Source organism: Muntiacus reevesi, chromosome 12, assembly GCF_963930625.1.
Source record: "Muntiacus reevesi chromosome 12, mMunRee1.1, whole genome shotgun sequence".
NCBI classification, from domain to species: domain Eukaryota; kingdom Metazoa; phylum Chordata; class Mammalia; order Artiodactyla; family Cervidae; genus Muntiacus; species Muntiacus reevesi.
In genome coordinates this window covers 4,528,157-4,672,335 of record NC_089260.1, presented here as the reverse complement: position 1 = coordinate 4,672,335, position 144,179 = coordinate 4,528,157, and the positions used below count along the sequence as shown (strand labels likewise).

The 144,179-nt window shown below is 42.2% G+C and overlaps 1 protein-coding gene across 3 annotated transcripts; it reads right to left on the bottom strand.

Annotated features, from left to right (window-relative positions):
• Nucleotides 1-71,648: 71,648 nt before the first annotated feature.
• LOC136144920 (carbonic anhydrase 13) lies at nucleotides 71,649-136,560 on the bottom strand. 3 transcript variants are annotated; one of them, XM_065902936.1, is made up of 8 exons: nucleotides 136,374-136,560; nucleotides 129,432-129,629; nucleotides 119,065-119,183; nucleotides 112,478-112,573; nucleotides 111,132-111,194; nucleotides 110,448-110,603; nucleotides 75,545-75,631; nucleotides 71,649-71,705 (listed from the first exon to the last, which is right to left on the bottom strand). In XM_065902936.1, the coding sequence occupies exons 1-7, from the start codon at nucleotides 136,408-136,410 to the stop codon at nucleotides 75,587-75,589; spliced, it is 714 nt and encodes a 237-aa protein (XP_065759008.1). In that variant the 5' UTR covers nucleotides 136,411-136,560; the 3' UTR covers nucleotides 71,649-71,705; nucleotides 75,545-75,586. The 3 variants fall into 3 exon arrangements, with proteins under 3 accessions (XP_065759008.1, XP_065759007.1, XP_065759010.1); XM_065902935.1 differs by lacking the exons at nucleotides 71,649-71,705; nucleotides 75,545-75,631 and adding an exon at nucleotides 96,262-98,446 and having other exon boundaries at nucleotides 136,374-136,517; XM_065902938.1 differs by lacking the exons at nucleotides 71,649-71,705; nucleotides 75,545-75,631; nucleotides 119,065-119,183 and adding an exon at nucleotides 96,262-98,446 and having other exon boundaries at nucleotides 136,374-136,517.
• Nucleotides 136,561-144,179: the final 7,619 nt, after the last annotated feature.

The window sequence follows — 144,179 nt, the reverse complement described above, 5'->3', positions numbered from 1 at the left end:
AATAAGCCTGCCTCTAGAACTGTTTTGAAGATTTGATAAAGTAATATATGTGAAACCCTTAACCCCATGCCTACGCTGAGGAGGTAGCAGAACTTTTACTACTTTATATTTGTACATCTTTCTCCCGTGCTGTACTCGAGCTGCTCACTCCTATTTTTATCCATAAAACCTAGCTTGGGGCCTGACACACAGTCAGATTTAATAAGTGTCTGAGGACTGAACTTAAAATAGTCTGCAGAACATAGGTTACAATCCTTTTGGCCAGGGTGAATGTAGGCGTTCCGAAGTTCCTTAATGCAGAACTGAAAGTGCATATCATAATTCTGCTGCTTTTAACTCACTGTGTGCAATTCAGGGCTTATCAACATAGTAAACTCCTCATGGTTCTCTTTCTCTAATGCTCACTCATGCCCAGCAAGGGATTTTCTTTTTCTCATAAAGTTATAAATCAAAGAACCTCTCTGGGCATTACTTTAGATAAATATTTGTACTGGGTGGACTCTTATTGCTGAAAAGACTTTGGTGCCCCAAGGGCAGATGAAATAAGTGGCACATGTTTTAGAGAACTGCCTCCGCTGGGCTTCCCTGGTGGCTTAGAGGGTAAAGCGTCTGCCTGCAATGCGGGAGACCAGGGTTCAATCCCTGAGTCGGGAAGATCCCCTGGAGAAGGAAATGGCAACCCACTCCAGTACTCTTGCCTGGAAAATCAGCAGTACTCTTGCCTGGAAAATCCCATGGACGGAGGAGCCTGGGAGGCTGTAGTCCATGGGGTCGCAGAGTCGGACACGACTGAGCGACTTCACTTTCACTTCAGCCTGCACTCTACGCAACACTAAAACCTGTGTAAGATTTGGGGATCCCAATCCTAGGTGGGCCTTACAGTTCATAAAAACCCTAAATCTATCGGAAATTGGGTAGAGTGTATGAGAGAGAGAATGTGGACAGTTTTGAGAAACATAGATCCGACTTTTATCAGAATCTGAAAGGAGTTTATGGCTGAAAAAGGGTTAAGAATGACAAATCTAGAAGGTTTCAGGCATCTGACTCATTATCAAGCCAGAGTCTGAAGTTTAGGAAAAGAATGGAGCTCTTTATACAAATTGTGATATAAGTTCAGGTCTTAGCTAGGAATAAGGCACAGAATCACCTCCCAGCCCCATCACTGAAACGGGAGGGATAATTCAAACCTCCTTTTAACTCGCCTCTTTAAACCTCCTTTAAAGTTCATCAATGTACAGCATTGATCCACAGCCTGTAGACTGATGCTAAAGTTGGGAGAAAAGTCATAATCGCATAATCGCTATACAAAGAAGCATGCAGGGATCACACAGGTAAACATAACTTTCAGTCAATAAGGGACAAAATAACATGAATAATGGGTGGGGGATGAATGCCGGATGTTGAGATCAGTCCACCATAGTGCCAGGTGCACATTCATTTCCTCCTCAGTTAGAGGCTGAGAGCGTCTTTTTAAAAAGAACATTATTCATTTGTTTCCTGTCAAGTACAACTTTTGCAGCATGCCACTCTGGGGTACCTACTGCAATGTGAGGGACCCTAAGAAGCTGCTCAAGTCAGAAACCCCTCCTTCTCTGGCCTGTGCTGGTCCATGAAAATGTTGCTGAAAATACATCTCTTTGCTTGGGTTTAAAACCACCATACAAAACACAGATGTGGCTGAAGGAAGCTAAAGAAGTTTTCAACCGTTTTCAGCCACTGACACCCCGATGGGAATTCATTTCAAGATGGCTAATTAGCTCAGGTTGGACAAACTCGAATACAGGGCTAGAAGCTAGAGCTGTGTGTCCTAGGCAGCCCAGCATCCAAAGTGGGATAGACGCGAAGTGGTATCAGGAAACCATAAGCTTGGAAAAGAGAGAATACCATGGAAGATGAGACGGATGTGAACAGGAAGTAGGAGGGGAAAGCCATTTCACAACTGTGTCAACCAACTGCTATCTTGACCTCTGGTTTCCATAAAGTAAAGATCTTTCACAAAGTAAACATGTTATTTTAAAGAGTATCCGAGATGACCATGCAATTATGATGTGCAATCTAAATGGATGACGGGAGAACCTCAGAGGGAACAGCACAGAGACCAAGGTATGAGGCTGTAAGAGGAGAAGAAAAGTGGCTACTTTTGCTTGGAAATGTTCCTAACTAACTTGGTCTGCCACTGATTTGCAGGCTTCAAACTCCAACTGCAAGGGAAGCATTTTCTGAGCCTCCCTGGAGAGAACGCATGACCTCAGAATCCTCTCCCTGAAGCTCCGTCCAGAGGCTTGGTGCTGTCCCAAGAAGAAAGTTGGATTTAGTTTCTGGGAGGCAGGAGCGTGTTGGGAGTGTGCTAAGACTGACATGATGGTGACAAGCCTGGAACTTCTTGGCTTTGATGCATGGCTATTGGACCATCTTAGGAATAGGATACCAAACCCACAATATTACACAGTTACGTCAATCTGGAATTGTCTAGCTTGTTCCTCTTTTTCAAAAACAGTTAAATTTTAAGAAAGACGGAGGATCAATTTTGAAAAACTGTAAGGAAACCCAAAAGAGACTTCAGTTAGAATGAAACACAATTATCAAAGGGTATTTATGTTCGTTCTCTAGAAGCAAGCTGGAAAAAATACTTTCATATGCATAAAGCAATTATGTATCACAACTAAAGGCAGAAAAGATTTTCTAAATTACAAATGCACCTTACAAATAATCTGCCATTTTTTCCTCCAATCCTTTGTGTTTTTTATTTTCTTATATGAGTAGCTACAAAAGTCAAGAGTCCCTCCTCTCCTGTTCCCTCCAAGCATATTCCCTTCAAGGCAACAGATGTTACCAGGTTGGTATTTTTCTGTTCACTAGTCAATAAATGCACTCATATGTATACATGCAAAAAATGTGTTATATACAAAATCAAGATCATATAATCTGTTGCTCTGCAATTTACTTTATGCACTTAAAATATTGCAAACCCTGTTATCTAGAATCATTATTTCAGCCATATGCCTTTAGGTTATTTTGAAATGCCTCTTCTTATAAACTCCGATTCAATTACCATCCTTATACTTCAAATTATTTGAAGAATTCATTATTATTAATTCTTCAGTAGCATAAAGTTCTCAGCATGACATTTTGAAACTCCAGTCTATATCCATTTGTAATTCAAATGAGCACTACACACTAATGATTGTACCACCTCATGCTTCCCTAAGGAATAGCGTCAATGTTTTGCATTTTGCCCTCCATCCTTTCTGTTTCTCATTGCTTTGAATTTCATTTTCTGACTCAGTGGTCACATAGAAAGTCTTTTCACACACCATTGTCCATTGGTGAGCAGAGTCTAAACACTCTTCTTTTGGAGGCAAGGGAAAAGGTGATTTTTACGTATTCTGGATGAGAAAGGGTGTGGTGGGTTTCTCCCCTCCCCAGCTGTGTAGATTAGCAAGTTCTGCATCAAGTTGCAGGTCTTCCCCAGAGTTGCTAAAGTTGACCTCTAAGAAGCAGGTGACATACTGGCAAGTCAAAGAAAATTTTCTCTAAAGATCAAGAAAGATCCACTGGGCTTAACCGGTTTCCCCATTCTGGGAGCCAAAGTTTCTGAGCTTCTCACCCTGGAACATCGAGCCTGTTTCCAGCCAGGAGCCACTGCCTTCCCCAGTTCTAGAAACACTTATGCTCCACACCTGACGTGTGTTCTTAAGACTTACATTTTGGAAACCCTTAGGCCTTGCTTATTTAACTGGTTGAATCTTGCCAGCAAGGCACTGACAAGAAGAGAGGGTCATGGATCTGCGGTCAGATTATCATTTTCCCCAATTTCTTATGTCTTCTTCGTCTGTGTGCTCAGAGATTATGGCCATGGTTGTTCTCCATGAACTTAAAAACAAGTTCACAAGTCCAGGCTGTGTTGTAGGTAAAGAGGAGAAAATTTTTTAATAGTTAATGTAGACCAACTCTTTATAAAGTGATCTAGAATAAAACTCATACAAAGTCTATTAAGCGACTTACCAATTCTTGCCAACGCTAATCTTGAAGTTACATCCTGTGTACGAACGGATGCAGGCCTCTGTGGCATGAAGACCATATTTGGCTTCCCCAGCCCGCAATGTGAGAAATTCCTTCTACTGTAATAATATTAGGGAGGCTGTGTCCAGCCAAGCAGGTTCACTTTCTTAACTCAGAGGTTTATCAGGTCAGGTAAAGTTTCAGAATCATTTAATCTCACCTTTCATCATCCAGTATGGTAGAGCCTAAACTATCTACTTCTAGATTTATGTGCCTGTGATTTTTGCATGTTGCTCCAAAATGAGGAATAAGTTTACATCTCAGATAAAGCCATGTTTCTGGAATATAGAAGTTGTTGCTGTTTAAACTGATGCAATATAGTCTCTCGAGCAGATATTATGACTCAATTCAGAGATCGTCACCCTTTTATAGGATGAAGACGATCAAAGGAATCGTTCTACTTCCTGCAGCTCAGCTGCCCCTCTGAGGCCAGAGTCTTCCTTGAGCCCCTTGCCCATGTTTCCGCCCACCTCCCCGGCACAGCTTGGGTCTCTTAGCTGCTGGGGCTTTTCGTATCCATCTCTTGGCTATAGACAGCGGGCAGAGGGCCGCCTTCAGAGCCAAGCAGCAGCTGCTGCTGCCAGTCCCATGACCAGAAGCTGAAGACCCCCCTCCAGCCTTCTCAGGCTGCTCCCTCACCACGTAACCCTTGGCTGGCCCTGCGAGGTGGCCAGTGTTCAGGGTAATTTAATACTTTCACCTCGATCACAGTTTATGACATATTGAACGTTGAAACATTTATTCTCCAGTTAGGTTTCGGGTTTCTAGTACTAAGATTAGAGCAAGTCTTAAGTAAAGAGACAGTATCCCTTTCCTGAAAATGGTGTGCCAAGATTCTGGCCCATTTTCCTGAGATGAGACGATTCTTAGCTTAGCGCGTATTGTAGCAGTCTTCCTTGATTGAAATTGCTGTCATTTCAGCTCCAGCTACGTATTTTGGGCGCCTCACATTGCTTGTTCACAGCGTCACAAACGTCCCACGGAAATAAAGACCAGACTCAACTCACTCACTTATCCATCCCAACATTTGATAAATAATTACTGAGGATCCTTAAGAGTAATGAAAGATTACTAATATCTTATCATCTAGTAGAAAGACAAGTATACACATGAACATAACCAACGTTTTCATATGAAAAATGTCATAAGAAAGATATAAAACCAACTCTACAGCCACCCAGAGATGTTTTCCAACTTGGAAGAATTATAAATTTCATGAAAGACTTCATTAAGGAAATACTTATCATCTGAGATTTACGTTGAAGAATGGCTGGATTTTCCCAAGTGGATACGTGTGTTTGGACTGGAAAACTGGACGTCCCACGTGTAAAAGCAGCACACGGCAAAGCCTGAAGGTGAAGAGAAACACAAAATCAGTGAGGAGAACATATAATCTTGTTTTACTAAAATGTAAACAATGTAAAAGGAACTAGCAAGATGTAAGACTAGAGAAGCATGTTTGTAGCACAGGTTGTGATATTCACCTTGTATGAAGAGTATTGGGGAGCTGTCGAAAGTTAACAGACCAGAAATGAGCTGAATGGAGCCAGGCCTCAGGGCAACGATCCTCACAGGAGGACCTGAGGTGCACTGAAGGGGACAGAGGTCCAGGCAGTGAGGCCTGGGGGGATGCAGAGTCTGGTCAACAAGTGAAAGGCAACGAAAAGGGAAAGGTAGGAAGGCAGGCCCAGAGGTGTTGCGGAGGTAGAATTGACAGCGTTCACACGTGGTGGTGGTGGTGGTTTAGTTGCTAAGTCGTGTCCGACTCTTACGACCCCATGAGGGTAGCCCACCGGGCTCCTCTGTCCGTGGGATTCTCCAGGCAAGCATCCTGCAGTGGGCTGCCATTGCCTTCCCCAGGGGCTCTTCCCAACGCAGGAATCGAACCCGGGCCTGCTGCACTGCAGGCAGATTCTTTACTGACTGAGCTACGAGGGAAGCCCAGCTTCCACGCATGGAAGCCTAAGGAAAGAGAGGGGGTTGTGAGAAGTCCGGGCCTTGGCTTCGTGGCGACATTAACTGATACACTGGAGTCAGGAGGATGACCAGGAGACCATCCAGAGGCAGGAAGGCTGAGTGCGGCCAGCACTCAGTCAGCGCCGATCTCACAGCAGAAAGACTGGGCAGCATGAAGGGGTGCTGCTGAACCATGAAAGGATGCCGGGATTCTTGGCCTCTGGAAGAGAAGAATTTAATCCGGGGCCAGAGACGAGGCTTGATCACTCAGAGCTTTTGTGTAATAAGGTTTTATTAAAGTATAAAGGAGATAGAGAAAGCTTCTGACATAGGCGTCAGAAGGGGGCAGAAAGAGTGCCCCCTCCTAGTCTTCAGCTGGGTCCTATGTAGTCACTAGCAGTCTGTTAATTAAAGAAAGGAATGTCTTAAAAACTCAGAATGGCACCAGGTCCCTCACCTATAAGATGTATTTTGGGATAATCTTGGCACCAGACGAGTCATCCTGGGCCATAAAGCGATTGACTTGACTCTTGTAGAAAGGCAGATTACCATAGATATAGTTTCATTTACATAGACTAGGGGAACAACGTCTGAGTATAGCATCATGGTCTGTCAAGTCGGTTCTGAGCCATTAGGCAGAACCGACTTGAAGATAGAGTCTGGGGTAAATGCATAGTACCTTAACATAGCTTAAGACAAACATCTCCATAAGAAAAATGTGTTGGTTAACTCAAGGTTTGAGAACAGTTAACTTCGGGTGGAACCAGGTGTCATTATGGCACCACAGGATTTTAAGAGAAACCTACTTTTAAATTTGTATGTATGAAGTGTGAAGTCACTCAGTCATGTCCGACTCTTTGTGACCCCGTGGACTGTAGCCTACCAAGCTCCTCCATCCATGGGATTCTCCAGGCAAGAATACTGGAGTGTGTTGCCATTTCCTTCTCCAGGCGATCTTCCCAACCCAGGGATCGAACCCGGGTCTCCCGCATTGCAGACAGACACTTTACCATCTGAGCCACCAGGGAAGCTCTTAAATTTGTATAGAGAAGGGAGAAAAATATATCACTAGTTTGTTTCCTCCTGCCGCTTAAGAGAGAGAAAAAAAATGTCCTATACTTGCAGCTTATTTCCTCTGTACGAGACTCCTGGCCTTCCTGCCTATTACCCTCTCAAGAGGAGCTCTCAATTAGAAGAGGAACATTTTGTTAAAGGGGTTTGAGCAGACTAGAGTTACTTATTTGTATGCCACGTGTCTATTTCCTGGAAGAAGGTAAGCTTCACAAGGACAGGAATATTTGTTGAATCACAATGAAGATGGTTGCGATGAGGATTCAGTAACGTATGTAAAGCTGATCTTGGGCCTTGCTTAATTAAGTGTAACAGTGAGTTCACTTACAACCAATATGGGTAGCAGGTTTGAAATGCAGCATTGGCTATTGTCGGACATCAATTATCAATGGCACTGGCTGTTGTCAGATGTACATTTCTGAAAACTTATGAGTAAAGTTGATTATTGGATTTGGGGGGAGATAAAGAGTAACATTTTCTTAGCGATGCCTTTCAAGTATGTAAGTCTACACCTCTTGAATGATTAACAGATGGGACACTTGCAGTGTTCATCACCTGCATGAACAGAAATATTTATGATGCTCTGTTTCAGTGCATGGCACTCCACCAGCAGTGGAAAAGATATGGATAAAAGTTAGTGTTTAAATTAGCTAAAAAGAAATTGGAATTTCTCCCATTAGTAGGAAAAGTAACAAGGGGCTGCCTGAAGCCAAAGTGTTGAGAAACAGAAGTGTTCCCTTCACTTTTTCCTTAAACTGTGAGGAGATGAACATGCCCCCAAACACCAACCATGATGACGGAGCAAACCTGTGTGGGTTTATAACATCCCTTATAAATTAAAACTCACTTCAGAACCAACCTGACTCACCTTTACGCTACTCTACCACAGGGGAATTAAAGGTGAACAGTGTACATAAATGATTTTATTGGTAATCATGTTGCCAAAACACACGTTTTCAGCTCTTCTTAACCACTTCCTCTTACATATCTATTATTGGCATCAGCATTGACGCTTTCTTCAGAATAATATATGATATACGTTATCTTCCTAGAAAATCCAAAAGAATCAACAGATGACTAATTAGAACTTGAAAATCCAGTAAGATCGCCAGAAAAAATCACAATATAGAAAAATCCACTCCCTTTGGTTCTATCAGCCAGTCGATTAAAAAATGCAAATCAAAACTATAATGAGGTCTCACCTCACATTGGTTAGAATGGCCATCATCAAAAAGTCTACAGACAATAAATGCAGGAGAGGATGTGGAGAAGAGGGAACCCTCTTGCACCACTGGTGGGAGGGTAAATTCATGCAGCCTCAATGGAGAGGGTATGGAGGTTCCTTTAGAAACTAGGAATAAGACCAGCATATGACCCAGAAATCCCACTACTAATCATAAACCCTGAGAAAAATCACAATTCAAAAAGACACATGCACCCCAATGTTTATTAAAACACAATATCCAGGACATGGAAGTAACCCAGGCGTCCACTGACAAATGAATGGATAAAGAAGTTGTGGTACATATACACCATGGAATATTACTCAGCCATAAAAAGGAATGAAATTGGGTCTTTTGTAGCGTTGTGGATGAACCTAGAGTCTGTCATACAGAGGGAAGTAAGTCAGAGAGAAAAGAACAAATATTGCTTTTCTTTGTGTATTAATGCATATGTATAGAGTCTAGAAGAAATGGTACTGATGAACCTATTTGCAAGGCAGAAATGGAGATGGAGATGTGGAGAATGGACTGGTGGACGCAGTAGGTGAATGAGAGGGTAGGATGAGAGGAGCGCTGACGTATATACACCAGCCCATTTAACACAGACAGCTGGAGGGATGCTGCTGTGGATCACAGGAACTCAGCTCTGTGATGGCCGAGAGGGTGGCCCGGGGCGTGGGGGGTCTCAGGAGGGAGGGGACACATCATACTCACAGCTGATCCATGTTGGTGTACAGCAAAAGCTCATCCAGCATTGGAAAGCCATTATCCTCCAATTAAAAATCTAAGAAACCACAAAAAAATATCCAAAGAGCAGTATTCTTTACAATACTAATGAAACTATTACTTTAGCATGTTATTTCAAGCACCCTAGGCCTGCCCCCAACACACACACACACACACACACACACACACACAGAGTTATACCTGCATTTTAGAAAGCAAAATCTCTGGATCATTTTAAGCTCAACAGGAAGTTAATTTCCCTGACTCTCTTTCCCTAAATGTACCAAGGCAATCATGTCCAGAGCTGAAGTCCATCTCTTTTCCCCATTTGGCCAGTTTCCTCCTCAATACCCCACATCACTATCAATGTGCATCCCTATTTAATGAATCTTTGAGAAGCTGCTGTCTGCTCCCTATCTGTGGTCAGCTGAAATGTTTTCGTTGTTGTTCAGTGACTAAGTCATGTCCAGCTCTTTGCGACCACATGGACTGCAGCAATTTTCTTTAAGAGATCTCTTGTCCTTCCCATTCTATTGTTTTTCTCTATTTATTTGCATTGTTGATTTAAGAAGGCCTTCTTATCTATCAGGCTTCCCTGATAGCTCAGCTGGTAAAGAATCCGTCTGCAATGCAGGAGTGCCAATTTGAGTCCTGGGTCAGGAAGATCCCTTGGAGAAGAGACAGTCTACCCACTCCAGTGTCCTTGGGCTTCTCTGGTGGCTCAGCTGGCAAAGAATTCACCTGCAATGCTGGAGATCTGGGTTCGATCCCTGGGTTGGGAAGATCCTCTGAAGAAGGGAAAGGCTACCCATTCCAGTATTCTGGGGTACAGTCCATGGGGTCACAAAGAGTTGGACAGGATGGAGTGACTTTCACTTTCTTTCTTTTCTCTCCTCACTGTTCTCTGGAACTCTGCATTCAGTTGGGTGTATCTTTCCCTTTCTCCCTTGCTTTTCACTTCTCTTCTTTCCTGAGCTGTTTGTGAAGCCCCCTCAGATAGCCACTTTGCTTTTTTGCATTTCTCTTTCTTTGGGATGGTTTTGGTCACTGCCTCCTGTACAATGTTGCAAACCTCTGTCCATAGTTCTTCAGGACTCTGTCTACCAGGTCTAATCCCTTGAATCTACTGATCACCTCCACTGTATAATTATAAGGGATTTAATTTAGGTCATACCTGAATGGCCTAGTGGTGTCCCACACTTTCTGTAGTTTAAGCCTGAATTTTGTTATGAGGAGCTGATGATCTGAGCCACAGTCAGCTCCAGGTCTTGTTTTTGCTGACTGTATACCATATACCAATTTCGGCATTGACTATTTGGTGATGTGCTTGTGTAGAATTATCTCTTGTGTTGTTGGGAAAGGATGTTTCCTATGACCAGTGCTTTCTCTTAGCAAAACTCTATTAGACTTTGCCTTGCTTCATTTTGCACTCCAAGGCCAAACTTACCTGTTACTCCAGGTATCTCTTGACTTCCTACTTTTGCATTCCAGTCCCCTATAATGAAAAGGACATCCTTTTTTGGTGTTAGTTCTAGAAGGTCTTGTAGGCCTTCATAGAACTGGCCAACTTCAGCTTCTTTGGCATTAGTGGTTGAGGCAGAGACTTGGATTACCGTGATATTAAATGGTCTGCCTTGGAAACGTACCAAGATCACTCTGTCATTTTTGAGATCGCACCCAAGTACTGCATTTCAAACTCTTGTTGACTATGATGGCTACTCCATTTCTTCTTAGAGATTCATGCCCATAGTAGAAGATATAATGGTCATCTGAGTTAAATTCACCCATTCCCACCCACTTTAGTTCACTGATTCCTAAGATGTCAATGCTCACTCTTGCCGTCTGCTTGGCCACATTCAGCTTACCCTGCTTCATGGACCTAACTCTCCAGGTTCCTATGAAACACTGTGCTTTATATCGTCAGGCTCTACTTTCACACCAGGCACACCCACAGTGGTCACTGGTCATCTGAACAAAGGCCCCCAACGACTGTCAAGCCCTAATCCTCAGAAACTATGAATTTGCTACTTTTCAAGGACTTTGCATTAACTAAGATCCTTAGTTAACTAAGATTCTTAGTTAAAAAATAAATGCTCTCTATTGTTCCCCCATATATTTGTTTCCATTGTTTCCTCATATATTTGCCATGAAGGGATGGGACCAGTTGCCATGACCTTAGTTAATCCTTAGTTAATACTTAGTTAATCTCACATTAATAAACCTGATATTGTAAAGTTATTCTGAATTATCCAGGTGGGCCTGATATAATCACAAGGTTCCTTATAAGCATCAGACAGAGCAGAAAGAGAAAAGATGCTAAGCTTCTGGCTTTAAAGACAGAAAAGTGGCCATGAGTCAAGAAGTGCAAGCAGTATCTAGAATCCAGAAAAGGCAAAGAATCAGATCTCCCGTAGAGCCTGGCAAATGAATGCAGCCCTGCCAAAACCTTGATTTTAGTCCCTAAGACTCATTTCAAAGTTCTGACCACCAGAAGTGTTGAGAATAAATTTGCATTGTTTTAAGCTGTTAAATTTTGGTAATTTGTTACATCAGCAGTAGAAAACCATTAATACTATGTTACTTCTATGTATCATTTGCCATAAATCCTGGACCATGACGCTGTGGACAGCCTGCTGAAAGTGAAGTAATTTATATGATCAGTGCATACTTCAGTATGAGAGCAACTGGAGGACCCAGTACAAAGAGCACTGACTCAGAAAAGAAAGTGTGAAGTGAGATCCAAATGGAGCTGCAAGTGAGGAACACCCGCTGCATTTCAGACATTGTGCTAAATGCTTTACATACGCTACCTCGTTATCTTTTTCTTGTGTCAGTCAGTTCAGTCTCTCAGTCTTATCCGACTCTTTGTGACCCCATGGACCGCAGCACACCAGGCTTCCCTGTCCATCACCAACTCTCAGAGTTTACCCAAACTAATGTCCGTTGCGTTGGTGATGCCATCCAACCATCTCATCCTCTTGTCGTCCCCTTCTCCTCCCGCGTTCAATCTTTCCCAGCATCAGGGTCTTTTCCAATGAGTCAGTTCTTCCAATCAGGTGGCCAAAGTACTGGAGTTTTGGCTTCAGCATCAGTCCTTCCACTGAACATTCAGGACTGATTTCCTTTAGGATGGACTGGTTGGATCTCCTTGCAGTCCAAGGGATTCTCAAGAGTCTTCTCTGACACCACAGTTCAGAAGCATCAATTCTTCGGTGCTCGGCTTTCTTTATAGTCCAACTCTCACATCCATACATGACCACTGGAAAAACCATAGCCTTGACTAAATGGACCTTTGTTGGCAAAGTAATGTCTCTGCTTTTTAATATGCTGTCTAGGTTGGTCATAACTTTTCTTCCAAGAAGTAAGCATCTTTTAATTTCATGGGGGAAAGTAGATAAACTCAAAATATATTATAAAGGGAGAAAATATTAAACCTGCTAGTGGTTGTTACATAGATTCTGTGCTCAAAACAGATTCAGAGTTCTTCCTCAAGAAATAGGGATGGTGGTAGTGCCATTTATAGGTGGAATACCAAGAGGAAAAATTGTTGGGGTGGGAGATTAGAGTTCCATTTTGTACATGTTTAACTTTGCTAACTTCTGCTTTATTCTAAAATGAGCTTTACTGTGGAGTGGCCAGTATACATATTTAGCTATGCATGTTTCAGGTTGTATAGTGCTCTAGTTGAACACCTGTTGACTGAGTGTATTACCACAAATAGTTACCATCCATCCCCATACAGTGGCCTGCCACCACCCACTCTGCCCACCCACCAACCCTTTCCCCCCCTTAGCAACCACCAATCCATCCTCTGTATCTATGAGTTTGCTTTTTATTCTGTTTTATTTTATTTGTGAGTTTGCTTTGCTTTTGAATTCCACATAGGCGTGAAATCATATAGTACTTGTCTTTCTCTGATTTATTTCACATTTATAATGTCTTCAAGGTCCATCCATGCTGTCATGAAGGGCAGAATTTCATTCCTTTGTATAACTGACCACTATTTCACTGTAAATATATACTTATATAGACTATATCTCCTTTATCCATTCAACCATCAGTGGACACTTAGGTTGTTTTCATATCTTGGCTACCATAAATAATGCTGCAATGAACAGAGGTGTATATATCTTTGTGAATTATTGTTTTCATGTTCTTTGGATAAATACCTAGAAGTGAAATAGCTGGGTCATATGGTGATTCTATTCTTACTTTTTTGAGGAGTATTCATACCATTTTTCATAGTGGCTGCAGCAATTTACAGTCTCATGTAAATTCCATCTTTGCAGGCAAAGATGGAAAAGCTCTATACACTCAGCAAAAAGAAGACTTGAAACTGACTGTGGCTCAGATCATGAACTACTTACTGTAAAATTCAGACACATATCTAAGAAAGTAGGGAAAACCAGCTGGCCATTCAGGTACAATCTAAGTCAAATCCCTTATGATTATACAGTGCAGGTGATTAATAGATTCAAGGGATTGGACAGACAGAGTGCCTGAAGAACTGTGGACAGAAATCCATGACATTGTACAAGAAGCAGTGACCAAAACCATCCCAAAGAAAAAGAATGTAAGAAGGCAAAGTGCTTGTCTGAGGAGGCTTTACAAATAGCTGAGGAAAGAAGAGAAAGAAAAGGCAGGGGAGAAAGGGAAAGGCATACCCAGCCAAATGCAGAGTTCCAGAGAATACCAAGGAAAGACAAGAAGGCCTTCATAAATCAACAGTGCAAACAGAGGGAAAAGATAGAATGAGGAAGACTAGAGATCTCTTCAAGAAAACTGGAGATATCAAGGGAACATTTCATGCAAGGGCGGGCACAATAAAGGGCAGAAATGGTAAGGACCTAACAGAAGAAGCGATTAAGAAGAGATGGCAAGAATACACAGAAGAACTGTACAAAAAAGGTCTTGATGACCCGGATAACATGATGGCGTTGTTACTCACGTAAAGCCAGACAGTTTGGAATGTGAAGTCAAGGGGGCCTTGGGAAGCTTTACAGTCAACAAAGCTAGTGGCGGTGATGGAATTCTCGCTGAGCTACTTAAAATCTTAAAAGGTGATGTTGTTAAAGAGTTGCAATCAATATGTCAGGAAATTTGGAAAATTCAGCAGTGGCCATGGAACTGGAAAAGGCCAGTTTTCATTCCATTCCCAAGCAAGGGCAATGCTGAAGAATGTTCAACCTCTTAACTAATATTGTAATAGCGTAGTCAGTTTGGTATAGTTAATTTTACTCTTTTTGTCTTTGACTTCAATGTTTGCCTTATAAGTGATTGATTCACTATCTTTATCATGCATCCACTTTTTCCAGTCAGATTTTTACTTTCATGTGTTTTCTTATTAGTATGAATCAGTACCTCTTCTTTCAGTTTAAAGAAGTCCTTTTTAACATTGTTGGGCCAGTTTAACAGTAGTGAACTTTCTTAGCTTTTGTTTGTCTGGGAAACTTTTAAACTTTTCTTCAATTCTGAGTAATAACCTTGGTGGGTAGAGAATTCCTGACTCAGAAGTTGTTTCGTTTTTTATTTTTATTTTTATTTTTTCCTTCTAGTTCTTTGAATATCTCGTCCTTTTCTCTCTGGCCTGTGAGGCTGCTGCTGAAAAATCTGCTGATGACCCATGTATTTAACAAGTTTTTCTCTTGCTGATTTTAGGATTCTTTTTATCTTTTATTTTTACCATCACAATTGTAAGGTGTTTTAATTATAACATTTCACTTTTAGCATTTTAATTATGTGTTTTGGTGTGAATCTCTTTGAGTCCATCAAATCTGAAACTCTCTGAGCTTCCTGGACCTGAATGTTGGTTTCCCTCCCAGGTTAGGGGAGTTTCAGCTGCTACTTCTTTAAATACTTTTTCTTTCTCTTGTCCTTCAGGAACCCCTATAATGTGAATATTCTGCTTGATGTTGTCCCAAAGGTCCCTCAGAGTATCTTCACTGTTTTAAATTCCATTTTCATTTCACTGCTCTGTCTGGATGAGTTCCACTGTTTTGTCTTCCGGCTCATTGATTCATTCCTCTGCCTCATCCAGTCTGCCGCTGAACCCCTCTGGTGTATTTTTCAGCTCAATTAGAACTTCTGTCTGGCATTTGCTTTTATTTTCTGTCTCTCTGTTGAAATTCTCACTGTGTTTGTCCATTCCTTTCCCGAGTTCAGTGGGCATCTTTATGACCTGACTTCTAACATCGTACCAGGTAGATTGTGCGTCTCATGTTTTGTTTATTTTATTTTGCCAGATTTTGTCCTGTTCTTTTGATGGGGACCTATTTCTGTGTCTCCTGGTTTTGCCTAATTCTCTGTTTTCCATTCTTGCGTCCTGGGTAAGTCAGCCGCCTCTCCCAGACTGGAAGTAGCAGCCTTGTGTAGGCGTGCTATGGGGCTCCGATGTGGGCTGGCACCTGAGCCGATGCTCGGGCGCTGTCTCCTGTGCGGGCTGCGTGCCCCTGCTTGACCGGGCAGGGCTCACGCTGCTGCTGCGGGCATTGGTGGCCAGGGATGGCTGCTGACACAGCAGACCCAGCGCGGCCCAGATACAGCAACGGCGGAGCTGGGTCTCAGAACTGCTACCGGACCTAGCCCTGGGAGCTGCCAGCTGCTGCTGGACGGGGTGATTGCCCAGTCAGCTGTGAATCCTGTCTGGGTTGCAGTGGCAGAGGAGGCTTTCTGTCGATGTGCTTCTGGTACTAACAGATTAGATGGGGGTTTACAAAATGGAACCTGCCCTGCCATTAGCAAGGTGGCTCCGGCTGGTGTTGAGAGAGTTGACGCTTAAGGCCCTTTAAGGAGGAGGAGGTGAACCGTCTCACTCTTAGGTTCCTTAAGCCTCGTGCAACAATGGATCTTGTAGGAAAGCTGATCTTTCTTTGGGTCTGGAGCTAATGAATACGCAGCACAACGTCTTATTCATGGAAATGCTTTTCTTAGGCTCTGTGGTAATGATTATAATTGTTACAAATCTTGGCTGGGAACCTGTCCCTCAAGACTTACCCTGATGACGCAGCAGTGTCCTTGCCCGGAACCCGTGCTCCCTGGCTAATCTTGTGCCAAAATTATCTCAGGACGTGTGCCTTGGGAAAGGGTCTGATGGAACTTTTACAGACCTCGAGACAGTCTTTTCATCTGTTCTCAGCAGCCAGTTGAGAAGTATTATAACGCCCTGCTTAAACTAGTGAGGGTGCGTCCTCTTTCTTCCCCCCTGCTGATGTCTATGTCAGAAGCCTTCTCGGTCTTGTCTCAGTAAATAAAATTTCACTGCACGAAGCTCTGAGTGACTGAGACCCGTCTTTGGTCCCAGAGTTAAGTCTTCTGCTTTGGAGACCATGACTCAGCACCTACCGACGTCAGCAGCTAGGCCCCAGAGAAAGCGTCCCGATGGGTCTCTGCCTCTCTCATACACTCCAAAGTTAGTAAGCAGATCGCCTCTACATACAGCCTGCAATGACCAGTGTAATGTTTCTGTGATGGTTTTGAAGTCAAGGAAGTCTGTATGCAAGGCCTTTAAAAGTGAGTTTTCCATTCCCTGTAGTTTTAACAGTTTTCTTGAATTTCCCATTGATTTTCAAAGCCAGGTGTGTTGGAAGCTCATTTCTCTTGGGCTTGGATGCCTGAAAAGTGAAACTACAAGTTGCTCAGCTATGTCCAGCTCTTTGTGACCGCATGAACTGTACCATCCTGGAATTCTCCAGGCCAGAATACTGGAGTGGGTAGCCTTTCCCTTCTCCAGGGGATCTTCCCAACCCAGGGATTGAACCCAGGTCTCCCGCATTGCGGGTGGATTCTTTATCAGCTGAATCACCAGGGAAGCCCAAGAATACTGGAGTGGGCAGCCTATCCCTTCTCCAGTGGATCTTCCTGACCTGGAATTGAACCAGGGTCTCCTACATTGCACACAGATTCTTTACCAACTGAGCTATCAGGGAAGCCCTTGGGATGCCTGACGTGGAGCTCAAATCTCTGGCTTCTCAGGGAGAGAATCATGCCTTTGTGATCCTTCCTGATTGTGGGTCACCAGGGCATGGTACTGTTTTATCCTCAACATGACCAAATCTCAGTTTTCCCTGCCCCTCTCAGCGATGTCCTTTCACCCTCTGTTGTGGAGTCTCTGCTTATCTACTTGTTATCTCCCTTTCAGAGGAACTATTCCACATGCAGCTGTAGGCTTGCTGTGTCTATGGGAGAAGGTGAGGTCAGGATCTTCCTAGCCCACCATCTTGAACACACTTCTTGGACCAAATTTGATATTTAATTTTCACCTTATAGGTTGACAAGTAAAGGTGAATAATGTATTTGGAACACATGAGTGCCTGTTTTCAGGGAACAATGGTATTTCAACTTATAAATAAAATGGTTGGCTTGATTTTCTATTTAAGATATGACTATTTAAGAAGTGACTATTTCAAACATGATGGGTTAAAGTCTAAAAAAAAAAAAAAAAAAAAAATGAAATCTCATCTTTTAAGTTTTCCTGGGAGGATTTATGGGAAAAGGACTATGTAATTTGTTCCCAAAGACTGGATGATGGAGACTTAAAGGAGCTTAAACTGTTCTTTCTGTATCTTTATGTCTTCTTCTTCTTCTTTTTTTTTTTTTTCCCTTCCATTAACCAAATGCTACAACCAGGAAAATTAATCTGTCTGGGACGATTACCACATGCTCACCATGTTCCTCCAAAGCATTTGGTCTCCTCAGTGGTATGTCATATATAACACTGGTAAATGGGTTTTCAGTCGGTTGTAATTACCTTAGGGTTCAGTTTTCAGAAAGTCTAGACATCCCAGGGTAACTGAAGGAGGTCATACGGGTCATGGTGGAATAAATTGTGTTATAACCTCCACCATATTGTCAACTAGATGGAAAGTGCCATTGCAAGCTGCTTCCACTGGGTTCTTGCCCAGAGAAAAAGCAGAGAACCTTTGATACAGTAGATCTGTTTCTCCAGCTTACCTTCAGCCTCACTGCTATCTCCACGTCAGCTTTCTTTTAGTTTGAAACCCAATGTTTTACTCCTTTCAAACTCTCCCCACCAGTTAAAATAATAAAGGTCCTGATGGGATCACTTGCACTTCGTTGAACCTCATTTTTCTTTGTTAGCTATTTCCTGTATATCTGATTTTTAGTGTAGTTTATGTTTCCCGAAGCCTCGCCCACAAATTAAGTCACTGATTTCTTGATCAGATCTGCTGGAATAAGATTCTCTATACTCTGACCCCAATCGAAACCTCACCCCCACTCACCCTTGGAGTCCTCTAGGTTTTTCATAGCTTTTCTCCCAAGGAGCAAGAGTCTTTTAATTTCATGGCTGTGTCACTGTCTGCAATGGTTTTGGAGCCCAAGAAAACAAAACCTGCCACTGTTTCCTAGATAGCATATGAAACAGCAGAGACATCACTTTGCTGACAAAGGCCTGTATAGTCAAAGCTATGGTTTTTCCAGTAATTGTATATGGAAGTGAGAGTTGGACCATAAAGAAGGTTGAGCACCAAAGAATTAATGCTTTTTAACTGCGGTGTTGGAGAAGACTCTTGAGAGTCTGTTGGACTCCTAGGAAATCAAACCAGTCCATCCTAAAGGAAATCAGCCCTATATAGTCATTGGAAGGACTGATGCTGAAGCTGAAACTCCAATCCTTTGGCCACCTGATGTGAAGGGCCAACTCACTGGAAAAGACCCTGATTCTAGGAAAGACTGAGAGCAGGAGGAGAAGGGGTGTAATTATGTAATTGGTATTATACTATATCTATTATTATCCAATTTAACTTTTTTGCTTAGTTATGTTTTTGAGATTTATCTGTGTTGATGCATATAGTTCTGTTTATACTCCATTGTATGACAATGAATTTGTCCATTTTCTTATTGGATAGTATTTGTTTCCAGCTTTTAGCTATTAATCACTGAGAATAATGCTTCAATAATTATTTTTTCCTTCTAATGGAATTGAAAGCAATTATAGTGTGGAAAACTTAGAATAAGGAGGTATTCTTTGGAGACTGTGGTTATGGTTGTTGCTGAAGGTCAGAGTACTTGGGTTGGGATAAGAGAAGGGTGGTAAGAAAGAATTGTTTCCCTAGAATATCCCCTCCTTTCTCATACCTTCTTCCTGACTAACAACTTTTGCCTCCTCTCTTTCTGCCACCAAGACTCTCCTCTGCAGCCAGAAGAGCCAACCTAATCTCTTCTAGTAGAAATAGTCTGTGTTTGGAATTTCTACCTCCATGAAACTTCAAACAAAGTTGCATAAACCAACTAAGCTTTATTCTTCTCATCCATAGAATTTTAAATGATATTAACAACTTAAGAGTGTTATTGTGAGATGTGAACGATAATATCTGGGGTCTTCAGGCAGATTAGACTCTTCCTAAAGAAAACTGGAGTATGTCCCCTCCTGTTGAATCTGGGGAGCTCTGTGACTTAGGACCTCTTAATATGATTTCTCTAGGAGGGCAATCAACTTCTCAAATGCAGACGCAGGCCTCCAAGAGCTTATTCCTGGATAAAGGAAGTTGAAGTTATCAGCCTCCAGGCCTGAGCCTGAAAATCAGTGCAGTCTCTTTCACCCAGCTCCACTCGTCAAAGCAGGACCAAAGAACTGGAACAGCCTATTAACTGATCTCATCAATCATAAATCCTTTCCTTCCTTCAAACCTATTAATGATTTTCCACCTCATTTAGTGTAAAAGAACTTTACACGTAGAAGGCCCCGAGTGACTGTTTATGTGTCTACTTCTCTGAACGCATTTCCTATCAGTTCCCCCTGTTCACTGTGCTTCAGTTTTTGCTTCTGTTCTTTTGCTGGTAGCAAACCACCCCCAAAAATCTATGATTTAAGGCAACTATTTTTTTATCTCACAACTGTGTGGTGCGGGGGCTCAGGGGATTAGGAAGGCTGTTCTGGTTTTGCCTGGGCCCGTTCCTGCAGCTGTGTTTAACCAGAGGCTCAGCAGGAAGCGAAACTCTGCTGGCACCCTTGGCTGATCAGGCTTGGCTCTCTGAGTGGTGTTTCCACTTGCAGGAGGCAAGACCAGGCAGGCTCTCTCTCAAGGCCCACCTGTGTTCCAAATAAGTACTTACCAAGCTTCTGTTGTTCGCTGATGTCCCATGAGCCAATGAAGTCATGCAGCCAAGCCCAAAGTCAATGGGGCGAGGGGGGGGGGGGTGGTCGGTGTTGGTTTCATAAGGTCATGGACACCAGGAGGCAGGGTTCATTGGGGGCCACTAACGCAACAAGACCCAAAGGCCGGATTTCATTTCCTAGAATTCACTAGATTCTTTTCTACCCTAGGGCCTTTGCATCCTTTCCTCCTTTAGTCATTCAGCAAATATTTAGATACCCACAGGTGCCGGACATCAGGGGTCTTAGGAAGTTTTCCTTTTAAGAGAGGAAACGCAGTTAGCAAGTGCAAAAACAAGCAAGGGAATTTTAAATGGTTGTAAGCGCTCTAAAGAAATCAATCAGGGTCGCGGGTAGAAAGTGACTGGCAGAGGTGGAGAAGCTGAGTTGGGCGAGGTCAGGAAGGTCTGAGCAGACAGCTCTGGATCTGAAATCTGCAGGACGAGAAGGAGCCGGCCTGGGGCTCCAGGCGCGGAGGGCTCCAGGCCGAGGAGCAGCTCGCGGCTCCGCCAGCCCCGGGCCCTGCAGCCCTGCTCTTCACGGAGGGTGCCGGCTCCTCTCGACGTGAAGAACACATCTCTCGGTCGGCTCTCTCTGTCTGCCCAACCTAAAGTAGCCTATTCTTGCCCTCACCACTCCCTACCTAGTTTAGTCCTTTAAGGAACTTACAATTCTCAGGTGTTTGGTTGTTGTTTATTTCTTATAAGTCCCCAGTAAGCTCTAACTCCCATGGAAACAGGGTCATCTCCCAATGTTTCTTGAATAATATTATCAGTCAGTTCAGATCAGTTCAGTCGCTCGGTCGTGTCCGACTCTCTGCGACCCCATGGACGGCAGCACGCCAGGCCTCCCTGTCCATCACCAGCTCCCAGAGCTTGCTCAGACTCATGTCCATTGAGTCAGTGATGCCATGCAATAGAACTATGATTATTCAGCATTCACAAATATTCGGTAAGTGACTATATAAGTGAATTAAGATGGTCCCAGTCTGAAAGGGTGACCACAAATGCCTGGCATGGGACAGTTTCCCAAGTCCGATTCTTGGTAAGCCCAGACTGCTTCAGTCCTGCAGGCTGGTTTGGGGCCATCCACTTTCCGGAGGCTTCATTTTCGAAAGCTCCTTGGAGCTTCCTGGACCCTGAGTGCTGGTCAGTACTGCCCCGTTTACCTCAGCAGGCTTCCACCGTTTAAAACTCAGAAAGGACACTTGGGAGTCTGTTTCCTTAAAAACTCTCCAGAGATTCTTATACAAAATTCCTACCTCTCTCTCCTGCTACTTTCAAAATTCTTCATGGGGAAAAAGGAAAAAATTTTAATTCTAAATCTTTAGACACCCCCTCCCACGAACAATGATAACAGTGGTCAATCATCCTGCTTTGCTTACCTGATATCAGACACCCTAAGCATAGTATTATTAGCCCTCACTTCAATCCTGCAAGGTAGGGATTCTTTTCCTTGCTTTCCAGGTGGGGAAACAGAGACCAACAGAGGTCAAGAAACGTCCACAATGTCATCTCAGGGTTGAGTGGTAGAGCAGGTAGTCAGACTCCTGAGTCTAGAGCTGGTGGTGTTCCTACCACGCACATTGCCGTTATGTTGACCCAGTTCACACAGGACAGGGAAATACAGATCCACCATGACTCGCTCCCAATCATGAAATCCAAAACTTTCTGCAAACCAAAAACTTTTCTGCAAAAATCTGACCTGACTTGGCCTGAACTCATTTGTGAACAAAACTTGACCGGAACTGATATGAAGCTAATTATACTCCTTACTTATGCCACTTATTATGACTAGTCATACACTTTGATATAAAAATAGTAAAATGTTAAATTACAGGGTACTCCTCCACCTCCTTAGTGACCCATTAAGGACATTATGTATATAATATCTGCCCTGTAATGCTCCTATAAGATCTGAAAAGTTCTAAACTCTGAAACACATGTGGTCCCAGGAATTTCAAATGAGCAACCGGGAATCTGTTATATCTATTAGTGATCTTATCGTCCACAAAGCTTTTACAAAGTGGAAGTAATTTTTTCTTATTTTCCTCTCATGCCCAAAGAGGAATTGAGGAAATTTTCTAATGTGCCTTATTTTCTTGCTTTCTATAAAGCCACTTCATTCTGTGGTTTCAAGATATTAGCTGTACTTGATCCCAAGAGAAATTTGGGGTTATTTGTTCCAGAAAAAAAAAATTAGTTTTAAAAATTAAATAGCATGCTAAGGGGGAGAGGCGAAGGCCAAAAATATATACAGAGTATACTAACTGTATTCTTTGAAAATCTGCAGTTTTTTTCATGTGTATTTATCAACTAGAAAAGTATGAGCAAAATTGATAACTGTGGTTCTCTCTGCGATGATTGAGGGAGACTTTTTTCTAATTTTGTGCCCTTTTATACCTTTAGAACCACATGAACTTATTATCCACGGAGAAACTTAAAGTCATAAATAAACATACCCACGAATGATCGTTCACAGCGCGTCAGACACTGGAGCCGCAAGTGCCAAGTCAGCGCAGCGAGCGTTCTCAGCCCGGCGCTGTCCTCGGCGGCGCTCGGGTCCGGCCCACGCTCCTCCTGCCTTCTCCTTCCGCACGTGGGACAGGCGCTTGCCCTCATTTCCTCCCTGCAGCGCGCGCTGGCCTTCGTTTCCGGAGCGCGCTGGCCTTCGTTTCCGGCTCATGCCAGCCTGCCCTCGCTGCCGCTTCGGTCCGCGGGCAGGCTTCTTCTCTGGCGAGAGCTCTCAGCCCCTGGCCCAAGGGGTCGTCTGAGCCAGGGCAGAACGCGAGGTCCTGAACCGGAGGCTGGGCAAGGCTGGCGGGCGGGGGCGGGCGGGCATTCTCGGGCAAGGGCAGGGGCCGGGCGCGGGTGGGGGCCGGGGGCTGCGGCGCAGAGGGCAAAGCCCGGGTGCATGGCTCCCCGCGGAACTGAGCCCGGGGCCCAGCGTCGGCTTGACGTTCAAGCTGGGCACTAAAAGCAGAGTGAGACTTCCAGAAAAGACAGGCTCACACATGTTTATGCCAGAATGCAGCTTTAGCATTCCCGCTGGGCTGGAGAAGACTCCTGAGAGTCCCTCGGACTGCGAGGAGATCCAACCCGTCCATCCTAAAGGAAATCAGTCCTGAATATTCATGGGAAGGACTGATGCTGAAGCTGAAACTCCAGTACTTTGGCCACCTCATGCAAAGAGCTGACTCACTGGAAAAGACCCTGATGCTGGGAAAATTGAAGGCGGGAGAAGGGGACGACAGAGGAGGAGATGGCTGGATGGCATCACCAACTCAGTGGACATGACTTTGAGTAAACTCCGTGAGTTGGTGATGGACAGGGAGGCCTGGCGTGCTGTAGTCCATGGGGGCTGCAAACAGTCAGACACGACTGAGCGACTGAACCGAACTGAACTGGACAAGTTTTAAGCACTTTTCCCCCTGAGGAAAATGAGAAAGGTCAGGCTTCTGTAGGTGCTTCTTATAACACATAGTGGATGTGATTCCCTCCCCTCCCTCACGCAGGGCTTCTTACACTCTAAGAAGCGACAGGTCACTGAAATCCCTGCAAGCTTGCGTTGTCCTTCCCCTAAAGTCGGGTTGAAATGATCTGGGGCCAGCCTTGACGGCTAAGGAGGCAGGCTGGCGACCTCAGCGGCAGCGTGGGCGCCACGGTGAGGCACACACCCAATCCACAGCTCATTTCAATGACCAGAAGTTGTGGTGCCCAACTGCCGAGGTACCATTTGTCTTAAGCTTTGTTCATATTGTGATGAGAGGATTAAGCTGGGCTCAGTTTAGCTTTGTGTAGACACGGCAATTCAAGTCTTGTCCGTAGCTATGTTTCAGTCCTCCTAAATCTAATAGATTTAAAAATCTCTCAGGTGCCTCCATTTATCATCCATCTTTGCACTGGCACAACAGGAGCCTTACAAAAATAATTTAATGGTGCCTCACCTCTAGGTTCTCTGCAGAGGGAATGGAAAGAACTGGACTTTCAAGTTCACTTTGAAAGAGGCAAGCGGGAAGGAGACCGAGAGCAGACCATAAATCTGTTGGTCGAGGCAGGACAGCTGCCCTGTCAGTCTTTGCTGCATCTAAATGGAAAAATGGGTGATCTAGGATTACCCTTCCACAGTGCCAACGGTCAAGGCTCTGAAAGGTCACATCTATTATGGTTGGCGCTTCTCTCCCCGCGGAGCTGCTTTCTGAGTGGATGTCATACTCATCTCATGCAGAAGGCATGTTCGTCATGCCAGAACACTGCTGCTAATACCTGATCTAATAAAAGACACCCTATCTTTTCTTCAAGCTTCATGACGTTTAGCTGCTGTTAGATGATCATCCCTTTCTTCCTCATCTTTCCAACTTTGTGTTTTAAGGACTTGAATCCTTCAGCAAAGTTTTGCTTGCCACCTCTCCTTTTAAAAAGATTCTTTTAAAAGCGTAGCAACCAAAATAAACAGCACAGTCAGCTTTATTTCCAGCAGTAACTTTATGTTAACAGTCGGTGTGCCTTTGGAAGGAGCCACCGGCCCTTACTAATACTATCAAGTTCCCCAGCAAACCACATGGCGCTATTTGTGTAGTATTGTAAGCAGGGAGAGGAAGGACTAGAAACACAGTCTTCACCAAAAAACAAAATTAGGATTGAAACGTGTAGCAACAGCTGGTACCAGCTGCGAGCAACTGCACAGTTGACTCCTGTCCAACTCTGCAAGCAGATATCTGAGCACTCTTGGAGCCTGGAACAGGAGGAACAAAAGACCACTTCCTAAGAATGTCAAACCTAAACCCAGCCAGCTAGCGCCCCCCCCAGAAATCGGCAACAGGATGAATTCATCTTCTTAGATCCAATCACTGCATAAAATCAACCCTATTTGTTCTAGGAAGTCCACGCACATGAACTTTATGCTAACTGGAGCTTCATTCTTAGCCACTGAGGCCCTTAAGGACTCCTTTGGACTCTGTGGGTCTCCATTTCAAAAGCATTACTGACATGAAGCTAGGGAGGTTTTTCCTGGAGTTCTTTCTCACCAGACTGGTTCCGGCTGCCTCCCGGGTGATGATGGAAAACTAAGGCACCAGCCAACATGTCATCCCCTCATTTTGTAATCATCAGGCAGTTGCACAAAGGTTATGTGGAACTTTACCAAGTAGTCAAAGGCACACTCCCGGGCAGTCTTAAAGGATTTAGGACTGTTAACGGCACTACCCAAGTATTGCATGTTAAGGAACTCCACCACCAGCCAGATAAAGTAGGTATAAGGGAATGCAATCAACACCTTTTCACCCTCAACCATGACGTTTGGAAACTCAAGGCCTTTCAAGTCACAGTTGAGAACTGCTGCTTGGCTAACCTCTGCAACATTTTCTGATTCCAAAAAGGAGTCGTAAGAAACCACAGGGAAAGACCCTGCGCACTCTAGCCATGGAGTCATTGCTAAAGAAGGAGTATTTTATCAGAGGTCTTTAAAAGTCCTTAAAATTCTTCACTTGCGGCCAAGTCCGTCTTAGAGATCAACTTAACTTAAGTTACATATTTAGGTAGATGTCATTTGCCTAAGGGCTTTCCAGTTGGCACTGGTGGTAAAGAATCCGCCTGCCAGTGGAGGATATGTAAGAGACATGGGTTCGATCCCTGGATTGGGAAGATCCTCTGGAGGAGGAAATGGTACCCCACTCCAGGATTCTTGCCTGGAGAATCCCATGGACAGAAGAGCCTGGAGGGCTACAGTCCAAGGGGTTGCGAAGAGTCAGACACAACTGAGAAATTTAAATAACAGCAGAGCAGATTCAGAATAAGGCCTCTAGCAACTAAACAAGTAATCTGTATATGGGAGACAAGACCTGAAGGGACTTTCACTAAAATTTTGCTATTTGGCCTTTAGCACAAAGAACAAGAATCTTTTCTGAAATCCTGTTGTAGGGATTCTAATGTAAATTTCCTTTTTCTTCTTCTAGCCCTAGGAATAGAAGAGAGGAGGATTTGTAATGGTCCATCCTGTGCTCTGATCCTGCACCCTTAGGACTAGAAGAAATTAAAGCAGATTTTTGTGTGAATGTAGAAATATATTTACCAGCTACACCGGAAACAGGGGGTTGGAATCATGTGAAGCTTGGTTTCTCCAAAGACACGTTGGTAGCATGGGCACTGAAAGAGTGTCATGGGCATTTAACTCTCCTGTCCAAGTTAACCACAGTCCATGCGGTTTCCCACTATCAGCAGTACACTCAGTGGAAAAAATCACAGCTGTGTTTTCCTGTGCATCAGCTATGTGCCTTTATCTCTAATTCTGATGAGAAAAAGAAAGAAAACCTTCAAAAGAGTGCTATCATTAAACCAGTTTAAAATGAGTAATACAATGATTCAGAGAAATTGGGACAGGCAAGTTTTAGTTAATGCTAACTAATGACTGAAAATAGCCATGAAGCAAATGAAAGTCTTTAGAGACCTAAGGAGCATTGTATTAATGGCCATGGCTTCATCCCCATCAGGTGGCTGTGTTCACTCGCCTAAGATCAATTAACAGACTCTCAGCAACGCGCGTCCTCCGTGCACTCCGAGTCAATCTGCACACCGCTATTTCAATTAGCGGTCTTGTCACTCTTCTTTGGTAGCCTCAGTAAGACAAGGATCAGTTGAGAATAAATTAAAATGGCAACCTCCAGCATGCAGCCATGGATATTTCCACTACTAAAAGGCACTTGGTTATTAGGCTTGTCTTCACTTAATCATGGACCTGACTTGAACACGCGATTCAAAAACCCCTGCAGAACAAGCCACCACTCTGCCGTTGTTAGCATGTTGACCCAATAGATAAAAAAGCATCAAAAAAGAAAAGAATGAAAAAAAAAGATTTACTTTTCTGAAGTCAGGTACTAGTAAAAGGATCAAAGGATTTTTAAAATCTTAGAGGGATTAAAAACAAGTAAAACAGTAAATATTTCTTTCAGTGGCTGCTAATATTTGTATTCTTCCTAAAGGTGGAAGGCATCTCAGGAAGATGACATTTCTCTTAAAAGAGTGTTTGTAAAAGTGTGTAAATGTATTTGATCAGAGACGTTTTCATCAAAGCATTTCTTTTGGTAATTAGATTGTGAAGGCAGATTCATATAGCCCCCAGATACATCTGAAAAGACTGCAATACCACTAATACGATACCACTAATGCAATGCCACTGAAAGAGCTTGATGTTTGCTAGCAGTGCAAACTGGTTCGGGTCATCTCCCAAAAGGAAGGGACAGGATGAGACATGCACACGCATTTTCATTCACATATCTGTGACTCTAAAGCCAGTGATCGACAGACTGCATATCAAAAACCACAGGGTCAAGAGAGGACATATTCAGCTGCAAATGTGTTTTAGAAATCTAGCCTTTGATAAAAATGGTTTGAGAGCTAACAGAACTATTTGGGAAGTCAGGAGAAAATGTTTTTAAATCTTCAAATAACTTTTTGGTAGACGGACCCCAACAAAGTTTGCTTGAAAGATGTTATAACAAGGCAATTGATGTGACTGACCTTCACCCCCCTTAATATTTAAGTTTGAGAACTTATCTCCTTTCGTGTTTACATGTGGGATTTAGTTTAATCTGTGACAAGCAGATTTCTGTTACACAACTGTTTGGATTTCAGGCCACATGTAATCACTTGAACTATTTTACTTTATTTCATGTATTTATATTATGTATTTACCTGAGAGTTAAAAATCAAACTTTTTTGAGGCTGAAGTTAATCATTTATGTTTGTGCAGTATTTTAAGCTTTGTAAAGCATTATGCATGTTACTTTCTTTTTAGATGAAAAATATTGTTTCACTATGTCATCTCTATAGAGGAGCTTATCAATTCCCAAAACATTGTAGGAGATAAGACATAAACATCATTTTGTCTGTTTTAAAAATAAATATAAGGATGACACATTTAACCTGCTCAAGTTACCCATTCCTCCAGTAGGAGGGACTCAACAATTAGCTTTAAAGTTCAGAAGCCTATCCTTTCAGTGTGTTCAGTATATATCTTTCCAGTCTGATTTTAATATGTATGACAATCAACTAGACATACTTAAAATGTAATGTTTTCAAAAGCAAGAAATCGCAAGAAACCGAAAGCCCCTATGCTATGGATTAAAATAGTCACCAATGCAGAGTTGACTTGGTTATTAGAAAAATATTCATTAATGAATTTTAAAACTGCCTTCAAAAATAAAAATTAAATGTTCCAATGCAGGAAATATAAAGTCAAAAGTTTTTCTTTAAGAGTCATGGATGTCTGAAATTTGTATGTCAAAACTTCAAACCACATTTGAAGAGTTAAGTTTTGACACTTACAAAGTATCAAAAAATTTGACACTTCTAAAGACCAGCATTCTCACTCTCCCAGCCATGACTGACAGACACAGTCTGTCACTTCATTCCTCCATTAATAGAACTGCAAGTGGAAAGCTCTGTTTTCTGAGTTCCAAATATGAACATGAGTTTACCTTCAGCAAAGCTCATTTACACCTGACTTCAGACCAGTGCATTTGGGTGGACATTGTCCCCGATGACGGCTCTAGTCTTCTAAGTCTTTATAAAAATACAATAACTGAAATTCAAAATGACCCCTTAATTGTTCTCTCTAAAGTGTTTACTGAACACCACTATTTACCATGCATGTTATAATTAAAGTAAACATAGTGAGATAGAAAAACAATAAAATAGCCCATTGTTATCAAGGTGTCATTATAGAGATGGTTATAGGTATTAAGCAAGTAAACAAATAAATTTAAGAATGCAAAAAAAAATCAATAATTTCAAGATGCAGCGAATGTAATGAAAGAAATATTGAAGGAATTAATAGAGTGACTGAGAACTGGGGACTATGTTAAATTTGGAGATCAGGAAACCTGTCTCTGAGAAGGTGATATTTGAGCCTGTGAAAAGATCTGGATACAGAGGAATCCAGACAGAGGTGACAGCAAGTGCAAAGTCCTCAAATGGAAAACAAGCGTGGTATGGGTGAAGACAGACTTCCATTGGAAAGAATGAAGCTGGTAAAACATCTTGTTACAAGGGGAGATAAAGACCAGTTTGGAGGAAATAATAGCTGTGAAATCCAGTCATTTAAATTGATTCAGCAGAATTTCCAATTGTCTTACTGCAGAAATGTCCAAGATAACATTACCATTTTCCATGACCCACTTCTCCACTAGAATTAAGCTTTCTCTTGTCACCCTAAGCAGTATCAAATCTGAAGAAGCAGGGAAATTAAGGAGCATTGTGAAAGTTATGCCAAATTTAACAAACATGACACTTGATTTTCTCTATGTATATTCCCATGTTTTAAGGAAAATATGGGTCCCAGGATATCCATGTATCCTATGGAATACGAAGCATTATAGAACTGCTACTGTCTTTTGGAATTTCTTTTCAGAGGCATTTAGCAGATTTCTACCATAATGAGACATCATTCTTTCACATTCTTAGTTCCTTCTCTACCAAGAACTATTTTTAATTATAAAGTTAAACTTGGAACTCATCATAATTTACTTGCCTTCATAATAGTCCGTGTTCTCAATTTTAAAATATTAAAGTAGGAATCAGAGGAAAATGTTCATTTAAGAGACTAGGAGAAAAAAAATCAGATAAGAAACACTAAGACTTTTAAATATAATTTAGGGTTGGCTAAATACAGTTTTCAAATTTTGTGCAACACTGAGAAAATGTCTCTGCTCTGTTGAAAACAGTTTAGGGCACTAAAATTATCTTCAATAAAGTTAACTGATGCTACTCAATAAATAAATGTTATCAGCTATTAAGTAAGTTTAAAGCAAGCATTTTATGGGCAGCTTGTTAAAGATAGCCCTGTGATAAAATAGAGAAGAGGATTCCCTTATGGGTTTTAGATTCAAATCCTGCCTTGTCCACTTGAATTTTCTGAGCCTCAGTTATTCCTCTTTAAAAGTGGAGTGAGACTAACCTAACCCCAAGTCCACTGCAAGACCTGAATTAGGTCATCATTTTTAACGTTAATTATTCAATGAACCATGTCTTTTCTAGACTATTCCAACTCTCCTGAAGGCATGCATAGTGAAATAGCTCACCTTAAGCACAGTAAATCTTTTATGCTCAGATGCTCAGTCATGTCTGACTCTTTGCAACTCCATGGACTGTAGCCTGCCAGGCTCCATGGAATTTTCTTGGCAAGAATCCTGGAGTGGGTTGCCATTTCTTGCCATGCAATTTTCCAGGCAAGAATCCTGGAGTGGGTTGCCATTTCCTCCTCCAGAGGATCTTCCCAACCCAGGGCTCACACCCGTGTCTCTTATGCCCCCTGAACTGGCAGGCGGATTCTTTACCACTAGCAGCACGTGGGAAGCACAGTGACTCTGTCAGCCTCTTTGTAGTTCTTTTTGTTTGTGTGTTTGCCGCAAGAATTTTATTTATTGTGAAGGACAGTCAAGAGATAAAATTAGGACATATGGTTTAAGACTAAAGATAATATCAACATTTTAGCTCTAAGTTTTTTCCAGTAAATATTTGACTTCTAAAATTCCATTTTATAAGGTAAAGAAAGCAATCTTTCTTCCCTCTCCCCAGCCTATTAATACATTTTCATCAAATTTGAAAATTAAGCCAATGTAATTGTTAACATTAAACATTCTGCACATCATTCTTTCAACATTTAAAATTTTTTATTTAAAATGCTACAGTGTTTTGTTTTTATTTTCTCTATTTTATTGACATATAGCTTGATACTTCTCAATTTAGCAGTTAACCAATTCTCTATCAAAATTTATTTATGCAGTTTTACGTTGCTTTTTAAAAATAAAATATGTTTTTCCATCAGCTTACTTGCTTCTGCTCCAAGTACCCATGGATTTATATGGAATGTTCAGACAGGGCTTGGGAAACCTTCTACAATATGTGCTTACATCCTTGATGGCCTTTAAGGAATAAACTGTTTAAATTAGAAGAGCAGAGTTCAATGTAGACTAAACTCTTCGGTGTGCAAAAGCAGTCTGAAGATTACAGGCTTAAAAAAATGTCCTGTGAGGATGCTACAGGTGAAAGTGGAAGGAACACAAGGTGAGATATTTGGATTTAGTACAGATATTAAGCTGAAAGGTGAGGTTTGTAAGCAGAAAATCTGATAAAAGTAAATGAGAGGAGTGTCAGGATGTAAACCATAGGTGCTCATATTAAATTTTACATCTTTCTCTATGTAGGTTTCTGCTTTTGGTAGTAAACAAACACATCCTGGCTATATAATCAAATACAGGGTCATAATGGTCAGGATTCAGGCCAATTTTGTGCCTCAACTTTAAATAAATTACCATTCCTTTATGAATGTTAAACATTCATGTGATGAATTATCATGTAATCATGTAATAAAAGGGGAGTTACCTTTTCTCAAATAGGTTGATTGATTAATATAGTAGTTCAACTTAAAGTTACTTTTAACAAAGTATCAGTCAGCAGGCATCTTAAGAGACATGACTTAGCAACTTAACAAAAAAATCAGAGTGGTGACTGACCAAGAGTAGCCTATTTCTGTCCCTCTATGAGCTTCTGGGCAACCTGAGACTCTAAATCTAAAATAAAGTAACCCAAGGGTCAACACCAACTATTGGTCACCTTGACACAGACCAGTCTGGATCCACCAAGTCAATCCTCCTGCAAACAGAATCAAATGGAGATCAGTGGGTATTTGTTGGCAGTGGAAAGTCAAGAAAGAGTACAAGCGTTGGAGTCAAACAGATCTGGGTTTAAACCCTGACCTGAAGCGATGTACGCATCCACTCACAAGCATTTATAACCCTGAGGAGCTGTCTGCAGTGTCTCCCTATGTGGAATACAGATGTTAATGCCTGATTGGGTTATTGTGAGAATTAAATGATTTGCTGCATATAAACTTTTAGCATAGCATTTGAGATATCCTGGACCCTCAATAAATGGTATCTTCTAAAGGTTCCCTTTAAGTAACAATTCTTTCAACTTACTAAAGTGAGGAGAGGAAACTCAGGTCTCTTCCCATTCTGCATCTGAGCCAGTGAGCAGTCATCACCCAAAAGGGGCAGATAGCGTGGCTCTGGTAAGCCTTGCTAAGAGCTGTGACAGACCCACTTCCTTCGGAAAGCCCAGGGCGCTCAGACAGCACCCAAACGTGGAAGGAGGTGCGGCTCCCAGGGCATGGAAAGTGTTACTGGGAAGGCTTGTTTTTGCAGGCTGTGTTTCCTCTGAGCACATTCAGAGCCTTGGAAATGTGGACCTAGCCAAGATCTGACACATATTAATCACTCTTCATTGCCTCCTTGACAAGTCCTGTGAATCTTCTCATCACTCAACAGCTGGCCAGCCTCACCTCAGTCCAGGCTTCGGCTGGACTTACAAGGATCGTGGGCCGAGACGGGAAACTGGGGATCACCCGCCTCCTGGCTCGGCCGGCGCAGCCTTCCGCGGAGATGGAGGCAAAGAAAGCAGCTAGACCTGGAGGCTGGAGTCTTGGCTTCTCACTGGTTGTGGTGAAGACCCTCAACATCTCTCAGCTGCAAAATGATAACTCATTGTGTGGGATTTTTGTGGGTGGTGTTGATGGTAAAATAATATGAACGTGCCCTATAAATCATATGCGTGTGTGAGCGCTCAGTTGTGCCTCACTCTTTGTGGACTGTACTCCACCAGGCCCCTCTGTCCGTGGAAATTTCCAGGCAGGAATACTGGGATGGGTTGTCAATTCCTCCTCCAGGGGATTTTTCCAACCCAGAGATCGAACCCATGTCTCTTACATCTCCTGCGTTAGCAGCCAGGTTTTTTTTTCTTTCTACTAATTGTATAGAACTATACAAAAGAAAGGCTTCTATTTTGATATTTGCTGTGTAAAATAAACATTGGGCTGTATTTAATTTCAGTCTTAATAAAATGTTCTCCATTAATGGTGGCTCTAGTGGTAAAGAACCCACCTGCCAATGTAGAAAATGCAAGAGACACAGGTTCAATCCCTGGGTGGGGAAGATCCCCTGCAGTTGGAAATGGCAGCCCACTCCAGTATTCTTGCCTGGGAAATTCCCATGGACAGAGGAACCTGGTGGGCTTCAGTCCACAGGGTTGCAAAGAGTCAGACACAACTGCGCACACACAGTGATTTGTTGAATGCATGAGTGAGTGCACACAGATTAAAGCTGGCAGCCTGTGAGGCAGCAGAGAAGGGCGGGGAGTGGGCTGCAGCCCATGGGGTTGCAGAGAGTCGAACACAACTCTGCTCACACATAAAACAAATCTCTATTTGTGAATTCCAATACTGCTCAAAGACGAGGAACTTTACTCTCATCTCGTATGTCTTTGAAATGTACTGTCATGAATAATACATTGAGTTGGCCAAAAAGTTTGGGTTTTTCCATAAGATTTTACAATATATTACAAATTACAAACCCATTGTATTACAAATGATTAGTGATGCTCTTGTCTGATTTTAAATTCACATCATGATATTGGTTCTGATCTGCCTGTAAATATGCAAATTATTCTCCTGACTTAATTACTGTTGCTAGTATTGCTTTAGTGTCCAGCAAGGGTAAAAGCTGGGAATCTGAAATGCATAGTCTTTTTTAACTAGAAATTCAAAGAATCATGTGTGATAACTCAGCCATATCTTCTACTAATATGAGAATGACAGGGCTTGATTTTGCAGAAGCTAAGATGTTGATATTTCTCTGTAAGAATATAAGAAAATAAAACAACTGGACCTGACCTGACCTTTGTGAGCTTTTTTAAACAATACCTTTTTTTTTTTTAACATGCATATGTTTCCTGATAAGATGATGAAATAGTGCCCTGAGTGACTAATACACATGCACAAGGGCAGAGACGTTTCTATAAAAACCTGCGAACTGTGGTTTCAGTTGTCTATTGCACATTCAGTTAACAGTCAGTTGTTTCAGGTATTATCTTTGTTTTCAGAAAAAGAAAACTAAGTAGACGATCATGGCAAGTCCTGCCTGGGGATATGATGGTGAAAACGGTAAGCATTCTTCTGCTCATGTAGATCAAATAGCAGCTTATTCCCTTTTCCAGTAAAAGAGATATTGAGCACTTAAAATAACGGTAAAGTCATAGATTAATTGTTTGAAGTGCCTTTGACTTTTATTTGCTTTGCATGCATTCTCAACAGTTCTCCTTTGGGCCATGATTGTCTACAAAATGTATTCTGCCTTTTTTCTCCTCTCTTCCTCTCAATGTATAGAGAGGTCTGTTGCTAACAGCAAAATATGCATAGTCCGATCCCATAGACTATATTACTTCTGTTGACAAAGACACTTTTATAGTGTAGCATGGAAAAAGGGCATTCTCAAACCTTGAATTTCCATTAAGTTAACCAGAATATCATTCAAGATACCTGAGTAAATCCTAATCTAGTAAAGTTATATTCCTAAAACTTGGACTCAAGCATTAGATCAAGTTTTGATTGCAATTGTATGCTTGTCCTGGTAGGTCCTGAACACTGGGACAAGCTGTACCCCATCGCAAATGGAAACAACCAATCTCCTATCGACATTAAAACCAGCGAAACCAAACATGATGCGTCTCTGAAACCTGTCAGTGTCTCCTACAATCCAGCCACAGCCAAAGAAATCGTCAACGTGGGACATTCCTTTCATGTGAACTTTGAGGACAGTGATAACAGATCAGGTGAGCCAAAAGAGCCTTCTAATTTTTGCCTTTGACTTTACTGGGGAAATTTAAACAATAGGGCTTTCAGAAAGGCAAACACCCATGTTCAGGCTTTTGTGCACATGTGTAGCATGGATGCCATCTACTGAGGCGTCTTGAAGTTTTAAAACATTTCCAAGTGTTAAAGGTGATTCTGGGGACTCCCAGCTGTCTTTTTTCAGCCCTTTTCCTTCTCAGTGACTCTATTCCATCTCTTCTGGATCCCAATGTCTTTATGCTAACCTTACACCCTCTGAATAAACAGACTTTTCCACAAAATTCTGTGAACCCTCACGAATGTAAAAACTGAAAAGGCAAATATTTTCTAATTGAGATGAGGGTGGAGGAGCACATTAGGAAAGAAATATAGATGAAGAGTATATTTATTTTGTGTGGCCAGAAAAAAGGCTCCATAACCATGAAGTGCTTGGGTACCAGTAAAAAAAAAGAAAAAAAAAAAAAAACAAACTGGTCTTGGGTGTATCTTGGATGGAATCATTCTGTGCATAAGTATTTTTGTCTAGCTTCTCCTCTCCCTGTTAAGATCATAGTAACTGAATTATCTTCATCTCCCAGAATCTACCACACTTCCTCGTTCACAGGAAAATTCTCAAAGCTGTTTACTGAATAATTTATTAAATGACAGATTAATAAATCAGCTCTACTGTCAAAAGGCAAAATTTGCCTTAACACTTTCCTCCAAGGTTCTGAGCCTAAATTTTAGACATCTTGGGGCTACGTCCTTTGTTAATATTGGATTAGGTCTGGTAGTATGTGTGTTTTATTAATCATATGGTTGGATAGATTCTCTAAAGCAAAATGACCCTTCAGTGTTAGAATTTTAAAATTTAAATTTAAATTAAATTAAAAAGTGACCCTAGTGTCCTGCTGGAACTTTCTTTTGGTCCCTAGCTAGGGATTCTCAGCAAAGCTGTCAGAATACCCTCTTGTATCTTGATCAGTTACAAACTTTGTATGGAGTGATTTGTTACTAAAAATAAGTTAGTTGCTAGATATCTTAATGCATACTGTCCATTACTGTCTGTTGAAAGAATGAATGAACTGATAAATGAAAGCAGATTCAAGGAAAGGCCTATAATCCTATAATTCACTCATCTTCCGCTATGCTTTCTTGGAAACAGGAAAAGATAAAGTTATAGCCCATGTGCTGAGAACCATAAATAACTCACACGCTATCTTAAGGCGCCCCACACATTTGAAGACCATCATTGTGGACACGGGGGAAAAAAAACCAACAAGATGGAAACTTTGGCGCTACTGTTTATTTTCATCTCTACTCAGTCCAAGTGAATGTTAATTTGTCTTAGACGTAGAGACAAGCTGGGGCTTATGACCGTGACACTAATAGCAGCTTCCTTCTTCTTCTAGTGCTGAACGGCGGTCCTCTGTGTGAAAGCTACAGGCTTCGTCAGTTCCACTTCCACTGGGGCACCACGGATGACTACGGCTCTGAGCACTTGGTGGATGGAGCCAAGTTTTCTGCAGAGGTAATGTGGCTTAGTAAGCGAGGGAAAGCTGCACCGAGCCCTCCCAGAAGTAGCGCCCTTCTAACACGTGTGTGTGTGTTAGTGGCTCAGTCGTGTCCAACTCTTTGTGACCCCACGGACTGTAGCCCGCCAGGCTCCTCTGTCCATGGGATTCTCCAGGCAAGACAACTAGAGTGGGTAGCCTTTTCTAAGGGATCTTCCCCACCCAGGGATCAAACCAGGGTCTCTTGCATTGCAGGCAGATTCTTTACTCTCTGACCCATCAGGGAAGCTCCCCTTATCACATAAGACACAATTTCAACGGCTCCAAAGGAATGCGCATCCTTGGGCCTGTAAAGAATTCCTAGGTTCCAGTAAACTTACACAGACACGCTACATTTGGCCATAGAGGAAAATTTTTCACGTGAGGGAGGCAGGTGAATTTGCAGACAAACTCCTGAGCCTCAGAATCCGCTTTCATTTCAGAATGTCTCAAAAACTGCCTGACATCAGGCTGACCTCAGAGGGAGTTGCTACTCTCCTTTTAAAGCTCTGACCCCCAGCAGGAACACACCATCATTCTGTTCTCATTTAAAGGTTCCAGTGTGCACGCACCCGTGGCAGAGGTGTAGCCAGGCCAAGGCACTCCACTAAGATCCTACCGAGAGGGTAGTTTGACCTCAGGAGTCATCACAATGAGTAGCATACTCTGGATGAGATTTGGGGTTCCCTGGTCGCAGGCCACTACCCTCTGGCCTCTTGACTTGCCTCCACACGGAAGTCTGTGATTCAGTTCAAGACATTCTGTCTGTATGTCCACGGGAAAATCAAGAAAATGTGCCTCAAACTCTCAACAGTGGGTACAGAGACTGAAAACAAAAAAGTTTTGTTTTTTGTGTGTATGACTATTCAATATGTTTGTACCAATACAGACGGATTGGCTTTTTTGTTTTACTCTTGTAGAATGAATTTGTAATACACATAATTTTGCAACATGTTTTTTTTTTTATTTGCCAATGATCATGATCATTTTTCCAAGTCAGTAGGAATTCCTAAAGTCTTATGGTATTTCCATGTATACATATGTTAGAATTCATTAACTAATTCCTACATAGGAACAATTGCAATGCCTTTTGCTTTTCATTCTGTTGTTTGTTTGTTTTTTTACAAAGAAGATCGGCAATGAATACATTTGTACAAATATCTTACACACTGGTGAAAGTAATTGTATAGGGCAGGTTTTTATAAGAGGGATTGTTAGGTACAAAGCATGTGTATTATTCATTTTGATAGAAGACTTGGGAATAGTATACAAATAAAACTATGTTACACTGGAAAGCAAGGCTAGTAACTTTCAGTGGTACAGAAATCCATTACATGTTTTTTTTTCCTATTTATTTTTCATAAAATTGAAAGTGGACTGAAATCAAATGGGCCGAAAGCCTAAATTAGCAATAGTATTATGTCAGGGGCAGGATATTTGGTTGTATCTAAGAAATCTGAATCAATGACTCTCTTATCTAATTTGAGAAAAGTAAAGTTAATCCAGGCTGGAGCTGACAGGTAGTCAGTCACTAAGTTCGATGAATGAGAGAAGGTAGAAGGGGGGGGTGGGAGGGAGACCAGCAGGAGAGAGGAGGGGAGAAAGACAGAGGAGAGAGAGAGACCAGACGTGTGGGTGGCGGGGAGAGGACTGGTGTGGTTTAGCGTGACCCAAGCGACCCGCTGATCACTTTACGTTAGGTGGTCAGAAAAAGACTTTTTCAGGAGTAGCAATTGAGTTCAGCCATAATTCCAGTCAAGATCCTGCCATTTTGACTTGACATCCCAGAGGAAAATCAGCAGGTAATGCAAAGGCTTAAAGCTGTGAACTACGTGCAAGGCTAAAATCTATGCACTGTGCTGAAGGATGGATGCCAATAAGTGGAGAAAAGTAAGAAATGAAAAACTGCTGCATTTTTCAGTTGAGCAATTAGATGGAAGGTGACGCCTTTTCCTAAAATGGGAAAATGAAACAGGTCTGGAAAAGAGAAAGTCAAGAGTGCTAGTTTGGCCTTGTTAAGTCTGAGATTCATATCAGGTATCCATGTGGAGATATCAAGAAAGTATCAGGAAGCTGTGCACACACACTTGGATATACAGATCTAGAATTTCAGAGAGGACTTAGGCTGAGGATGTTGGTTTGAAAGGTGTCTGGATATGCTCAAAAGAACCTGCCCTTGGCCAAGACTCCAGATATCTCAGGAGCCCCTTCTCACAAAGTTATCAAGTACCTCAAGTTAGAAAATTATTTCAGTTTTGTTTCCAAACTAGTTAGCCAGAAATACTTGATCTTCTCACACCAAACAGAGAGGTGTTTGTTTGTTTTGTTTTGTTTTAAGAAGTAATATTGAATAGTTATGATATTGTGGGAAAAAGAAGTTTTACTTACTGGTTCCAGGATTTGCAACGTGCCCACTCTATTCAACTCTATTTTCTTAAGAAAACCCTTCTTAAGAATGCAAGCATAGCCCTTCCCATGCCCTGAATAAAGGGTCACACAAGTTTTATCTATCCAAGCCAAGATATATCTTTATGTATCAACATGTTAAGGTCTAACTTGCATTTTGCCTTCACAGTGGCATGAGTAACTGCTCAATCACGTTGTGTTTTTAGCTTCATTTAGTTCACTGGAATTCTGCCAAGTACCCCAGCTTTGCTGATGCCGCCTCACAGGCTGATGGTTTGGCGGTTATTGGTGTTTTGGTGAAGGTGAGTCGTAGAGAGTATCAGAGCTATGCTAAAATTATTCCTTACCAATCAGACCTCAAAATAGGATGAAATGCAGCAGAGGGATATTTGCACATTTCTTTTCTTGAAATGTCTCCTTCTACTAGTGACAGAACAGGTAACAAGCGGGTCTGCTTGTTAGTATATGTCTGCTTTCTCTTGACTTTCCCCTCCTGAAGACAGGAATAAATTTCAGGCAGAGGTGAATTGGGAAGGTGTTGATGGTGGGACTAATTTTTTTATTTTTCAGCTCATCTTTCACTTTCCTTCTAACCTTTCTACATCACAGAGTCAGGAGTTTATCAATTTAATATTTCACCAGGAAAAAAATATGAAGAGGACATTTGTCCCATATAAAGAAAGTTCAATTGATATTTAATATGGATGATTCAAATCTTCTACTGAAGAGTCCCTGAAAAGTCCTATAGGGAAATTATTATTAAATTGAGTATATTTGGGTTACCAACTTTTGGAATCATAGCAATTCTAGTTAATCTTTATTGAACACTTATAACATGCCATTCATTTTAATTAATAGAAAAACCAAAGAGATTTGCTTTTGCATTTTAGTTTTGCTAAATCCCTGTATTTTGACTTGCATATCTTTTCTGTTTTTAATTTCTTAAAAATTAACTAAATAGGATTTTACTTGATAACAATTTTTATCTCACACTTTATTTTTTTTAATCTCTAGGTGGGTCAGGCCAACCCAAATCTGCAGAAAGTACTTGATGCCCTACAAGCAATTAAAACTAAGGTAAATAGACTAATTAAGTTAGTTTAAATCAGAGAACAAGAATCTACAGAACCATGGAAATTATTTAATTGCATATTTGATATAAGGAGTAGGAAGTCCTAAGCAAAACCATCAATCTGAAAATCATGTTCCTTATTTCTGAGGTCTCTGACTCGGTGATTTATTTTGGTTTTGTATCTCATAGTTACTGCTTATCTATTTCAGCAAGATGAAGCCTGCAGAAAAATGGTTTTCATAGCTGTTTCATAGATCATAACCATGATGCCCACTGTCAGCTTAGAAAAAGATGAATTTCTCTGATATATTTAAACTTAGCTTCACCATTTTGATAATAAAGAGTTAAATCATATGTCAGAGATTTGCCATTGTCATTCACAGTTTGGAGACCTATCATACTTTTATATAAAATAAATCTAGTTCATGTTTAGTCCAAAAAAATTAAACTTCAAATGTGTATTTTATAAAGTGAGAAAGTTTAAAGATAAATAAGCACTCAATTCAAGAATATAAAAAATTATATATGAAAAGAAAGTAGAAGGAAATGATTAATTTAGATGAAGCAAAATTAATAAAATAAGAGAAAATATGAATAAATATAGGTAAAATTTTATTAATAAAATGAAAAGCTAATTCTTTGGGGAAAAATAACCAAAAAAAGACACTTTTGGCATGTTTGATGATGGGGGGGAAAAGTATAAATACAAAAAATTATTACAAATAAGGAAATGGGTCATAATTAGCGATGTATTAGAAGGTTTTAAAAGAGAAAAGTTTGTACATTTGACCCTTGAACAACATGGGTTCGAACGGCGCAGGCCCAGGAAACTGTGGATTATTTTTTCTATAAATGCTTGCTCTAGCACCACACAATTGTCCCTTAACTGAACCTGCTGATGGCCAACCACGATTATGAGGGGCGACCATAAAGTTATGTGCGGATTTCCCCTAAGCCCTATATTGTTCAAGGGTCAGCAGTACCACACTACACAAGCAAATTCGAAAATTTAGATCACATAGATGAATGCCTGGGAAAATGTAGAGAAACTGACTCAAAATTTATTGAAAGTCTAAATAGACCAATAATCTAAAAAAAAGTTGAAAAAATAGTAAAAAAAAAAAAAAAAAAAAAATGTATCCAGTAAAAGAAAACTCTAGGCCCAGACCACTTTATGGGGAAACGTTACACAACTTTTAATAAACAGTCATGCCACTTTTAACTAAACTGCCTAGATTAGGGGACAAAAAAACTTATTTCAATTTAATTTAATGAAACCTAATACCCAAACCGGTTAGGAACACCACAAAAAAGGATATCATAGGCCAATCTTACTTAGGAATGTAGCTAAAAGAAATATTAAAATAGATTACAGCAAATCATATTCAAGAGCATATTAAAAGAGTCATGCTTTCAAACTAGTTGAATTTATCTAAGGAATGCAAAGATGATTCAATATTAGGCTATCTCCCAATATAATTTATTACATTAGCAAATTTCACTTGTTAGATGCTTGGAAAACGTTTGATTAAAATTCAGTGTCCATTCCTGAAGAGTAAAAGAGAGAAAGAAAAAAATTCTGTTAAAACTTAAATTGAACTTAAGAAAGAATACCAAATAGAAATTGGAATCAAGCATCAAACTCAGTAGTGAAATATTTGAAGCATTTTCATTTCAATCAAGAATAAAACCAGGGTGTCAATTATGACCACCACAAATGAACATTCCAATGAATGTCCTAATCAATGTAGTTAAATAATGAGAGACCTGAGTACACATTAGGATAAGTATTAGAAAATCAAAGACAAAACTATCATCAAGTGTAGAGGATATGATCACTGACATCCACCTGGAAAGTTACAAAATAAACATACTTAATACACAAATTCTAATAAAGTTGACTACATAAAATAGTAGCATATGAACATCAATTTATTTTATATACACCAATATGACCAATCAGTAAAGAAATAAGAATAAAGAATATAGATTATAAAAAGTTTTTAACCTTTGCTTATACTTACCCAAATGAAGAAGGAAGAAGACAGATGAGTCACAATTCTAATGTAGCATATTTTCAGTTATCTGTTACTTTTACTGCTTATATTTACAAACACATTGTTGTTGTTGTTTAGTCAGTAAGTGGTATCCAATTCTTTGTGACCCCACGGATTGTAGCTCACCAGGCTCCTCCATCCATGGGATTCTTCGGGCAAAAATACTGGAGTGAGTTGCCATTTCCTTCTCCAGGGGATTTTCCCAACCTAGGGATCGAACCTGTGTCTCCTGAATTAATGGGGAGCTGAGCCATCACAAACATACCAGTCATGAAATACTGTGTAGTAGAAAAACTGATTAAATGCTTTGCTAAGACCTATCTACCAAATAATATGTATGTCATATATGTAATGATGTAAATATTTTATATCATGGCACAATAATGTATTGCTTTTCTTTTTCTCTCAGAACAAGCAAGCTCCATTCACAAATTTCGACCCCTCTGTCCTCCTGCCCTCATCCCCGGAATACTGGACCTACTTTGGTTCACTGACTCACCCCCCTCTTCACGACAGTGTCACCTGGATCATCTTTAAAGACCACATCAGTGTGAGCTCAGAACAGGTAGAGTATCAGAGGTGCATGCACAGAAATTGGAAGTGCAAAGCAGGAATATCAGTTCAATTTATGCTGAGGGAAATTATTATTGCAATATGATTTTGGAGAGTTCCCTTTTCCTTTCAACTGAAAAAGATTTATTAGTGACATAAGGCCTAGTTAATAACCAAAAAGTAAAGGGTATTTATAAACACTTTTTTTCTTTATGTAGAGACTCAGAATTCCCGCTATTCTTTTCACCTTAATAAGGAAAAATCCAACCCTGTTACACATCTTCCTAAGAGCTTCAACAACAAAAGAAAACGGTCACTGGGAGTGCCACTAAGGTTTTGGGAGCTGTGACGCTCGAGTGGTGTACCTTGATCGTTGACATTGGTTTTTCGTTCTTTTTTAAAGCTTAAGCTCTTAAATATTCAGCAAAATATCTCATTGATTATTGTTTATAATTATGATAAAAACTGCCATTGATTGCGGAGAAGGCGATGGCACCCCACTCCAGTGCTCTTGCGTGGAGAAGCCCATGGACGGAGGCGCCTGGTGGGCTGCAGTCCATAGGGTCGCTAAGAGTCGGACATGACTGAGCGACTTCCCTTTCACTTTTCACTTTCATGCACTGGGGAAGGCAATGGCAACCCACTCCAGTGCTCTTGCCTGGAGAATCCCAGGGACGGAGGAGCCTGGTGGGGTGCAGTCCATGGGGTCGCTGAGAGTAGGACACGACTGAGCGACTTCCCTTTCACTTTTCACTTTCATGTACTGGGGAAGGCAATGGCAGCCCACTCCAGTGCTCTTGCCTGGAAAATCCCATGAATGGAGGAACCTGGTAGGCTGCAGTCCATGGGGTCGCTAAGAGTCGGACACGACTGAGCGACTTCCCTTTCACTTTTCACTTTCATGCATTGGAGAGGGAAATGGCAACCCACTCCAGTGCTCTTGCCTGGAGAATCCCAGGGACGGGGAGCCTGGTGGGCTGCCGTCTACGGGGTCGCACAGAGTCGGACACGACTGAAGTGACTTAGCAGCAGCAGCAGCAGCCGTTGATTGAGCAGCTCTTTGTATCAGGCGCCTCCAGACGCTTCGTCAGTCAAGTGTCACAGCAAGCCCGTAGGACAGGCAGCGTGGCCTGTCGGTGTAAGAGCTGACACTTCTTTAGCGATGCCAGACGCCTTTCTAAGAACCTGATGTGTGTCAGCCCCTTTAGCCTTCGCCAGCACACAGTGAGATAGCACAGTGTGGAAACTGAGGCGCCAAGCAGGGCAGTCTCCGTCCCAAGCGTGAGAAAGCTGGGCTTCTAATCCAGTCAGTCAGGATAATTGAAGCCAAACGCTCGGTGCAAAGACATGTGGAGAACTGTTGGCCTCCTCACTCTCCATCTGTGAAACCACTGCAGTCTTCAACCCGATTTTCTAAATATCAGTGCATCAGTCATATTAGGGAAAAGAAGTGTTCTGTGTGACATCAATAGCTTTTGCTTCTCTAAACACGTTATCCCTCCCCCAAGCTGGCGCAGTTCCGCAGTCTGCTAGCGAACGCTGAAGGTGATCGAGAAGTCCCCATCAAGTGCAACAACCGGCCGCCCCAGCCTCTGAAGGGCAGAACAGTGAGAACTTCATGCTGACGGGCCCAAAAGGAAGCTCATCTTCCCTCAGGAAGCACAGCTCTGCTTCTGACATAATCCAACAAAACAAGCTTTAAGAAACACGTTTCTTTCAAAACTAGTAAGACAGCCTACTTGCGAATTTACTCTGCAGAACGCAAAATTATTTTTTGTTCTTAATGTTGATCTCAAATAGTAATCTGTAAGTTCACTAAACTTGTACTTAAATTCAAATCTATTGCATTGACTTCTTTATCATTGCAATCAAGGCATACTTCATTTCTTAATGACTTTTATCCCTTTGCATTTTATTCAGTTTAATTGAACCAAAAATCATTTTATCCCTTTCTTCTTGTCTATTATGTACTATACTTCTAAAAGGTATTAGGTTTCTACCCCATTTACATTCAAGAATCTTAAATGCTTCCATTTGAAACATTATTTTGATGCAATATCAGGTCTATTACTCAAATGTGATGATCTAAGAGCAGCTTGAGATGAAATGTTAGGAATTCATTTGCTTACTCTTGAAGACCAATATGCAGCTAAGATGACAACTGAGTTTTATATCATTACAAAATAAACGGCCCAACCCCCCTGCTACCATTTGTGTGCTCTATTATAAAAATGATACATCTCATATAAGAACTGACACTTCTGGTTATACCTCCACCCGTTAGCAAGGCCAAAGGGGTTGTCCCATTATTATAACTAGTTAGCTTACATGAAGAATTTGTACATCAAATTTGGGAAAAAAAAAATCACCTGTGAATTATTTATAAAAATAATGACGGAATCTCTTGACTTAGAATCATATAGAAACAGCACATAGTCATTTAGTCTGGTGTGTACTTAACCTGAAGTCAGTTCTTTCTGAAGCCATATCTACACTCAGAATTCTACAAATCTTCTGTCTGGTGTATAGTTTTGTGATTTACTTACTTTCTCTTCTCTGAGAAATTGTAATGGTGATCAAAATCCACATCCATTCCCATGTTCTAGCCTTGTCTAATGTCACAGAATCAGTCAAAACTTCTCACAACTGTAATCATGTTTAAAAAGACAGACAAACCAGATTCTTTATTGCTCTGAGGGCAATAAAGATCCTAGGAGACATCGTTGTACCTAAAAATCCTAGGAGACATCTTTGGAAATTTTTATTTGGAGCCCAGAATTTAAGTGAATCTTCTTTATTAAAAATGTGAGGGCCAAGGAGCACTTCATTTATCTCAGCCCCCATAAACATTCTAAAGAATTAAATACTTTCTTTGCAAACGTACTCTGACTGTGTGTATTAATACATATTTGCCAGATATTGAGGAGGCCTGAAACAGGCTTGATAAATTTTTCATCTAAAGTTATCAAAGGTCATCACGAGGGCCAAAGAAAGAGGAGTATGATTTTAAGAAATACCTTTGCAAAAGAGGCTCAGGACCTACAACGCTTGAAAGTATTCTCTGAAAATAAATTGAACAATTTAAAAATAAATCTCATGGCAAGGATAAGAAAAAGGACCCGACTTGGTGACCCACATTTTTTTTTAAGAAAGTTAAAAATGGATTCCAGGATTTAAATACATGTGTAAGTCTTATTATGGAAAGGGCAAAGAAGTGACAGAAGATGTATGATGGTCATCAAACTTTATCCCTTGGCTAAATGCCAGGTGGAAAGCGTGGATCCCGGCTGCTTGCTTCTGCCAGAATTTCACATACTTGGCAGAGCCCACGCGGTGCATCATGGGAGCTGCCCACGGTTCTCTGAAGTAGCCGATAAAAGCAGCTGCTGAGAGGGGACATGTGGACGAGACACCGGATCACCTAAGCATGCAGCCCGAACGCTGCTTTGACTCACGTTCCTGTTTTGTGCCCTCTCCCTTTGTTGCCAACTTGGGTGGAGGATTTGAATGTCCTGCAAGGATTGTCTGTCTCTTCCACGATGTTTGGCCACTGACTTCCTTTATGCCAAGTCTGCTGGGCTTCTAACCATCCAGAATAACCATGCCAGCTGATGGGCTCAGCAACAGATTCAAGAGTAGAAAGGCGCTTCTACTCCTGGTGTCTTTTGTCTCAGGACCACCCTCTTCATAAATACCACGCTGAGCTTTAATGAAACCCTTTAGTTAATCTGTGAGTCCAGGTAGCTCCAGCTGTTTTCTAAATTATTCATTTCTATAAGCTTCGGCGAAATAGCTCTGAAAGCATTAAATTAATCAAAGAGAATTAGGGCAAAGGAAAGGGAGGGGGGAAATGTTGAAAGATTTAATTTCCTGACAGAACTCAAAAGAGAAAATTTTCATTTACTGTAATTCTGGTTGTTCTATATTAGTGGTTCTTCACCCTTTTGTGATCATGGATTCCTATAAATATGTGAGTAAGGCTATGAAACTTCTCCCTACCTCCCCACAAAATGAAAAGGATTATATATATCTGAAATTTGACATCGATTTTTAGAGTATTTAGGGACTCATTCCCTTCTTTGGTTCCTCATAACAAAGTCAATCCTGGACCCCAGGATGAGATCCTGACTCTAAACGATTTAAAAACAAAAAACTGAGCTACGATGGACTCCTGGTCTCTCTTTATCTCGCTTCTTAACATTTATTTTTGCTTTTGTGCCTCATTTTTTACAGCAGGTTCTTAGAGATAGAATAACAGTGTGTTTCCAGTATAGCTTATGAATTATCCCTTTGCTGTTTTTCTATTTTCCAAATATTGTTTTGGGCTGGTATGAGGTCCCATTGTAAAAGAGATGAAAAATAAAAAAAGAAAGATAATCCAAACCTCCGTGCATTTGTTCATGTATTCGTGGGCAGACTAACCAAGAATTACAATGAGAGTAAAAAGGCTTAGAAGAAAGAAATCTTTTGAGGAAGATAATAATGGGTTCAAATCACTCTGAAAGTCATCAACACTTTGTATCTAAGACCATGAAAGCATAAGGAATTATTTATATTCTGAACACTGTCTTCATGATTATCTATAAATACCAAATACTTATTTACCACCTGTTCTCTATGAGACATTGTACTAGGATTCCCTTATTACTCTTACTAGATTTGGCTATTTTAAATCTCACAAGGTAGACAAGGAGAAAGACGGGCATAGATAAAAATGAAAACCTTCATTTATTCCAGGACTGCTCCCTTTGACATAAAGGAAACATGGATGTGGATATTTAACCTACTGCCAGAAAATAGTGGATTTTATGTTCCTAGGCCCATATGGACACATTTATAAAGCTAAGGGGAAAATGTATAAAATAAAAAAGGTCTTAGTAGAAATGTAACATACTTGATAGAAGTTAGGAGAAATGGCCTCACGTATTTCTGCTTACAAATACCACTTTTAATAGAGAAGTAACTCTTAGGAGTAACTAGAGTCTTAAATATATGTACATACCCTCATCTTGTATTTTTACAAGCATCTTTAGTACCTTTATCTTAAAAGTAAACCAATGGACAAAGGGTAAGGTTTGCAAGCATTAGAATGCTCAGAGCCAAGTGCACTCCCTAGAGGTTTCTCGGAAAGGCATCTGGGCTAATCCCCTTACTATGAGAAGGTAGAAATAGCAATTATGTCAGAGAGGAATAGCGTTTAAGTGGCCTTATTTTTTCCCCTCAAAGACTAGAGAATATAACTTCCCCAAACCATCAGCAAATATTCGAATACCCTTTTAGAAGCAGATACATGCCAAGCTATTTGGATGTGTTATTTTCCATCATGTTATTAAATCACCTAAGTTGCCAGAAAAAACAAACAAGCCTACCATGTAGGAATAATGCTTACTTACTCAGAAAAATTAGTTAGAAAATTAGTTACTTTGGTGCATCTCACTCCTACACCATAATAAATCTGAGCTGGATTAGATGTTTCAATGAAATAATATGCTATAAAAATAAGCAAATATTTAAATATATGACAGGAGAAGAACTTCTTCTCAAATACCAAAGGCACAAACAGAGAAATAACCCAAATATGTAGGTCAAGCAACAATAACAAAAAAATTTTTTAATGAAAAGGAAAGTGGTAATTGGAGGAAAGTTTTCAATAGAAACGCCAATCACAGGAACAAGGTCTTTGCTATAGAAAAAGGTTTCATTTTTTGTTGACATAAAAATTGAATTCTCAAGAGAAAATAGCAAGACTATATAAACAGGCAACTCTGTAAAGAAGAAAGACAAATGACTGACAAATATATGAAAAAATGCTTAATCTTAATAATCAAAGAAGTATAGCTTTAACAATGTTCTCTGATTCTTTGCATATAATGTTGGTAAATATTTTTTAAATAATACACAGTGTTGTCAGTGATGTAAAGAAATAAGAACTGCCATAAATTGCTGGAAAGAGCATAGTCAGTCCATTCATGAATAATGCAAAAGTTGTATTCCAGAGGAAATTTTATTACCAAAAATTAAGTAAACTGTAGGTTCAATGTAGGAAAGGAAATTTAAATTGTAGAATTCTAGACTTGCTGTAATGTGGTTAACTTTTCTATTACTCTGATTCCAAAGGCTATAAAAATTCTATTTTTTTACATTTATGATTTCTCAAATTTATATTTTCATTTGAGATCAAGGTTCGAATGCTCTCATCCAATTGCTTGTTTTGATGTCTCTACTTTAGCTCAATTGGTAGAGAATCCACCTGCATTGCAGGAGACCTGGGTTTGATCCCTGGGTTGGGAAGATCCCCTGGAGAAGGGAAAGGCTACCCACTCCAGGATTCTGGCCTGGAGAATTCCATGGACTGTATAGTCCATGGGGTTGCAAAGAGTCGGACACGACTGAGTGGCTTTCACTTTCACTTTCTGTCTCCATGTAGTTGTCACAAGGACATCTCAACCTGTTCAAAACACAACCCTTGGAGCGCCCCCAGACCTGGCGCCTACCAGCCCCAGTGGGGCCAGCGCTGACAGACGGGGGAGTTGCTCATAGCCCAGGGGCCAACTGCACGGTTGGTGGTGGTGGTGTTTAGTTGTTATGTCGTGTCCAGTTCTTTTGCAACCCCATGGATTGCAGCCCACCACGCACCTTTGTGCACGGGACTTCCCAGGCAAGAATACTGGAGTGGGTTTCCATTTCCTTCTCCAGGGGCTCTTCCCAACCCAGGGATCTAACCTGCACCTCCTGCTTTGGCGAGAGGATTCTTACCACTGAGCCACCAGCAGGGTGGAAAAAGGTAAAATGTGGCCCTGACTAACCGGTGCTACCTCTGAGCTTGAAGTGATTCCTTTGCTTCTAACTTTTCAAACACCTTTCCTTTTATCACTGTAACCCTCTATGTCTATTCCAAAAAGCTAATAAACAGAAACGGCAACAGAACGGAGTCCGGAGACCAGAATAGGGCTCTCTCGCATCCTGGGACCGTAGCAGGGCCCGGCAAGAAGTGGAGCCAAAGGCCTACCTTCCCTGGGGAGGACGCGGTGCGTGGAAAGCAGCGGGTTCTGTCTCCCGCAGCCTCCTGCCTGCCTTCCCCTCCCCATAACAGCATCCTTCCCTTGCCGTGCGGGGGGACTTGAATGTGGCTTGCCAAGCTTGCAGAGCCCGAATTGCAGTTCTCTGCTGATCTCAAATAAACTTTTGTTTTCTTTTTTTCGCGGGGAAATAGCTGGCAGTCTCTTTGGTTTAGGTCAACATTCAGGGACCAGAAAAGACCCGCACGGGCTGTGGGGCCCGTGAGCAAACAGCAGGACACCCCCAGTTGGAAACAGCAGGACACCCCCAGTTGGGCTGCCTGAGCTCACTGCTTGTCTCGCTGACCCCGGAGCGTGAAGGTTTGCTTTTCTCCCGGGTCCACGCTGACACCATTCGTGCATTCGAAGTTCTTCAGGCTTTATCCAGAATCTGTTTCAAGGTTTCATCCTTTCTGGGTAAGACTTCGTTCTATATGTGACAACTCATCCAGCACTTTGTCTGATTTTGATAAAACACTGTTTGAAGGGCAACTGTGCTGGTTAAGCCGTCAGCCTTTGCAATAGGGGCCATTCTATGGAAACTAGCTGCAGAGCCTTTGGCTTGGCGCCTGTAAAACCAAGTTGTTACCTTAGAAATGACTGGCTTTAGGTCTGCAGGCTGTTAGAATTTTAAGCTGTTTGAATTGAGTTGTTTGAGCTCTAAGCTATCTGAGTTGTTGAAGATTTTGAAAATGCTTTTTTTCCTTGAGTCCAAAAAAAAAAAAAAAAACCCTCTGAGAAATGGAATCGCAGTTTCGAAGGTGCACCCCCTCCCACAGAAAGTCCAGCGGGTTTTATGTTTAAAAGCATGCCCTTCCGCGTGTGCGTTTCTAGCTCAGTGGACGCATCTGACTGAAGACAATTTACGGTATCAATGGCCGCGCCGGGGAACTTCGGGAATCCCCAGGCTTGCATTCCTTAAAGCTAAATTGGACAGTAGTGTTAAAATTTCCAGAACCGAACAGGATGTTTGTTCTGATTGGTATTTGGAGCTGTCCAAACATTGTCGGGAGCCTAAATTTGCCTCTCTGCAAAATAAGACTCTAAGAGTGACCGAGGCCACCGCGCTTGTAGAGAAAGAGAAAGAGGCTCCCGCAGCATCCCGCCGCCTCCTCTGGTCCTCCCTCAGGCTCGCTGCGGGGCCGCGTGTCTGCCCCGGTCCCTGACCTCAGGGGTCCCCCCGGCCCGCACCCTCCCTCCCATCTGCGCTGCCTACACCTCTTCTGGGCATCGCTTCCCTGTGCTAATTCGCTCTTCAAACTTACCCTTTTCTCTGAAACTCTCCCCACTCCCCTTTTCTCTAAACTTATCGGAGCCTATTCCCTTTAAAATTAAGCCTTCTGAGGATCCAGAGGTTAAACCTTTAATTTTTTATATTCCCCAGACTGAAGCAACGTTCAGAGCTCACGTCCCTTCAAGAGTCTGATACATCCTTCAAAACCTCTCCCCAGAATTAATCAGTGTTCTGTGAGTATAGGAGTTCTTCAAGTCACAAAGCCAGTAACAGAAGCTTACAGGGCCCAGGACCACGCTATTCCTTGTACTAGTCCCTGTGATGTTCCCATTCTACCGCTGAGGCGACCTGCGGGCCAAGGGTGGGAGTTTGTCTAGAACCTCTGAGCAGCAAATCACATTGCTATTCCTTCATACCCTGGGATTCCTAAGCCTCATTCTGCTACTGACATCCTTTCCCACTGGAAATAAAATTTTTACTGTAACTGATTTAAGCAGTGCGTTCTTTAGTATTCTAGTTCATGAAGCTTGCCAATACTTTTTCTCTTTTTTTTTTTTTGTCGCCTTCTCTTGGAAGAAAAACAATTCACCTGGCCTGAGAACCCTCATTTCTTACTGACCTGAAGGCTGATCTGTATGATACAGGGTTCCCTAGGGGTCCTACTTTGTGGCAATATACAGATAATGTGCTTCTTTGCTCTCCTTTCCAGACCTCTTCGCAGGAAGACTGCATCCTTTTGCTAAAGCCTGGAGCCTGAAAGGAACACAAAGTCACCAAAGAAAAACTGCAAACCGGGGTTCAGTATTTATGGCATCTGATATGAGAACGAGTGCTACTCCCAGATGCAGACAGACTTCACGGTGTCCCAGGTTTCACAAAACCCGAAACGAAGTGGCGACTGCAAGGCTTTCTTGGGCTGGTTGGTTGTTGCCAAAATCGTATTCGCAATTTCTCTCTCCTGTCCCAATTTCTGCAGGTTTTACTAAACGGTAGCCACACTGACCCATCTAATGGAAAAAACCAGGTAACATGACTTTTAATCCTTTAAAGAAGAGTTTGACGAAGCCACCTGCCCTTGGGTATCCCAAATACAACATTCCTTTTATACTTTTTGTGTATGAAGAGGAAGAGAATGCCCTTGGATACTAACCCCCAAAATGAGGGGACCACCATTGACCACCATAGTATTTTAGCCAGCAAATGGAGCCAATGAGATATGGCTACCCTCTTCCTTATCGCCATTATGGCCTCTGCCCTTTTTATTACGGCCACCAAGAAAATCATTGTGAGATCCCCTTTAATCGTTTGTGTATCTCACGCTGCAGAAGCTGTCCCAAATTCTCAGTTACACTCAACTTTCTCAGTCAGCCCCCTCACCTTCTACAAAGTCCTTCTGTTAACACCTCCTAACATGAATCGCATACATTGTGATGACCTTAATTCTCCTGCTCTTTTCCCTTCAATCGCTGATGAAGTCCTTCACAATTGCTCAGTACTGACAGGTCACCTCCGGACTCTCTGTGTTGATCTGCAGGAAATTCCTCTGGGTAATGCTAGCTTTTCATGGTTCACTGGTGCCTCCTATTTAAAAGATGACAATGGTGACTATTGTGCCAGGCATGCTATTGCAACTCCTTTTGATGCTGTTGAGGCAGCTCTTTCACTTATAATTACTTCTGCCCAACAGGCTGAATTATACCCTCTTACACAGGCTTGTGCTTTAGCCAACAACAAAACTGCCAGCACTTATACTAATAGTAGATATACTTTTAGAGTATCTCATGACTTTGAAATGTGGAAACAGCATAGCTCTGTAATTCCAATAAAAATAAAATTTTAATTAGCCCCATATTCAGGAATTCTTAGACCCAATACTTTTACCTGCTGCTTCAGCTGATATTAAGATCTGGCGGCATTCTCAACTTGACCCTGGAAGCTAAAGGACATCACCTTCCTGATATTTCTGCAAGGAATGATGCCCTTAAAGTGACCAACAGCAGTCAAACCTCAGTCATGTTCCAAAGAGATGTTTCCCCAAGTAACTAGAAAAACTTAATAGAGAAGCTCAACAATTCATCTTGGGGGGAAAAAATGAAAATTCAACAATTGCTGGTTTTATAAAAAGAGAAAAGTCTGTTTTAGACTAAATGACAACATAGTCCTGCAGGAGACCTTAAAATTCTCACTCCTCACAACTGTCCATGCATTAAATCATTGTTCTACTACAAAGTGATAGCTTTCATGAATCAATATTGGTGGGAAAACCTTAACAAAGCCACAAAAAGTGCCTACCTCACTAGTTCCCAGGTGGCGCTAGTGGAAAAGAACACACCTGCCAACGCAGGAGACACAAGAGACACAGGTTTGAACCTTGGGTCAAGAAGATCCCCTGGAGGAGGACATGGCAACCCGCTCCAGTATTCTTGCTTGGAGACTCCCACTGACAGAGGAGCCTGGCGGGCCACAGTCTGTGGGGTCGCAGAGTCAGACACGACTGAAGCTTAGCACACACTAGTTCCACTTGTCTGAAGTAAAACCCAAGGAAGCCTGTTCTTGCTGCTCCCAAACGTTTTAAACTGCTTAAAGAACAATTCGGGGTTTGGCAAATGGGTTTCATACATTGTCTTCTGTCTAACGGATATATTTGAGTCATGGTCTCTATGTTTTCACACTGGTCTGAAGCCTTCCCTTAAAGACAGCCTTTTATATGACTGAAGTCCTCTTAGAAAAGATTATCCCTGCTTGGGGAAACCCTCTGGAACATCATAGGGATCAAAGAACCATTTTACTGATCAGACACTTTGACAAGTATGTGCTGTTTGGACAGTTTTACACTTTTCCTGTGCTCACCGCGCTTGATCCTCGTTTAGTCTAATACACTAATAACTTTACTAGAACACAATTGGCAGCCTTTGTAGAGGCCTTCCAAATACCTCAACCGAAAGAACTGTCATTTGTCTTTATAAGTCTTGCATCCACACCTTTTGGAGTTCCTAAATTTTTAAACTTTGAGATAGTCACAGAATGCGCAGTGCACTTCTCTCCTGCCTTCTTCGACCCACAGCCCATAAAAAGAGAGCCATTTCAGTGATTGCAAAGGCCTGATTGCTTCTATTAAAAATAACCAGGCTTTGGTAGAGCAATCTTTTCACAGGATGCTCTCAGGAGACGTAAACCACACAGTTTGTAGATTTTTGTCTATTGGAAAAGGCACCTCTAGAACTCTCTTCAGTCTTACCAGCCAGGCTTCCCATCAGGCACTGCTAACCCACCCTTACGCTGTCAGACTCCACGGAATAGATACCTGGATTCAAGGCACACACCTAGAGAACGTGCTGGATCCCAACTGGACCAGTACACCATCTGGGGGCCTGAAAGTAAACACTACCCAGAACTGAAGTGGATGACATCTGATGACATGGCTTTGCAGGGGCATCCAGACCAGGCTGTGAGAAGGGTGTCCCTAGCCCTGCGATGATGACATAGTGCTTTAGGTGATCTCTAGTTAGACACTGACCTTGGATCGTGATAATGTGTGGACTTTTAGATAAAACATGCTGGAGAGTTTTCCCTCTTATCCTTCCTTCTTACTCAAATGTGACCTCAGTAAGTTTCCAAACTGTGCACTTTCCCTTCAACATGAGACACTACACCAGGAAATGGTGTTTCTATTCTTGAGGTACAGAAGGTTACTGACACCAGGAATCCTAACGCTTGGTCAACACTGCTCTTTCAGAGAAAGCTCTTGATCAAATGGGGAAATGTAAAAAATGAACTAATAGAAGCCTTATCAAATAGAGTGAGGAGATCAGAAGGGAGAGCCCAGCAAGAAAGAAGACCAACTCCTCTCCCTTCTCTGCAGAAACTCAGCCAACGAAAACCATGAACTTCTTGTTTACCGTAGCCCTCCCAACTGTCTTCTCCTTTTCATAAAAGAATTCTCCTTCCTTTGCTATGTGGGGACTTGCACAAGACTCACTATGGTTGCAGACCCTGAAATGTAGTTCTCTGCTGATCCCAAATAGCCGCTCGTTTTTCTCTGAAGAAATAGCTTGAATTCTATTTATTCTAGGCCAACACTGTCATTAAAAGCAAAGTGCTCTCAGACAAAGCTAAATTCCCTGCATTTTTCTAGTCCCAGTTCCAGATTCCTAGGAAAAGGACTCCAACTGACCCAGCTTAGATGGAGCTCAGCCTTGTTCCTGTAAGCTCTGGCTGGGTGGGGTTCTCATTGAATTCAGGGGCTTCCAAGAACACATAGGCAGAGGTGGTTTAGAGAGTCATTGTGAGCCAAATGGAAACCCCAAAATGGGTCACCATTGCTCCGAAGGTTAGGAACAGAGAAAAGAAAACTTCAGACTCTAGGTAAAGTTTAAACTGGCTTTACTTTAGAAAGACATCTCCAACTCGGGAATCTCGAATGTTCCTTAAGATATGCAATGTCAGAAACTTACCACGTCATTTGGGTATCAAAAGCAGCAATTTCCTGTCACTCACCATATGAATAGAATAGCAGGTAAAGAAGTTATTTTTATTTTGTAAGTGCAAGAGCTAATCATTAAGCCAGGTCCAAAAAAAAAAAAAACGCCAAGTTATGATCCACCGAAAACTAACTCAAAGGGAAATCTAAGGTCTCAGATGGAACATAGATCAAGCAGGGGCCTTTTTGGTTCCACAGAAATTTGGAGCCCAGAAAGTTCTGTAACTTGAAAAACAAGTAAAGAAACAGGAATCATCCTTGGTAACACTTATCACTTTCTTAGATGGCTAAGACTCAATGAAAGCTAAAGAGAAAAGAGGTATTTAGAGAAAAATCTCAAAACTAAGAGATTGTTTAGCCATGTTTTTTTCTTTCTAAAGTTGGAAAAGGAATGTATTCCCTTTTTGTATTTTTGTAAATCTGCATTGTGCAAGAATGATTTGTAAACTCTTAATTCCTAACTCCAGTAGGCATGGAGTTTTCTGTTGCACTAAAAAAGGACTTAATTTCAGAGGGCAAAGTCCCAAGCCAAAATTTAAGCTCTCGGACAATGGTATCAATTCTCTTTAAAGACCTGCTTAAGCTATAGTCCCATCAGGAATTTGGCTCACTTGCCTGTTGCTCATGCTTTTCTTTCTTTCTTTTTTTTTTTTTTTTTTTAACTTTACCTCCCAGTTCTTTTCTTGTAATAGTTTTCCCTTGGTTTCACAAGGCTAAGCAAACAGAAACTGAAGCACACCCATCCCCTCCTTTCCTATTTCAGGTCTGTATTGCGTGCATGTGTACACTCAGTCATGTCTGACTCTTTGCAACCCCAAAGACTGTAGCCTGCCAGGCTCCTCTGTCCATGCGATTTCCCGGTCAAGAATACTGGAGCGCGTTGCCATTTCCTTCTCCAGGGGAGATCTTCCCGACCCAGGGATTGAACCTATGTCTCTCGAGTCTCCTGCATTGGCAGGCAGGCTCTTTACCACTAGCGCCACCTGGGAAGCCCGCAGGTAACACAGGTCGTTATTGTTTTACCCTAAATTCCCAAAACAGATTCCGAACTTTTCCCTTACCTAAGCCCTGAGGTTAGCTCAAGTTGCTCTTCCTGAGGGTGATTTCTCCCCAAACCAGAGTTGTCAGGCCAACTCGCTACACGCTCTCACGGCACCCTAAACTTCTTGACAGTACTTCATGCAGTTGTAATGTGCAATTATTCATCTTGTGTTGGGTAACCTGGCCAGACCACAAACCATGAGATCAATGACAGTATCTGTTGACTTCCTTTCTGTATTTCCAGTTATTAGCCTAGTATCTGTTACATCAGAAGCACTTAATAGACTTTCCATGAGTGAAAGAGTAGAATTCCCTAGCCGGGAATCTATATTCAAAAGTGACTCCCAAATCTGGAAAATATTAACCATCTGGGGAGTTTTCATTTGTTTTGCAAGTCACCCTAATGTCCTCATTCTACGGACCCGAGTTGATGATTATCTTTCTCAAAGATCCCCCACGTGATTATGATAACTTGCTACAGTTACTGCATGTGGGTCCCCATTGTCTTCCAAAGTACAAGTCCCCTAAGTTCACATCATGCTACCCAGCCACCCCCTGCTACACCACCAACTTAGCTTGTAAGGTTACCCCCCATGTGTTTGCTATTTGGACATTACGATTTAGCCTGGTAAACCCAGGTGATGCGCTCCAGACATTTTGTTTCCCTGCTTCCGCTCACGCCCTTCCCTTTTCCAATGGCTTATGACTGTCTACCATTAAAATCCTGCCCATACTTTCAAACTGACTTCAAATGTCACTCATCTAGAAAGCCTCCTGAGTTGCTACAGCTGGATACACATCTTCCCTGGTATGGATTTCCTCAAAAAACTTGCATGAGTTCTTATTTCTTGTCTTGCTTGGTAATTTCTCTACACGTTATTTATCTCTTAGACTATAGCCTCACAAAAAGAAAGAGAGAAAATAAAGCAAAAAGGCAGTGATTCATTTTATCACTCATCTTTGTGTCCCCTGAAGAACTCAAAACATTAGAGCATATAATGCATGTTTAATGCACTTGATTTGAACAAAAAGTAGTTATTCTGGCAATAAAAAAGGAATACTACATTGCCTATGAAAATTAAGCACAAATAGTCAATTTGATATGTTTTCTGATTTCTATGCAGGAAAAATATAAAACAGGAAATTATTAACTCAGACGTTTGAAGTAGAATTCTTATTCCTTCTTATTTCAAGTGTCTACAAAGTATTTTAGTATGTTGAAAGCACTGCAGTCACCTGTGGGGGATCAAGAAATGAACAGAACACAGATCCTATTAACAAACATCTTACAAAGTCTAATTTTGTGTTTATTTTATCTTCAGCCTTCTACTCTGTGTTTACCACTTGGAGAACACTGTGTATGCTGGGTAAATACAGAAATAAGCAAAATAGACCCTGTCAGAGAGGAGCTTACAGTCTACTGGGGGAGACATCTATGTAAACAACCGTAAATCAAAGTAGGTTTAAATATATAATATGATATAATATAAATACAAAAAAATGCTATGGGAAGGACAAGGAAGAATGATTTAACTTCTTATTGCTTCATCTAGCAAGATTATTCTGCTTTATCAGTAAAGTTCAGTCACTCAGTCGTGTCTGACTCTTGCGACCCCATGGACTGCAGCATGCCAGGCCTCCCTGTCCATCACCAACTCCCGGAGTTTACTCAAACTCATGTCCATCGAGTCGTTGATGCCATCCAACCATCTCATCCTCTGTCATCCCCTTCTCCTCCCGCCTTCAATCTTTCCCAGCATCAGGGTCTTTTCCAATGAGTCAGTTCTTCACATCAGGTGGCCAAAGTATTGGAGTTTCAGCTTCAGCATCAGTCCTTCCAATGAATATTCAGGACTGATCTCCCTTAGGATGGATCGGTTGGATCTCCTTGCAGTCCAAGGGACTCTCAAGAGTCTTCTCCAACACCACAATTCAAAAGCATCTATTCTTCGGTGCTCAGCTTTCTTGATAGTCCAGCTCTCACATCCACACATGACCACTGGAAAAGCCATAGCTTTGACTAGATGGACCTTTGTTGGCAAAGTAATGTCTCTGCTTTTTAATATGCTGTCTAGGTTGGTCATAACTTTTCTTCCAAGGAGTAAGCATCTTTTAATTTCATGGCTGCAATCACCATCAGCAGTGATGTTGGAGCCCAAAAAATAAAGTTAGCCACTGTTGCCGCTGTTTCCCCATCTATTTGCCATGAAGCGATGGGGCCAGATGCCATGATCTTAGTTTTCTGAATGTTGAGTTTTAAGCCAACTTTTTCATTCTCCTCTTTCACTTTCATCAAGAGACTCTTTAGTTCTTCTTCACTTTCTCCCATAAGGGTGGTGTCATCTGCATATCTGAGGTTATTGATATTTCTCCCAGCAATCTTGATCCCAGCTTGCGCTTCCTCCAGCCCAGCGTTTCTCATGATGTATTCTGCATATAAGTTAAATAAGCAGGGTGACAATATACAGCTTTGACGTACTCCTTTTCCTATTTGGAACCAGACTGTTGTTCCATGTCCAGTTCTAACTGTTGCTTCCTGACCTGCATACAGATTTCTCAGGAGGCAGGTCAGGTGGTCTGGAATTCCCACCTCTTTAAGAGTTTTCCACAATTTGTTGTGATCCACACAAAGGCTTTGGCCTAGTCAACAAAGCAGAAATAGATGCTTTTCTGGAACTCTCTTGCTTTTCCTATGATCCAACGAATGTTGGCAATTTGATCTCTGGTTCCTCTGCCTTTTCTAAATCCAGCTTGAACATGTGTCAGGTCCAAATTTGCATGTCTTTCCAGGCACCACCAACTTCAAGGCACCACCAAGGCACCCACTTCAACAGGCTGGACATAATAGAAGGGTTTAGAATCTATTTTTGGTCTTGTCTTCTGGAGTGAGGAATGTGCTAGGAGAGAGTAGACTAACTCAGTGAAATGAAGAGATGCATCTTGTCACGCAAAGTAAAATGTGTAAAAGATAAGACACAGACGAAAAGTAATGGACCTGTGCTAAAAGATAAAGCACGAGCTAGTGCCATGCCATCCAGAACCAGCTGGATAACCCAGAATGCAGTCACAAAATCAAGATCCCCAAACAGAAACTGGAGACTGAGAAGCCAGGTTTCAATTCTTGAGTGAAATAAAAAGTAGATTAAAGCAATTATTATCCATATCCTAAGAGAATTGTCTTATCATTGCTTGAACTTCACTCTACAGAGTCTGGGAAAAGCAGTAGTTTTGAGGTTGTAGTAACAAGGTCAGTAGCAGGGCTGGTAGGTGTGGGGAGCTGGGTTAAGGCTAGATTTCTCATATCCCTCTATTTAAGGTCAGGATAAGTTTTAGAGACCAGCAGAATTAAATTTGCATCAAGAGGTCCAGTGGTTCCAGCTATGATGAGAAGACTTACTAAGCACAGATAAGAAGGAATGTTTAAAGAGAGATAAATAGCATAATCCTCATTGCCTGTGACTATCAAAGTTCCAGGCCAACTTCAAGCTACATGTATCATAAATCTGCTCCCAGCCAGTTTTGAAAGGCTGTTGTTGTTGTTTCGTTACTAAGTTGTGTCTGGCTCTTTTGCAACCTAGTGGACTGTAGCCTGCCAGGCTCCTCTGTCCATGGGATTTCCCAGGCAAAAGTACTGGAGTGGGTTGCTAGTACCTTCACCAGGGAATCTTTGCAACTCAGGGGTCGAACCCATATCTCTTGCATTGGCAGGTGGATTCCTTACCACTGAGCTGCCAGAGAAATCCCTTTGACAGTTACATGAAGTCAAATAAAACACAACGAAACAACCCAAAAGAGTCATTTTAGGTTAAACTGGATTTGTAAATACATGATTCAGCACTTTTCAAGAACAAAGGAACATTCTCTAAAGCTAGTCTATTCAGAAAACTCAAGAAGGATTCCAACTACTTCCCACTGAGCAAAGCAGACAAAGACTCCTACCAAAAGTAACTAATGGAAGGACAATGTCGTACATGCAGAGAACTTTTTGATGAGCATTTATATTAAAACCCAATTATCTCTGACCTGACGGGCCTGTGAGATGAACATCTTGGATTCAAGGAGACAGCAGCCAAGAAACTGCTCATCCTGGGACTGAACACAATTGCGTAACAGCGTCAGACCAGTTTCCCTGAGAACTTGGTTCTGAGTCTCCCTGGATTCTGTCTTTTCTCAGTAAGAATGCACCCACTTTGCAATTCAAAGTATCAAAATAATATATTCAAATTAATTTGCAGGGAGACAAAGGCGTGTGATAGTGTAAGTAGTTGAAATGCTGGAGGCGATGGAAACAGGAGCACACTTCACTTCAGCAGACGTCTATTAGACCACTACGATGTGCCAGGACTACCCAGAGCTCCGGCCTCTGGCCAAGTCCCGGATCCGTCTCAGTTTCTCTCATCACCTCCATTCCCACCACAGCTTTCTTAAGGTCATCGGTTTCTCACTGGAATAACTGCCACCCCAGTTGGTACCTGCTCTCTACAACAAAGTTCAAGCTAAACAAATCCCTCCCCATAAGAAATCCTTCACGCGTCCTCCTTGTCTCGGCTCAGTTCTCAATGGCGCGGAGCCCTCTGTGAGGCGTCCCACCTGTCTCTCCCGCCTCACCGCCCGCCGCTCCCCGCAGGCCTCTGGTGCTCCAGCGTGCGGGCTTGTTTGCAGTTCCCCGCGGGCCACACAGCGAACCTCAGCACCCCTGCCCCTGCTGCCAGCACCATGCCCCCTGCTGCTGTTTCCTTCAAGATTCAACCAGATACTTCCCTCATCCAAAACAGGCCTTGGTCCCAGAGGTAACAGTTACACCGCGTCATGTCATCCTTAGACCCAGGCTGGAAGGACCCTGGGCTGGGCCTTTGGAGGCCGTTAGACATCATAAGAGCTTCCCTGGTGCCTCAGACTGTAAAGAATCTGCCTGCAATGCAAGAGGCCAGGGTTTTCTGATCCCTGGGTCGGGAAGATCCCCTGGAGAAGGGACTGGGAACCCACTCCAGTATTCTTGCCTGGAGAATTCCATGGACAGAGGAGCCTGGCGGGCTACAGTGCATGGGGTCACAAAGAGTCGGGCATGACTGAACGACTAACACACTTCAGACATCACAAATAAAAATAAATTTATGAAAGATCGTGTGGACACGTCTGTCCCCTGGGGTCTGCGACTCAGCACTGACCCAGCAAGATCCACAGCCTAGGTGTCCACTCTCCTGACCAACACGATTCGGCCCCCAGGAGACCTCCACAGCTCTAGCTCTGCTTCCTTGAAACCAAAGACAAGAGTGTCTGAACGTCCCTGAGGTTGTGGGCTCTACCTCTGCTGCAGTGTGGGGAGGATTTGAGCAGCGACCACGCTTAGACAAGAGAAAGGCCACCGCAATTGCTTTTTCCAGATGGCATTCGTCCTTGCAAAACAAACTGCTGTTCCCAACAGAGCCAAGGACCCATTTTCTTGTTTGTCTGTGGCCTCAAATTTATGCTTCCAGAGCTACTCAAAAATTAGTGAGTATTCACAGCAGTTGCACATGACAGCTGGGAAAATTTTACAATTCATATTACTCTTAAATTTGTATATAAATAAGTCTAGATGTAATATGTGTGGCTCATCAATCCAATTAGCAGCTATGTGACTGTTGATTGTTAGAATGGGGATTCCTTTGATTTTTATAGATAAAAATGTTTAATACAATTTCATTGCATTTTCAAAAAATGAATAAGAAATATTAGCTGTAGTTAAATAAAAACTTTAATGCTTTTATTTTCTATTTTATTTTTAATAAATAACTTAGAATACATGGAAAATAATTTTTCAAAAAAATATGAAAGGAAATGGTTTAAATTTAAATTTTGTACGTGTTTAAACACATAATTTGATGAAAATATACTCAAATTTTTGACTCTTTGTGACCCCATGGACATATAGCCCCCCAGGCTCCTCTGTCCATGGGATTCTCCAAGCAAGAATATCGGAGTGGGTTGCCATGTCCTCCTCCAGGAGATCTTCCCAAATCCAGGGATCAAATCCAAGTCTCCCACATTGTAGGCAGATTCTTTACCATCTAAGCCATCAGGAAAGCCCAAGAATACTGGAGTGGGTAGCCTATCCCTTCCCCTGGGGATCTTCCCAATCCTGGAATCAAACCAGGGTCTCCTGCATTGCAGGTGGATTTTTTTACCAGCTGAGCTACCAGGGAAACCCTAAACATACAATTTGGTGAAAATATGCTCAAATTTTATGCAATTTAAAGACAGTGTATATTGAGACATTTAAGTCATCAACAGTATACAAAGTATGTGAAAATCTCAATCATCAAATTATCATTAGTTATTTTGCTAAGTTTAAGTCCAAAAATACATTCGTGGACTATATACGAATATAGTATTTATTATAGATCAGGAAAGGGAAGACTGGCATGTTGCAGTCCATGGGGTTCCAAAGAGTCGGGCATGACTGAGCAACTGAACTGAACCAATATGCATTTTATTTACTAATTGTGCTTATTTTTATTTTTTTACTCATCCAAATATTTCCAGCTCTTCTGCAGAATACACAGACATGCCCACTAATATTTAATTCAGCTGATTTTGATATTGTGCCAGCTTCTAGTAATAAAAATGCATAGATTTAAACATTTTTCAATTTTTTTTCACCACAAAAGCAGCGTTGTGAAACTTGGTTCTCAACGTTTAAATATTTTGGCATAAGGAGTGTGGCTCTCTGTCCTTGTTCCCAGCCCGGCAAATGTTCCAAGCAGGCCTGGGTTAAGCTTTCTCTTTGCTGTGCTTCTTTAAAGGCTGCCCATTTGTTTTCTATGGATGTGCAGCATTGTATTACAATTTCTTTTTTCACAAACCTCTTTTTGGTTCTAACTGTGGTAGTCTCAGGGCAGAGACTTCATTTTTGTAACCCAGTTGTGTTAGGACCTAGAAGTTAAATAAATAGGTTGAATTAATATATAAGCAAAACAAGGCAGCATCTTCTAAGAACACAAATTACTGAGCCTAACCGCCCAGGTTGCACCCCAACTCTGATATTGTCTCCTAATCCAGAGTAGTAACCTCTTAACCCCCCATCTCCTTGAGTTCCTCACCTACAAATTAGAAATAGCAAGAGTGCCTACTTCATAAGGTTGTTATTAGCATTTAAGTAGTAAATGCAATGATAAATGAGTTCATATGTACAAAAACTTAAAATTGTGGCTGCACATTAGGTAGAATTTGCAAAATCAATCCCTAAATAAAATCAAATAACATTTCCTTAGGTTTCACTAGACATACTATCTCATTTCATCACAGCAATCCTATGAATTATGTACAGCTATTATCCTTATTTACAGATGAAGAAACTGAAGCTTAATGGGCTTTAGGTGCTTGTTAAAACCAAAAACTAGCAAAACTAGGATTGGAATTCCAATTTTGTGGCAGCAGAGCCTGAACCTTTAACTACCAAATGAATTTTCTTTTCAGATACAATCACTTAGAAATATATGTCCATCAAACCAGTTAATCCTAAAGGGAACCAGTCCTGAATATTCATTGGAAGGACTGGTGCTGAAGCTGAAGCTCCAATACTTTGGTCACATGATTTGGACTGACTCATTAGAAAAGACCCTGATGCTGGGAAAGATTGAGGGCAGGAAGAGAAGGGGACGACAGAGGATGAGATGATTGGATGGCATCACCGACTCAATGGAGATGAGTTTGAGTAAACTCCGGGAGTTGGTGATGGACAGGGAGGCCTGGCGTGCTGCAGTCCATGGGGTTGCAAAGAGTCGGATACGACTGAATATATATATATGTATATATATATATTATGTATATATATACATATATATATTATGAAAATTTAAGAAAACTACTTTCTTAAAACCAAATTTTATTTAATTTTTTAATTGTCATAATGTTCTAAAAAGATTTCAAAAGGAAAATTTTCTAAAATTCTAACAACAAATCAATAAAAGTTTAGTAGGCAGCAAGTCAAAGAAGGTAATATATTTTATTGTTAAATGTGAATAAAAGAATTGAGCTTAAATATCTATGTCACTAGTCCTTAGAAATGCAGTATGCTCCGCCTAAAAGACCTTGGATATTGAAGGATTTTATGAGCACTGTCATGATTATTTTGTGGTACAGGAAGTATATAAGAATTACGGATAGTTTCCTGGTTAAAAAAAAGAAATGCAATGACTTCTGTCAGGTCATCTTTGGAGCTTAGACAATGAATTGAATTTGAATGAATAGCTTTGAATTATAATTGCTCTAACACCATAGGTCTGTATTACTAAGCGACTTCATGGGATTTGAGGGTGTTGTCACTGTGTTTTATGCTCTCAAGCTTATAAACATGACATGAGGTATTCTCTACTGTTAACGATTTTATAATGTAATAGAACAGCAAAATAGCCAGGCAGAGGTTTTATTAAAAAGCAAACAAGCAGTGCAAACATAAAGTGTACTGCTAACATGGCCAGAAATGGGAAAAATTTAAGCATATAAACATAGTGATGTTGCATTACTCTGTGTTTACCCTGGCAGGATGAACTAAATAATATAGTCAGAAAAACATACTAAGAAATAGGCCAATGGCAACAGAGGAATCACAATGAAGGAACAGCACAAGCCACTTGCCCTGTTGAAGCAAGAACTGTCCAGATGAATGAGATTTGGTCAAGATGGTGATGACACAGTAGAAACACCCAATACCACCATTGTAGAAATAAAAGGTACTCTTCCTGCCTTGGGCTGTTAACTCTTACATTCTCAGAGTCACTCTACAATAGTTATAAGCTCCTTATATGTTCTTTAAGAATTCATTTGCTGCACAAAGTGAGTGTAGAACCTAGACCACAGATGCATAAGACGCAGCATTAATTCTTAAGGGGAGCCACTAGAGGAGGAGAAAGAGAAAAGGCAATAGATGGTCCCACGTTGCCCTCCTTCCCAGCACTCATCACACGTATGATTTCACGGTGATGTCTGAGATTCCTGTGCGGTCAGGGGCCTTGTTTGTCATTTCGCTGACACATTCCAACTGCCTGACACATAGTAGTTACTCCACAAATATTTGTTCATTGATGTAGGCGATTTGTTTGCCAGTAGGTAAATTTGTTTTGTGTTTGTCCTGAATGAAATTTTATTGTTCTTGGTGGAGGAAAAAAAGCATATTTGTGAAATTATACAGGAAAGGACTGCCAGAATTCTAGGATGGTGGTAGCAAGGCTTCCACAGAGAACATCCTGGTTTTCTTTATTAACTTCCAAACTCTTCCATTTCCTAAGTTGCACATATGGAACAAGTCCAGTGAAAGAAGATGACCAGCAAGAAAAGGATGGATTGGAGTTGGGCGAGACAGGCTTCCCTGGTGGCTCAGTGGTAAAGAATCCAGCTGCCAGTGCAGGAGGCACAGGTCCCGTCCTTGAGTCGCGAAGACCCCCTGGAGGAGGCAACGGCAGCCCACGCCACTGTTCTCACCTGGGAGATCCCACGGACAGAGGCGCCTCCCTGGTTACTGTCCGCGGGGCCGCAAAAGCGCTGGACACGAGTTAGCGACTAAAGCAACAACAAAGACAGCAGGAAGGAAGACCATTTAGCGCACAGACCTCTGCCCCTCATTCTCTCAGCTGCAAGCTGGTGATTATTTTTTGAGACTATTCTGAGACAACAGTGATTTTTATAGACTATTCTAAAAGAATGAATTTTAGACTATAATTAGACCTGAATATATATATTATATATAATATATATAATATATTAATATTTAATATATATTCAGGTATATAAGAAACTGATGCGTAGTCCACATTCAATAAATCTCACTGAATCTAATGAGTACAAGTATTGTCCTTTAGAAGAAATATTTCCAGGAGGAAGAGAGAAAGTTGCCTAAAGTTTACATGGAAACTAGGATATAGGAAACTCCAAGATCCCCATTTTCAAGTGCTTGCTAAGGGACTTCCCAGATCATTCTCCTTGAGGAAAGTTCTCCAATCCTTTTCCAGTTTACTGGAATAAAGATGCTTCCTCATGCACTCAACCTGCCTGAGTTAAGACCCTCGCTCCTATCTGGGCAGCGTCGTTTTGGAACATCCTTCTTGATCTCTGACCTGACGGTCTGAGATTCGTCACGGTTCCCTTCAGGAGCTTGTTAATAGATGAAAGTGTTAGCTGCTCAGTCGTGTCCTACTCTTTGCGACCCCATGGACTGCAGCCCACCAGGCTCCTCTGTCCATGGGATTCTTCAGGCAAGGATACTGGAGAGGGTGGCCATCCCCTTCTCCAGGGGATCTTCTGACCCAGGGATCGAACCCAGGTCTCCAGCATTGCAGGCAGATTCTTTACCATCTGAGCCACCAGGGAAGCCCTTTTAATGGGAACGTCTGGAAAAACAGGTTTTGAGACTAAACGTCGGCTCAACCCAGCCTCTTTCAAGGGACATTTCACCAGTAATTCCAAAATTAATTTTAAAAACTCTATACATTCCACTCTGTGGTGTAACATTTTAAAAACTGAGTTGTGATATTTTATTCAGATCTTAAAAATGAGTATCAGGTGAACTAAGGGATACTGAGCTCATTTCTACTGCTGCTCCTTACTAGTAGCATAAACAGTAATCAGATCAGTAGGTCCTGTGTGTCTCCTTGACACCCACAGACTTTGAGAGCTGAGTATGTAAAGTGTCATTGTGGAAAAGACAATCTGGACCTTTCAGTAGCAAAGCAACTGAAAGATTATACTCTGCTGAAATTGACTCGGAACAAATGCCTTTGCGGTGCATTAAAGTCACCATAATACTGTTTGCTTACTTCCTGAACAAACATTGTCCTTAAGAATGGAGTCTGTTGGCAAGAGTTAGTCCTTATCTAGCAAAGTTTTTCAAAGCTGGTAGCAATCGCAGTGAGCTCTGAATCTGGGTGGGCATGTGGTGTTGAATGCTCTGGCGTGGGAACCTTACTCTGATGATCCCTGAGCTAAAAACACGATGCAGAACACAAAAGGCATCCCGACTAGGGGACTGGCAACGCTCCCCTTTTCTGTAACCAAACCAGCATGATTCGTCATTGCTGAACCATCTCCACTTCTGCTCTCCCCGTCAGCCTTTGCTGCCTTGTGTCGTGGTGGCTTGCTGGTCTTCTCTAGGAAGAATTTAGATCTCTCTTAAATGAGACCCAGAATACCATGCTAGCCTTCTGAACATATGGAGACTAGGAAATGTGATGCTATATACCTACAGGAGAAGCATTCCCTTTCTTAAACAGAACTGTGAAGTTGCTACCCTCCGGCATTTTCCAGGATGTGCAGGAAGTAGGATCGTAATACAGGTTCACTTTGTAAAATGCAAATCATCCTAATGAATGAATAAAACTTATCAATAATCTTCGAACTGGTTCAAAACTGAGAAATGAGTATGTCAAAGCTGTGTATTATCACTCTGCTTATTTAATTTATATGCAGAGTACATCATGCAAAATGCTGGACTGGATGAATCCCAAGGTGGAATCAAGAGTGCCAGGAGAAATATCAATAACCATAGATATGTAAATGATACCTCTTTAATGGCAGAAAGTGAAGAGGAACTAAAGAGCCTGTTGATGAAGTCGAAAAAGGAGAGTGAAAAAGCTGGCTTAAAACTCAACATTCAAAAAACTAAGGTCATGGCATCTGGTCCCATCACTTCATGGTAAACAGACAGGGAAAATGTGAAAACAGTATCATATTTCACTTTCTTGGGCTTCAAAATCACTGCAGATGGTGATTGCAGCCACAAAATTAAAAGACGCTTGCTCCTTGGAAGAACTGCTATGATCCAACTAGACAACATATTAAAAAGCAGTGGCATCACTTTGCCAAAAATGGTTCATATAGTCAAAGCTATGGTTTTTCTAGTAGTCATGTATGAATGTGAGAGTTGTATCATAAAGAAGGTTGAGCACCAAAGAATAGATGCTTTGGAAATGTAGTGCTGGAGAAGACTCTTGAGAATCCCTTGGACAGCAAGGAGGTCAAACCAGTCAGTCCTAAAGGAAATCAAACCTGAAATTCATTGGAATGACTGAGGCTGAAGCTGAAGCTTTAACACTTTGGCCACCTGCTGCGAAGAGCTGACCCATTGGAAAAGACCCTAATGCTGAGAAAGACTGAAGGCAAGAGGAGAAGGGGGTAACAGAGGATGAGATGGTTGGATGGCATCACTGACTCAGTGGACATGAATTTGAGCAAACTCCAGTAGATAGTGAAGGACAGGGAAGCCTGGCGTGCTGCAAGCCATGGGGATGCAGAGTCAGACACAACCGAGTGACTGAACAACCATAGTAATCTTACTACCCAAAGACATGTACTCAGATTTTGGTACACAATCTCTAGATGTGCAAAGTCAACTGGAGAGAAAGAGAAAGGAGAGAGAAGGAAGAAAAAGGGAAGGAGGGGGGGAGAGGGAGGACAAGTTAAGACATTCTTCTTTGATTTGCTTGCTTCATTTGTCAGTAATTTTTGAATGTTCTTCTATATCAAGTAATATATTTCTATCAGGTAATCTTTAATGACAAAACCGTTTTCTAGTACGTTGTGTGCCATGATTCATTTCTCAAATCCTTTAGAGTTAGGCATTTTGGGTTGTCAGTTTTGTTTGACAGGCGACTATGTGGTGATCCTATTGCAAAACATGTACATAAATATTTACACACTTAGCTTCTTTTCCCTTGGTGTAAATTTACAAAAGCTGGAAGAATAGGGCCATTTCAAGCTTTTGGTGCATCATTTCCTCTGAGAGGCATGCTTGGTGTCCTAGACCAGAGTTCTCATTGCTCAGGAACAATCAACCAAATATGGTGAAAGGGGAATCTCCTTAGGAAAATATGTATCAGGCTTCTGTCCTCATTTGAAGGAAATTTGAGCTTCCCTAAACCTTGCAGACTGGCCTTGGCACCCTCAGCATACCCACTGGGCCAGGTTTGACCACCTGTGATAGTTGAAGGTGGCTTGGAGAAATGAGAAATTCCTATCTTTAACAAGGTGCTAGGAACTACCTGCCTGCCCTAGGGGAGAAAAAGGGAACATTGTCATTCTCCATTAAGTGGGATTTAGGAAATCTAAATCCATCTTCTCTCTACAATAGAGCCTCAAATCACAGATCTGCCAGCTTTGAAGCATGGTTCTCCCAGCTGTGACTTATATTCACAGAGTGCAACTGCACTGTACTTGTCATTTTCTCTATCATGCTTCCAAGAATCCACCCATGCTTTCTCTCTTATGTAATTTTTATAATCCTCGCTAAACTATAAACCTTTCTGTGGACACTCCCTTCTCACCCTCTTTTATTTACCACATGCACTTCCCTATTGCACAAAATTCCCACATCTATATTTAATCCCTGTTCCTGAGTCTCCTTCCAGAGGACCCGAGTCTTTCTGAGAAAGGGCAGGAATGGGATCACTAATGATCTGGGGGTAACATGGGGAGCAGTAGCAAGCATCATGGAAAACAACATAAACACTTTCTGCTGATTGTACTCAAAATTTTCAGCAATTGCTTTGAGTTAAAAGTTAATTTACACAAAGTCACGATGAGATAGCATGTTACATCTCCCAGGATGGTGTTGATGACGGTACAGAGAAATTGGAAAGCTTGTGCATGGCTGGTGGAATATAAAATAGTAAAGCAGCGTTGAAAACAGCTTGACTGTCCCTCACAAAGTGAAACATACACTACCATGTGGTCCCGCAATTCCACAACTAGGTATATACCCAAAGGATTGAGAGCAGGATCCCAAACAGATATTTATGCCAATGTTCACAGCAGCATTACTCGCAATTGTCCGAACGTAGAAACAATCCGAGTGCCCATCAACAAATGAATGGATAAACAGATTAATGCATCATATATGCAATGGAATATTATTCAGTCATAAAAAGAAGTGAAGCTCTAATACATGCAGTAACATGGATAAATCTTGAAAACGTTATGCTGAGTAAGCAAATTAGACACAAAAGAACTCCACTCCCATGGACTATCTAAAATGGACAAATTTGTAAAAGCAGAAAGCCCTAGAGGTTACAGGTCTGAGAGGAGGGAGGGATGGGGGGTTATTGCTTCATGATTACAGAGTTTCTATTGCGGTCATGAAAATATTTTGGAAATAAATAGCGGTGATGGTTGCACAATATTGTGAATGTAATTAATGCCACTGAATCGAACAATTAAAATGACAAATTGAGTGCGTGCTGAGTGATTCAATCGTGTCCAGATCTTTGTGACTCCATGGACTATAACCCGCCAGGCTCCTCTTTCCACGGAATTCTCCAGGCCAGAATACTGGAGTGGGTTGCCATTCCCTTCTCCAGGGGACTTCCCAACCCAGGGATCGAATCCACGTCTCCTGCTTCGGCAGGCGGATTCTTTACCACTAGTGCCACCTGGATTTTATGGTAATTCTGTATATTTTATTGCCATGAAAGAAGTCAAAATGTAATACACCAAAAAACTTTGAATTTTACACCTGAAGTGGGTGAATTGTAATGGTATGTGGACTATATCCGAATAGTGTTATTTTTTAAGTTCTCTTATAAAAATTCTCCCTCTTTGCATCTGAATTACTTTTCTTAAGAAAGCACAGGGAGATTGGAACGTATTTTTAAAATTAGGTTTCAGTGGCTTATTTTTTTTTTGTTCTACCTACAGTTCCCAGTAGTACAGAAATACGCCTTATCTGCACTAGGCTACGGGAGCATTCATGTTCAGTCACTTCAGTCATGTCCAACTCTTTGCAATCCCATGGACTGTAGCCCGTCAGGCTCCTCTGCCCGTGGGATTCTCCAGGTAAGAATACTGAAGTGGGGAGCCATTCCTTTCTCCAGGGGATCTTCCCAATCTCAGGACTGAACCAGAGTCTCCTGCGTTGCAGGCAGGTTCTTTACCACTGAGCCATCAGGAAAGCCCTGAGCAACGCAGCCTCTGATACGGATGCTTTTCATCAGAGCTTGGCTTCGTGCTGGAGAATCCCAAGGACGGAGCCTGGCAGGCTACAGTCTGTGGGGTCGCAAGAGTCGTACACGACTGAGCAACTAAGCACACAGACTTTGTGCTGTGAAAAGGGCGAAAACCACTCTCAATGATGGAAGCAAAAATCAGCTAACCTAAGGCTGAGGAGGTAACTCCCACTTTTTAATTCTTGAAATATTTTCAAAAACTAGTTTGGGGAAAATAATATATACCCATTTTTGCACCAGACATAGAAAACAAAGCACAACTTTTGGAGGAAAATCTTTATTATGTTTCAACACCCAAGGATACGGAATAAGACTAGGAAAAAGACTGACCCAAATGCATGGGGAAACATCTACATTGAGGAGGATGGACAATCTGCAGGGCATCATGATGGGCTTTGGATCCTTCTTCCCCTCCTTTTTGGATGGACCATCTAACATTTTCCAGTTTTGCTTAGCTTCTTATCCATTGTCCTTCTTATATGAAATAAAAATAATACAAAAAAAGAATAATACAAATTAGGGTAGTCATGAAGATTAAATGAAATATTTTGTAAAGTGATCAATAGCATGTTATTCTCAGCAGTGAACAAGGAACACCATGTAAGAATCAGCTCATGAGGATTTGTTTGATCATGTTTAAATGTCTCAAGCAGTGGCTAAAGGTTTTATTCTCTCCTTCTTCCAGCAGAACTGTTTTTAACATCAGTCATTATTGAAGTATAGTTGATTTACAGTGTTGTGTTGGCTTCAGGCATACAGCAAAATGAATCAGTTATACATATACAGACATCCACTCATCTTTAGATTCTTTCCCCAAGTAGGTCACAACAGTATTAAGTATTGGAGTTTCAGCTTCAGCATCAGTCCTTCCAATAAATATTCAGGACAGATTTCCTTTAGGATGGACTGGTTGGATCTTCTTGCTGTCCAAGGAAGGACTGATGTTGAAGCTGAAATTCCAATACTCTGGCCACATGATGCAAAGAGCTAGCTCATTGGAAAAGACCCTGATGCTGGGAAAGATTGAGGGCAGGAGGAGAAGGGGACAACAGAGATGGTTGGATGGCATCACTGACTCAATGGACATGAATTTAAGTAAACTCCGGGAGTTGATGATGGATAGGGAGGCCTGGCGTGCTGCAGTCCATGGGGTCATAAGGAGTCGGACACGACAGAGTGACTGAATTGGGCTGAACTGATCAGTCCTTCCAATGATTATTCAGGACTGATTTCTTTTAGGATGGACTGGTTGGATCTCCTTGCAGTCCAAGGGATTCTCTAGAGTCTTCTTCAATATCATAGTTCAAACGCATCAAAAGTGCTGAGCTCTTCAGCATTCAGCTTTCTTTATAGTCCAACTCTCACATCCATGCATGACTACTGGAAAAACCACAGCCTTGACTACATGGACCTTTGTTGGCAAAGTAATGTCTCTGCTTTTTAATATGCTGTCTAGGTTGGTCATAGCTTTTCTTCCAATGAGCAAGCGTCTTAATTTCATGGCTGCAGTCACCATCTGCAGTGTGATTTTGGAACCCCCAAAAATAAAGTCTGTCACTGTTTCCATTGTTTCCCCATCTTTTTGTCATGAAGTTATGGGACCAGATGCCATGATCTTAGTTTTCGAATGTTGTTTTAAGCTAGCTTTTTCACTCTCCTCTTTCACCTTAATCAAGAGGCTCTTTACTTCCTCTTCACTTTGTGCCATAAGGGTGGTGTCATCTGCACATCTGAGGTTATTGATATTTCTCCTGGCAATCTTGATTCCAGCTTGTGTTTCATCCAGCCCGGCGTTTCTCATGATGTACTCTGCACATAAGTTATATAAGCAGGGTGACAATGTATAGCCTTAAGGTACTCCTTTCCTGATTTGGGACCAGTCTGTTGTTCCATGTCTGGTTCTAACTGTTGCCTCTGGACCTGCATACAGATTTCTCAGGAGGCAGATCAGGTGGTCTGATATTCCCATCTCTTTAAGAATTTTCCAGTTTGTTGTGATCCACACAGTCAAAGGCTTTTGCTTAATCCATAAAGCAGAAGTAGATGCTTTTCTGGAACTCTCTATATTTATGATCCAGCAGATGTTGGCAATTTGATCTCTGGTTCCTCTGCCTTTTCTAAATCCACCTTGAACATCTGGAAGTTCACAGTTCACATACTGTTGAAGCCTGGCTTGAAGAATTTTGAGCATTACTTTGCTAGTGTGTGAGATGAATGCAGTTGTGCTGTAGTTTGAGCATTCTTTGGCATTGCCTTTCTTTGGGATTGGAATCAAAACTGACCTTTTCCAGTCTTGTGGCCACTGCTGCATTTTCCAAATTTGCTGGCATATTGAGTGCATCACTTTCACAGCATCATCTTTCAGGATTTGAAATAGCCCAACTGGAATTCCATCAACTCAACTAGCTTTGTTCATAGTGATGCTTCCTAAGGCCCACTTGACTTCACATTCCAGGATGTCTGGCTCTAGGTGAGTGATCATGCCACCATGATTATCTGTGTCATGAAGATCTTTTTCATTTTTTTATTGAGTGAAGTGAAGTCGCTCAGTCGTGTCCAACTCCTTGCAACCCCATGAACTGTAGCCTACCACACTCCTCCGTCCATGGGATTTTCCAGGCAAGATTCCTGGAGTAGGTTGCCATTTCCTACTCCAGTTTTTTTATTAGAGAAATGCAAGTCACAACTACAGTGAGGTATCACCTGATACCAGTCAGAATGGCCATTATCCACAAATCTACAAACAATAAATGCTGGGGAGGGTGTGGAGAAAAAGGAGCCCTCCTACACTGCTGGTGGAAATGTGAATCAATATAGCCACTGTGGACAATATTATGAAGGTTCCTTAAAAAGCTTTTAAAAAGAGCTATCATATGGTCCAGCCATCCCACTCCTGGGCATATATACTAAGAAATCCTTAATTTGAAAATGATATGTGCAATGTTCATTGCAGCACTGTTTACAATAACCAGGACATGTAAGCAATGTAAATGCCTGTAAAGAGAGGAATAGATGAGGAGGACGCTGTGCATATATAAAACTGAATATTAATCAGCATAAAAAAGAGTGAAATGATGCCATTTGCAGCAACATGGATTGATCTAATGATTGTCATACTAAGTGAAATAAGTCAGACACAGAACGACAAATACCATATATCGCTTATATGTGGAATCTAATAAAAGGGGACAAACGGACTTATCTACAAAACAGAGCAGAGTCACATGTGTAGAAACAAACTTATGGATGCATAGGATAAGTGGGGAGAGGTAAACTGGGAGATTGGGATTGATGTATACACAGTAGTATATATAAAATAAATAATTAATAAGGACTTCCTGCATATCACAGGGAATTCTACTCAATACTTTGTAATGGTCTATATGGGAAAAGAATCTTTATAAAAGGAGATGTGTGTTACTGATTCATTTTGCTGTACCCCTGAAATTAGCACAACATTGTAAATCAACAAGACTCCAGTAAAAATCTTTTGAAAAAATGTAAAGCTCATAGGAGCCAAGAGTTAAATGGTGGCTTCCCAGGGTTGAAGGAGTAAGGAAGTGGGCAAATGTTTGTCAAAGAGTGAAAGCTTTTCATTGCATGAATGGATGAAGAAGCATTGGGGATCTAATGTGCAACATGGTTAATAATAATGTAATTAATAATATTTCATTATATACCTGAAATTTGCTAAAATGGTAAATTTTTAGAGTTCTTGCCATCAAAAAAAAGATAATGATGTAAGGTGATGGATATGCTAATTAACCTGAGTGTGGTAATCATTTTATAATGCATATGTATATAACATATATTGTCATTACATTATCCATCTTTAAAAACTGAAAGATATATTATTTTTATTTGTCAGTCATACTTCAGTAAAACCGGGGAAGGGAATTATTTTAAAATTTTAATTAATATAAATCACAAAATGTGGCATCTCTTCTTCGATCATATCTCTGTCTCTAACCACATGCAGATATGGTTCTCTGCTTTTAAGAATTCGTGTGATCAGACTGAACCCACCTGGATTATCCGAGATACGGTCCCATCTCAGTGTCTGTTCGTTTACTCACATCTGTGAAGTCCCTGTTGCCATGTGAGCTGACCTACTGGCAGCTTCTGAGCATTTGGATATAAGCATCTTTCAGGGCCACTTTATAACAGTGAGGATATACACCTCCACGCAACGCCTGCTCTGAGCGTGTGTCTCCATACATCCCATAGGGTGCTCTGATCTCAAACCCAGAACCTAGTCCAAATAAGCCTTGGTTTAAGTTACAGTCTTCTACGACCAAACCAAAACCTACCTTATTGTCGTTACCCAGGTCAATTTTTTACAGACTCTTACATCACAGGTTGATGGACTTAATTTCCAATGTGCCTTTTACTCTTTTCTGGAAAATGATAGTAAGAGGCATAAGACTTTGTTAGAAGCTGTATTAAACTCTGGGAAAGCTGACAAGGGAGAGAAGAAAGACAACACATTAAAACAGTTGAAAATAACACCACAGAACTGGTAATTAACAAGTATCATTACCTAATGCTATAAAGAGCTTATTGTGCCTATGCATCATAAGATTGAAGGCAGGAGGAAAAATTGAAGGCAGGAGGAGAAGGGGACCACAGAGGATGAGATGGCTGGATGACATCACCGACTCGATGGACATGAGTCTGAGTAAGCTCCGGGAGTTGGTGATGGACAGGGAGGCCTGGCGTGCTATGATTCACGGGGTCGCTAAGAGTCGGACATGACTGAGCGACTGAACTGAACTGAAATGTGCCTATACAAAAAGAAAAAAAATCTTTATAATAGGCTCTCCTGATGCTCCAGTAACTCTGGGTCTATAGTTTTGCATTTTCACACCTGGAGCCATACCTCTTACCCCATACCTCCCAGGAGGCGAGCAGCTCACTTCCTCCTGCAGTGGGGTGACATTTGTTTCTACGGAATCTTCAAGAGCATGCATCTCACTGTTGTATTGTATTGTGCTCTGATATAAGAGATGCAGCTTTGCATTATCTTTCCTAATTAAAAAAACCTCACTCAAAAAAAAAAAAAAAACCTCACTCAAGAAAACTGGTAACACTGATAAGAAAATTGCAAAATGTCTTCAGAGTTCCATGCTATTCTAGAACACCAGCTGATACGCCACGCAGGTGTTAACTGAGCCATTTGCTTGAAAAACATTTGGCTTCCAAAAATAGGACCTGGTTTATAGAGTTCATTCTCTTTACTCATGGTTTTTTGAATGACTGCATGCCCTCCTTGTTAGAAGCAGGGGCTGAACTGTCTTTCTTTCTGGTATCCCTTGTAGTCTTATGATTCTATGCATCTGAATTTTACTCCCCTGTGTAGTGGGCAAAAGACTGTTGCCTCTGCACAAGTCCTTGTTTTTCTCTTTTAAATTTTTTATTGTTTATGCAATTTTTAGAAGTTACTATTTACAGTTGTTAAAAAATACTGGCTATACTCCCCACATTGTACAACACATCCTTGAGCCTATCTTACGCCCAGCGACTTGGTCCTCCCAGTGTCCCGCCCCGTACGGCCCCTGCCCCTCCCCACCGGGAACCACAGTTTCTTCTCCTCATCGGTGAGGCAGCTTCTCTCCTATTATGTTGACTAGTTTGTTGAAGTTTCAGAATTCCACGTGTTAACTGATATCATACAGTATTTGTCTTTGTCTGACTTACTTCACTTAACATAATGCCCCTCAAGTCCATCTGTGATGTTACAAATGGCAAACGTTTGTTCTTTGTCATGGCTGAGTGGTGTTCCATGATATAAATATACCACATCTTCTTTATCCACTCATCTATTATTATTTTTTTTTGGCTACACTGACCAGCAGGTGGGATCCTAGTTCCCCAAACAGGGATGGAAGCTCCCTGCATTGGAAGGCGGACGCTTAACCACGGGACTGCCGGGGAAGCCCCCTCCACTTGTCTGTTGATGGATACTTTGGTTGCGTCTATAACTCGCCAGATATAAATAATGCTGCGATGAACACTGAGGATGAAACACGCCCCTGTGTCCTTGTCTTTCGAAGTACAATGCTGACTCAAGAATTAGTGATCGGGAATTGTGAGGATGTAGAAACAAAGAAGGGAACGGCAACAATTTAGACCATAAGTCAGCCACACAGCAGAATGACCAGAATCCCAGTTCCCTGAAAGAATAGATAAGGGCCGGATACACATTCTGAAGCTGTTTTTACCGGCAGAAGGCCCCCTTCCAGGTGGAAACTTCTGACCAGGAGAGCATAAACCCTAGACTGGCTGACTCCCGAAGGTTGGTGATGCTTGGAACCTCACCTTGATGCCAACCAGTGCAAGGACTGCCCACCAGCTGATCATGCCCTGCCCCGGTAATGCCGTGAAACCCCTCACCACCCCTCCAGACACAACCTGGAGGGCGTCAGCCCACTGGGGCCCCCTTTGCCTGGCAAAGCAATAAAAGCAACTCTTTTCCACTTCACCCCAGACTGTGTCTCGTGTTTCTATTCGGCACCCATGAACAGAGGCTGAGTATCTGCAACGAGGAGCCTGTATTTTTTCAAGTTAGTGCTTCTGGCTTTTTTTCAGCTATACACCCAGGAGTGGGATTGCTATGTCATAGGTCCTTTATAGTAACCGCTCACCTTTCCTAAACGCCAGCTGACTCTCTCGGGCTGTCCTTTCATATGTCAAGGGTCATTAGTAACTAGGACTCCCCGTGCCGCTTGACCAACGAGAGGAAGCCTCTCGCAAGCCCTCCCTGCTAGCCTGTGAGGCCGGCTTCCACTGAAAGCAGCGCCTGATGTAAGGCTCTTTTATAGTTACCTTGTTAAATTCTCACTTTACCAGGAGAAGGCCGGGGATGTTTGTGGAGATACAGTTGCTTCGTTACTCTTTCTGGAATGGTAGAGAATCTCAACAGGGCTCTGTCAGTGAAGGATAAAAACTTTCTCTCTCTGTCTCTCTCTCTCTGGGTCTCTTTCTGTATTTCTAGCACCACTAGTCTTCTCCCTGGCAGTACCAACACCCAGCACTGCACTCTTGCTGATAAAAGAAAGAGGAATTACTCATAAGTAATCTTTTTCTGAGTAGTACAGCCCAAAAGTTAAATATAGTTTATGTGTTTTTGCTACTTACACTCTTAAAATGCCACTACTGACTCTAAATTCACGCTGAAAAAAAAATTCAAGTTTAAGAACGTTTTTCTATTTTACAAAACAAATAAATGAATAGACTCCACACTTATACGGCCCTCTCTCACACAAGGCTGTGAACCCTTTCAAATCAGGAGCAATGTCTTAGTCACCTTCCAGTATCAGAGCTCATCACAATGCCTGCCACACAGTGGGGACTCAGGAAAGAATGGTTGCATGCTAAGTTGCTTCAGTCGTGTCCGACTCTTTGCAACCCCATGGACTGTAGCTCACCAGGCTCCTCTGTCCATGGGATTCTCCAGGCCAGAATACTGGAGTGGTTTGCCATTCCCTTCTCCGAGGGATCTTCCCAACCCAGGGATCAAACCCGTGTCTCTTACGTCTCCTGCATTGGCAAGTGGATTCTTTACCACTAGCACCACCACAATGACTGACACATAATAGGGACCAGGAAAGAATGGTTGAATACACCAACTGGTTAGGTGTTCGTTGGAAAGGTGTTCATTGGTAAGGTGTTCATTGGAAGGACTGATGTTGAAGCTGAAACTCCAGTACTTTGGCCATCTGATACGAAGAGCTGACTCATTGGAAAAGACCCTGATGCTGGGAAAGATTGAAGGCAGGAGGAGAAGGGGACGACAGAGGATGAGACAGTTGGATGGCATCACTGATTCAATGCACATGAGTTTGGGTAGACTCAGGGAGCTGGTGATGAACAGGGAGGCCTGGCGTGCTGCGGTCCATGGGGTCACAAAGAGTCAGACAGGACTGACAGACTGAACTGAACTGAACATTTACTTTTTATTAATTCACCAGTAACTATAACCTGTTTATAAATAAATGAGTTTGTTCAAAAGCATTCAGCAAGCACTCTGTGTCTGATACCATGTTAAAACTAGGGGATAAAACCATGAAGCCGACACAGCCCTGCCCCGGCAGAGAGGCAGCAGGCCGCAGTGGGAGAGGCAAATACAAAGAACTGTGTTAGAAGGTGGACGAGGGCCGCCAATGAAACAGACTGAAGCAGAGTTGAGAAAGCTCTTAGTTCTGCCCAGCAGACAGAGATGCTCACAGAAGGATCCTGAGAGGAGGCTCCTTGTGCTGGTCCTTACCGGACAAAGGAATAGAGAAAAGGAATCCGGTGGCAAAGGAAAAAAAGCATGAGCCCAAACAAAAGGAGCCAAGAACAGGGCTTGCTTAGAGCTCTGCAAGTTGTCTGGGAAGTCCAGACGCTGGGAGTGGGGGAGAGGTGCTTGCCACCAAGTGGAGAGAAATGAGTCTGGAAAGGGGGTCGGAGGCAGAGGGCAGCCTTTGAAGGTGAAGAGCCTTGATGCTAAGCCTCCGCTCTGTCTGTTGAGTCGCCCCCATCAGAGGTGTGCAGTCGGGGAAGAACCAGCAGGTCTGCATGGCAGAGAAGTGATCAGTACAGAGGGGAGGCTTTCGGGCTGAGGGCAAGAGAAGGGGCGGAGAGGATCATCAAACCCTGAGCAGGAGCACGCAGGCGTCCCAGCTCACGGCTCTTTGTGAAGCTGTGAAGGGCAGGCATTCAACAGCCCCATTCGTCCAGTCCTCACTGCATCCCACAGAGCCGAACTTAAAACATATTTCTCTGTGCAAAACGGCAAATGCATGGCTTTTGCCAGTCAAAATCGTGGCGACTCTTTGCACACCTATGTAACAAAAAAGGCATGTTCTGTCCTTGTTTGCTCCACCCTTAATCCCAACCCTGTGTGACAGCGTAGGCTGCGTATCTCTGCTTTATGAGAAGAGAGATTAGCGCCGCGGGGCACTGTCAACATCCTTCCACCGTTTGCCACCACCCTGCCACGGATGATGTCATGTGGAGCTGAGGAAACAGAGCAAGTTTTCCTCCCGTTCTCTCTGCTGAGCTTGCAGGCAGAGATGCCAGCTGGAGGGTTTCTGTTTCACTGAGGAAAGTAACTAGAGCTTTTGGAGTTTAAAAAAAACAAAAACAGGCTTTATCCTCCACATTATAAAATACATTGTAAGTTTCTGCAAATCTGGAACTTACAAGCATGGAGTCACAATCAATTATCTGATACTTTCAATTTTCCACTGCATTATCCAATCTATAAAAAGTAAAACAAACTATCAAAACTTGATAAAAGCAAGATGCACTAGAGAGTCATTGTCTCACTACTAAAAAAGGCAAAATTGTCAGTGTTCTTAGTGTGGAAGTAAGAAAATGAGTGGTTTTTTTTTTTCTTTTTCTCTCTTGTCTTCAATAAATGATATTTTAAAGCCGCTGTCTGCATGTGATAAATGCATTAACATTTCCCAGTAGAACCTGTGAATGGGCTGCACCAATTAAATCCTGCCTGTCTAAACTTCAGAGGCAAGATATCTTCTGGAAAAGCCCAGCTCTCCAAGTGGGACTCCCCTCCAGGATGGCCCCTCACAGTTCCAGGGGGCCAGGGTCTCTCACCTTTCCTGTGGCCCCTGAATAGCCCTTTGTGAGTGGCTCCTGACCGTCTTCTACTTCAATAGACCCCTTATTCAGAGTCAGGCTGCTTTCCGTCAGCTCTCTGGCCACCTCCCACAGCTTCTCAGCAAGCTAAAATTCTTTTCAGCCAGGCCAACTGAGCCACAGTCAACCTCCCGTGTGAGGCACAGCTTGCTTTTTAAATTACGTTAGTTAAATACACTAACTCAGGTGGCTGATTTTTGGTTTGCTTGTCTGGGGTTTGCTTGCTTTTCCTGTTGCTGCTGTTTTGTTCTATAAAGCTGTTACCTTTGGGTGGCGAGTTGGCTGGCTTTGCGCTCACATTGTGGTTGGCAGGGTAAATCGTAAATTGCCTCAGCCAGAAGCTTGCTGCCTAAAATGCTTGTACACAGGAAAAGAATTCAAGGAAAAATAAATGCCCTTAGGAGTATTATTTATAAAATTAAAAAATGGAGCTAAACTAGGTGCTCACTAGAGGAATTATAAATTACATATTTTAGAAGAAAATTAAAACAAAAGGGAAAAATTAAATAGAAAATGAAGATGTTTTTAGGAGTATTTTTTATAACAATAAAAAACAGAACTAATCTAAATGCTCACTAGGGGAATTATAAGCTATGATATAGTTCGTTTAAACTTGGTTGAGCAGCAGGAACATCATTGAAACATTATACATAAGCTAAATATGCAAGTTGGTGGAAGATATTTTTGAATACCAACTGCTCTGAGGGAAGCAAGAGGAAGGGGAGGACCCAAGGCCTTCCTGCTGGTGCCCCCACCCACCCTCCACTCTGCACGGGGCCCCAGGCCACCTCTGAGGCAACCACAGGGCACCGCGGAGCATGGGGCAAAACTGCTGCAAAACTACTACTGCATACCTGTTGCCACTAAAATTCAGTGTGCAGCCACGCAAGCAGAACGCTTCTGAGACGTGCTACAAAGTTATGATCAATGACAGAGGGGAACTCAGGCACACCACGTACACACAGGTACATGCCAGTGAATAAAATGTGCTTTGCGACCCCATGGACTGTAGCTGCCCCAGGCTCCTCTGTCCGTGGGATTCTCCAGGCAAGAATACTGGAGTGGGTTACCATTCCCTTCTCCGGGTCTAATCTTACAAGGTTGTTTTAGACTTAATGGAAATGTATTTTATCAATGTCACTGAAGAGCCCTAATGCTTTAGGCAATTAATGTGGCTTTCCTCAGTATTCTCATCTGTAAAATGGCAGTCACGGGGTTACCGTGAGCCTCAAGTGGGTTGATTTGTGTACACAGCATAAAACAATGGCTCGATAGATATTAACTATCATTAGTGATATCCTCAGTCCCTTACACGCAAGTGGTGTAAGGGACTGATGGCTCAGCTGGTGAAGACTCCGACTGCCATGTGGGAGACCTGGGTTCGATTTCTGGGTTGGGAAGATCCCCTGGAGCAGGGCATGGCAACCACTCCAGTGTTCTTACCTGGAAAGTCAAGCACAGCACACTCAAGATGGGTACCGTGGAGTCATGAAGAGTCGGACACAACTTGGCGACTGAGCAACAACAGCATTCCAGTGTAAAACTTCTGAGGCGAAGTGAGAGCAAAAGAGAAGCATTCAGATTTAGCCAGTTGCCCATCTCCCTTCTCTTTTGCTAAATGCTGTAAATGTCTGCCACGCTTGCTGTGGAAGGCCGCCCCTGATCTAACACCCTCCACCGCTGTAGAGGCTTCTAGATCTCCAAGCACCCCTTTTTTTAATACTCGATTAAAATTGTATATCCTTCTCAAACCTCTAATGCAATTAACAAAATCAGCACAGCAGGAAACTTCATTCTTCTTGGGTGTATACTGAATTGGGGAATTTTTGCTTTAGATTATTTTCACTTAATCTGATGTTCTGCACACATACAGACCAGAGAAGGTACTTGAAACAAGGCTTCAATATTTAAGTACATTGACTACATATTTAGTGGGAAGAGAAAGATCTATATTTAAGTGACAGGTGTCATATAAATACAATCAGTAGGCTGCTCTATGTCTTATTGTTTTTCTAACTTCTGTTATTCATCTGTTTGCTAACATTCCCTCTCCATCGTCTCATCCAAGCCTCTAATTTCTGAGGCTGATTCCTTTGCTTTAAGCTTACATCAGAAGCAGTGGCATCTTAAATATAGCATCGGTATTTATTTTTGTACCAACTTGAATTGGTTAATCAGCAAACCATAACTGGCTTACTTGATGTCTAAATATGTTGATTAAAGTCATGGTTTTTCTAAAGTTGACTCACTTTTACTATGGTATTTAAAGAAATACCATAGTAAGCTTCCGGGCTTACATTTTTTTTTTTTTTTTTTCTTGAGACTTTGTGAATGCTGGGATGTGGTGAATGTATTCTGCACGTGGGATGGGCTTACATTTGCGGACCAGGCAGTGGACTGTAGTGGGTTTAGTGGTGGCCACCCCCCAAAAGATATGTCCACCTGAAACCTGTGACTATGACCTTATTTGTAAAGAGGGTAATTAAGTTAAAGATGGTATCATCCTACATTAGTGTGTTCATATGCTCAGTTGTGTCCGACTTTGTGACCCCATGGACTGTGGCCCGCCAGGCTCCTCTGTCCGTGGGGTTTCCCAGGCAAGAATACTGGAGTGGGTTGCCATTTCCTTCTCCACGGGCTTACATTTTTAAGAAGGCAGTCCCCCCACCCCCCTTTTTTCCTTTAGAATGTTTTTTTTCAGCATCCACTTATAAAGCACCAAACATCCGCAGTGACATCTAGTGCCTAAGTCTAACAGGCATCTGCAACTCCTAGACTGCTGTTGCTGCATCTCCTTGGCTGACAGACTGGGTTCATTCAAGCAATCAGTTTCTTGAGTCTCCCTGTGATGACTCCTTTAAGTGCCTCTTCTTGTCTAAGTTGCATAACCAACTCTTTGGGTCGAATCCCTTTTTCTTCCTTTTTTGTGGATTAGCAAAATGAGACCGGAAGAAGTTGAGACACTGGCTGGTGCTCACAAGCCATTAAACTCCCCCATCCCTTCTGATTAGACAGAGTGTCCCTAGGCAGCCACAGTCTTTAACCTCAGACCTAAAACTGCGCAGAAGCTCAGATTAGCCCCGGGGGGTGCAGTGTGGGCAGACAGGGCCAGAAACCCTGAGGGCTTTTCAAAAGCCTTCATCTTTTTGGTAAAAGATTTTTTTTTTTTTTAAATCACTTTTCTCTTATATGAGAAAGTAGTAACCTGCTATCTCTAGAATTTTAGGACTAGAAAAATCCTACTTATACTCCCTTTTTATAACATTTTTGGTGAATTTTTTTGTTGCTGTTTTTTAATTTCCTAATTGTAAGAATTGATGCTTTTGAACTGTGGTATTGGAGAAGATTCTTGAGAGTCCCTTGGACTGCAAGGTGACCCAACCAATCCATCCTAAAGGAAATCAATCCTGAATATTCTTTACAAGCACTGATTCTGAAGCTGAAACTCCAATACTTTGGCCACCTGATGCGAAGAACTGACTCATTGGAAAAGACCCTGATGCTGGGAAAGATTGAGGGCGGGGAAAGAAGGGGACAACAGAGGATGAGATGGCTGGATGGCATTACCGACTCAATGGATCTGAGTTTGAGTAAACTCAGCGAGTTAGTGATGGACAGGGAGGCCTGGCGTGCTGCAGTCCATGGGGTCTCAAAGAGTTGGACACAACTGAGCAACTGAACTGAACTGAACTGAATTTTAAGAATAGCCTGGGAGGAGAGGAGGAGTGTGTGCTGTGGATGGATATACAGGGATCTGCGGGAGGAAAGCTAGACTGAGCAAGGTGATAGACTGCCTTGAATGATCTCTGCACCTTGAAGGCAGGGGTGACAAGGATGATGCTTTGATACAGAAGAGAATGAGGACTGAAGAAACAATAGCAGCTGGTCTCCTAATGCCACCAAGAATCTCAACAAGACTGTGAAGTGAAAGCAAAAGTCGGTGAGTTGTGTCCGACTCTTTGTGATCCCATAGACTATACAGTCCATGGAATTCCCCAGGCCAGAATACTGGAGTGGGTAGCCTTTCCCTTCTCCAGGGAATCTTCCCAACCCAGGGATCAAACCCAAGTCTCCCTCATTATAGGTGAATTCTTTACCAGCTGAAACACAACGGAAGCCCAGGAATACTGGAGAGGTTAGCCTATCCCTTCTCCAGCGGATCTTCCCGACCCAGGAATCCAACCGGGGTCTCCTGTGTTGCAGGAGGATTCTTTACTGACTGAACTATTTGAGGTGGTGCCAAACAGAAGAACAATATGGTAAAAATGACAGAAATGCCTTCATAAGTGGGTGCCTGATAAGAACGCTTTTAATGAGTAAATTTCTGATATCTGCTGATGTGCTCTGAACACTGCTTACAGATCCCTGACCCAGTCCATCCCTTTAGCAGAGAAAGAGAAGAGCACTCACAGATGAGACTTTATGCCATTTGTTAAAAAAAGAGAAAAAAAAAAAAAAAACAGGAATAAAGGATGGCATATTTACAGAAGTGAAAAGCTGCAGCTCAGCATTAAAGCAGGCCTGACTCCAGGAAAATATCACCCTGAGGCCGCTTCCTTAGTTTTGCACTAGTAAAGGTAGATTGCGGAGGGCAGGGACATCCAATGTTTACTGTTAACGAGTGCTTCCTCAGCTTTCTCTCCTTGGCAGGGGCAGAGGCAGCGCAGAGGAATCTGTACGGTGCTCAGAGGACTACGAGACACCCAGAGCAGAGGGCAGGGCTGCACCCGGAGGGCACGGTAGCCTGGAGATGTACCTGAGGGAGAAGGGAGAAGAGGAGGCAAGAACAAAGGAGAAGGAATTAAGGACACCACGTACGAGCTGCCTTAAACAGGAGCACAAAGGAGACACTCGGTCTCATACTAACAACTGGAGGAGGGGGCGCCTTTGGCAGGGACTGGAATCCTGCACCAGGAGGTGGAAGGAAAGCATGGGGTTCCCCTTAAAGGCCCAGGATGGGCGGTCTCCCTGCAGCCTCTCCTCTCCCGGGGAGCCCGTCCGCTTTTCTTCTCCAACAGCACCATCTGGGGGCTAAAAGAGGAACAGCTCGCGGCTATCCTGCGCCTGCCTCCTTTTAGGGAGATTCTGCTCACACAAATATTTCCTCTAAAAAGCTTTTTTTTTTTTTTTTAATTCCTGACAGAATTCTCTTTTTCTTTCCCCAAATGTTCTCCCTTTCAGATATGGACTGTTTACGGCAAGAACATGTTTCTCCTGCTCCGCGTCCTCTCCCGTGTGTCCTTTCTCTCCTTTCTCTCGGTGTGTCTCTCATACGAGCAGCGCCGTTCCGGAAGCTTGTCTCTCAGCGTGTCTCTCACACGGGCAGCGTTGTTATGGAATCCCGTCTCTCAGCGTGTCTCTCACATGAGCAGCATTGTTCCGGAAGCTTGTCTCTCAGCGTGTCTCTCACACGGGCAGCGTTGTTCTGGAAGCTTGTCTCTCAGCGTGTCTCTCACATGGGCAGCGTTGTTCCGGAAGGTTCTTTCTCAGCGTGTCTCTCACATGGGCAGCGTTGTTCCGGAAGGTTCTTTCTCAGCGTGTCTCTCACATGGGCAGCGTTGTTCTGGAAGCTTGTCTCTCAGCGTGTCTCTCACATGGGCAGCGTTGTTCCGGAAGGTTCTTTCTCAGCGTGTCTCTCACATGGGCAGCGTTCTTCTGGAAGCTTGTCTCTCAGCGTGTCTCTCACATGGGCAGCTTTGTTCCGGAAGGTTCTTTCTCAGCGTGTCTCTCACATGGGCAGCGTTCTTCTGGAAGCTTGTCTCTCAGCGTGTCTCTCACATGAGCAGCGTTGTTCCGGAATGCTGTTTCTCAGCGTGTCTCTCACATGGGCAGCATTGTTCTGGAAGCTTGTCTCTCAGCGTGTCTCTCACATGGGCAGCGTTGTTCCGGAATGCTGTTTCTCAGCGTGTCTCTCACACGGGCAGCGTTGTTCTGGAATCCCATCTCTCAGCGTGTCTCTCACATGGGCAGCGTTGTTCCGGAAGGTTCTTTCTCAGTGTGTCTCTCACACAGGCGTCGTTGTTCTGGAAGGTTGTCTCAGTTGTCTCTCACACCAGAGCCACATTGTTTTGGAAGGTCTGGTGTCCAGGGCAAAGTGACCGCCTGAGTTGGAAATACATCATCCATTCAGCCATGATGGAGGATCTTGGAGGGAATCAACGACTTGACAGTAAGATTTATACACTTATACACTACATGAAAACTTCTAAAACCATTCGAAGTACTAAAGCACTATTACAAATAGTCTGTGCATATATATGTATATGCATTACTGTACTAACTCATACCTTAAAGAGTGCTAAATCTTGAAAAAGGTTTTTTAAGGAGTACTGCACACTGTATATGAATCCAAAGCTGACATGTAATTGTAAGTCTACACTCAGACTTCTACAGAAGCACAAAACTGCTCCAGAAAATTAAAGATTATATTGTGAGTCATGGTGCTATTTCACTTGTTTTTATTGAGATATAATTAACATACAACACTGTGTAATTTTAAGATGTACAATGTGTTGATTTGATATATATTGCATTAGCTAACACCTTTCTCATGCCACATAATTATCACTTCTTTTATATGGTGAGAGCATTTAAGGTCTAGTCTGTCAGCAACTTCAAAATGTATAACACAGTAGCATTGTCTATAATCACCGTGCTGTGCATCAGATCTTCAGAATTTTCTTTCTCGAGTTGCAAGTTGGTACCCTTCGACTATGTTTATTTTAAATTTGGGTGAAAAAAAATATCCATTTGTTCATCAAATAAGTATTTATTATGTCTATCATGTACCAAAGACTATTTCAGTGCTCAAAACACTAGTCAATAAAATAAACCCCTGTTCCTAAGAAGGTTAACCTTGTAGGAGATGACATTAGAAATGGGCAATATTATGTTATATTAACTGCTATGAGAAAATAGGCAGGCTACCTCAGTGTGGTCAGAGAAAGCCTCTCTGAGGGGGTGACCTGCGGATGAATGAAGGAGTGATCCATGAGAAGATCCAGAGGAGGGCCTTAGAGGTGAAGAGACTGTGAGATGGAAGGACTTGAAAGGCCCGCTGGAGGAAGCACAGGGGCGTGCGGGCAGCGGGGCCAGCAGGCAGCAGGTAGGGGACAGCGGGCCAGAGAGGTGGCCAGCACACGGTGCCACGGGCCCCCGGCCCTGTGAGGACTTGGGCTTTTGTTCTGAGTGACAGGAAGTCCCTGAAGTGCGGCGCTCCATGGAACGAAGCACTTTGACCTACTGGTTTCTGTTTGAAGGTTTCCTCTGGCTGCTTTGTGGAGAAGGCGGTAGGCGGCGACAGCGGAGCAGGGAACCCAGTTAGGAGCTGCTATTTAAGAGTCCACAGGGCTTGCTGAGAGACTGGCGTGGTTTGAAAGAGAGGGTTGAGGGATGACCGTGAGTTTGGAGCAGCTGGTGCTGCCGCTCCCTGGGATGGAGCTCCTGGGAGAGCGCAAGGTGCAGGGAAGAGCAGGGGCCTGTCTGGACGTGTCAGGTGTGGGTGTCCGTCAGAAACCCCATGCAGCTGTCCTACAGGCAGCTGACATACGGCTTAGAAGGTCAGAGGAAAGGTTGGGGCTGGGATATACACATGTGCATCATTAGTATATTTAAATGTTGTTTAAAGTCATGGAACGAGAAAGCAACTCACCCTCAGAGGGAGTGAAGAAGAGAGAAGACCAGATGAGAAAGATACAGCTGGAAAGGACAGAGGAAACCAGGAGGTGTGTCTCAAAAAAGTGGAGAGATGCCTACACGTGTGTGTGTCTGTGCGTGTGTGTAGGGGTCTGTGTAGGGCTTCCCTGGTGGCTTGGGCAGTAAAGAATCTGCCTGCAATTCAGGACACCTGGTTCAATCCCTGGGTAGGGAAGATCCCCTGGAGGAGGGCACGGCAACCCACTCCAGTGTTCTTGCCTGAAGAATCCCATGGACAGAGGAGCCTGGAGGTCTACAGTCCATGGGGTCACAAAGAGTCGGACATGACTGAGCAACCACTTTGACTTTCAGGAGTGTGTGTGTGTGTGTGTGTGTGTGTGTGTGTGTGTGTGTAGGTACATATGTGTATATACCGATGTATATATGTGTGCCTGTGTATGTATATATATGTATGCGTGTATGTATATCTATGTCTAGTAGTAAATAATTAAGTTCATAATTTCAGGGATGTGTGTGTGTATATATATGTATGTGTGTATATAGGGGTGCGTGTGTGTGTGTATATAGATGTATATGTGTGTGCCTGTGTATGTATATACATGTATGTGTGTATCTATATCCGAGTCTAGTTTTTAATTAGTTTATTTAGTTATTAATTAGTAAATAATTAATTTCATAATTAGGCACATAATGTTTCTCTGATTCTGTCTCAAGACTACAGGAAACTAAAGGAAAGTTGGGGAGAAGGAGCACAGACAATTTGGGGCTTTGACTTATGACTTCATTGCAGAACATTCACATCTAAGCCCACATATCAGAAATTATTACAGAACAATAGAAGGTGATTAAGTTTTACCAAATCATTTGTAACATACACTCTGACCTGGTGATTAATTGACACATCTACACATAATCTATTATGGGGACTAATTCAAGAATGAGCTGTTATTGTACATTAGCAGTTTGGAGATGTATGTGAAATAATTCTTTTATTAAAAATATTTTTAAAAGAATATGCCTCATAACCTTGTCAATCTTCCTAATTTTTTAAAAGGAATCATCTTCATTAAATGCGACAGAGATTTTTTGCTTGGATAGCCATGCAATGTATCTTCATAATAAAGACAGTAGGTAGAGTGCTCTGCTTCCTCCTTTCCTTAATATTGGTTGCAAAGCCAGATTTGGATTTTCTTTTTCTATTATATAAAAGAATAATCAGGGCTCAAATCTCAAAGTGATTAGTGAGTATATTTGGCCAAAAAGTGTGCTTCTGGGTAGTTTCAAAACACCACAGAACCTTCCATTGTTTGAGGAAGGAGCACTTCAAGCTTGTGTTTGTCTAGGCTCCCATTTCTAAAGGAAAAACACTGGAAGTATATTGACCACACAGCAGATAAAAGGAGCTTGAGGAATGATTGTTCCCCTGCTCTACTTCACGACTGTGTGGCAGCTGGAAAACCCCACACCCCGTAGCAGAGTTCCTATGACAAGAGAAAAAGGCATGGGGAGGTAAACGGTATTCGAGTGACCCCTTGGGATCAGGGCTGCAGGAGACTTCTGAATCCCAAAGATGTTTATTGTATAACAGACCTGAAAATTGTCTTTAAAAGCCTTTATACATGCAAAATCTTCTGTCAGAGAATTGTGAATAGTCTGATTTGTATTTACCACAATCAGTGCCTCCCATCTCTATCCCTGAATTCATCCTTTGGTTTCTCATCTTGACTGACTTGTAAACAGTGCATCTGTCTGTAGCGCATATTGAGCTTGCCCAACCTAAATGTCCGTCAATAGATGAATGCAAAAAGAAGGTGTGGTACATATATACACAATGGAATACTACTCAGCCATTAAAAATAATGAAACAATGCCACATGTGGCAACATGGATGGATCTAGAGATTAGCGTGCTAAGTGACATAAGTCAGAAAGACAGACACCATATGACATCACTTATATGTGAGGTCTAAAATATGACACAAATTGATCTATCTACAAAACAGAAACAGACTCCCAGACACAGAACAGAACCGCCTTTGCCAAGGTGGGGAGGGAGGGAGAGATTGAGAATTTGGGACTAGGAGATGAAAGCAATGGTATACAGAATGAATAACAGCAAAGTCCTGTGATAAACCATCATGGAAAAGAATATGAAAAAGAATATATACATATCATTTTAATGTACAGTAGAAATTAACACACCATTGCAAACACAACATTAACTATACTTAAATAAAATAATTTGCCATCAAAGCTATGGTTTTTCCAGTGGTCATGTATGGATGTGAGAGCTGGACTATCAAGAAAGCTGAGCACCGAAGAATAGATGCTTTTGAATTGTGGTATTGGAGAAGACTCTTGAGAGTCCCTTGGACTGCAAGGAGATCCAACCAGTCCATCCTAAGGGAGATCCGTCCTGAATATTCATTGGAAGGACTGATGCTGAAGCTGAAACTCCAATCCTTTGGCCTCCTGATGCAAAGAACCAATTCATTGGAAAAGACCCTGATGCTGGGAAAGACTGACAGTGGGGGGAGAAGGGGATGACAGAGGATGAGATGGTTGGATGGCATCACCTACTCAATAGACATGAGTTTGGGTAAACTCTGGGAGTTGGCGATGGACAGGGAGGCCTGGCATGCTGCAGTCCATGGGGTCGCAAAGAGTCAGACATGACTGAGCAACTGAACTGAACTGAACTGAAATAAAATAAAATAAAAGGTTATTTCCCTAGGAGAAAATCACCATAAAAATGAAACAGAATAAAATGAAGAAAAGGGATATATTGAATTCTCTTTAGTATGCTGTCTCATTTTTTGTTTTCTTTTTTATCTATTCAGTAAATAGATTTAAACAATACCATTATTAGTCTTGAAAGATTTACTGAGACTTTCCAAGGGGAAAAAAAGCCTTGAGAATAAGAAAAATAAGTTTAAATGTTTATGTATCTGCTAAATAGCTCTATGAGTTTAGTTTTATAATCTATATATTATGAATAAGAGCAGACATTTGAAAACTCTCCTTAAAGGGAAGAGTGGCCTTCAGATTCTAAACTCTAACTTGAGTGAATGTGACTTGTTAAAAAAAAAGTGTGCCAACTAGGGCAAAGGTTGATTGGTCACAAAAGAACAGAAAAAAGGAAAACTGCAGAGGTGCATGTTAATAAAGTTTATCCAAGCATGACCCAATGCTGAGAAAATATTAGCCAACAGACCAAAGTCCTTCTGCCAAAATTTCCATATTTTAGAGGCAGTGCTGTGGAGATACAACCAACAAAATTCTATCATTATGGCCTCATTTTTAAAAGCACCCTTTCAGGGACTTGGATGCTTCATACTCTTCCAGGTCTAGTCATATAAAACACTTACTGCTTCTATTTATCCTCTTTGTTTTGAGTTCCATACTCACCAAGCAAGCTTTTGATTCAGTTTTCTGTGTATGGTACCCTTCCTAGCAGAACTCAGTAAATGTCCCTTGAATGAGAATGACCCAGCTAAGGACCATACTCAAGGTCCAGCTTGAATACCCCAAGCTAAGGTAAGACTCGTGTCACTCTTCCTAAATTAATAACTTGAGTTTTGTTTTATATAACAGCCTGCAAACTCACTTATTGTGGGTGTGCACTTGAAAAAGGCATTCATTGTTGTGATGAATTGGGTTTCAGACCTCACAGAGTTGAGGCCCTGAGTCTAGACCTGGAGAGTTCCGTCAAGGCAGGTCAGCTCGTGAGACTTCTTCAGAAAGTATTGTGCCTGTCAACACCTGGTCACACATCCCCCTCTTGTGTTGCTATGACCCAGCAAGAAAGCAGAATCCTAACTAACCTGCCAAGACAGCTACTCTTTTCCAAGAGGAGAAGCAAGAACTGGAAGATAGAAGCCCTGGAGAGATAATTCCCTAAGGGTGGAAGAGAAGGAGATACAGAGAAGGGGATCGTTAATGTAAAAGACGGGGTCAGGAAAGGATGTGGCAAGGAACTGTGAAGGAACACCCAATCAGAAAAGAGAGAGGGCTGCAAAGAAGTTTCCCCAAACTGAGTACTTGGAACAGAAGGAAGAGAAGTTTGCCAGGAGCAAAAAGTCAGTGGGAAATGTCTGTTAGCAGAACCCAGGGAACTACTAGGCTAGGAACTGGAGGGACTACAGCAAGTAGTGTGGCCTTGGACTCAAGGAGTTAACCTAAACTTAGGAAAAAATGTGTTGCTCCTTCAGCACCTAGACAAGAACTGATGCAAGTTTCTTGACCTTGAACTTGATGTTAGGAAGAATAAATCTAGAAGTACCCGAAATGAAGTAATTAATCCTATGTCTAATAGGGTGAGACTATGTGACTACCATTTACCTTTTCTATGTTAGTAATACATATATATATATATGTATATATGTGTACGTGGGCTTCCCATGTGGTGCTAATGGTAAAGAACCTGCCTACCAATGCAGGAGACTTAAGAGACGTGGGTTCGATCCCTGGGTCAAGAAGATCCCCTAGAGAAGGAAATAGCAACCCACTCTAGCATTCTTTCCTGGAGCATCCCATGGACAAGAGGAGCGTGGTGGGCTACAGTCCATTGGACATAACTGAAGCAACTTAGCACCCACGCATGCATATGTATGACTACTAATACCATTTATGGCCACAACCCTAATGCTAAGAAAGCAGCAGTTTCAAACATCATGGCTTTTGCACTAGCATTCCAAGTGTCCAGTAGTGAAAAAGGCAAATAGTTTCCTGGGACAACTAGACAATAGTTTTCTTTTTCTTTAGGTTTTTTTTTTCCATTGTTGTTCCTTTGTTTGTTTACTGTTTGTTTATCTTTATTGAATTTGTCACAATATTGTTTCCATTTTTTATTTTAAACGCTTTGGTTTTTTGGCTGTGAAGCATGTGGGATCTTAGTTCCCTGGCCAGGGATTGAACCCTCTGCATTGGAAGGTGAAGTCTTAACTACTGGTCTGCCAGGAAAGTCCCTGTTTTGTTTGGTTTATTTGGTTGTGCTAGGATCTTCCATATTTTCAGTGGTACCTGGGATCTTCGGTTGTGGCATGTGGGATTTAGTTCCCTGACCAAGGATTGAACCCAGGATCCTGGCGTGGAGAGCATGGACTCCTAGTCACTGGACCACCAGGGAAATCCAGAAAATAGTTTTGACTTCATCGACCCCTTGAAACTGTCTCAGAACCCTCAGGGGTGTTCAGACGAGACTGAGGGCCACTGATCTGTACCATGTTCTGTAGAAGGAAATTCTCTAGTTGTCCAGATGAGGGCTGTAGAAGGTTTTGCTCGGAGGAGAGGTATGAGAACCTTGGCTTTTGCAAGAAGGGAAATAACTTGTCTGGAGATGGTCTGGGGTCCCTGGCGGCTCAGATGGTAAAGAATCCGCCTGCAGCGTGGGAGACCTGGATGCAAAGAGCTGGACCCGACTGAGCGACAGGCACAGCATATCCTGGGGAGAGGGTGTCCCGTTTGGTTACAGCGCAGCAATGCAACCTAGAGCCCTGCACATTTATCTCGGCTTAATTTCACGACTGGTAAAGTAACATCTCCTTTACAGAACAGATTGCTTGGATTTTTAGCTTCCCTGGTGGTTCAGGCAGTAAAGAATCTGCCTGCAATGGGGGACACCCGGGTTCGATCCCTGGGTGGGGAAGATCCCCAGGAGGGGGGCATGGCAACCCACTGCAGTATTCTTGCCTGGAGGATTCCACGGACAGGGGAGCCTGGCGGGCTACAGTCCATGAGGTCACAAAGGGTTGGACACGACTGAGCGACTAGCAGAGTTACAGATCAGTAACTTATGGGCACTCGCCAGTGTGTTGGGGAAGGACAAATTTCAGGATGTGCTAAGTTTACACAGAATCAGAGCAGTTATCCATTCCTGTGTTGACTGGTTAATTCTTTCAACAAATGCTTCTTGAGCCATCCATAAATACACAGCCCTGTGACCTGTAGGCATCATCACTCCACACTGGTTGATGGACAAACACGAAGGAGGCTGAAAGAGGTCTAACCGAGACACCTTGCCTCCGGGATCCGGTCGGCAGGAGTCTCTGTCCTGCATAGGCCAGGTTACCCGGTTCCACTGTGGGTACCACACCTGCCGATCTCTGTTCTTACTTCTCACTGGGGGGAAAGACCCATTTATCACTTCATCAAAGCATTAGTAGAAAAAAATAATTTTTTTTTTATCTTGTGTACTTTTTTTTTCCTTTTAATGGGCTGGGGTTTTTTAATGTGTTTTAAATTTTGTCTGTCTGTTTGTGACTGCGCTGGGGTTCCACTGCTGAGTGCGGACTCCCTCCAGCTGCGCGGTCGGGCTTCTCCTTGCGGAGGCTTTTTCTTGTTGCCCAGAGGCTCCGGGCTTCAGAAACTGCCGCGCAAACGCTCTGGAGCGCCGGCTCAGGAGTGGCGGCGCGTGAGTTTAGCCATCCCGCAGCGTGTGGGATCTTCCCGGGGCAGGGATTGAACCCATGTCCCCTGCGTTGGCAAGCGGATCCCTAACTGCTGGACCACCAAGGAAGCCCTCCCGTGCTCGTCTCCTCCCGCCTTCAATCTTTCCCAGCATCAGGGTCTTTTCCAAAGAGTTAGTTCTTCGCATCAGATGGTTGAAATCATAAAACTGAAGACAGATGGAGGACCGGTGCCCAACCGAGAGAAGCATGACAACCGCAAGGAGATCCAGCCAGTCCATGCTAAGGGAAATCAGTCCTGAATACTCGTTGGAAGGACTGATGCTGAAGCTGAAACTCCAGTACTTTGGACACCTAATGCGAAGAGCTGACTCATTTGAAAAGACCCTGACGCTGGGGAAGATTGAAGGCGGGAGAAGGGGACCACAGAGGATGAGATGGCTGGATGGCATCACCGATTCCATGGACATGAGTTTGAGTAAACTCTGGGAGTTGGTGATGGACAGGGAGGCCTGGCGTGCTGCAGTCCATGGGGTCACAAAGAGTCGGACACAACTGAGTGACTGAACTGAACTGAAATGATTGAGCTACTTTCAAATGTCATAGGCAGTGATAAAAAAGCAAGGTTAACCTCATGGAACTGACTCATTGGAACAGACCCTGATGGTAGGAAAGATTAAAGGCAGGAGGAGAAGGGGACAGCAGAGGATGAGATGGTTGGATGGTCGGATGGTGTCACCAACTCAATGGACATGAGTTTGAGCAAGCTCCGGGAGTTAGTGGTGGACAGGGAAGCCTGGTATGATACAGTCCATGAGGTTGCAAAGAGCTGGACACTACTGAGCAACTAAACTGAATCTCATGGCTATTTTAGCCATACTATGGTTGTGTATGATTTCCCAGGTGGCACAGTGGTAAAGATTCTGCCTGCCAATACAGGGGACATAAGACACATAGGTTTCATCCCTGGGTCTGGAAGATCCCCTGGAGGAGGGCATGGCAACCCACTCCAGTATTCTTGCCTGGAGAATCCCGTAGACAGAGGAGCCTGGCAGGCTACAGTCCATAGGAATGCAAAGGGCTGGACATGGCTGACTGACTGATTACACACACACACACACACACACACACACACACACAGAGTTCTGTAGGATCATGTCCTAACTTGTGAAAATATACACTATGGGTTCTGAGATGATGCAGTAACCTGTTGCCAACTTTACTCTCAAATTCAGAGGGGAAAAAAAGGGTGCTTACAATTTTTCTGTGGATTTGAAATTGTCTTCTAAATACAGAGTGTAAAAGTGTAATTTCATTCTATCTTGCATCAACGAGTTCAAAAGTTTGTCTCATTATCTTTATTGCGATTGAATTCAATTTAAGTTAAAATACAAAATGCTTAACAAATATAAATCCAATCTAGATGGGAAACAAAAGATTAGTATTTACAACTCTTTAATCTTTTCAAAAGATAACAATTTTGGATAACAGGTAGACCTTTTGCCTCTGAGAGATAAATAAATTAGCAGACAATCTTCAAGGAAATCAGTGCTGTGTGGACTTTTTTAGTCTACTAAAGTCCAATTTGTAGCATAGAACTGATGGGATACTGTGGCAGAAACTGTGAATTACAAAGTGGTAATGCTCATACCCAGTAATTAGAATCCCTGTCTTGCATGCTAGTTACTTTTTCTGAGAAAACAGACTTCTTTGACTCACTAGGGTACTTCACAACATGTCTTTCCAAACTAAATAAATTCATTCAACACTGGTCTTTCTAAAGCCATTAGAACTTCTGGTTACACAGAGAGATTTAACAAGTATTCCTTTAAGAAAAAAATAATTTTCAAGAGATAAATTGCACTTTACTTGTTATATGAACTTAACAGTGCATTTGATTGCAGGCAGCAACATAATTATCAAAGATGCAAAATAAAGTTTTTCAAATATTCAATTAATTACATATTTATTATATGTCAATCTCCTACAAGGCCTCAAGCTAGATAACGTAAAGTGAAAAAGAAAATCAAAGGCACTTTCGTCTTAGGAGCTCGTCTTAATGCAAACATATATGTCATTATTACACAATTTCCTGGATACTTCCAGTTATGAAAATCTACAACCAGAGGAAGACAGGTGTCTGAAACAAATAATCACAATTAAGGAAACTCAATTAACTTCTTTCAGAAGATGATAGAAGTGTAGTATGTATTTGTTTTAAATTTGATTATTAAGTTAATGCTTAGTGTCACTCCCTTTGTCCCAGAAAGAGCAGAAGGATCTCTCCCTTTCTTCTTCACCAAAACTAAGCAAAAATACATGAGATAACAGATTAAAGTGAGAATCAAGAGCCAGCTTACAAAACTGTTTAAGAGATGGAGGGACATGTGTGTCAGGAGAGATGGGCTTTGCTATGGAAATGGCTGATGGGACTGTGGACTGAGTAAATATTTGAGACTCAAGTAATTTTCTCCATTAGTTGACAAAACAGTGATCTTCACAGACTGCTCTCTGCCCTGCTGCCAAAACACAGGGCAAAATCAGGCAATCTGTTCCTCGAGCCCATGGGCAGCTCTGCCTGCATGGTACCTCTTTAGTTTCAAACCATGCCATGAACATCATTTATGCCGTAAACTGACAATCACTGTGTCTGATCAATTATTAGTCAGTTTATTGTTAGTATCACCAATCGAATGAGATAGATGGTGTAAGTCATTAAAGTTTAAACAGCTATTTATATCCTGGGGAAGTCCTCACAAAGACTGGATGGGCTCTTCTTGAGCTGTGGAATAGATGCTTTAATTCACTATATCCCATCTCTCCATAGCTCTCATTCTGTTTGTTTTGTTAGAAGTACTCTGAAACGAAAACCAGCAACATAATCCAAATGCAAATTCACTTTAAAAGGAAATAGTATCTACTTTTATGAGTTGGAAAGACATCAAGATATTCAGCAGAATCACTTGTTTAGAAAAAGGTACCACAATCATATCATTCTGGGAATGAATTTAAGAATATTGCCAACACCGTTGAGAGATGTGACTGATCAGTCTCTATGGCAAGGGATGATTCCTAGCACATTCTGAGGTTTAGGATGCCCGCCATGTGGTCACACAGGTTGAAACAGATGCATTCAATGGGCTTTAATACACATCAAACAATGCTTGTTGCCTGTATACCTAAGAGTGCAAACCTGAGATAGGTGACTTAAGTCAGTTTGATTCAAAAGATCTGATTTTCTTTGGACACAAGCTGATGGCAAAATGGCTATGTCACCCCATAAAAGTCACCCTATAAATTACAATTCTAGGGAAGAATGGTTAGTCGGGAATTTTGTGTTTGTTTTGTTTCCACAGACATGTCTGGGGTGGTCTCTTGGTGACGACTTTTAACGGAAAGAGGCTCTCACTTTTCGGCCCTTCAGAGGCTGTGGGGGACGGTGATTGCTCAGCAGAAAAGCCGCTGCTTCACCCTCCCTGCTGCAGAGGAGGGTGCGGAATGTGGCCAGCTGTGGACGGAAAGAGAAGAATTATTAGCAGAGAGAGTCATGCCAGTGTGAATGAACTGCCTCCCTAGAAAGTTAAGAAGCATATACGCTCTCTTCTACTAGGAATTGAATGTATTTCAACAAAAATTTTCTAAGGTATGGCTCATATATCATAAAGCAACTCTTCTGCTAGATTCTTACCACTATACAAATACCTATGGGTTCAAAAATAAGCACAGAAGCACTCTTCATTTGAAGATCAAATAAGAAAAAACATTCAGAGTGTGCTTTAGAGAGAACATATGTGGAAATCAGAAACTGTGACCTCCAGTGGCCGAATGAGAGTGGGAAGGGCTTCCCAGGCCGGGTTCCACTCCTAGTTCTGCCACTAGCGAGCTGTGTAACCTCAGGAAATTCACTCATTGTCTTTAGTCTTCTCTTTCCTCACCTAAAAAGTGAAGCATCGGATTAGATTACCTCAACAGGAGCCATCGGCTCTTAGAATTACACTGAACACTTAGGAACACTCCATATAACATGGCCCATACTTTCATGGGAACCACGTGGTATTCATCCTATAGAATGTTCATCTTTTATGTACTTTTTCCCTTCAACAGTGATTTACCCTTCACCATAACTGTGCCTTATAAACAACTAACTAGGGGAAAAGCCTAGAGTCCTTCACTGCTGACAATGTCAATACAATTTAAGTGATACAGGCATATTTTTCATCACAAAAGTTTACCTTTCCTTATCACACACACAACAAAATGCTTACTTACCTTATAAACTTCATATAGTACATAAAGTGTCAAGAAGAAAATAGAAATTACTAGTAATCATGTCACGAAATTTAACCACTGTTCACATTATGGAGTATATCCTTCCAGAAGTTTCTCTATGTATAAACACTATGCACTGGTGCACACATTTGACAATTTTAGTGCAAAATAAGCTTAATATATTTACTCATCTGAAACCTTATTTTTTCATTTAATATGAATCCTTTGCATGTCAATACATATTAGTTTATGCCACTTTTTTTAATTGTTGAAAAGTTTATGTTATAAGCATGTTTATGAGCTATTCAGCAATTCCTTGGGGATTTAACATTACTGTCTAAGACTAAAAACAGGTTTATAGTAGTAAAATGAAAGTTGGGTGAAGTATCTGGATAATTCTGCTGTCTCAAAAACATTCACTAAAAACATATTGCCACATGAGTAAGTTTTTGGTGTTTGTTTGCATGTGCACAAATTATTAAACCGTTGAAAAGAGACTTTATTCTTTAAGCTTTGATAGTCATCTGATCAAAGAGTCACAGAAATTCAGACCAGGACATGTCACTTAGGTTTCCATCATTACCATTTATCTAAAGCCTAAAATAGTTCTCTTCCAGTACTAGCTGGGATGGGGGGACAGAGGTGATAGCGGTCCTTCATAATAAATAGGCAACAGTTTATAACCACGCTCTACGGAGAAAAGTTCAAGTATCATATACAAGCAGTCATGTATTTCCACAAGTGATATTTTGAGGTGACTTTTCAAAGAGGAGAGATACGAGGAGGATAAGATAAATATTTACAACTTGATATTACTCATGTTTCATTAGACCACATCACTATGGCAAAAGCAAGATGAGACATAAATAACTCTCTGGTAAAGTCAAGCTGGAATCAAGATTGCTAGGAGAAATATCAATAACCTCAGGTATGCAGATGACACCACCCTTACGGCAGAAAGTGAAGAAGAACTAAAGAGCTTCTTGATGAAAGTGAAAGAGGAGAGTGAAAAAGTTGGCTTAAAGCTCAACATTCAGAAAACTAAGATCATTGCATCTGGTCCCATCACTTTATGGCAAATAGATGGGAAACAGTGGAAACAGTGGCAGACTTTTATTTTTCTGGACTCCAGCATCACTGCAGATGGTGACTGCAGCCATGAAATTAAAAGACACTCCTTGGAAGCAAAGTTATGACCAACCTAAATAGCATATTAAAAAGCAGAGATGTTACTTTGTCAACAAAGGTCTGTCTAGTCAAGGCTATGCTTTTTCCAGTGGTCATGTATGGATGTGAGAGTTGGACTATAAAGAAAGCTGAGTGCAGAAGAATTGATGCTTATGAGCTGCGGTGTTGGAGAAGACTCTTGAGAGTCCCTTGGACTGCAAGGAGATCCACCCAGTCCACCCTAAAGGAGATCAGTCCTGAATGTCCATTGGAATGACTGATCCTGAAGCTGAAACTCCAATACTTTGGCCACCTGATACAAAGAACGGACTCATTGGAAAAGACCCTGATGCTGGGAGGGATTGTGGGCAGGAAGAGAAAGGGACGACAGAGGATGAGATGGTTGGATGGCCTCACTGACTCAATGGACATGAGTTGGGTAAACTCCGGGAGTTGGTGATGGACAGGGAGGCCATGCCGTGCTGCGGTTCATGGGGTCACAAAGAGTAAGACACAACTGAGCCACTGAACTGAACTGAACTGAAAGTCAAGTTGTTGTTGTTGTTGAGTTGCTAAGTTGTATTCAAATCTTTGCAACCCCATGGAAAGTAGCCCACCAGGCTCCTCTGTCCATAGGATTTCCCAGGCAAGAATACTGGAGTGCGTTGCCATTTCCTTCTCCGGGGATCTTGCCGACCCAGGATCAAACCCTCCTCTCCTGTATTGTAGGAGGATTCTTTACTGCTGAGCCACCAGGGAACCCCAGTATACGCCCTTAGCCCCCCTCAATGCCTCTGCAAACTGATGGTGGCTCCCTACCTCTGCAGCGGTCTAGCCTCATCAGTTTAGAACTGGAACTTAACGCTCGATCTTTCTCTGACCAGTTTGCTCATTTTGCTGAAAGTCTCTGAGCCCGTCCTGATGTCTCGTCAAGCTCCTTCACCTTCCGGCTCCGGCTCGCCCTTCCAGCCCCTTAGCCCAGGTCGGCAGACCCTGCATCTGCCAGGCCCTGCTTACATTGTTTTCTCTCGGCTGTGGGGTCCTCCACCGCCGCACTGGCTGCAAAATGCAGCCCCTTGACTGGCCGCTACCGGCCTCCTGCCCGCCCCAGGCCTCTGGCTTCATTCCAGCAGAAAACCGGTCCCTCTGTTCCTCAGGCTGACACAGCCTCTTCACAGCTCCTGCAAGAACCTCCGCAGCTCAGCTGGAAGGCTGAGGAAGGTATGACCTGTCTGTTTTCTTGGGCTCTAATATTGGAAGTTTACATTTCTTCTGTAGTAACCCCAGTAAGCAGAAATAGCTTTTCTAATGTTTCAGAAACAGTTTTTTGATTAGTCACTCTCGGGTTCGAATGTTTTTAATAGCTTTCTGTTGCCTGCCAAAGTTGACTAATAATAAGAATAAGCTCTCTTATAAAATATGATGGGCCAGGTACTGTGCTAACTGTTTCACATTACATACTGCATTTAATCCCTGAAGAACGCTATCCATACTATACTATTATCTCTATTCTAAAGGTGAGGAACTCGAGGGCTCGTTAGGAAATGTCAACAAATGAGCCTTCTGGTAAAAAAGACATGCACTAACCACTGCACTACTCTGCATCTCTAAGTGTTGTTCTTGTTTTGTTTTTTCACCATTTTCTTCTGATCTTTTCTTATTTATTTTTTATTATGGAAACTTTCAGACATACACAAAGGTAGATAGGGCAACATAATAAACCATCACCCAGCTTCAGCAGTCATCAACACATGGCCAGTTCTGTTTCCTCCACACTCTCACCCATTCTCTTCCTCCATTTCTGAATCCTGCACAAACTGTATTATTTTTTAAGCAAATTCCAACAATCAGGTATAAACATTTCAAAATATACGACACTGTGAACTTTATTCAGGCCCCAAAACAAACTTGTCGGAACAGCTGCTAAGCCTTTGGCCACCTGATTCCAAATCATCTTTCCAAGTCATCTCCTATTATTCCACACACAGGTCCCACTCTAAGGCAGTCTTGTGAAGAGGGTGGGGAGGCGGACCCAGAGAATCTGAATGAAAAGACTTTGGGGTTATTTTTAAAACTCATCTCAGACTGCTAAATCAGTTTTCTAATAAGGCTCGAGGACCCACATAGCTTTCTCAGGCGATTCTTTACATACATATATATAGAACTTTATGTAGCTGTTTTTGGCTGTGTTGGGTCTTCGCTGCTGTGAGCTCTTCTCTGTTGCCGTGGCCAGCGGCGCTACCCTCCAGCTTCCCTGCACGGGATTCTGATCGCGCAGCCTCTCTCGCTGCAGAGCCGGGCTCTGGGGCTCGGAGCTCCGCCGTTGCAGCGTGCAGACTCTAGAGCGCAGGCGCAGTAGTTGCAGCGCGCAGGCCCTAGGGCGCAGGCGCAGTAGTTGCGGTGAGCGAATTTAGACTTTCAGAGGCGTGCGGGATCTTTCCGGCTCAGAGCTGAACCGGTGTCTCCTGCACTGGTGCGCGGATTCTTCACAACTCCAGGGAAGCCCTGTCCGGTAATTCTTGCATACACTAAACTTTGAGATCCACAGGTGCAAAGCTACCCACATGGTTTTTGCATTCCTTCTTGCCTTTATTTATGCTACTCCTTCTTGAAATTCCCCCCTTTCTTTGTATCCCCAAACAGCTCCCACTTTTGAAACCAACCCAAATGCCAGCTCTTTCATGAAGTCTTTTCCTGATTTCTCCACTGAGAATTAGTCTCTCCCCATCTGAACTTCCCTTATACCTTATAATTCTCTTATGGTACCAAGCAAAACCACTGTGTTACATTTATTGTATTTATTTATTTATTATTTATTATGTATTTATGCATTTATTGTATCCTCTGTATTAGTTTCTAAACTGCTGGAAAAGAATCTTTTAAACACTTGTCTGTATCTCTTGCATCATGCCTTGTAAGAATTGGCCATTATTAAACAATTCAAGAAATGACTTGTAGTGTTTTCTGTGATTTAAAACTTTAATTGCAAAGCTAGGTAGATAGAGTTTTATATATTAGGTCAAGCAATGTTGAAGTGAATGAATTCTCTCCCCCATTTCACATATAGTCTAAAGAGGCAAAAGTTAGAAAAACTTTCCTAGACTGTTAATTATCATTAATTACTAAATACAAAATTTTACTATTAAAAAAGGGCATTAGAGTTTTGATTCCAGATATATTGGACTAAAAACCCTCAACCTTCCTATAGAAGACAACTCTAAGACCCAGACACCATACAAAAAAACAACCAGCTGCAGTTACTGAAGAGTGAACAGAAGTACAAGGATTCAGATGAGAAGCTCATGTTCACTCAGAAAGGTGGGTTCCTGTCTCTACAGTCTTTCCCCTGGACGGGGTGCCATCAGAACTGGAGACATACCTGCCTTGCAAGGCATACCTCCCCAAACTCTACACCAAGAACCATACATGGCTCTACTGAGAATGAAACTACCGCAAGAGAGAGAAAATGTCCAATTCAAGTCAAGCCAAGAAATGTATCTGCTAATACAAAGGAAATAATAGTCATCAGAGAAAAACAACAGATCTAGAATCTCCACAACTTAACGTTCATAACATCTAGGTTGCAATACAAAGTCATTCAATGTACAAAGAATAAAGAAAATATAAACATGATCAAAGAAAGAAAAATCAATGAAGTCAGACTCAAGATGAACCAAATGTGGAACTTACAAGGATTTTAGAATGACGGCTTTCACTACTTGTGAGTTACATGAAGTTAAATAAAGCATATTTCTTAGTGCATGAAAAATCCCAGTAGAGTAATTGGAATTCTCAGAAAAGAAATAGAAATAATAAGAAAATGAAACAAATTTTAGAACTAAAAACTATAATTTCTGAAGCAAGAAATTCATTGGCTAGAATTAACAGTCAAATTGACATAACAGAGGAAAGATCAAATGAGCTTGAATATAGATCAATAGAAACTATCCACAGTGAGCTCAGTTCAGTCTCTTAAGTCGTGTCCAACTCTTGGCAGCCCCATGGACTGCAGCACTCCAGGCCTCCCTGTCCATCACCAGCTCCCGGAGCTTGCTCAAACTCATGTCCATAGAGTTGGTGACGCCATCCAACCATCTCATCCTCTGTCGTCCCCTTCTCTTCCCACCTTCAATCTTTCCCAGCATCAGGGTCTTTTCAAATGAGTCAACTCTTCGCATCAGGTGGTCAAAGGACTGCAGTTTCAGCTTCAACATCAGTCCTTCCAATGAACACCCAGGGCTGATCTCCTTTAGGATGGACTGGTTGGATCTTCTTGCAGTCCAAGGGACTCTCAAGAGTCTTCTCCAACACCACAGTTCAAAAAGCCTTAATTCTTCAGTGCTCAGCCTTCTTTATAATCCAACTCTCACATCCATACATGACTACTGGAAAAACCATAGCTGTGACTAAATAAATCTTTGTTGGCAAAGTAATGTCTCTGGTTTTTAATATGCTGCCTATGTTGGTCATAGCTTTTCTTCCAAGGAGCAAGTGTCTTTTAATTTCATGGCTACAATCACCATCTGCAGTGATTTTGGTGCCCCCCAAAGTAAAGTCTGACACTGTTTCCATTGTCTCCCCATCTATTTGCCATGAAGTGATGGGACCGGATGCCATGATCTTAGTTTTCTGAATGTTGAGTTTTAAGCTAACTTCTTCACTCTCCTCTTTCACTTTCATCAGAGGCTCTTTAGTTTTTCTTTGCTTTTTGACATAGGGGCAGTGTCATCTGTGTATCTGAGGTTATTAATATTTCTCCTGGCAATATTGATTCCAGCTTGTGCTTTATCCAGCCCAGCATGCATTATGAAGAGCAGAAATTAAAAAATATTTAAAACTAATAGAGCCTTGGGGGATCTGTTTTGAAAAGGTCAAATGCATGCATAATTAGAATACCAGATATGGAAGAAACTTATGAATCCATCAAGAGATGAATGGATAAAGGTGTGAGGTGTATTATATATGGTACATATATACATATGGTGTATACATGTGTGTGTGTGTGTGTGTGTGTGTATATATACACATACACAATACATATTACTTGGTCATTAAAATTGAAAATGCCATTTACAGCAATAGGAACAGACCTGGAAAGTATCATGTTTAGAAAAATAAGTCAGAGAAAGACAAATATTGTATGTTTACACTCATATTTGTATCTACAAAATAAATGAATGAATATAACAAAACAGAAACAAATTTACAGATACAGAGAAGAAACTAGCGGTTATGGAAGGCAGAAGGGTGGGGAGAGGCGATACTGGTGGAGGTGATCAGATGTACAAACCATCAGGTAGCACAGAATAAACAAGTTACAAGGATATAAGGTGCAGCGCAGGGAATGGAGCCAACACTTCACAGCAACTTCACACAGAGTACAAACAAAAATATTAAATGATTACATTGTACACCTGAAACTGATACAATGTTGTAAGCAAACTATGCTTCAACGTAAAAAAGAATATCAGAAGGAAAGGAAAGAAGATGGAGCAGAGCATACACAAAAACTGACTCATAAGTAATATAATGTAAGAGCTAAAACTTAAATGTAAGAGCTAAAACTATTACTTAAAGTAGGAAGAATATTTTGTGGCCTATAGCTAGGCAAAGGCTTCTTAAACAAGACAGCAAAGCACACACTATGAAAGGTATTTTAATAAAATGACCTTCATCAAGATTAAGAGGTTTTCTTTAACTTTGGCTCTTCAAAAGACATAGAGGGGGGAAAAAAAGACAAGTTTTTGTAAAGCGTATGTTGAAAACAGGGCTTTTATCCAGATTGTATTAAAAAACTCTTGCAACTCCACAATGAGAAGACAAACAGTCCAATTTTAAAATGGACAAGTTATTTGAACAAATATTTCACAAAAGAAGATATGAGCATAATCAATAATTATATGAAAAAATGCTCAACATCATTATTCATCAGATAAAAGCAAATTAAAAATCACACACACCATACGTACACACTAGAATGGCTAAAAATTAAAATTACTTACAAAATCAAGTGTTAACAATGATGTAGAAAAACTAGAAATCTTTTGCATTGTTGGTGCAAATGGAAGACCAAAGAATCACTTTAGGAAACAACACGGCAGAACCTTATAAAAATAGACATGACTAGTAATCCAGTGCCAGGTATTGCCACAGGAAGTGAAAATATGTGTCCACACGGAAGTGTATATGCCAATTATTCCTAACAGGTAAATATGGGCAGTTATTTTTATAATGGTCCCAAACTGGAAGCAATCCAAATGACTAATCAGTTAGTGAACAGATTAAACAAGAATGCTGTGTCCATACCATGAACACTGTATGCACACGTGTTAAGTTGCTTCCGTCGTCCAACTCTTTGTGACCCCACGGACTGCAGCCCATCAGGCTCCTCTGTCTATGGGATTCTCTAGGCAGGAATATTGGAAGGTGTAGCCATTCCCTCCTCCAGGGGGCCTTCCCGACCCAGGGACTGAACCCGCATTTCTTACATCTAACCTGCTTTGGCGGGCAGGTTCTTTACCACGATCGCCACCTGGAAGGCCCATAAATATTCCTCAATAACAAAGAGGAAATCAGTATATCTTAAAAATATTATGTGAAATGAAGTCCAACACAAAAGTCCGTGTACTGTGCGTGTGTGCACTCAGTGTCTCAGCCACGTCCGACTCTTTGTGACCCTACAGACTGTACCCCACCAGGCTCCTCTGACCATGGGATGTCCCAGGCAAGAGTACTGGAGCGGGTTGTCACTTCCTTCTCCAGAGGACCTTCCTGACCTAGGGATGGAATCCACATCTCTTGCATTGGCATGTGAATTCTTTACCGCTGTGCACTTATGATTCCATTTCAATAAAATTCTAAAAAAGACAAAATTCTTGTGACATCTCAGCGGTTGCCTGGGGTACTTGTTGAGGAAGAAGCTGGAATATAAAGGAGCAAAAGCAAACGTTTTCCGCCAAGGGATCCATTCCATACTTTGATTGCAGTAGTAGTTGTTGCAATAATTAAAATCATCGCCTGCATACTAAAATTCATTAATCTTATTTATGCAAATATCATAATAAACAACAAAGATAATTTTTTAAAAAAGGAGCTCAGAATTAAATTCTGCACATCAAATTTCTGCAGATGAAGAAGCCAATTTAGATAATCTAGGATAAACCACAGAGACTTGGCAGGAGACGTCAGCCTTCCAAAGGATGACAGATCTGTTATCAGAAGTAACAAAAGCAGTGTATCTTTTGACTGGCCTGGCAGTTAAATCAAGCATTTCAGTAAATGACTCTAGGGAGAAAAATGGACTTGAATCAAGAAAAAGGAAATGGAAACCATCTGATTTGCCCTTTAGGTCAAACAGTGACTTGGCAAGAAATAGAAGAAGGAAAAACCTTGAAAAAATCGGCACCAACTTACTAAAAAGACGATTTAATCTTCACAGCTAGTGACATTATATGGTGGATGGAATTGGAAAGGAAATAAAAACAATATTTTCCAGATTCTTCTAAAATAAAAGACTGCTAAAATTGGTATTAAAAATTACCTTTTGTAAAGTAACTCTCAAGTCAGTGGTGTACACACAAAGGACCTTCATTTTACTTTATACAAAAGAGCTAAGCAACTCTCTCATGTGTTGGAATGTTTTAAAATTTGCTTTTTACTTTAGAACAGTTTTAGATTTACAGAATTACTGCAAAGATAGAATAATTCTTGTACATCCCACAATTCAGTTTCCCCTATTTTTTTGTTTTCTTTCAGTCTTAAAGGATGCACACAGAAGTGCCCCCTGTTATTCACAGTCTTCATTAGTACGGTACATTTTTAACAATTAGTGAACAAATACCAATATTATTAACTCAACTCCATCCTTTATTTTGATTTCTTCTGCTTTTACCTAATATCGTTTTATGTTCCAGGATCCTAACAGGAAATAAATTTATACTTCTTGTCTTGTCTGCTTGTGTATTTCATGATGATGACAATTTTTTATGTTTTTCACAACCTTGACAGTTTTGAGGATTATTAATCAGATATTTTGAGAACTGGGCACTGCCTGATGTTTTTCTCATGGCTAAAATGGGACTGGACTTTTAAAATATCTTTACTTCATTCTTTAAATCCTAAAATCACCATAATAATTTGGATTACTAAACTATTATAATCATCATAATAATTGTGATTACTACCGAAATAATCATTTCAACCTGACTGAAAATGTCTGACAGTGTTCCTGCTATAGCAGATTAAAGTGAATGTCTCAGAATGAATTATCACTCACATTAAAACTCTAAAATACAGTTATTATTTTATAAACTCTAACTGCATAAAAACACATTAATAATTAATATTAATAAATGGAACCTCAAAATGAATTATCTCTCACACTAAAGTTCTAAAATACAGCTATTATTTTATAAACTGCATAGAAACTACACTAATAATTAATATTAATGATTAAAATGAGATACAATAGTGAATTCACATCTAGGGTGTTATTTTTGATTAGGTTAAATGTATGTATTGTATGTGCCTAAATAATATTTTGATATATTCTTTTGCAAATCACAGGTGGATTAAAAAAATATATTTTCCAACTGGTTTTAATGGATAAAGTAATTCTTAAAATGTTAGAAAAAATAAGATTTCCTTATTACTACTACCTTATTAACTCTTATTATTAACCTGTTCAAATTTAATAAAGAAAAGCAAAAACAAACCATTTAGTGCATGAAGGGGAGAAAGATGAACTGCATTAACAAAGTCGCTGAATCCATGAGAGGTAATTTTTCTCATGATGCAACTCACCTTATTTATGATGGAAAAAATCCACAGGAATTTCCATGTCAGTCAAGCTCTGGCTATCTACCCAGATTTTTATAAAATGTTTTAATAAGTATGAGCCAGATTATTATCTGGCTTTCATCCTAAACACAAGGTCAACAGAAGCTGGATGATTCAACACCACAGAGGGAAATGTTGCGTGATACGACCTTCGTAAAGGTGAACCAACTCTCGTCTTTGCTTAGGGGAAAGATGTAAACAGTTAGGCGTGTGGGCCAGCCCAGAATGGAAGTACATTAATAGCTGCAAAAATTACCAGGCCGTGTTCTAGCTAAGATTTCGCAGCATATAATTCAAAAAAGAAAACGATGACAAAACCAAATCCATTAGGCAAACAGCATCCACCCGGCAGATCGGTCGGTCCCATGGTGGGCTTCCCTAGAAGATGCAGATTTGACCCCTGCATCTGGAAGATCCCCTGGAGGAGGGCACGGCAACCCAGTCCAGTATTCTTGCCTGAAAACCCCAGGGACAGAGGAGCCTGGCGGGCTACAGTCCCTGGGGTCGCAAAGAGTCGGACAGGCCTTAGTGACTAGTCCACCACCATGGGAGATCACAGCTCTAACTGGAGCCTCTGGGCATCAGAGACATATTGAACCTGCAGACTGTTGGGCCCATCGACCACGGGAGCCTGATCAGAAAGAGAGAGGAAATGTGTTCCCAGGAAGAGCCCAGGCGGACACCCACAGCTTCTTAGCAAATGCTTCTTAGCAAATGCTTTTCAGGCAGCTTCACAATAGCTTTGTCAACAAAAGCCAGAAGATCAGACAGATTTCTTCAATCTAGCAAGTACACGAGTGCTGGGCCACGGCTGTTCTCACTGTTCCCTTTCTGAACGTGAAATCTGCAGGAGCAGGTCCAGGCGCCGAGGTCAAAAAGGAGAATGTCGCCCTTTGAGGGAAGCCTCTCCTGATTTTCCCTTGTGTATCCCAGACCTTTAACACCTCGGACCACACAAGAGAAGAAAGAGCAGAGCCCTTAAGGGGCACGTCACGGCCATGCATGCCTGTCTGCACATTACATTTCTAAGAAATGGGAAAGAAATAATCTAATCACAGAAGGTCACACAAGAAAGGAACAGAAACCTCACTGGGTCCAACCGCCCATCTGACCAATGAAGGGAAACACAGGCTTCATAACAGCGGAAACGAAGGGCAGGGTTTGAGACACGCACACACAAGATTCAGGTCGGTTTCCTCCAGAGAGTCAGGGTCCTCGTGGAGGGAGCGATGTACCTGTTGGGAGCTGACGCTTATAGGCTGCTTTAAAATGATCCAAGTGACGCTCTCCAGAAGAGGTGGGACCGTAAGAGAGCCAGGATACGTCCAATAATCCCGGCACGGAGGAAGCAGACACAGCGGGTCGAAATTCGTGAACCGAGTTTGTTTACCCTGAGGAAGAAAAGAGAATTCTCATAAATGACAATGGGATAGCTTTATACAGACCTAAAAAAAATAAATATCCTTGAAATTCTCTTTCACTGGAATTCTGTAATTCATGGAATGATTTAGCATCTGCTGTTAGGTCTTTAAAAAAAAATCTGCCTTACTCTAAAAATTGAAGATAAAGTAGCGCCTCACCTAGATTTATTTAAGCAGCATCGGACTTCTTTTTAATGTAAGTGACCCTACATTATTTGTTTTAGACAATTTAAGATAGTTAGATAATTTTAGAAATTTTAGATAATTTACATAGAAATTAAATTTTAATAATTTACATTATTGTTTTAGATAATTTAAGACCCCTTCATAATTTTCAAGACATAAGTGGCAATGTTACTTCCGCTCTATTGGTCAAGGATGTTCCAAACCCACTTCCAAGCCAGCAGCATATGGTACGCCAAAGACTGACAGAACATAAGAGAATTCAGGAGAAATCAAGGAACGTATTAGTCACTGGTAAACAGTAATTAAATTTACCTTTTCTTTAATGGAATCCAAAATATCAGTAATCTTTTGCAGTTGGGGATTATGTTCACCAATCTGAAAACACGAAATTGCAAAAGAAACGGTTATTGTCTGACTTACTCCATTTCAGTCACTATTTTTTTTTTTAAACCCTAAGTCAGCTCAGAACAAGCAGTGATTGTTCCATAATGAGGCTCTCTTTCACTTGCCAGCCTTATCATACGAGAAAAATCTAAACAACAAGATAATATTACATGGCTCCTTGGCTGAACTATACCTTTGATTCCAAAGCTGGAAGCAATGACTTCCTATTCTTCCAGCCTTATGAACGTTTAGGGTACAGATTCTCTCGAGAGAAACTTTGCTTAGGAAACCCCTCCGTAACACCTGCCCTGTTTAACTGGATGGGACTTTCAGACCCTGATTCTTGGTGACATCAGACAGGAGAGGAGAACATCTCCCACTTTCCGCCTAAAATGATTTGAGGTTCTGAATCAACAGACTATGTCATCATGAGGAGAAGCCTTCAGAAAATATATATGTGCTTATCATTTTCCTTTGCGGTGTCCTGAATTATCTGAAGGTTTTGAGTCATTCAGGGTTCAAGTATAATGCCTCTCCCCACTGGGACCTCACGGCCACCCCCAGACCGGGGGACCAGGAGCAGGAGCTGCTGCCACGCACGCTGGTCTCCTCTGCCCCCGGCTGCCCCCAGCCGCCGTGCAAGTTACACCCCACGCAGAGCCGCTGGCATCACGAGAGCACTCGCCCTAAAGAACCTGGCGCGGTGGGGGTGAGCCGCCCAGCCCTTGCACAGCTATTAGGACGTGACCCTTGTCTAGCCTCATATGAATACCACACAAAGGAAAACACAACAAAATCTTTAAAATCGGTCCGTGCGTTTGGGATAATAAACCATAATAAACTAGTGGTCAAACTAGTGCTTCAAGAATCAGGAACTTGAACTTTACCCTAAACTGTATCTCCAAATATTAAGTAATCAGGAAGAGCCTATCATAAAGATTTTCTTCTCAAGGTATCAGGGTAACACTTCTGCTATTAGGTAATACTTCTGCTATTATTGTTACTGCAGCTACATTTGCTATTCACATAAAACTGATCCGTGGACAATGAGACGAATCATAAGACAACCCTCCTAGGGTACTTCTGGGCCCTTAGATGAACCATAAACTAACATAAAATGAAAAAAAAAAAAAAACTAACATAAAATGAGAACATTAAGCCTAGAAAAAGCTTGCTACTATTGAATAAAAAGTGGTGGACAGTCTACTCCACAAGGAAACTCTTTATCCAACATGGCTGACTAGTTATTCAAAATGAAATCAATGGATTTTCACCTGTAAAAATATTCCCAAGACAGCTAGTCCATCTGGCTCATGAGCTGCCTCAACAAAGCTGGGGTATTTGTCTGAATTCCAGTGAACAACGTGGAGCTGAAAGGGAGGAAGACGACATAATTCAAACATTATTTTTAAAATAGCTTTAAAAACATAAATGCAAATAAAACATGTATCTGTATCTTCCTTATATATATATATAAAAGATATATATATCTATCTTACATATGCACGTATGTGTATAATGTATTCATCACAAGAACCTTGGACAGAATCCTCCTATTTACTTTGGTCTGAAAACTACACAAGGGAAGGACGCTGTCACTTAGCTGGTCTGCGGTGTCCTGTGCTGAGGTCTACAACATAGAAGGTTCTGGAGCACCCTGCCAAGCCTCTCCACCCCTAAAAATCTCCAACCATTGCTCCCAAGAGACTCAGGGCTCCCCCATGTCCAAGTTAAGTTCAGTCACTCAGTCGTGTCCGACTCTCTGCGATCCCATGGACTGCAGCATGCCAGGCCTCCCTGTCCATCACCAACTCCCAGAGTTTACTCAAACTCATGTCCATTGAGTCAGTGATGCCATCCAACCATCTCATCCTCTATTGTCCTCTTCTCCTCCTGCCTTCAATCTTTCCCAGCATCAGGGTCTTTTCCAATGAGTCAGTTCTTCACATCAGGTGGCCAAAGTACTGGAGCTTCAGCTTCAATATTAGCCCTTCCAATTAACACCCAGAACTGATCTCCTTCAGGATGGACTGGTTGGATCTCCTTGCAGTCCAATGGACTCTCAAGAGTCTTCTCCAACACCACAGTCCAAAACACCCACGTCCACAGATGGAACTGCAATTGCAGAGCCTTCGGTCAGACCCCTGCTGGCGGCCGAGTCCAGCACACCAGCTCACGCTCACAGGTGGGTGGGAAGTCAACCCCCCCAGAAGGTAATCGGGCACAGTCCTGCTGCTAAGCACGGTGCCAGTTGTCCTTGAAAAGTTTAAAGTCTTAAAAGTTTAAGACTATTTATGACTTGAAAACGCAAATCCACCTTAAAAATAATTGCTTTTAGCAATTGTTACATATATTCTACCTTTCTATGAATGTTCAGATTCTTTGCTGAGAGGAAGTTTTAACAGGAGAAAGAAGTCTCAGGGTGTTACAAACAGAGGCATCTCAGGAAGAAAATGAGATAAGGAGGTGGGGGGCCTGGCACTCTAGAAGACAGGCCTCACCCACTTCACAGCTCCAGCCCACAAGCAGCTGCCTGCAAGCTCCAGAGGTGGGCACCGTGTCCTACCCCGGGACGCAGTGCAGGATCCCCGACTCACAAGCAAGTGTGAAGGGCTGTAGAGCAAGGCAGAAAGCCGTTCCTGGAGGATCTTCATTCCTGGCTAAGGGAAGGACAAATTGAGACAGCAGCTAGAGGGCCGTGAGGCACCCCACCCGACTCGGCCAAGGTCACGCTCAGCCCTGCTCAGCAGGGACCCTCCCTGAAGGACGGGCTTCAGGTAAGACCTCCTCCCCTTCTGGCGCTCAGGGAGGCAACACCTGCGAAGGGTTTCCTGCACAGATCACCCTTCTAGCTGTTACAGAGAGAATTTAGTACCCTCAAGTGAGTGGTTTTACCCATTCCTTTCATTATAACTTCCTATCTTACAGGCAGCTAACATGGGAGGATTGTAAGATAAATAAGAATTCTCCTAAACTGTGAACTATAACAACTCTCAAATAGTGCACCATCCAGAAACAATCAAGGAAGACTGTGGAATATCCAGACAGAAAATACAAGAGCAGATTCTTGTGCCATGGTCCACGCTGATTTGAGGTAGTCGGGGGAAGCGCAAAGCCTGAAAGCATTGGACGATGAAATAAAATTCATCTGGCTCACAGGAGACCAACGCTGTCCCACAGTGAGGGAGGGGCAGGCTGTTTGAAACGGCTCCAGGACCACACAGCAGTTCCCTTAGTGAGAGATGAGAGCAGAGAGACAGACAGATGTGAAACGTCCTCCTTAGGTTCACAGCCCCAAAGGACTAGAAGATGAATGTGTCACGAAGGAGATGGAAATCCATCTATCTATCTTTCCACTGGCTGAAAAGCAGCAAGTATTTGAAATACTATGGGAAACTAAAGCAAGGGAAATCTTTTGTTGTTTTAAACGAGTCCTTCTCTTTCCCACACACCTTGCTTAACTGGAAGTGTCACCTAAGGGGAACTGACACAGCTTTTATTAGCATTTATATGTGAACTAAACCTCAAACAAATAACAAACAAACGCACATTTCTGAACAGTCAGCCACAATGATTTGAACTGAATGACAAAAAGTTATCGCAGCCGATGTATAAATGGAAATAAGATTCTCCCCTACTGAAAAGCAGTTTCTAAATAACAGCATTATTCAACTTCAGTGTTTTTAAATTGCATACCACTGATACATAAAATGAGCTCATTATGCTGAAAGTCCCCATTAATGTTGAAATCATAATTTTACTATCAACTACATAGTTAATATGCTTATCATATATTTGGTATAAATTATAATCAGATAAAGTTCTAAATATGCAATGGACTATCAGCCTACTTTTTTTTTAACTAATAGATATGCAACTCGAGATAAAGTCTTCCATGATTTAGATTATTTTAATCTCTGCAATGTCACAAATCATTAGATTAGGCTCCAAATTAAACTTTTTATATAGGTTACAGCCTTAAAGGGCTTCCCTTGTGTCTCAGCTGGCAAAGAATTCACCTGGGTTTGATCCCTGGGTTGGGAAGATCCCCTGGAGAAGGGAAAGGCTACCCACTCCAGTATTCTGGCCTGGAGAATTCCAGGGGCTATATAGTCCATGGGGTCGCAAAGAGTCGGACCCGACTGAACGACTTTCACTCACAGCTGTAACTGGTTTTTCCTTTCATTTTTTTCTTCATATTTTTATTTTTTAAGAGGATCCAACTTGATGATAATCCTGAAGTTAGGTACAAAAGTAGCTGGAAAAACTAAGAAAACTCTTTGGAGTCACTTCTACAGCCAAGCACAAAGGGACACTTGTGAACTGAAACCAAGTGCAAATGACTCCCAAATGCCTCCGTCGACAGCTCTGACCTCTTCTTTAGACTCAGGTTCTTACCCAGTACCCTGCTTGAACTGAGCCTAGAATACCTCTGTTGTCGCTGTTTAGCTGCTGAATCACGTCTGACTCTTTGTGACCCCATGGACTGTGGCCCGCCAGGCTCCTCTGTCCACGGGATTCTCCAGGCAAGAATACGGAGTGGGTTGCTGTTTCCTTCTCCAAGGGAACTTCCCCGCCCAGGGATCAAACCCCAGTCTCCTGCGTCTCCTGCACTGGCAGGCGGATTCTTTACCACGAGCCACCTGGGAAGCCAAGCCCGAGGCGTCTCCAGATGAACGCATCCCAGCAGTTAACTCCTGTCCTGCCTGAACTAGCCCGTCTCAGCAAGAAGCACAACCATCCCCACGGCTGCTCAAGCCAGTCGTTTGGCTTGAGTTCTCTTTTCCTTTCCTTCAGTGTAGACGCCCTTCTCCTGGACAGGTCGCCGGATTTTACCTCCCAAACATCTCCCGCACCTGTTAACTCTTCACCTCCACTGCCCCATGGCCAAGTCACCATCGTCGCGCATGTGAACACGTTCACAGCCTTCTGGTCTGTCTCCCTGCTTCCTCCACGCTTGCCCAATCTCTTTGCCACAGAGCAGCTAGTTATATTTTATAAAATATAAACCAGGATGTGCCATTGCCCTACTCGAAACCCCCCACTGATCGGTCCTGCCACACAGAGACAAGCTGCAAACCACCCGCCAAGCCCCCGAGCCCGATGCAGCGGGGTCCCTGGAGCCTCTCCGGGACACGACTGACAGCTTCTCTCATCCACTCCAAACCTGGAAGCCAAGGTCTCTCTCCTTGAACATGCCAGCCTCATCGTTTGCCTGAGAGCCTTTGTGCCTGCTGTTCCCACTTACTAGAAAGATCTCCCTGGATCTCCTCCAGGCGGCTTCTTCCGGCCATTCAGTCTCAAAGATGATCACATATCATCCTAAAGAGGCTCCCCGTAAGCACCCAGTCGCTCCACCAGATCATATGGTGATGTTTCTGTTAAAGACCTTACCGCAACAGATTTATCTATTTTACTGTCGACCCTGAACACCCCCAAACCCGAGGTCTGACCCAGACCGCCCCTCCCTCCAGTAGACTTCCTGTCTCTCGCCAGAAATACTGAGTCCTCCCCCGCCTGCCCCTCACCTCTGATCAATCACCAGATCAATCACCAAACCCCAAGGAAGCAGCATTTCCTCCCGCCAACCCTCCAAGGGCACCGTCTTCTGTTCCCTGGAACTTCCCCAAAGCCTCCTCACTGACTCCCCTGACCCACCCCTGCTTCAGCCCAATCGGTTTTCAAACTGTAGCTTAAATGATATTTTTAAAGCCCAAAGATGATCACTTCTTTATTCAAAGACAGTCACTGGCTTCCCGTTTTCACTGAAAGCTTGCGATCCTTACACGGTTCACCTGCGTGGGATCAGGCCCCTCCAGCCTCCCCGACTTCACCCCTGACGACCCCCGCTGTGTTCTTCATGCTCCAACCCCACTGGCCCTTCTGTTCCTCCAATGTGTGATGACAGGTGATACCCTTCCCCGCCCCGAGTGCTCACAGGATTCTCTGCAGCTCCCTCTCCGCGATGCCTGGCTCACTCCTGCTCCTCCTTCAGGCCTGGGGTTAGAAACCTCTCCCAGGAGGACGGGCTCCCTGACCGCCCCTCCTCATTCCCAGGACTCCCTTCCTGATGAGCACGGGTAAGTGGGCCCCGACTGGGGACACGCTAGGATCGCAAAGGAATGAATGAATGAGCGCAGCCTGAGCAGATGAAATAAACAACCTGAAATACACACTAAGAACAGCACGAAATTCCAAAGCTTTAGCCACGTCAAGAAGGAAAAGCTAAAAAGACGACCCGTGCTCTACGAGCCAGGACTCTGAGCCTCTGGCGAATTTCAGGATCTGAGGGCCCTTTTTGGGAAGCCACTTGCCAGCTCACAGCCCGCCTCTCTCAGATGTGCTTTCAAGTGTAGGAGGCTAGAAGGTGCAACCATAAAGCAACGTGACCGACTTGCCTAAGTGACTTAGGAAAATTACAAGACAGTGACCCAAAGCCAGCTCTCAATCCCAAAAAAGTTTCTGAGATTTAGCCAAAATGTCAAATTTAGGACACAAAACTTTAGGAAGCAGACACGAAAACTATTCAGTAGGTGATATAAACCGAGACGTCATACAGATTCAGGAGCCCCACTTTCTACATTCCTGGCATTTTTTTGTCCACTTTAGACGTAGATCTTATTCCTCCAGCCCAGGGACAGGGCGGGTTACGTACCCTAAGCACGTGGCCTCAGGCAAAAGTGCTTCAGTCAGCAAAAAGGATGCTTTGATTGATGGTCTCAGAGAGCAGATGTACATGCCAATGGAAAAGTAAAACTGGAAAGAAGTCTGAAGCTGACTCTCTGATCACCAGGGCTATGAAAGCATACGTCAGCTCCACAGCTCAGTAATTAAGACAAAAATGAAGAAAAATTGAACCTGCTTGGTGACATTGCTCTGTCTTGCTGAGACGACTCACAAGACACATTATATATTTTCACTTAAGTAGCTTTGGTTGAATCATACAATGATTCACTTTCATCTCATGGTAAAACTAGGTGTAAGCAGTATTTAACTGTATTAAAACTTGAAGAATAGTATGCTTTTTCCTTTAACCAGAGGATTAGAAAAAGCAGAATATAATTAATGACTATCAGGTATAAGGAAAAGAAGTAACTCCCCAGTGGGAAAAAAACAAGTCAATGAACACTTCATCCTGTTCTACTTTATCAATGATTTGAAGAATTAAGAGAGACTCCATTTTAACACTTGGGGTGGTAGAGGTAAGGTAGAGTTCAGGGGAGTTTGTGACTTTACTTTTTGTCCCTAAAGGAATTTTGCCATTTACAATTAACTCCACCATACTGGCTTTACATGTGTGTACACAACTGGGCCTGAAACAAATGTTTCTTTCCCTTCCTTCCACTTAATCTGTCTGCAGTTCATTCATTTCTAAAATGGGGACAATAACCCTAAGCTTTAAGGCTCAGAAGGGGCAAATTTGTGGCTCTCATGTTGATAAACTCTCATACTGACAGAATAAAGCAATTTCAGCCACTGATATAACCAATCCAGTGTAAAGAGAGTTGTCTCATGTGTCCCTTAAATCCCATCATATAGACAAGCTCCATGAATATGTATAACTGGACCACTTGAAACTAACAGCATCCTAAAACAACTGTACTCCCGTACTCCAATAAAATGTTTAAAAAACAATAAGGACCTACTGTATAGCACCAGGAACTCTACTCAATGCTATGCGATAACCTACATGGGCAAAGAGTCTGAAAAAGAACAGATATATGCACACGCGTAATTGAGTCACTTTCCTGTGTAACTGAAAGTAAGATGATGTTGTAAATTAACTACATTCCAATATGAAATAAAAATCAAATTAAAAAGAGAAAAACCCTGAGCCACGAATACACGGCTGCTGACTCACCTCTGCAGCGTACCTCACGCCGTCCACCACGTGTTCGGAGCCGTGATCATCAGCGGACCCCCAGTGAAGGTGAAACTGCCGTAGCCTGTAGCTTCCAGTGAGGGGCCCCCCACGCAGAACTACACATCGATACAGTTTAAATTGTTAGCAGGAAAAAAAAAAATATGTAAATACCCTGTCCACAAGCCACAGCATTGCCCTGGATCATTCAACACCTCCATGTCCTCCAAGGGATTTTTTAAATAAATGTGTCATTCAGATTGCTGACAAGAATGCAACTTTTAGGTATGCAAGGAGTAAAACCAAGTGTTTTAAAAGGTTAGAGAAACCACAATAGATTTTTACAGAATATCTGGGAAATCAGATGTCTGGGAAACAGAATATCTGGGAAACAGACACGCTGGTTAGAAAGTAGAAAAACTGGGAGTTCATAGCGGTAAAGAGTTGCTCTGTGAAATGGAGGAGGTCAGCCTCTCTAAATAAGCAGGTGAACTGCAAAGAGGTCCATCTTGAACGTGGTCGACCAACCCAGCGTTCCAGTCTGAGAACAGGCCTCCGTGTTAGAAGACCTGGGCTCACACTCCATTTACTGGGTCATCTTGCACACACCCTCTAGTTTTGAAACCTCAGCTTTCATGTCTATAACTTCAGGAGAATATACCTCCTCCTAATGCTGCTGTGAAAACAGAAGGAAAAGTGGATGCAAAGCACTCATCACTGCCTGGCAGAGAGGCAGCACGCTGGACACGGTAGCTGTGACTGCTTTTTCACTGCGGTTACGATCACTACAGAAACTGGCAAAGTAAGCACATCTTTTACACTTGAATTCCATCCTCTTGGGGAAACATGAAATACAAAACAAAATGAACTCTTTTAAATTAATCCATCACATCTTTGTCACTTTGGCAGAGTGTATTTTAGGCCTTTGCCTCAACGCATATGATCTCTAAAACCGTGCCAACAGAATCATATCTTAAGTATAAGCTTCTTAGTAGAAAACAGTCCTAAACTGTCTCCTCCCAATTAATCTTTATTGGGCAAATCTTCAAAGGATACGTGAGGATAAGTAAGCATGGCAGGCTGATTACATCAAAAGCACGACTAATCTCTCATCAACACCAACAGGCTTCAGTGTGGATCGGTGAGGTACAGCCCTAAACAGTAGCTTAATTTAAATGACCCTCCTCTTCAGAAGAAACATATATACATATACATCTCAAAATTCATCAAGAATGATCCACCTTATATAAGCAGCCAAAGATGTTAAGCGGCATCATGAAGTCTTCTACAAACAACAAGAAATAAAAGACAAAACTATTATACAGAGTGAAGTAAGTCAGAAAGAGAAAGACAAATACTGTATATTAGCACATATATGTGGAATCTAGAAAGATGGTATCGACGACTCTGTGTGCAGGGCAGCAAAAAAAGACACAGACGTAAAGAACAGACTTTTGGACTCGGTGGGAGGAGAGGGTGGGATGATCTGAGACAAGAGCATAGACACGTATGTTACCATATGTGAAATAGATAACCAGCGTGAGTTCAGTGCTTGAAGCCGGGCTCCCAAAGCTGGTGCTCTGGGACAACCCGGAGCGAAGAGACATGTGTATACCAATGGCCAATTCATTCTCATGTATGGCAAAAACCCATCACAATACTGTGATTATCCTCCAATTAAAATAAGTAAATAAATATCAACTTCAAAAAAAAAAAAAGACAAGATAATACATTTGCCTAAGGCATACTCCTCTCTGAGCTATTCTGTATGTGAAAGAATGATCCAGACTCCATCTGTATTGACCAGTACAATTGAACTCATTTCTTCCCTGCTTGGTTTGACTTCGCTGAAGTTGAACACCAGTGATTAAGAGTTGGTGATTAAGCTCAAGGAATAGTCTCAGCTCAGCAACTAAACTGTGCCATGTTTCAAAGCTCACTTAAGTGTCTATGGGCTTCAGCTCTTGTCTATATTTGTCAGTTTGCCTATTTTTAATTAGGAGACTGGAACGAATCTAACTTCTACGATTCCCAAAACTGCCTAAGGAAAAACAGATTGGGAGCATATGGAATAAAATCTTTTGTAAGGTTGAATGGTGGGGACTTCCTTTAGATTCATTTATGTCCAGATTTCTTAAGATACAAAAAGACCGTTGAGTTCGTGGCCCTCTGAAAAGCAGAAGGGAAGAGAGAACCACTTCTACCAAACTCTAGAGCTCACTCTTCTGTTACTCTGACACAAAGGGAAAATTGTAGTTTCCCCTCCCACTGGACGGGAGGACAGAGACTGTCTGCTTGGGTCCCTGCAGCGCCCTCACCTAGAGGGGTAACCATCACAGAGGAGATGTTCAGTAAATATTTGATGAAGGAATGAACAAAGTATTTTATTTGTATTTAAACAAGCAGTTTCAAGGGTGATTCACAGATAAACTAATTTAAAAGGCACATTTCCCTAAGTGACTCCATACAGCATGGATGTAGCGGCATTTCAAACAAAAAGAAATCAATACTCCTATCGTCCCTTTTTCCCTTGCTGTTGCCTAAGAAGACCTGGGCTGAGCCATGAAGTCATTCCTTCACATACAAAAAGCAGGTTACAGAGCCTGGGGGATCAACACAGAATTAACTTTGGAAGAAGACTCAAACACGCTGGCTCAGGAGAAAGACAGTGATTTACAAAGTCACACACACGTTATTAGGGAACGTCCAGGAACACTGGGTGATCTCTCGAACGCTTGCTCTGAATCCAGGGTTTAAAAGCCAGATTAGCACAACTCTGCTGAGTTAAGCAGTGGAGACTGCCTTACTCTTTACGTATCTGGACTTGGTTTCGCTTAAAATGTCCAACCTGGGACTATGATGAGCAAATGTCTAATCACGAAGACCGTTCTCTAGGAGCACTGCTCTACCGAAGAACAGAGTGGGAAGAAGTGAGTCCAAGCGCCACGGCTCATCACAAGCGCTGAGCTGGTCTGTGAGAAAACAGCTAACCAATGGCACAAAGTGAATAATGGTGACAAAAATTATTTTTAATGAGGATGATTCAGTGTTTCCAAGAGTCAATTTATTCATCTTACTTTTCAATGTAGATGAGTAAATCTATATTGTTTCCACTTAAGTTTGAAAATTAGCAATTATTTTGCCAAAATCATATATATATGATCTCTAGGGGATCTTCCTGACCCAGGGATCAAACTCAGGTCTCCCACATTACAGATTCTTTACCCTCTGAGCTACCAGAGAAGCCTCATATATATATATATATATATATATGCCTCCAATAAGATTTTAAAAAACGATTTCAAGTAAAATTCATATAAGAGGTCTATATCGATTAAGAAAGCAGGGTTAATTTTAAAGTTTGGGAAATTCTAATAACTTAGTAAATGGATGTCTGTCATTTGCTGTATGCTGCAAAGACCAACTGGAAACATATGTGTTACTCTGTTGAACTTAACTTTTTTTAATTGATAGTGCACTGTAGTCAGTTGCCTAAAATGATAAGCAAGGCTGTAAAAATAAAAATTAATTTAATTTAATTTAAAAATTAATTTTAAAAATTAATTAAAAAATTAATTTTTAATAGACACATTTACCGTCTATCTCGCTAGGATACAAACCCCCTTGAGGTAGAACTGACCTCATTCTCCTGGATAACCAGTGTGGATGACAGTGCCTGGATCAATGAACGTTATAAAGCAAGAAAGAGAAGCTCCTTCACAACCCTCGGTGTGTAAGGATGCTACTGAAGCAACCTGGGCACCGCTAACGGGCACAGTCTTAGGACTCGGTGAGTCTAATGAACGCGTGGGGTGAACGGGGCAGGGGGAGAAGGGGATGGGTGGTCCCCTTCTGATCATGGTGGGGTGAACAGCTCTCTGAAGTAAAAGTAAACGAACAGCACATCTATGTTTTGGTTGGAATCTAGGAAAAGAGGAAACAGCACAAATCCGCCCGGATTATAGCAAGAGAGGGAGAGAGAGAGAGGAGGCAGGGATGGTCCTAGCTGCTGGGGCTTGAATTCTTTCTGGATCCAGCAAGTCTTCACAAGCCTGGCTTCCTCTGCTCTGCCCACACGCCCGTCAGCTTCCTCTCTGCTCACTCATTCGTTCAGCAACCCTTAAGCGCTCACAACAGGCCAGCAACTGTGTTCGGGGTAAGGACAGGTGAGCAGGGCCGTCTCAGTATCTCGGCTGGAAAGGGATGGGCGAGCATGACTAAGGTGTGCTCACGCGGCCCCGAACCTGCTCCTGCTTCTTCTTTAATGTGCGATTTGAGAGCCTGTATGCTTGGTTAACTTCAGGCAGTTACCTAAAACTAGATAACAGGATTCTAACTGAGAAACTGACAATTTTTAGAGTTGAAAAAATTAAAGTACAGCCACTGAATCCATCAAGTGACTGGTATTCCTTTGCTGCTCAGTCCCTCAATCGTGTCCGACTCTTTGCGACCCCATGGACTGCAGCACGCCAGGCCTCCCCATCCATCACCAACTCCTGGAGCTTACCCAAACTCATGTCCATTGAGTCACTGATGCCATCCAACCATCTCATCCTCTGTCATCCCCTTCTCCCCCCACTGTCAGTCTTTCCCACTATCAGGGTCTTTTCCAATGAGTCAGCTCTTCACATCAGGTGGCCAAAGTACTGGAGCTTCAGCTTCAGCATCAGTCCTTCCAATGAATATTCAGGACTGATTTCCTTTAGGATGGACTGGTGGGATCTCCTTGCAGTCCAAGGGACTCTCAAGAGTCTTCTCCAACACCACAGTTCAAAAGCATCAATTCTTTGGCACTCAGCTTTCTTTATAGTCCAACTCTCACATCCATACATGACTACGTGAAAAACCAGAGCTTTGACTAGACGGGCTTTTGTCAGCAAAGTGATGTCTCTGCTGTTTAATACACTGTCTAGGTTTGTCATAGCTTTCTTTCCAGGGAACAGCTGTCTCTTAATTTCATGGTCGCAGTCACTGACTGTGGTGATTTTGGAGCCCAAGAAAACAAAATCTGTCACTGCTTCCACTTCTTCTCCTTCTATTTTCTAAGAGCTGATGGGCCTGGATGCCATGATCTTAATTTTTTTTGTTGTTCTTTTTTTTTTTTTTTTTTTTTAGTTTCAAGCCTCCTTTTACACTCTCCTCCTTCACCCTCATCAAGAGGCTCTTTAGTTCCTCTTTCTTTTCTGCTAATAGAGTGGTGTCATCTGCATATCTGAGGTTGTTGATATTTCTCCCATCAATTGTCAATCATAACACCAGCTTGTGATTCATCCAGCCTGACATTTTGCCTGATGTACTTTACATATAGGGCTTCCCAGGTGGTGCTAGTGTAAGGAACCCGCCTGCTAATGCAGGAGACGTAGGTTCGACCCCTGGTTTAGGAAGATCCCCAGGAGGAGGGCATGGCAACCCACTCCAGTATTCTTGCCTGGAGAATCCCATGGACGGGGGAGCTTTGCAGGCTACAGTCCATAGTGTAGCAAAGAGCTGGACACAAGTGAAGCGACAGCACAGCACTGCGGCACTTTGCATATAAGTTAAATAAGCAGAGCGACAATATACTGCCTTGACGTACTCCTTTCCCATTTTGGAACCAGTCCGTTGTTCCACGTCTGGTTCTAACTGCTGCTTCTTGACCCGCATACAGGTTTCTCAGGAGGCAGGTACGGAGGTCTGGTATTCCCATCTCTGTAAGAATTTTCCAGTTTGTTGTGATCCACATAAAGTCTTTAACAGAGTTAATGAAGCAGAAGTCGCTGTTTTTCTGGAAATCCCTTGCTTTCTTGATGGTCCAACGAATGTTGACAATTTGTTCTCTGGTTCCTCTGCCTTTTCTAAACCCAGCTTGTACGTCTGGAAGTTCTTGATTCACACACTGATGAGGCCTGACTTGAAAGATTTCAAGCATAACCTTGCTATCATGGGAAGTGAGTGCAACTGCATGGTAGTTTGAGCATTCTTTGGCATTGCCTTTCTTTGGGATTGGAACAAAAACTGACTTTGCCAGTCCTGTGGCCACAGCTGAGTTTTCCAAATTTGCTGATATATTGAGTGCAGCACTTTAACAGCATCTTCTTAGGATTTGAAATAGCTCACCTAGAATTTCATCACCTGCACTACCTTTGTTCACAGTGATGCTTCCTAAGGCCCACTTGATTTCACACTTCAGGATGTCCTGCTCTAGGTGAATGAACACACCATCATGGTTATCCAGGTCATTAAGACCTTTTTTGCATAGTTTTTCTATGTATTCTTGCCACCTCTTCTTAATCTCTTCTGCTTCTGTTAGGTCCTTACCATTTCTATTCTTCATCGTGCCCATCTTTGCATAAAATGTTCCCTTGATAGCTCCAATTTTTTTAAGAAATTGCTAATCTTTCCCATTCTGTTGTTTCCCCCTATTTCTTTGCATTGTTCATTTAAAGAAGGCCTTCTTATTTCTCTTTCCTGTTCTCTGGAACTCTGCATTCAGTTGGGTAGGTCTTTTCCTTTCTCCCTTGCTTTTTGTTTCTCTTCTTTCCTCAGCTATTTGTAGTCTTCTCAGACAACCTCTTTGCCTTCTTGTATTTCTCTTCCTTTGGGATGGTTTTGGTCACTGCCTCCTGTACAATGTCACAAACCTCTGTCCATAGTTCTTCAGGCAGTCTGTCTGCCAGATCTAATCCCTTGAATTGATCCATCACTTCCATTGTATAATCATAAGGGATTTGATTTAGGTCATACCTGAATGACTTTCTCTAAGTCTTTCGTCAACTTAAGTCTGTATTTGGCAATAAGGAGCTCATGAACCGAGCCACGGTCAGCTCATAGAGCTTCTCCATCTTCGGCTGCAAAGAACATAATCAATCTGATTTCAGTATTGACCATCTGGTGATGTGTAGAGTTGGAAAAGGGCATTTGTGTTGTTGGAAAAGGGCATTTGCTATGACCAGCATGTTCTCTTGACAAAACTCTGTTAGTCTTTGCCCTGCTTCTAGGCCAAACTTGCCTGTTATGCTGGGTTTCTCTTGACTTTCTACTTTTGCATTCCAACCCCTTATAATGAAAAGGACATCTTTTTTGGTGTTCGATCTATAAGGTCTCGTAAGTCTTTATAAAACTGGTCAACTTCAGTTTCTTCAGCATCCGTGGCTGGGGCAGAGACTTGGATACTGTGATTCTGAATGATTTGCCTTGGAAGTTAACCGAGATCACTCTGTTGTTTTTGAGACTGTACGAAAGTACTGCTTTTCAGATTCGTCTGTTGACTATGATGGCTACTCCATTTCTTCTAAGGGATTCTTGCCCACAGTAGTAGATATAATGGTCATCTGAATTAAATTTTCCATTTCCCGTTCATTTTAGTTCACTGATTCCTAACATGTCGATGTTCACGCTTGCCATCTCCTACCTGACCACTTCCAGTCTACTTTATTCATGGATCAAACATTCCAGGTTCCAACGCAGTACCGTTCTTTACAGCATCAGACTTTACTTTCAGCCCCAGACACATCCGTGACCGAGCGTCATTTCCCCTTGGCCCAGCCACCTCAGTCTTTCTGGAGCTGTTAGTAATTGCCCTCCACTCGTCCCGGTAGCATATTGGACACCTTCCGCCTTGGAGGGGCTCGTCATCCAGTGTCATATCTTTTTGCCTTTTCACAGTGCTTCATGGGATTCTCGTGTCAAGAAAACCGGAGTGGTTTGCCCTTCTCTCCTCCAGTGGCCCACGCTTGGCAGAACTCTTCCCTGTGACCCGTCCAACACAGCTTGTAGCTTCATTGAGTTATGTGAGCCCCTTTGCATGACAGGGCTGTTACTTTATTTACTATATTCCAGGAGCTATTTCACTTTTTAAAATTTAAAAATTAGTACCACAGCCTATAAAAAATTCAGTGTTTGAACAATGAATAATCCACCAATGTTTAAGCTATTTCTATATCAAATGGTAAATATCAGTTGATTGCTGGTGGTTCGTAGTTTTATTGAGACTTTGCCTACATTGGGCTTCTCTGGCGGCTCAGACAGTAAAGACTCCGCCTGCAGTGAGGAAGCCCTGGGTTCAGTCCCTGGGTTGGGAAGATCCCCTGGAGAAGGAAATGGCAACCCACTCCAGTATGCTTGCCTGGAGAATCCCCATGAGCAGTGGGGCTGGCGGGCCATAGTCCACGGAGTCGGACCCGACTGAGCAGCTAAGCACAGCACCTTTGCCTACATAAGCCACAATGCCATATCATGGTATTTGCCATACCCTCCAAAAAAATCATCCTGAAGAAATATGCTTTTAACTAACTGAAACACACATGTATTGATGACTTTCTGTGTGCTAGGCGCCAAGCTAGGTAGACGAGTAAGACGCCACTGTTGCTCGTGTTAGCTGAGTGGAAAGAAACCACTGGCAGTCACGCTGCAGGGAGGGAAGTTCTGGAGGAGGGCGGTCTGGGATGCTACAGACCGCGTGGAGGAGCCGGTCAGGTGAGATTCCCAGAGATGGGATCCTGTCTGGTTTCAGAAAACCCCGAAGCTCAGGTGAGAACACTCTGTCTTTCCTCATCAGATCACCATTTCCCTTACTATGGCCGATAGGAGTTCTTCCTATGAAATTTCTTCCTGGGTGAATTTCACATCCACCTGTCCCCCTTTTACAGGGCCATTAAAATTCGGAAAGGCAGCTCCCACAGCTTAATCACTGGTTGTGCAGCAGCCCATCAAAGAAGCCCTGCCAGGACCGTGCAGAAAGCTTCCTGCTATGGTTCTGTGACTGGTGGGATTCAGAGTTAGCTTGGGGAAGAACTGCTTCTTTACAAAATGCAAACTGCTTTATTCAAATTAAATGACCTGCTACAAAAGTATCTGTGTTTTTTTATCACTTGTATTAGCTATGGTGATCTCCACCTTTTAAATAATTCAACCCCCCAAATCACCATGAAACATCCTCTTCATTTATCGTGAGAACAAAAGAATGAGAATCATGACCTATATTTATGCAGCTTCCAGATCAGAGGAATACAAAGGACCTTATGGTGATTTCCAATTAACCCTGGTAATTTCATTGTGATCTAGATAGGAGTGAGGTCCTCGCTTATGGGCAAAGGCACACACTACCCATCACAGACCCAGTGTCAAAGGTGGAAACGGATTCCACTGATTAACCCAAGGTTAAGGGAAAATAAGAGAAAGAGAGAGGGAAAGAGAGGGAGTGAGAAGACCCAGATCATCATTGCGCAAATTAGAGAAAGAATTTTTGGTAACTAAGGTTTTTTATGATGAAGTACAAGCTAATCAGTTCTTACTCTAAAAGTCAGAATGGATAGCCTGTTTTTTGTTTGAGATATCATACACAGTATCAAACTACTCTAGGGGGTATAAACTTTGTACTTAGAAACCTTGGACTATTATAATGGACCTATCACATCACTCATGTCTATTAATACAGGTTCATAAAGTTGAGGGCTTGAAAGACAATTTAATACATGTAAAAAGTGAGGTTGCTTCTCCCCCACTCTTATGCATTTTCTAAAATGTTCTGATGAGATTGAATCATTTTCATGAAGAAAGATGAGGAAGAAATGGAATGGGCTTATCATTCTTGCTAATGACATAATTACATAAACACAAGATATTATTACTTATCTAAATCTAAGCTTAATGAATAAATGGGGGATTCCCTGGTAGTCCAGTGGTTAGGACTCCTTGCTGCCACTTCAGGGGGCCTGGGTGTGATCCCTGGATGGGGAACTGAGATTCCTTAAGTCAAGTGTCAAGGCCAAAAAAACGAATGCATGAAGACTTCCAACTAAGGGTTTTTATAATTTAACTGTATTTCTCATTAATAAATACAGCATCATCCTAATATTAGACTAAAGATGAAAATAATTTGTCAGAAACCTTCATAAGTATTCCAAAATATGATTCTCTCTAATTTTCTCTTTCATCTACTTTTAAACTTGGTATCATCTATTCTTTGGGCAAGAAGTATACTTGAAGGAGGATTAAATGTTCATTTTCAGGAAATGCTCTTTTCTACTTCATTCAGTTAACATATAAACTAGTTCCCCCCCCCCCAGTTGTCCCATTATTTATTCACAGTGTGAAAGGCCTTATCCCGTGAACTAATCAAACATAGCTTTACTACAAGTTCTAGCAGAATACTAACAAGGATCACACAAGTGCTTCAAATGTGAAAGGTAAGAATGTGCCATCCACATTCATGATTCATGATTCATGCTGAGGTTTGGCAGGAGACAACACAACCCTGTAAAGCAATTATCCTTCAATTAAAAATAAATACATTTTTTAAAAAAGAAGAAGAATGCGCCATGCAATCATCCAAGTTCCTCACCCCCAACCAAAAAAAAAAACAAAAAACAAAAAAAGGTAGAGCCAACCTGATTTGTCGTCCGTGTCATCAAAGTCAACGTTGAAGGAGTGGCCACTGTTACTGATGATTTTAGCTGAGCTGGCGTCGTACTTGATACCAAGAGGTCGGAGGGAGGAATCATATCTCACTTCTTTGGTTTTAATCTCAATCGGAGATTGTTGATCCCCATCAGCAATAGGGAAAAATTCATTCCAATGAACAGGACCTTCAATATATAGGACCAAATGAAAAGGAAGCAATAAGTTATTTCGTTCAGTCAAAGGCTTGTTGAGTACCACACGCTGCACTTGACTTTGATAAAAACACAAAGAGAAGGAAAAAACGATCTTTACCTTCAGGACTTCAATGTTTTTTTTTTTGCTTTGTTTTGCTTTGTTTTACAAGTCCAAGTGATTTTATTATAAGTATGCAAACCTCTTGGTTTGCCTTAACTCATCTTCAGAGTTAAACTCACCCTTGTTGACAAAAGAGTATGTAAGTTTTATAAAGTACTTTGCAAATGCCTTCTACCAAACTAAAAACAACAGTACAGTTCATCACTGAACACAAGGAGACTCAGCCTCAGCTCCGAGAATGAGCTGTGACCGTGCCGCAGGTCAGGCTTCTGAGCTGAAAGAAGTACTGCGGCGGCGAAGGCTGTCTAGTGAAGAAAGGGTGTGGTTCTTTCTAGTACTCTTCCCGATTTTCTATAATGCACTGTATCCCTGGGTATCACCCAGGCCTCAATTTAATTTCCTGTAAACGGGCAACAGACAAACTAAGGAAATAAACAGATTTGTCACATGGCATAACCCTTGTAAAATGACCACACCATGTCAGGAAATGCAATGTGGCTGGTTTTCTGCAATAGAGTAGCAGTTAGTTCTCTTTCTCTATTCCAGGTGTCCTTCCAGGGTTGTTCTGTCAATGCTACATTTGAATTCCCACCCAAGGAACAACTGTCATCCCAGTTCTGCATTTATACTGAAAATTGCATTCAGTTCAGTTCAGTTCAGTCGCTCAGTCGAATCCGACTCTTTGTGACCCCATGAAACACAGCACACCAGGCCTCCGTGTCCATCACCAGCTCCCGGAGTTTACTCAAACCCATGTCCATTGAGTCGGTGATGCCATCCAACCAGCTCATCCTCTGTCATCCCCTTCTCCTCCTGCTCTCAATCTTTCCCAACATCAGGGTCTTTTCCAATGAGTCAGCTCTCTGCATCAGGTGGCCAAAGTATTGGAGTTTTAGCTTCAGCATCAGTCCTTCCAATGAACACCCAGGACTGATCTCCTTCAGGATGGACTGGTTGGATCTCTTTGCAGTCTAAGGGACTCTCAAGAGTCTTCTCCAACACCACAGTTCAAAAGCATCAGTTCCTTGGCACTCAGCTTTCTTCACAGTCCAACTCTCACATCCATACATGACCACTGGAAAACCATAGCCTTGACTAGACGGACCTTTGTTGGCAAAGTAATGTCTCTGCTTTTTAATATGCTATCTAGGTTGGTCATAACTTTTCTTCCAAGGAGTAAGCGTCTTTTAATTTCATGGCTACAATCACCATCAGCAGTGATTTTGGAGCCCCCCCAAAATAAAGTCAGCCACAGTGTCCACTGTTTCCCCATCTATTTGCCATGAAGTTCCCAAATTAAGCGTGTTTGGTAAATTGAGGTGAACCAATAAACTGCCTGAAAAATTCTGGTGGAATTTTCTGGTGGAAAAAAACTAGTGGAAAATTCTGAAAGAGATGGGAATACCAGACCACCTGACCTGCCTCTTGAGAAATCTGTATGCAGGTCAGGAAGCAACAGTTAGAACTGGACATGGAACAACAGACTGGTTCCAAATAGGAAAAGGAGTACATCAAGGCTGTATATTGTCACCCTGCTTATTTAACTTATATGCAGAGTACATCAACGCTGGGCTGGAAGAAACACAAGCTGGAATCAAGATTGCTAGGAGAAATATCAATAACCTCAGATACACAGATGACACCACCCTTATGGCAGAAAGCGAAGAGGAACTAAAGAGTCTCTTGATGAAAGTGAAAGAGGAGAGTGAAAAAGTTGGCTTAAAATTCAACATTCAGAAAACTAAGATCATGGCATCCAGTCCCATCACTTCATGGCAAATAGATGGGGAAACAATGGAAACAGTGGCTGACTTTATTTTGGGGGGCTCCAAAATCACTGCTGATGGTGATTGTAGCCATGAAATTAAAAGATGCTTACTCCTTGGAAGGAAAGTTATGACCAACCTAGATAGCATATTAAAAAGCAGAGACATTACTTTGCCAACAAAGGTCCATCTGGTCAAGGCTATGGTTTTTCCAGTAGTCATGTATGGATGTGAGAGTTGGACTATAAAGAAAGCTGAGTGCCAAGGAACTGATGCTTTTGAACTGTGGTGTTGGAGAACACTCTTGAGAGTCCCTTGGACTGCAAGGAGATCCAATCAGTCCATCCTGAAGGAGATCAGTCCTGGGTGTTCATTGGAAGGACTGATGCTGAAGCTGAAACTCCAATACTTTGGCCACCTGATGTGAAAAACTGACTCATTGGAAAAGACCCTGATGTTGGGAAAGATTGAAGGTAGGAGGAGAAGGGGATGACAGAGGATGAGATGGTTGGATGGCATCACCAACTTAGTGGACATGAGGTTGGGTAAGCTCCAGGAGTTGGTGATGGACAGGGAGGCCTGATGTGCTGTGGTTCATGGGGTCGCAAAGAGTCAGACATGACTGAGCGACTGAACTGCACTGAACTGAACTGAATAAACTGGCAATTCCCTTGTCCAGTCTTTTCACACCTCTGGGAGATTCATTCAAGCTCTGCATCTCAAAATCAACAGCAAGTTGTAGCTTCAAGGAAGCTCCAAGCTAGCCTCCAGACTTCACAGGTTAAAGGTCTTATTAACTTCTCTTCTCTGCCTGCAGTTCACACAACCTCTACCAAGTCAGTAGAGAATGTCTGCTGAGTAAGCTTTTCCCTGCTCACTAAGCAACTTATTTGATTTTTCTAAAACTCAAGTACTTAGTAAAACGACACAGGATGACAATGCATTAAGCATTTGCTACTGACAACAAATAATTTTTTTAAAGATAAGATCTAAAATGAAATTTCAACAAGTGCAAATATATCAGAGTTATCAACAGCTTCAGTCTCTAAATCTAATGTTCCTTATTACTCATCTTTGCAAGGGAGAGAGTATAAATTCTTTACTTCACACATGCATTAGATACTAAAAGTCAGAACATGAATACATAACCACACACATAACTTAGAAGTTGTTCTCTTATGAATCATACACTTTGGACTTGGAAGCAACTTGAAAACCAAAATTCCTTGGTTACATCTTATTACAGAAAAGGCACTACATTTCCTTATTTACTAGGTACTGTCATTCACCTTTCTAGCACTCTTTTTGTATACAAGCCAGTCCTTTTTCAATATGAATAAAAAAATGTTCTATTTCACTGCCCACAAGTATGCATTAACCTACTGAGAGCCAGACTTCAAATATACATGTGGGTCACAGTATGTGGTTAACTAGTTTTCTAATTAGGAAAGAGTTTGTTTCTACTCTTAATTCCTTTACGCTTCTATTTCCAGTTCTTTATAGCCAGAACTACTTTTTAAAACAGAAGCAACCAAAATAAAATAAAAATAACATTATTTTGCATCAGCCAATATTATCTATTAAACATGATGGTATGTTCATTTCCCTGACTCTTAAAAATGCCTCTTCCTCTTTTATAAATTCTCCATGACATGCAACTTTAAAACTCTTCTAAACACAGTTGTAGAGATACACAGTAGTTCTTTCACTGATTCAGGAACTTCTGAATACCCCTGGAGTTATGTAGTTTTCAATGACTGTCACATTTCCTAAACTAAACTAATTGCCAAAGGTTCACGGAAGAAGTTACAAGTTGTCTGTGAAGGTGGTGACATCATCCAATGCCTCACAGATTTGATGTCCCATTTTATCATTGCTACTATTCCCAGTTTGTTTCCTTTTCTCTCCTCATTCACTGCTCTTGCCAGTTTAAATTGAAAACAAGCAACAGAACTTGCCCAGTCAGGAAACAACACATTAATAGGATTTTGCCAAAGTTGATCTACTTAAAGGCGTGGTCCTCAGAAAGCTGTTGAATCTAAAATCAGGGAGTGTTAGTCAGTAGTATCCAACTCTTTGCAAATCCATGGATTGTAGCCTGACAGGCTTCCTTGTCCATGGGATCTCCCAGGCAAGAATCCTGGAGTTTCATTTCCTTCTCCAGAGGATCTTCCTGACCCAGGGATTGAACCTGGGTCTCCTGCATTGCAGGTGGATTCTTTACTGTCTGAGCCACTGGGAAGTCAAAAGCAGGGAATAACCCTACAATTCTTAGCAGAAATATAAAATAACTCCTTGTTAATGGCTTTTCTAAGAAGGATTTTTCTTTTATGCTTTCAATTTTTGATTTTTTCCTCCAGTTTTATTGAGATGTGATTGACATACAGCATTATGTAAGTTTAAAGCATACAGCATAACAGTTTGACTTACAGTACATACCCCATGATATGGTTGCCACAAGTTTAGTGAACCTCAATCACCTCATATTGACACAGAATTAAAGAACAGACAAAATATTTTTTCATTGTGATGAGAACTCCTAGGACTCACTCTCTTAACTTTTATATGTAACATACAGCAATGTTAATCAAATGTATCAAGTTGTACATTAAATTCTTAGTTGTTTTATAGCTGGAATTGACCAGTATCTCTTGACCATCTTTATCCAGTTTCCCTTCCCACTCACTTTGGTAACAACCATAAATTTGGTCTCTTTTTCTATCTGTTTGTTTGCTTTTGAAGCATAATTTATCTACAACACTATGTTAGTACCTAGTGCACAACATAGTGATTTGATATTTTATACACTTCAGGATGATCCCTGTAAGTCTAATCACCGCCTCTCAGCACACAGAAATATTACATAATGTTTTACCACATTCCCCACGCTGTACATTTCATCCTCATGAATCATTTATTTTGTAACTGGAAGTCTGTACCTCTTAATCTCCCTCACATATTTCTAAGATGGATTTTTAAAACTTCAGATGCACTTCACTGGAACCAATATTTTCTAACCTATTAAAGAGTAATCAATATTCATTGACTGAAAATACCCTTTTCCTTCCTAATCCTAGCGAGGGCACTGTTAATATCTAGTAACTACCAAATAGGGAAGATCCCCTGAAGTAGGAAATGGCAACCCACTCCAGTATTCTTGCCTGGAAAATCCCATGGACAGAGGAGCCTGGTGGGCTAGAGTCCATGGAGTTGCAAAGAGTTGGACATGACTGAGCATGCAGCCACACAAGTATTAAATAACAACAACAAAAATTATTCTGGCAAAGAGGGAAATTAAAAGAAATTTCAATTTTCCCAAACAAATTGAAGATTGGCAAAATGTAAGATTACAATTGTAGTGTCACTCAAAGAGAAATCCACCTTTTAAATAATACTTTTCATTATTAAAACTCTTTCACTTGCTGCTATTTTTCAACTGGCAAGTTTATCATAGTCTCAAAAATGCTACAATTAGAAATGAAACTCTTCTGTTTCCTTGTGAAAGTAAGTTTTCTATAAAACTAACTGTACAATACTGCTCAATAATATGCATGTTGATCCAAAGAAAGTATTATTACTATTATTATTCACAGATCTAATGCTGACAGTAAGACTTTCTTGGTGCCACTTTGCACATATTGGCTATTTGAAATAATCAGTTTAATGTAAAAAATAAGAAAAAATAGTTTGCTTTTGATAACTTAGACTATACAAGAAGAAAACTATACATATTATTACTGTTGCTCTCATCAGTAAACATGTTTTGACCAACGTGTTAAAATTCAATGATCCCTTGCTAACCCCCAGTCTCTGCAAGAATGACTGTGGAAGGAGAAAGAAAAAGCGTGGAGAAGTAGCTTAAAATATAACTTCATTTCTCAAAAAGAACCTAAAATCTTGCTAAAATCAGCAGTTTCAGGCAACCAACTGCAGGTTGCTGGGGGAACATTAATAGTAACAGCTATTAAGAAACTTTTGGTGCATTGGTTGCCGGGAAGACAACTTAAACCTCAGTGTTGCGATTCACGTCAATATATTGTCAGATGTTGTCCATGATTTGCCTCGCCTAAATGAACAACTAGCTTAAGGGACTAAAACAGCAAGCTTGTGCTCAATTCACAGAAGTCTGCCGTCAGATCTGTGACTCGCGAGCCTTTGACGGGTCACTGGTTACTACAGCTCTCGGCCGGTCAAACGCCAGGGAGCGGACGCTTCTGAAGGTGGGGGGCCGGGGTATGTGGACCGGGGTCACCCCCAGCGCGGGCCGCGTCTGCACGGCGCTCAGCCCCCCGCGGTCCCCCGGCTCTATCCGCGTCTGCCTGGCGCTCAGCCCCCCGCGGCCCCCGGCTCTATCCGCGTCTGCCTGGCGCTCAGCCCCCCGCGGTCCCCCCGCGCCGCCCGCGTCTGCCTGGCGCTCAGCCCCCCGCGGTCCCCCCGCTCTATCCGCGTCTGCACGGCGCTCAGCCCCCCGCGGCCCCCGGCTCTATCCGCGTCTGCACGGCGCTCAGCCCCCCGCGGCCCCCCGGCTCTATCCGCGTCTGCACGGCGCTCAGCCCCCCGCGGCCCCCGGCTCTATCCGCGTCTGCACGGCGCTCAGCCCCCCGCGGCCCCCGGCTCTATCCGCGTCTGCACGGCGCTCAGCCCCCCGCGGTTCCCCGCGCCGCCCGCTTCTGCACGGCGCTCAGCCCCCCGCGGTCCCCCGGCTCTATCCGCGTCTGCACGGCGCTCAGCCCCCCGCGGTCCCGCGCTCGGCTCCGCGGAGCGCCGCTGTCCCCAAGAAGGACCCCAGAAGCCCCCCGGCGCGCGGACCCCCGCGCCCCTCCCCACCCTGGCCCGCGGGGCGCTCACCGTCGCGCTCGCCGTAGCCCCAGCTGAACCCCGACATGGCCCGTCTCGGCGGAGGCAGCGGCGGGCGGCCCGGCTCCAGGCCCCGCGGCCCCGCCCGCCCTCCTCCGCCCGCCCCGGGCCGTGTCGGGGTTCAGCTGGGGGCGCCCTGGAGCCGCGGCCGGGCGAGGCGCGCGGGGCCCGTCCGGTCGGTTCGATCCAGGGGGAGAGATTGTGCTCGGCGGGGAGGCGGGGGCTGCAGCCGGAGAGACGGCGGGGAGGGGAAGGCTGCCCAGGGCCTGCTTCTGAGCAGGGGTCCTGCTGGAGGGGAAGGGCTGCCGCACTGCCCCAGGGCCGGCGGGGACCCGGGAACCCCCGGGCTGTTTAATGCAGTTTCATTTAATGTTTAAATGCAGTATAGTTTATGAACAGATTTATGCAAAGAGCTTCTTAATTGGCATGAACCAGTGAAGTTTCTCAGTTGTGCCCAACTCCTTGCGACCCCATGGACTGTAGCCCGCCAGGCTCCTCCGTCCAGGGAATTCTCCGGGCCAGAATACTGGAGTGGGTAGCCTTCCCTTCTCCACAGGATCTTCCCGACCCAGAGATCGAACCCAGGTCTCCAGCACTGCAAGCTGACGCTTTACCGTCTGAGCCACCAGGGAAACCCTTAATTGGCATTGCCCTTTGCATAAACCCTGACAGCTCAGTTGGTAAAGAATTCGCCTGCAATGCGGGAAACACAGGTTCCATTCCTGGGTCAGGAAGATCCCCTGGAGAAGGGATAGGCTACCCACTCCAGTATTCTTGGAATTCCCTTGTGGCTCAGCTGGTAAAGGATCTGCCTGTAATGAGGGAGATTTGGGCTCGATCCCTGGGTTGGGAAGATCCCCTGGAGAAGGGAAAGGCTACCCACTCCAGGATTCTGGCCTGGAGAATCCCATGGACTGTGTAGTCCATGGGGTCACAAAGAGTTGGACACGACTGAGCGACCTTCACTCACTCCCTGTGTAAAAGACTTAAAGAATGACTGTTTGAAAATCTTTCATTTTCTCTTGCCATCCAAGTGGCTGCTGCATAACGTAGTAATTGCAAGTCCTTGGAGGTCCGGCTTTAGGTAATCGCTCATTGTTCAGGAACCACTAAAGATCAGTTCGAACTATTCTTCTTTGGACTTGATGTAAATGCTGTGTAGTCAGCCAGTAGCTCCTTCCGCTTGTATAGATCTTAATGAGGTTAGAATGCAACAGGATAGAAGAGAGTGCAATTAAATACAATAAACAATGCTTCTTTCGCACCTAGGAGAAGGCCAAGGCTTTCATATTCCATAGTCTATGGCATAACTGGATTCTTTATGCCAATAATATAATAGGAACCAAACTTTTAAGAATAAGGTCTAATCAATATTCACTTTTCACCACAGAAGGCAATATTCACATATATATTTATTTACACATATATGGGTACATATAGGGACTTCCCTGGTGGTTTAGACGGTAAAGCGTCGGCCTACAATGCAGGAGACCCAGGTTTAATCCCTGGGTCAAGAAGATCCCCTGGAGAAGGAAATGGCAACCCACTCCAGTGTTCTTGCCTGGAAAATCCCATGGACGGAGGAGTATGGTAGGTTACAGTCCATGAGATTGCAAGAAGTGGGACATGACTGAGCGACTTCACTTTTACTTTTCACTTTCATAGGGCTTCCCAGGTGGTACTAGTGGTAAAGAACCTGCCTGCCAGCGCAGAAGATATAAGAGATGTGGATTCAGTCCCTGGGTCGGGAAGATGCCCTGGAGGAGGGGGTGACAACCCACTCCAGTGTTCTTACCTGGAGAATCCCATGGACAGAGGGGCCTGGTGGGCTACAGTCCACAGGGTCGCACAGAGTCGGACCCAACTGAAGCGACTTAGCATGCATGCATGGGTGTATATAAGATATAAAAGTACTTATAACATAGATATGTGTAAGATACATGTAAGTATCGTAAACTTATTTAAGAATGTCGTCTTGAAAAGTTAAGTCTGGGTTACTTAGCTAAGTACCCTAAGTCTGCACTAAGCCTGTAGATATAGTTGGGGATGCATTATGAATGCTGTGCAGGAGATTGTGAAAGCTCAAAACCCCATAAACCACCTTCTCATGGTGTCCTTGTCTCAGATCAACTGTCTCGTATTTTATAAACTCAAGGAGCCTCTCTGTAAGGAGCTTGGTGTCCCCATTTCCAGCAACTCAGATGACTTAGCACTTCAAGGTTAGTGATGGTCTGGTCAGTTCCTAGTGCTCAAGAATAATCCTTGGATGAACGAATAAATGAGTGAATGGACCAAAATTGTTAAAGAAGTTCCACTTAGTGGGCTTCAAATCCTTCCCAAATTGTTCGTTTCACTGCTTAGGTTCACAGTGTCCTCTGGTTTTATTGTGTACTCTATCCAGTTTTCTAAAAGAGCAAGCGAACTATTGGAATCAGACTACCGTTTACAGAAACCTGTTAGATAATCCGTAGAGCATCCACACAGCTACTGTCAATATTTGAAAAGGATGAAGAAGATCTCCATAAACAGAGACAGGGTGAGCCCTGGGACAGATCTAGTGGTGGGAGGTGGGGAAGAAGAGGAAAAAAAAGCAAAGGTGCAAAAGAATGTATGTAGTATGCTACATTTTCTTATTTTTAAAAAAGGTACATATGCACAGTGGAATATTACTCAGCCATTAAAAAGAATACATTTGAATCAGTTCTAATGAGGTGGATGAACTGGAGCCTATTATACAGAGTGAAGTAAGCCAGAAAGATAAACACCAATGCAGTATACTAACACGTATATATGGAATTTAGAAAGACGGTAACAATGACCCTACATGTGAGACAGCAAAAGAATCACAGATGTAAGGAACAGACTTCTGGACTCTGTGAGAGAGGATGAGGGTGAGATGATCTGAGAGAATATCATTGAAACATGTATATTATCATATGTGAAATAGATCGCCAGTCCAGGTTCGATATGGGTGCTCAGGGCTGGTGCACTGGGATGACCCTGATGGATGGGATGGGGAGGGAGGTGGGAGGGGGTTCAGGATGGGAACACATGTATACCCGTGGCTGATTCATGTCAATGTATGGCAAAAACCACCACAGTATTATAAAGTAATTAGCCTCCAATTGAAATAAATAAATTTATTAAAAAAAGACAAGTAAATATTTCAGACCATATGGTTTAGTTGGGTAATTATACTGAAAGGAAGTGATGGAAAAGAGTACGTCGAGGAGTTCGTTGATCTTTCTGTCAACTCTTTGTAGGTTGAAGTTGTGCGTGGTACTGGCCGTGTCTTGCCACGCTGTCAGCCTTAGATTTGTGTGGGGTGACACCGCTGTTTATGGACCGATCTAAAAGGAAAGTACTATCAGCAGAACTTCCGGGTGAGGACACGTTACATGTAAATCACAGTTGACCTGCCTTTTGTCATTAAAAAATATCAGTGGTTGCTTCCTGATTGCACCTTCAAGCCTTCTCTTCATTCTGGATCACTATCAAGTGGGAAAATAAGGGACTTATTACACTCATAAGCTCATACCTTGGTAATCTGTAGCTTCAGTTCAATTCAGTTCAGTTCAGTTGCTCAATTGTGTCCAACTCTTTGCGACCCCATGGACTGCAGCACACCAGGCCTTCCTGTGCGTCACCAACTCCCGGAGTTTACTCAGACTCATGTCCATGGACTCGGTGATGCTATCCAACCATTTCATCTGTAGCTTAGGGAACAGTGTTCTCACAACCATCTCCTGGATGGTAGATGGCTGATCTTCTAAAGTTTTTAGCTTTAACTACTTTACCAACTGAGCTAGCAGGGCTTCCATGGGTCGGGAAGACCCCCTGGAGAAGGGACAGGCTGCCCACTCTGGTATTCTTGGGCTTTCCTGGTGGCTCAGCTGGTAAAGAATCTGCCTGTAATGCGGGAGACCTGGGTTTGATCCCTGGGTCGGGAAGATCCCCTGGAGAAGGGAAAGGCTACCCACTCCAGTATTCTGGCCTGGAGAATTCTGTGGACTGTATAGTCCATGGGGTCGCAAAGAGTTGGACATGACTGAGTGACTTACACTTTAACACAAACATATATAAAACTATTATATTTTCCTTCTTTAGTAAGTGATACTAAAATAATCATGGGCTTCCCAGGTGGCTCAATGTTATAGAATCCACCTGCCAATGCAGGACACTCAGGAGACATGGGTTCAGTCCCTGGGTCAGGAAGATTCCCTGGAGAAGGAAGTGGCAACTTGCTCCAGTATTCTTGCCTGGGAAATTCCATGGACTGAGGAACCAGGTGAGCTACCGTCCATGGGGTTGCAAAGAGTCCTACAGGACCGAGCGACTGAGCATGCAAGCACACATACATATTTGCAGATTTTCTAAAAAAAAAAAAAAAAATGGTTAAAGCACAAATTACCAAAAATGGTTCCCTATAGCGAATGGCTGAGGACGGGGTGTAGGTATAAGGAGGAGAGTGAGATTCTTAGAACATCTTTTTAACTTTCTCGTCATAAGTGTTTTATATTTTCAGAAAAATTAAAGATAAAAAACAAAACCTAAAATTGAATTTTGGCAGAAACTAATGAACTTAACTGTATATTAATGTGATAATGTAACCACACAGATATGTTTTGAATAGAGTATTCTGGTTGTATATCCTTAGTAGAATATACTACATATTAAGAAGAACAACAAAACAGTCTTGAACTTCACTGCCAGATTTAATTTTGATAATACTGTTAGTGTTGTGATTGAGAAACCATTTTTGTGTATAATACCAATGAGTAAATATATTGTTTTACACGTTGACTTTCATTCTGGCTTATACAAATAGGAAATGCAAAAGCTAAGATGAAAACTGTGGTACCGGATCTGAATATTCTGCTCACTGATGCTGAAAGCAATAATACCCCACTGCCAGTGAAGCTAAGAAAACAAGCTTTATAGCTCATCGTTTATGAACCTCTTGTAAGGCTCAGTGCCTGATTTTATATTTGCAACTTTGCATTCCTCTTTATAGAACAGATAGGTTCCAAAATTATTGGGTTGGCCAAAAGGTTCATTCACTTTTTTTCGCAAGATGGCTGTAGTAGCCCTTAGTTGTTTTAACTTCATTTGTAGCACTTCGTTTATAGCACTTCATATAGTACCATTTAATTATCTTTAACTTCATTTGAAACAATTTTGTAAGTTGTATTGTGTCAACATACATTTTAAAAATTATCAAAATTGGTGAATGTTTGCATAGCCATTAATATTGAAGATGGAAGAAAAAGTAACATTTTCAGCATATTATGCTTCATTATTTCAAGAAAGATAAAAATGCAACCGAAATTTTTAAGAAAGATTTCTACAGTGTATGGAGAAGGTGCTGTGACTGATCAAACATGTCAAAAGTGGTTTGTGAACTTTCATGCTGGAGATTTCTCACTGGTGGATCAGATAGTCCTGTTGAAGTCGATAGCGATCAAAATCAGACATTAATTGAGAACAATGAATGTTATGCAATGCAAAAGATAGCCAACATACTCAAAATATCCAAATCAAGTGTTGAATATCATTTGCACCAGCTTGGTTATATTTATAGCTTTGATGTTTGCATTCCACATAAATTAAGTGGAAAAAAAACCTTCTTGATTCCTATTTCTCTATGTAAACATAAAGGAAACATTCCATTTTTATGAATTAAAGATCTAAATGTAAGCCTGGAAACTATAAAAGTCCTAGAGGAAAAGGTAGGCAGAACACTCTCTGACATAAATCACAGCAAGATCCTCTATGACCCACCTCCCAGAGTAATGGAAATAAAAGCAAAAATAAACAAATGGGGCCTAATTAAACTTAAAAGCTTTTGCACAATGAAGGAAACTATAAGCAAGGTGAAAAGGCAGCCTTCAGAATGGGAGAGAATTATAGCAATTGAAACAATTGACAAAGAATTACTCTCCAAAATATACAAGCAACTCCTGTAGCCCAATGCCAGAAAAATAAATGATCCAATCAAAAAATGGGCCAAAGAAGTAAACAGACATTTCTCCAAAGAAGACATACAGATGGCTAACAAACACGTGAAAAGATGCTCAACATCACTCATTATCAGTTCAGTTCAGTTCAGTCCTGGACTGCAGCACGCCAGGCCTCCCTGTCCATCACCAACTCCCAGAGTTTGCTCAAACTCATGCCCATTGAGTCGGTGATGCCATCCAACCATCTCATCCTCTGTTATCCCCTTCTCCTCCTGCCCTCAATCTTTCCCAGCATCAGGGTCTTTTCAAATGAGTCAGCTCTTCATATCAGAGAAATGCAAATCAAAACTACAATAAGGTACCATCTCATGCTGGTCAGAATAGCTGTCATCAAAAAGTCTACAAACAATAAATGCTGGAGAGGGTGCAGAGAAAAGGGAACCCTCTTACACTGTTGGTGGGAATGCAAACTAGTACAGCCACTATGGAGAACAGTGTGGAGATTCCTTAAAAAACTGGAAATAGAACTGCCATATGACCCAGCAATCCCACTCCTGGGCATACACACCAAGGAAACCAGATCTGAAAGAGACACGTGCACCCCAATGTTCATCACAGCACTGTTTATAATAGCCAGGACATGGAAGCAGCCTAGATGCCCATCAGCAGACGAATGGATAAGGAAGCTGTGGCACATATACACTATGGAATATTACTCAGCTATAAAAGAGCATATTTGAGTCAGTTCTAATGAGGTGGGTGAAACTGGAGCCCATTATCCAGAGTGAAATAAGTCAGAGAGAAAAACACCAATACGGTATATTAATACATATATACGGAATTTAGAAAGATTGTAACGACCCTATATTCGAGACAGCAAAAGAGACACAGATGTAAAGAACAGGCTTTTGGACTCTGGGAGAAGGCGAGGGTGGGATGATTTGAGAGAATAGCATTGAAACATGTATATTACCATCTGTGAAATAGATGACCAGTCTAATTTTGATGCACGAGACAGGGTGCTCAGGGCTTGTGCACTGGGACGACCCTGAGGGATGGGATGGGGAGGGAGGTGGGAGCGGGGTTCAGGATGGGGACACATGTACACCCGTGGCTGATTCATGTCGATGTATGGCAAAAACCACCACTGTATTGTAAAGTAATTAGCCTCCAATTAAAATAAATTAATTTTAAAAATAAATTTAAAAATTATATGACAAAAGAAAGAAAACATTCCATTTTTAAAACAAATTGTGATGGGTGATGAAAAGTGGATACTGTACAATAATGTGAAAAGGAAGAGATTGTGGAGCAATCTAAATGAATCACCACCAACCACGAAGAAGGTGATGTTGTGTATATAGTGGGATTGGAAGGGGGTCTTCTATTATAGGCTCTTCCCAGAAAACCAAATGATTAATTCCAACAAGTACTGCTCCCAGTTAGACCAACTGAAAGCTGCTCTCAATGGAAAGTGTCTGGAATTAGTTAACAGAGAAAGCATAATCCTCCATCAGGATAAGGCAGGACCCCATGTTTCTTTGATGACCAGCTTGGCTGGGAAGTTCTGATTCATCTGCCATACCCACCAGACACTGTACCTTCAGATGTCCATTTATTTCAGTCTTTGCAAAATTCTTTTAATGAAAAAATGTCAGTTCCCTGGAAGACTACAGAAGGCACCCAGAACAGCTATTTGCTCGGAAAGATACGTTTTGGGAAGATAGAATTATGAAGTTGCCTGAAAAATGACAGAAGGTCATGGAACAAAATGGTGAATACATTGTTCAATAAAGTTCTTAGTGAAAATGAAAAATGTGTCTTTCATTTTGACTTT

What these genes read in the sequence shown, in the direction of transcription:
- LOC136144920 (XM_065902935.1), bottom strand. Translation starts at nt 136,410, where the DNA reads ATGTCGGGGTTCAGCTGGGGCTACGGCGAGCGCGACG. An exon ending in GCGTGAGGTACGCTGCAGAG is followed by an intron (nt 112,574 to 119,064) that starts GTGAGTCAGCAG and finishes CCTCCCTTTCAG; the next exon opens with CTCCACGTTGTTCACTGGAA. An exon ending in TAAGCGTCAGCTCCCAACAG is followed by an intron (nt 98,447 to 110,447) that starts GTACATCGCTCC and finishes TTCCGTCCACAG; the next exon opens with CTGGCCACATTCCGCACCCT.